The 138536-nt window shown below is 47.9% G+C and overlaps 8 protein-coding genes across 14 annotated transcripts; 5 read left to right on the top strand and 3 right to left on the bottom strand.

The window, feature by feature from the left end:
- Positions 1 to 7934: 7934 nt before the first annotated feature.
- DMBX1 (diencephalon/mesencephalon homeobox 1) lies at positions 7935 to 14938 on the top strand. Of its 2 annotated transcripts, none has more exons than XM_009977410.1 (4): positions 7935 to 8086; positions 12305 to 12500; positions 13709 to 14063; positions 14538 to 14938. In XM_009977410.1, the coding sequence occupies exons 1-4, from the start codon at positions 7935 to 7937 to the stop codon at positions 14936 to 14938; spliced, it is 1104 nt and encodes a 367-aa protein (XP_009975712.1). The 2 variants fall into 2 exon arrangements, with proteins under 2 accessions (XP_009975712.1, XP_009975713.1); XM_009977411.1 differs by having other exon boundaries at positions 7935 to 8088; positions 12322 to 12500.
- Positions 14939 to 46567: 31629 nt separating this feature from the next.
- On the top strand, positions 46568 to 55932 carry LOC104373204 (fatty-acid amide hydrolase 1). The gene is made up of 15 exons (XM_086617558.1): positions 46568 to 46738; positions 47870 to 47983; positions 48682 to 48825; positions 49154 to 49287; positions 49658 to 49864; positions 50294 to 50334; positions 50889 to 51013; positions 51247 to 51372; positions 52535 to 52632; positions 53001 to 53100; positions 53403 to 53443; positions 54260 to 54299; positions 54854 to 54962; positions 55308 to 55453; positions 55545 to 55932. The coding sequence occupies exons 1-15, from the start codon at positions 46568 to 46570 to the stop codon at positions 55671 to 55673; spliced, it is 1725 nt and encodes a 574-aa protein (XP_086473684.1). The 3' UTR covers positions 55674 to 55932.
- Positions 55933 to 57033: 1101 nt separating this feature from the next.
- Positions 57034 to 70220, top strand: LOC104373206 (vitamin D3 hydroxylase-associated protein). Its single transcript, XM_086617557.1, has 15 exons — positions 57034 to 58772; positions 59758 to 59871; positions 60214 to 60357; positions 60702 to 60835; positions 61166 to 61372; positions 61889 to 61929; positions 62542 to 62666; positions 63302 to 63427; positions 64170 to 64267; positions 64929 to 65028; positions 65594 to 65637; positions 66296 to 66335; positions 68505 to 68613; positions 69485 to 69630; positions 69933 to 70220. Exons 1-15 carry the CDS (start codon positions 58563 to 58565, stop codon positions 70059 to 70061), a joined length of 1767 nt encoding a protein of 588 aa, XP_086473683.1. The 5' UTR covers positions 57034 to 58562; the 3' UTR covers positions 70062 to 70220.
- A 2329-nt stretch (positions 70221 to 72549) lies between these two features.
- On the top strand, positions 72550 to 86756 carry LOC104373203 (vitamin D3 hydroxylase-associated protein). Of its 3 annotated transcripts, XM_086617745.1 has the most exons (18): positions 72550 to 72909; positions 73083 to 73289; positions 74160 to 74259; positions 76584 to 76809; positions 78159 to 78272; positions 78621 to 78764; positions 79677 to 79810; positions 80203 to 80409; positions 80838 to 80878; positions 81105 to 81229; positions 81861 to 81986; positions 83156 to 83253; positions 83430 to 83529; positions 84378 to 84421; positions 84892 to 84931; positions 85413 to 85521; positions 85858 to 86003; positions 86621 to 86756. In XM_086617745.1, exons 4-18 carry the CDS (start codon positions 76600 to 76602, stop codon positions 86744 to 86746), a joined length of 1764 nt encoding a protein of 587 aa, XP_086473871.1. In that variant the 5' UTR covers positions 72550 to 72909; positions 73083 to 73289; positions 74160 to 74259; positions 76584 to 76599; the 3' UTR covers positions 86747 to 86756. The 3 variants fall into 3 exon arrangements, with proteins under 3 accessions (XP_086473871.1, XP_086473870.1, XP_086473872.1); XM_086617744.1 differs by having other exon boundaries at positions 72895 to 73289; XM_086617746.1 differs by lacking the exon at positions 74160 to 74259 and having other exon boundaries at positions 72895 to 73289.
- Positions 86757 to 87935: 1179 nt separating this feature from the next.
- On the bottom strand, positions 87936 to 91644 carry NSUN4 (NOP2/Sun RNA methyltransferase 4). The gene is made up of 6 exons (XM_086617747.1): positions 91537 to 91644; positions 90386 to 90816; positions 90087 to 90241; positions 89809 to 89963; positions 88985 to 89109; positions 87936 to 88209 (listed from the first exon to the last, which is right to left on the bottom strand). Exons 1-6 carry the CDS (start codon positions 91642 to 91644, stop codon positions 87936 to 87938), a joined length of 1248 nt encoding a protein of 415 aa, XP_086473873.1.
- A 1066-nt stretch (positions 91645 to 92710) lies between these two features.
- UQCRH (ubiquinol-cytochrome c reductase hinge protein) lies at positions 92711 to 94114 on the bottom strand. Of its 4 annotated transcripts, none has more exons than XM_086617565.1 (4): positions 94024 to 94114; positions 93898 to 93927; positions 93464 to 93625; positions 92711 to 92981 (listed from the first exon to the last, which is right to left on the bottom strand). In XM_086617565.1, exons 1-4 carry the CDS (start codon positions 94063 to 94065, stop codon positions 92949 to 92951), a joined length of 267 nt encoding a protein of 88 aa, XP_086473691.1. In that variant the 5' UTR covers positions 94066 to 94114; the 3' UTR covers positions 92711 to 92948. The 4 variants fall into 4 exon arrangements, with proteins under 4 accessions (XP_086473691.1, XP_086473692.1, XP_086473693.1 ...); XM_086617566.1 differs by having other exon boundaries at positions 93898 to 93924; XM_086617567.1 differs by having other exon boundaries at positions 93898 to 93921.
- A 318-nt stretch (positions 94115 to 94432) lies between these two features.
- LRRC41 (leucine rich repeat containing 41) lies at positions 94433 to 103005 on the top strand. Its single transcript, XM_086617756.1, is given in 11 exon segments — positions 94433 to 94601; positions 94681 to 94767; positions 95365 to 95435; positions 96232 to 96607; positions 96610 to 97398; positions 97816 to 98061; positions 98662 to 98826; positions 99172 to 99270; positions 99759 to 99881; positions 100804 to 100879; positions 102086 to 103005. Coding segments are annotated over 11 exon segments (2436 nt in total). The 3' UTR covers positions 102321 to 103005.
- Positions 103006 to 103763: 758 nt separating this feature from the next.
- RAD54L (RAD54 like) lies at positions 103764 to 122907 on the bottom strand. Its single transcript, XM_086617755.1, is given in 23 exon segments — positions 103764 to 103965; positions 105137 to 105300; positions 106646 to 106825; positions 106931 to 107009; positions 107322 to 107445; positions 107590 to 107700; positions 107809 to 107939; positions 108364 to 108438; positions 110475 to 110562; positions 110565 to 110600; positions 112501 to 112651; positions 114498 to 114514; positions 114517 to 114620; positions 115084 to 115300; positions 115303 to 115381; positions 117906 to 117975; positions 118759 to 118796; positions 118798 to 118894; positions 120604 to 120674; positions 121426 to 121548; positions 122567 to 122622; positions 122625 to 122756; positions 122805 to 122907. Coding segments are annotated over 23 exon segments (2448 nt in total).
- Between the last annotated feature and the right edge of the window lie 15629 nt (positions 122908 to 138536).

Genomic DNA, 138536 nt, shown 5'->3' with positions numbered 1-138536 from the left:
ATCGCTGGCAGAGCCGGGGTGGAGGTATCCAAACTCCCTGGAGTCAGTCCGGGCTCCAGGGTTTGGTTTGCATTGCGTTATTCCTTGTAAGAAATCTAAAATGCATGATTTATTTATTTCATTTTTTTGCTGTTGACTGAGCTGGAAGCAGAATGAGATTCTGAAACTACAGCCAGAGTGATGTTTGTGTTAAGAGCTTTTATTTACCCAGGAAAATGTTTCTGCTTCAATATAAGTTACAAGAGCTTCTACTGAGGGTTGAGCGCGGCTCCGAAGGGGAGGAGGAGATGCGTTTGTACCGATTCGATCTGTAAGCACTGACTATCAGGTGTAAATGACGGCAGGCAAGAGATTTAGCACCACAGTGATATTTAGTGATCCCAGTCCTGGCTCTACGCTGCTCTGCAAACTGCCGGACTTCAAACCTTAAAACTGATGCCTGGCTGGAAAGCAGAGACTTCGAGGATGCCTTTATGATATTTTATTTTATTTTGGACCTTGCGAGCCTGCCCTTTGAAGTGTGCCTCTGCAAATAGAGGTGCTGGAAAGTCTTTTGCTCGGAACTGTCTAATCAATCACTCAGTTCTGTTACCTGAGGCTTTGGGGGCGGGGGGGTAGGGGAATGATGATTTCACAAAAGCCTCAAATAAAAATCACGGCAACTGATGAGAGTTACTTCTGTCAGCCAGGGCCTGTTATCTCAGCCACTGACAACCCAGTGTCCGAGTATGTAGATACCTACAATAAAACTTCCCCATCTTAGCAGGATGCTCTGAGGTTTGTTTTACAAAACTCCTAAACCCTCTCACAAGCTATTACTCTCCCACTACAAACAGACGAGCGTTACAAATATAGTTGTTGTGCTCTTTGGCAACACAGCCCCCACAGAAGCAATTATTTGGCAAGGTCTACCCAAAAACTGTGCTGCTGTCCCTAACTGGAAGTGTTTTCAAATTTCAGCTGCTAGCAAGCCCCCTGGTTTCAAGAAAAATATCTTTTTCATTTATATTAAGGTCAGTAGTAGTAACTGAACGCGAGGTGTGAGAATCGGTGTAATTAGTCAGGTTTTGCTTACAGCGGGTAGTGACTTGTTTAACTAGACTAGGTCTAATTAAGAGCTCGCTCTACCCTAAGAAATTAATTGCATTTAAACGCAGGATTTACACAGGTGTAAAAATATTGCAGGAAGATTAGAAACGGGGAATCTTGATTTTTTTTTTTTTTTTTTTTTTCCAGAGCTGTTCTCACTTCCTTTATTTCAGTCATAAGAAAAGTCCTTTGGAAGCCTGTTTTTTATGGTGCATGTTGCTCTCGGACTTTGATGTTTGAAAGAGAAAATATGATGTATTGCAGTATTTCAAATTATTTATATTTCATCCACTACAAAGGTGAGATTGTTTCCTTAGACATTCAGCAATCTCACGCGAGGAACAAAACTGATTTATGACACACTGGTTATTCCATGATTTTGGACCTTTATATATCTTAAAGATTTAGGGATATAAAAAAAAAAAAAAAAATTGAAGAAGACCTCTTGCAAGGATCATTTATTCAGACCCCCCCAGGTATGTAATTCATTTAGTACCAAATACATATAAAACCGATGTCTGTGTGTTGAGTGAGCCTATTTTCATAGACTATCAGATAAGCAGAGACAGAGATTCATTATTTATCTTGCTGATTTAAAGTGTTTCTGAATAAGGACTCAAAGCATAAAATCATAAAGCAGAACAGCTCAGGAGCAGGGAGGGGAATATTTTGTTGTGATTTTATTTTCAATGGTTTTTATTGCCAGCAGTAATAAGGGGGACATTGTTGGCACAAACCACTTGCTGTTATTCCCTGTTAGTAATGAACAACGGGTTCCCGTGCTTTGCATAAAGACGAGCAGCGATTTGTACCACTCAAGCAGGTGCTCGGGCTGGAGGACCTCAACTTTTCTTTTTACCTGACAGGGCTGCTTCTATTTTTCTCCTGTCACCTGCAGGACCCTCAACATCAGACAAGAGCATCAGACTTTTATTTCATTACTTTTTTCCTTTTATTTTTTTTTTTTTAACTGCTGCTTTTCTCGTGCTCAGGCTGTATCTTGCATCAGGGAACAGACCCGAGGCAGTGCTGAGCTCTTCCAAACTTCAAATGCATCTCTGGAAAAGCTCTGTTCATCAGAAATGAATGCTGTTAAAATTCTCTTCTATCATGAGCTGTCAAAATCCAGATTTAACTTTTTAGTACAGTTTATTTTTCGCATGAAGAAGGCCTCATACATATCTACCCCCCCCACAATCCTCCCCAATTTCTGGAAAGATTTAATGAAATGATAAAGTAACACCCCCACCAGTCAAAATCACTCTGATATCCTCTTCTTGACTCCTTTAAGAAAAATTTGGTCTTTTTAACTCGCCTCATAGGTTTCGTAACCCCATTCTTCATGATGGCACCTCAGCATCTTCTGTAGGTCAGTGAATTTAGTCTCTGTATTTTTCTGAGTTGAGAATGACTCAGTATGGGGCAGGACCAACTGGAGGGAAAAGAGAAAATGGTTCCAAGCCCCTGCAAAGCTTCGAGTCCTACATCCAGAGTCAAACTCATCTTACCCAACAGCGTTTGCTTGAGCAGCACAAGTGTCTCATCCTTGGTGGTTTTTTACTTCTACCTAGGAAAACTGGCCAGAATAAGCTATTGAAGAAAATTCCTCCATTTCGACACGGTTTAGATTCAGGAGCAAAGGAGGTGTATGTTTAATCTGGAATAATGCACTGGAGCAAAACCACTGTCTTGGTTTAAAATGCCTTTCCTCCAGAGCAGGATCAGCCCGGGGAGCTGCCATGGATGTCCTTACTCAGGACAGCTCAGCGTGGGGACAAGCTCTCCAGTGCTGACACGAGCTCTGTGGCCAGCACAAGTGACACCTGTGTTTGCAGGCTGCAGGGATCAATACGTTTCTCCCTTAATGAGTTTTGTCAGTTCTGTATTTTTGTTAAAGGCCTTGTGTGTGACTGGCAGGTGAAGCTGGGTACAGACTGATGATGGGGAGGGGGAGTAAAGGGGTGAAATGAGGAGAGGAGAGAGCAGAAAACGTACCTGATCTTAAATTCTTGACTGCAGTTAATACAGCTCCAGGGTGGGTTTTGTGGTTTTGTTTTGTTTTGTTTTTTTTTTCTCTCTGATAGAAGGGAAAACATGGATGTTTTGTTACAAAGTACTCTGCAGAAAATGACAGTATCTCATTTTTAAAAGATGTTTTGTTCTGAGACCTGTTTCTATTCCACACACACACAAGCCAGTAGGAATAGAAGTTTTCACCTGGCAAGGAAATTCATGGTTCTGTCCTCTGTGCGTCTTGTCTCAGGACAGAACTATGTGCCTGGATACGATATTAGTTACCAGGACACTAATTTTTAGAGAAAGTTAAAACCTTTTATAAAAGTCGAGAATCCAAATCTGATAATATTAAAGCCCAGGCTAATTTTCCGCTATACGCTACATCGCTAAGTGGTATACATTAAATTGTACTACTCTTGTGCTATGGCTTTATGGGAAGCTGAGGTTTTCAAGGCCAGCATTGGGAAGTGACAAATGGGAGCCATGTTGCACCAGGAGGATGCAGGTCTGCTCCAGGATAACGGGGTTCCTGTCCCTGCCTGGTAGATTTGCAAATTGTTTTGCATCAGATTGAACAGCAGCAGCTGAATAAAGAGTGGTCTGCTCTCCGGATCAGTCTGGGATGGGCAGAGACCTGCGTTGCCTGACCTCTAAGTAACGCAGAGGATGGAGAAACCACACGTTCCCATAGCCAGCAGCAGTTAAAGCTAAGGCGGATTGTAAGCTTAAACGAGAGGTAAAAGCCATAGGAGAGTTTTTGGGACTGAAGTAGCGATGTCGGGCTTGCAAAGGCAGAAGGAGCACAAACCTTGGCAGGGTGCGATACCCAGCACCGCTGGAGACCTCACGGTCTGGTGCCGCAGAACATGGATAGCCAGGAGAGGGTGATTCTCCCGCTGCCAGGGATGGGAGGGTCACCGCTGTGGCCCTGAGGGGCTTTGCAGACGGAAACCACCCGCCCCTGGGGGTATCAGCCCCAGGCACTGCACGGAGGCATCTGTCCCCTCCTGCGGAGCAAATGCTGCAGGCTCAGCCCGCAGGCTCTCGGCAGGGCAAACCCAGGCTAGCCTCACCCTACACAGCCATTTTCCTCTCATCTGTTATTTTCCTGCACCTTTTCTCAGCTTCCATCTCCTTTCTCCACTGCTCCCATTCTTTAATGATGTCTGATGCACAGAAGCAGGGTGAGGCATCCCCCCTTTCTTTCGAGATGGACCCTATGTTACCCTCTCAACTATATTGATGACCATTCAAGCCCCTACCCTTCCGTAAAGCCAAGAGCTCAAACTTTACTCTTATCCTCTTCCCATCTGCAGCTGTTCACGAGGCCCTCCAGCCACCCAGAGACATAAAAGATGCATTTGCAGATTTTGAAAATTAAAACCATCTATACAGCCAGTGGGAAGGGATCAGCTTATTTGGTTGCTTAATGAAATATAAAGATTATTTTAACCAGTGTAAGCACTATTCGACAGCTTGTGAAACACAGCAGTGGCTTGATGAATGGCTTTCTCCATTAAAAAAAAAATTGCTGCATGATGTCTTTTAAATATTTAATTTATTGGGGTTGGAGTGTGCTCGGAGCCGACAGTTAAACAGGAGCTGTTTGCGGTCTCAGTTAACTTTACTTATTAGGCTGAACAGTCTCGCTCAGTAAATGCAAGATATCTCCTTTCCCTCATTTTTTATACCGAATCTGGGATGATACATTTGCTGCATAAGTGGGTAGGAAGTTCTGCCTGTTGCCTGCGCTGCAGCACACCAGGCAGTTGTCACTACACCTGTGATGGGCATTGGCTCCCATCAGGAGTCCATTGTTGAGTCCCCTGTTTTTTATATTTTTACTTTTTAATGGATGCACTTTCTTCTAGGCCATGCAGAAGAGTTTGTTCAGACATACATGTACACAAAAAAGCGTCTTTTAACAATCAAATAAACTGAAATCTTCCTGGAGCAAGTGTTCCAGTGGGAACACCGGGCTGCAGACATAACATCATTGGCAGTGTCCTTGGAAGACTATGTAATACTGGAAAATCCTCCTCCTCTCCCTCTTCGTTCTTCCCTTAATGTGCCAGCTTGGTACACCACCAACGGCATGCAAGGGGGATTAGGAAAGAAACAGGCGTTTCTGTGGCTTGAGAGTCAAAGACACTTGGCCTCCCACGTATCTCCTGGCAAAGCTGAGCCCCGGTGTGGATTCTCCAGCGTCTATTAAGGACAGAGGTCTGGCAGCAGCCCAGGGCAGTTAATAGGTTCTGTGTCCTCAAATGGTTTTCGCGAAACACGCAGGAACTTAATAAGCTTTGAGACGTCCACCCCACCGGCCAAAGCTGGTGGAACCGACCAGCCAGTTCACCAAGTCAGGGGGTGTGAAGGGAGGAGGCAAAATGAAGATGCAGACCTCTGTTTCCCTGACTGCATTGGCCAGAAACATCAGTCCTGTTCTTGGACAGTGAAAGCAAAGCAGCAAACAACTCCCTGCCTTCCCTAAGCTTGATTAGAGCAGAGCTATGGCATCCTTGTGTTTAGGTCAGCATGCAACCCAAATTTATCCATTTCACAGTGGTTCAGCTCAGAGCAGCGTTGGCTTTCTCTCCTGCCAGAGTGAATAAAACCTTGACAGGGTATAGATGAATGTTGTTATTTTATTTTGAGGATGTCTTTGCTCTTCTAAAAGCTAGGGTAAATTTTGAAATGAAACATTTTGAAAATGAATTCAAAATTAATTGCCTGGGTACCATAAAACAAAGCAGATCTAATTTTCCCCCGTTTTCCAGGACTAGCTGCAAAATACATCTCAGGCATCCTAAAATGCATTTTTTTGATAAATCAGCTATTCACATAAAAATTGTCAGCCTGTACTTTGAAGTAGGAGGTAGTTGGTTTTTTTTCTTATATGCTTATATAGGATGTGGTAGGAAAGGATGTGGCTGGTCACATTCTCCATGGGCCATAAGGATTGGCTGGCGTTGTGCAGAGCAAGGTGAGATGTGTGTACTTTCCAACTTGAGGTACTCTATAACTATGTAGCTGCTGAATAGCTGCTGAGGGTTATTTTTGAGTCTAAAACTAAAGAATTGGGCAGTGAATCTAGAGTGGGCAAACAGGAAGGCACAAAACAGATGAAGGTAGAATCAGAGCGTGTATCAGATCTCTGTGGTGTAACCACATCTGGCTCTGTCACCCTCCACCAGCTCTCTTGGCACTGAGATGATGTGGTGGCAGATCAGAAGGGACTCGGTGAAACAGGAATGAGGCTGAGTGCTAGATTCCCAAATTACTGGTTTAGAATTATTGCAGCCTCTTTGCGAAGACAATTCCAAAGGCAGCACTCACACTCATGACACAAAATCGCTCTGTCAAAATAAAATGTCCCAGAGCAACGAGGACCATCCCTGAGGTGGCAGGGTGTTTGACCAAACTCTGACTGCATAGCTTCCCTCCTTTGGTCCTGGGCACTGCGAGGGAGAGATGCTTGTGAGGGTGAAGCTAGAAGATGCCCTGGGTCACTGCTAGACCCTACAACACAAAATTCAGCTCCTTTTCTGAGGAACTACGGTTTGGTCTCTGGATGTTACACAAGGTCACTCCATGTTTGTGCTTCCTACATGAAGTTGGTTTGGGAGAGAATGGGAATTCAAAGCAGGGGTGGTAGCGGGACCAACTCATTTCCATTCCTCCCTCTTCACCAAGAGTCTGTCCTCTCTGATACAGATCAGGCAAATATGAAGGTCTTTCCTCAGTACAGAAAAAACAACTGATGATTTTTCATTTTTAATCCAAAGTTTTGCTGTTCAATGAATCAGATTTCTCCTAAAATCATGGGAGTAGAACCACCTTTCTCCAGTGACCTGAACTATTTTCTAAGAGGTTTCCTAGGTAACCTGTCCGCTTTCCTTAAGTTACTCCAGCTGGACCTCTTTTTCTGAATGATCTGACTTCTTTGACTTCCCAGACAATGACTTGCTTATGTAAATGGTGTTTTAAAAATTTTCTTTTATGGCAAATGTTTCACGACTTTCTTTCCGATGTCTTACAAACTACAGAAACGGCATCCTGGAGGCCCTCAGTCATTAATAACATGGACGAATGAAGCATCATGCAGCTTTTGAGATCAATATTAGCTCAGTTTTACAGATGGTCTATAAGGAAAAACAACTTGAAGTTTCATGCAGAGCCCACAGCAGAAAAAAAGCCATTAGTTTTTTGAAATAATTTTCTTGCTATTGAGCTATGAAATGTCAGTATTTATTGCAAACCTTAATTCCCTCTTTAGCCATAACATTTTTGTTTCTATTACACTACAGATTTATTTTCTTTTATACCACATGGTTGGCTTTTTTTCCCTTTTTTTCTTTAACATTTATGTTTTGTTAAGAACCACCTTAAGAAAAATGAATGGAAATAAATTATGCACGAGTGGGTTAAGATAAGAAAAATTATTTGACATTATAGAAATAGGATTATGGAACAGCCCGCTGTAGGCAATGTCTAGGACAGAGCTAGGTTGGTTCATTAGAAGTAACAAGAATATGATATATTTTATTGTGGTACGTAAAAAAAATCCTTTCCCATCTTTTGTTCAGCTGATCATGAGTGGGATATGGTCAGATGCTGATCTTTAAGCTTAGAAGCCAGGCTGATGTCACTGCTGCTCTAGGTCTACGGGAGGCATTTTGATCCCTGTCCCAGAACCTGTTGGAGTTGTGAAGTTGGAAGCAAGCCTTGCCTGCAGCAGTTTAAGTTTGAGCTCAGCATTTCCAGAGCTGGAATAGCAAGTTCCTAAGCACCTCTCTCTTCTGGCGGCTTTTTTTCAGGTTTATGTCGCCATGCAGCACTATGGAGTGAACGGTTACTCCCTCCACGCCATGAATTCGCTGAGCGCCATGTACAACCTCCATCAGCAGGCGGCTCAGCAAGCCCAGCACGCGCCCGACTACAGGCCCTCTGTGCATGCCCTCACCCTGGCAGAGAGACTGGCTGGTAAGAACAACTCATGGCTTTTGCTCTTCTCTGGGAAAAAAACCAAAACAACAACAACAACAACAACAAAAAACGCAAAACAACAAAAAACCAACCCTTTGTGCTTGCACCCAGTGAAACTCCCCTTCGGGAGTTGGAGTGTCACATAGCCAAGTGGCACGGTGTGGTCCCGAACACTGGCCACGTGTTCGTGGCAGTACTGGCTGCCAGCAGACCACTGCACCTTGCTGCAGACTGGCCTCTAATGGCTGGGGAGCCTGGGGATGAGAGGGAGCCCAGCCCCGCTGGGTGGGATTGAAAAGAGGGAATTAAAAAGACACTGAAATATATTTTAACAAATGAACAACAAATAGCAGAAAATTTTACTTTCATGTTAGTAAATAACAGCACAATGAATATGAGTGCCCAGTGAACTCGATTTCCCCACCAAGGGACCCAGGACTTACATCTCTTAACAGCCATTCCTGCCATCCCAGTTCTCCCATCTTGCAACAATTTTGTTTCTTGTCCTACCAAACACTCTTTCTGTCTGGCAAATGATCTTCATTTGGATCTTCTTTGGGTCTTACCTTGACCTATTTCTTCCTGGGGACCCTAACTCTTGGCTTGGGCAATACTTTCTTGCAGGTCCTGCTAGCTTCCTCTCTGTTGCTTTTGTATTTTGCCTTCCACAAAAGAGGTTTTTAGGCTCAAAGAAAGTCAATGTGACTCCACCCAGAGAGTGTTATTTACTCAAAGTTGTTGACGGTAGGACAGGAACTGCTGCTCCAGAGGATATAATCTGTTTTTCTGTGTTCAAACATGAATGTAACAGCACTACGTTGATACTGTCATTAGAAGAAAGTGCAAAGTCCAGATAGTATTTCTGAAATGGTAAGGGAGACTGTTCAAAAGTAGTTGATGGAGACCTTAGAATACTTGGTATGGTAGGGCAAATATAACTGCTCTACATTTCAGACTATAACAAAACACCTAGATCTGGCTGAGATCATTGAAGGCTATTGCAATGCAAGTGGTCAACAGCCATGACATCACCATTTTGATAAGGGCTTGGATGCAGTGTGGTAGAACAGACCTGATAACCAACATAATGAAGCTAAAGCAAAAAAAATACCGCAAATGTGATTCTAGAGGCCTCCTCAGAATGAACAATCTTCCCTGACAGTCTGAATACTACACATCTGCTTTAAGATAGCTTTCTAGCTGTCTGATATTACAGGGGGGAAAAAAAAAGTGAAGTGACTCCTACCAGTCTAGAATATATGGAAAAAAAACACCTACCCAGACAACTCTAGTGGGCTAAATTTAAGAGACATGGGCTTAAGCCAAAATAAGATGCAGAAGTTTCAGGACAGTCCTCCTAGGTGGGTAGTTCATGAAGGTGTGGTGGTAAAGGTCTTGGACTCTTTGGATCAGTGAACCACAGTTGACTCTCAAATCTTCATGTCAGCAGTGTTCCCTTATCCAGTTGCTAGTAGTGACCTCCTTAACACGGTTCCTCAGACAGCTCACTGTGTCCTGTGGCATCTCTGGGGGAACTGTAGAGCAGATCTGGGAGTCACTGTCCTCATCAAAAGGGAACTGGAGTGGGATCAAGGAGACCTGGACTCTAATCCTGGCTCTACTGCTGGGCTGCAGAGTGATGACAGGTGGGCACTTTCCTTGTCCTGGTTGTCCGTCCTCTCTTTTCCTCACCCTTTCAGGGTGTCTGTGGTCAGATGGAAGCAGATGGTCCTGAAGTCTGCAATGTGCCTTGCAGACCTTGGATCTCAAGGTGCCCCTTTCCTAGATGGAATGATCTCTTGAAAGCTTTTTGTGATCACCTTTATCTTTTACAGTAGAGCATGGAGGACTTAATGTCTTTGACCCTAACTAGAGTCAGAGCAGAGGGAGATAAAAAAAAAATAAAAATACAAGAGCTATTCTCATGTTCTTGACTGGGAGATTCAATTGGTTTTCTGACCTCTTATCTTTAAAATTAATAACTCACCTGGAAGACTTTCCAAATTAAATCCCGTGCTCCCCTTGTCTGCTTATCATCAGCAGGGTAGGCATTACATACCTACGAGCTGGTTCCTTTGCAGTTGCTTCACATTCTGTTACTTCTGAATATCTTTCAGTGCAGGGTTATAGATCTCATTTGCCTTCCAGGGACAGTCAGAATAAAGCAGTACAAAAGCAAATGACCTTAAGTCAGAAAACAGAGGTTTCTGATTGTAACTGCAAAGCCTCACCTGCAATTTATATTCTCCTTCTTGCACAAAGCCTGAAAACATTGTTAAAACATTAAAATAATTGCTGGTTCGCTCTCGTTGGAGTGGCCAAACTTAATGCATGAGCTGCCGCCTCTGGGGAGCTGGTAGGTCTAACCTCTACTCTAGAAATTAGGGAATATTCCAGCCTGCAGGTAGGGTGTTTGGTTAACCAGTGTCCTTTCTCCTGATTCCTTGTACTTGAAACACAAATATTAGCTTTGTGAAACGTTTCGGGGTAGCTTGAATTCCTTGTCCTGGAACATCCCTTCTCCTCGCCTGGCTGCACCTTGAGCTGTGTCTGAATGCTCAAGGACGGCCTCTTTGCCTCCAAAGTGGCAGCTCTTACCAGTGTTTTAACTCCTCGAGGAGCTCCGATACCTCAAACACAGAAGCCTCTTGTGTGCAGCCAACAAGCCAACACTGTGTTGCATTTGGCTGAAGACCGTTAGTCTGATCACGTCTTTTCCAGGTTACCAAAACCACACGGCTTTGGCAATTGCCCAGGAAGGCACTGCAAATGCTGACCTGGAATGAAACAGCTGGAAGTTTGGAAGAGGAATGCTCAAGTAGTGCAAAGCTGATTTGCTACGCTCGTTAGCCAATATATTTGGGACCTGGCTGTGTGGTTGTGGGGCCAGCTTGACAGCAGGGTTTGTTTTATGGCTTACATTCATGCCACGATGCTCATCACAAAAGCACAAATAAACAGCAGCGAGAGCCTTCCTCTGGCTTTCCGCGCCAATAATGCCGACTTTTGTCCCTATTAGGTTGTTTTCTAGTGTGCTCATTCCTCCCTTCTACTGGAAGTCACATTCTTAATGGAATTAAAAACGATACCAGACACTGCTCTTTCTGCATTTCCTCTTTGAGAGCAAACCTCTCGCCAGAGTGTTTCATTCCAATGCTGTAGCACAGCATGTCCCAACTTTCATAATAAAGGGTTTTTTTTTCATTTTAAAGTAACTCATTTTCATTGTTTTAAGATCTTTCTACTCCCCCTAACTGTTGTGCAATGATAATGCCTCTGGTAAAATAAGTCCTTTACTCCTGGCTTCAGATTTTCCCCGTTTGAATTTCTTCTCTGCCCTCAATTTTGCAAACACAGCTTGCAAAGTCAGACCTTCTGAGTAGCTCCTCTACTGAGAAGAGCTCAGCACATGAGCTCTGGGCTTCCGGTGGGGCTGGGCTTGGTTCCTGGCTGGTGTTTCCACCCCAGATGCCGGAGAGTGTCCATGCTCAGTAAAGCACGTGCTTTCAAGCTAAACACATGTAAGCACATGAGCTTAAGTGCTTTCCTGTACTGAAGCCCAGAACAGCTCTCCAGTATCATGCCTTGAAGACTACTACAGTGAGCTTCATACAAGACACTAATGAAGAGCCAGCTCAGCCTGGTTTCTGGGAAGATGCATGACTTCTAATTCAGCTGCAGCCAACAAAATGAATGGGAGGCAGCTTTGTTTGAGCTGCAGGGACTCTTCCCACTAATCAGCACAGAGCATCGTGGCGGTGTCGAAGCCTACTGAAGCTCTACCCTTGGCTTCAAGGAGAGTATGGCACATGACGTTGTGTCCCTCTCACGATTACAATGGTGAATGTCTCCAGCTTGTTTTCAATTGTGTTTCTTAATGTAAGAGGCTTATGCCATGGTGGAGTCTGGGCATCTGCGTGTCCTGCCCTACTGATATTGGAGCAGGTTGGCTTACTTAAACAAATTTAGCACTTGAGTCTCAACAGTTTCCACATCTGTTATAAAAAGAGGTTCCCTCTCCAGAATAGACTTTCTAGTCAGAGGTTTTGTCTCCTCAGATACAATTAATCATCAAAATGAGTGCATGTGTTTCATTAGATCTAGAGCCATGAAAACTCCATTTTATAGGTTCATCTGGTGTTAGCAAGTACTTTATTCGACTGTCAGCATACAAATTCCAATAATTAAATTGGCCACTTTTCTTGTCTTCCAACGGCTGTACATTTCAAGACATTATTTTGGAGGCACGTTATGGATCCCAGCACCGCAAACAAAGGCGAAGTCGCACAGCCTTCACTGCCCAGCAGTTGGAGGCGCTGGAGAAGACCTTCCAGAAGACTCATTATCCAGATGTGGTGATGAGAGAGCGACTGGCTATGTGCACAAACCTACCTGAAGCCAGAGTCCAGGTACTGATATTTCGTGGGTTTGTGAGTGAGGATGTTTCAAAGAGTATAGTGGGGTTACCAGAGGGTTGACAGCTCCGTTGACCTTTCAAGATTCTTCCAGTGTAACCAAAGATTTTGTGTCAGTACAGTTGTCAAAGGTGGAAGGCAGAGGGGATAAAATCAACTGAAGTCACACATCTGCTAAAGAAATTCTTAATCCACAAGCACATTTTTTAAATTTAGGATTGTCTGAAGTGTACACTGGTTTTCATTTGTTCTTTCACATTTCTTTTGGGGAAATTTTAGAAACATCAACAGAAATCTACTTATTTATTTGCAAGGCTTTTCTGGTTTTCTCAGAAGAGCAGAAACCCAAGTAATTCCAGCTGCTCTTTTCCACCAGTGTCAATATTCGTAACATCTCAGGCCAAGGTTTGTTTTTGGTTTTTTGGTTGTATCTTTTTTTTTTTTTTTAATTTTCAACTAGTGCAATGTGCTTTATAACCTGCTGGTGGGGAGGTTCTTGCATTGCTTGGCTTTAAAAGACTAAACAGCAAGTTCTTTAGTGTGAAGTGAAAAAGTAGTAGGAAAAAAATAGTTCTTTTACATCAACTTCAATGTATTTTATCTTCAGAATTTTTGTTTCCTCATCTAACTAACCAAACAACACTAACAAGGTTTGCAAATACTTTTCCTCCAATCCATGTCTACTGATTTAGGTTAAAAAAATAGAGGATTCTCTCCGCCTTCCTTAAATTTGGTTCCCAGATAACAGCCTATGCCTGTAGTGACTTCTTTGAGTGTTGCCACTGTAGTTTTGGTACACTTATAACCAAATGGTTTTAGAAACTAACACTGTAAGTTTAGAAACTTACTGTACTGTAAGCCAAAGTAATGTCATGAGACTCAGCTATAAGACATTCTGGTTGGACGCAACTTCTTGACCAATTTAGAAATAACCCCCCACAAAACAACACTGGTGGAGTGGCTTAAAGAATCAACACAAATGCTGGAAATTTTTTGAACTGTATTTGTTGTGCTATTTGTAGAAGCACTGAAAACAGGTAGAGCTCTTAAGATTCAAAAAAGCAAAATGACATTTGGGCACAGCGGGCTTGCAGTATCTCATTAATTGGGGTTCCCCTGGAGCTCCCAGGCTGAATGATGCTGAATTTGGCACTAAGCAGAATTCTCACCAGTTTTCCTCCTTGCTGTTTGTGACATTGAAGGTTTGGTTCAAGAACCGGAGAGCCAAATTCCGGAAGAAGCAGCGTAGCCTGCAGAAGGAGCAGCTGCAGAAGCAGAAAGATTGTGAAGGGAGCCACAGCGAAGGAAAGACTGAGCCACCTGTGCTGGAGACCCAGACCACCACTCCGGACACCGAGAAGGTCCAGAGCCTCCCAAGTGAGGTAGGCGCAGACCTCAACCTAACCCTGTCGGAGCAGTCAGCCAGCGAGTCTGCACCTGAGGACCAGACCGACAGAGAGGAGGAGTTTAAGAGCACCTTGGATGAAGCTAAAGTGGACAAGAGCCCTGGTGCAGACAGCAAGGCTTTGAACTGCAAGAGAGCGAGCCCAAAAGCAGGTGAGGGGCAGCATCTTGACGGGGATGGGTGTCAGGACCTGGCATTTCCAAGGGGGATACTGGTGGTTGGGTATAATCCCTTATTCCCTACAGTGTGGGTTCTTCCAGGTAGGCTGCCCAGGCTTGTCTTCTCATCCTCAGCACTAAACAGGACACACAAAAGCCATGACACTTATTGTAGCAGGAACACAGAAAGAGAAAAGACCTTCTGCTTGGCTTAGCATTTGGGAAGAGCAGTGCCCAGCAGCAGTAGGAAAGCCATAGCAAAGAGGTCAGCCTGATTTCTAGGAATTAAGATGCTAAGTATGGAACAGACACATGTTTAGCCCTCCTGAGCTAACACAAGCCCTCTCTTTCACCCTCCTGATGCAAGAGAGAAGCCCATGCTGCAGTCCCAAACCCTATCAGGATGTGGATCAGCACCTGCATCCAGCCTGTAGAAATAACCCTCATCCCCTCTGTCTCCTGCTACAGAGTCCCCTATCAGCGCAACCATGACGCCTTCATCCAGCAGTGGCCTGGCTCAGACTCACTCCTACTCCTCCTCGCCCCTGAGCCTCTTCCGTCTGCAGGAGCAATTCCGCCAGCACATGGCGGCCACCAACAACTTGGTCCATTACTCCTCCTTCGAAATGGGGACACCATCTGCCATGCCCTACTTGGGCATGAACGTCAACATGGCGCCGCTGAGCTCTCTGCACTGTCAGTCGTACTACCAGTCGCTCTCCCACGCTCAGCAGGTCTGGTCCTCCCCCATCCTGCAGGCCTCCAGCTCCCTTCCAAGCCTGAACAGTAAAACGACGAGTATTGAGAACCTCAGGCTCCGGGCAAAGCAGCATGCGGCATCCCTTGGGCTTGACACCCTACCCAACTGACTACCAGATGAGCTACTGTTGCCCGCGAGAAGATGCACCAGAAGTTGGCACTAGACATGTCACTCCTTGAACTCCCACCCACCCTCATCTCTTCCTGGAGTAAGGTGCTCCCTTTCAGGGAAAACTTTGCGTTTATTAACATCTTATTAGCACCACGATTGCATCAGACGTTGCTACTGGCCTGGTCTTCGCTAAATATTTAAGGAGGAAGGGGGAGAGGATGTATGTTTAGACAGACAAACTGTCCTCTGGACTGCCATGAGTTAAGCCTGTAATGTTCAGGAAAAGTCCCCTTTCCTCATCCCCGCGATAATGTGCCAACTGTGTTACACACACCTTTTTTGTTGTTGTTGTTGCGTTCTTTGGGAAAAGAAAGGGTCCTGCTTTGTCTTGTACATAGTTTATAATGTTGACAGCACCGGTTGCCTGCGTGTTACTGTCAGTGTTACAGAACTGTGACCTCTTTTGCTTTTATGCCCTCTTCCTTCCCAACTTCAGTAGCTAGTATCAAAGTTACAAATCAGCCGTCCTCCTGACCTCAGCTCGTAGCTACTTGTTCTTCTTGGGTCAGCGTCCTAAAGGTGTTTATGACGAAGAAAAACGATTATGCACTTCACCGCTCCACTTCTCCCTCCTCTGCTAAAGCCAATTCTATAACAGTCGGGAAATGATGTGAAGGTGAATTTCCTGTCTAAGCACTTCCTATAAGGCAAGCATTTTTCCTTTACTTTTTAATAGCACTTGTTCAAAGACAAAGGACAAAATATTGGCCAAATGCTGCTGGCTGGGGAGAAAAATGAAAGCCACATTCATAGGATTATTTTTGATCTAGGTTGTTTCCTCTTTGATCTGCAGTGAAGTGTAAACTCCTCTATTTACAAATTATGAGGTTTTCTTTTTGGAGAGCATTTTGGTCTAACTATGACAATGGAGAATAATAAAAACTTTGTATGAACTCCTGGTGTGTTCATACACCGTGAATTATATGGTTCTTTGACAAAACCTTGATTAATGCAAGCTGTGTTTAGAAAAAAGCTCTGATCACCAAATTCTACCCTCAAGCCCTGCAGTTTCAGAAACCAGTTCACAAGTGAAAAATGCTGAAATGCTGGAGGCAAAGCAGGTGATGAGCAGGAGCTTTATATTCTCTTTATATCCGCCAGAGCTGAGGGGGAATAGATAAATTTGCCGAAAATACAAGGTTTGCAAGTAACCAAAATTCACCAGCTTCGAAATTATTTCAGTGAACAGTTTCAGCCTCATTTCATTGGAGTGACCCATAGTTCAGCCTAGGGTGGTTTTCCTTGTTGAGAAGTAATATTTCTGCCAACTCAAATCATGGTTGTTTTTTTTGCCAAACCAAAAAAATCCTTTGAATCCACTGCTGTTACCCTGACCTTTACGGAGGGATGATATCCAGATCTAATTTCTAATGTTACCTAGAACCAAAAAATCCAGACTGATGCTGTGGCAGGTGCTAGATTTGAATCCCAAGGGCATCAGCCGGGTCTGCCGCCACCACACTGGGCAGAGATGTGCTAATTCACTGCCGATGATCAGCTGGTCCATACCTGATTTAAGCATGAAATGCAGACCCATAGCCTACGGCCCTTCTTGCTCCCACTTTGCTTCACACCAGGGCAGAAGTCAGGGGTCCAATTACCTCTTTAAACATGGGGGCAAAGAGCATTTTCAGCTCCACTAATGCCTCTTGAAAAAGCATCTAACTCCTGCATATAGAAACGTAGGAATAGCCACATTTGATGGGAAATGTTTTATCCCTCATAAAGTTATAGCAAGAGCAGACCTCCGGAAAGGGCAGTTCGTCAACCACACCAGCTTCCAAGGAAAATGGAGCATCTTCTTTAAATGTTTCTGTTGTGCCAAACACTTCAGTCTTGGGATTTTCTCTCCTGCTTTAGTTTTCCAGACTGTCAAATCAGCTCCTGTGACCAGCAGAATTCTCCACTTTTTCAAAACCAAATGTATTATTAGGAAGTAGATTTTTGGCTGCCGCTTTCAAAGGAGTCTGATTAAATTAAAACCACCAAAGTGCATTTACTGTCTCCAAAAAGATCCTTTGAAAGTTCCAGCTTTCATTTTTTTGTAGCCTGTCACCCAAACCAGGGACTCTAAAACAAAGCTTTAATTTTTCTCCTCCCCTTCCCCAAAAAGCTATATTCACCTTTATTTTTTTCTGCCTCCTGCTAACCTCAGCACATTTGTTGGCTACAGAGTTGCTTTGCCAGTGCAGAGCAACTACAAGTTTTATTAATGCCCCTTCTGATGTTGTTCCCTGGTGCCAATCTAGACTGAGCTGATGAAGCGAACAAGGGTGAGTGAGACCAGATCTGGACTTCAGCTCTTCTTTAAATAATAAAAGATGCCCACCAAACTGCAACTCATGCCAGAGGGTGTTTCAGGCAGAGAACAGAGGGTTGTAGTCACTCTTGTGCCATCCCAGGTAAGATGGACATCTCACCTCTGCCTGAGTACCACAGGGCTGGAAAGGGTGACGTGGGCTCGGATCAAGGCAGATACAGCCTTATCGTAGGTCACAATGGATACCATAGCATCTGACACAGGAAGGTCAAAACACTTGGATTTATGTCCTGCTTCTGCAAGGCAGGGACAGGGAGCGCAGGAGGTAAGCTTGCTTGATCCAGCGCTAGATTTGCCGTGATCCGCCAGAGGGAGACGAGACCTTCCCCATCAAGCCACGGAGGGAAACTCTTCCCTGTGTCTCGGTGCCAAATTCCATTTTAATATTCACCATCTTCACATGTCTCCACCAACCCTGCTGCCTGAACCCCTTCATCCCTCGTGGTATCACCAACATGCTTGGAGCAGGAACCAGGAACTTCCCAGACAGAGCATCTGGCACACTGTTAAAACCACAGACATTGGGATGAGGCCAGCACAGCCCAGAAAGCAAACTGGGAGAGGAGACGTCTGGATCTCCATCAGTCCCTAGGGATGTCATCCTCTGCCTTCACATGGAGCAGCAGCTGATCAAGGTGTAGCTGGTTCCTAGACCAAGACATGAGAATATTTCTTACTTGGAGATTCTCTCTCTCACTCTGAATCAGGACAAAAATAACTAAAATTTAAAAATAAACAAAAGAAAATATATCTTGCCTTAAATATGTATGAGCTCCTGAAGTGTTTTATGCCAAGTTTGGGGTTTATCATCTTATGGTCAAAATTAAACATCGACAATGAGAGTAAGATGGCACATAAAGCCAAAATTGATTTGGAAATATAAAATGCAAGCTCCTGGCTTGCAAAAGTTTAATAATGAATTATCTGTCAAAATGTACTCTTTCCAGCATATTGTTTTAATGCCTCTGAGCTTTTGGGCTTTTTCTGACGAAAAAAAATTATTAAAAAATAAAAAAAAATACAGTGAGAAACTCACCATCCAATTAAAGCCTGTGTACATAGCGGGAAGACCGAAGGAGCTGATTCTGCATCATTAATCTCTGAACTTTACAAGCTGGAGATCTTTTTCAGGTGGGAAGAACTCCTGCAAATCTCACCCTGATTAGTGATGGAGAAGGTGAGGTCTCCTTCTTCCCTTTCCTTCCACCGTCCCCAGCTATTTAGGAAAATGAGGTTGTTGATGACGTCTCAGAAACAAAATGGAACGATGTTTGCCTCCCCTCTCTGTTCGGGCAGAGATCTCATCCATTTTAACAAGTATTATAGTGGGATATAAGACAGTTTCTCCCATCACAGGCATAAAATGCCTGGAGTGTAACCCAGAGATCCCACCCCACCAGCTACAAGAACTATTAGGAGGGTAGAAAAAAAGCTCGCTATCTTCTCTGGATGCTGTGCCAACCTGGTTCCAGGGCATACCTGGTGCAATTTCAGTCACAGGGAGATATAAATGGAAAAAGAGAAGCAACATCTCGTGTTTCGTAATACAAACAATCAAGTTGATTTTTTTTCTGTATGAAAGGAATGCCAGATAAATGCACAGCATGGCACGGAGGCTGGGAAAAGGATATGCCCAGTCCTTTAAAAACAGTAGTGGAAAGACTGGGAAAAAAATCTCCCTAATTCTTATTTTGAAACAGGTTCTGTATCTGGAGATTTCCTCTGCTGGGCTTTTCCCTTCCTATGGCTTTGCTTACGTTGCCTCTCTTTTGTGGACCAGCTATGGCTCCAAAGCCTACTTACCAAATTTTTAAAGGTTTTAGTTACGGTCCTTGCAGGATCAGAGGCCCAGGAGAAAACAGGTCACAATATTCAGGGTAAGAGTTTGCAGTTAAATTTCTTCTACTCTGCAAGAGAAGTCTGATAGGTATTAATAAAATAAAGGAGATATTTAAACAGTGCAGGAGAAATACTAAATACTTATTACCAGTGAGAAAAGATCCAGCAATGATGCTGGGAGGCAGAAAGGGATCCTCTTTTTTCTCTTTTTGCTTCTTTTTTCATTTGTAGTGAACAGATGGAAGTATCCTTGATGGTGAATACTGGAATAAAGAGAGAGAGAAGTTTTCCCTGTTGTCATTTGCTGTGTAGGAAACACAAAAATGCTCCCAAACATGAGAATAACCATCAACAAGCAGATCACCCCACATCTTATTTCTGATTTAGGTATTTCAGCACATGAGGAGTTTTATCCAGCTCTAGGTTTCTGTTGCCACGGCAGCCAGACAAAGAGCTGCTCATCTTTGCTGAAGAAACACCAAAGTGCACAGACACAGAGGAGGGAACTGGAGCTACTTCTGTCCCTGTGTGCCACTCGTGGTGCTTCCATTGACACGCTAATTTTGAGCAACTTCAGGACACTTCTGAAGAGTTCATACGTAAAGGATTAAATAAGCCTCTGTAGAAAGGAAATGCAAATTCAAATCCAACATATTCTATTAGTTTAATTACAGTAGCTATGAAACATAATTCAATTAGGCTTGCAAAAAAAGTCAATTACAGAACTTTCCTGCTGGTTTTCACAAGCTATGTTGATTTTTCTTTTCCTCCCTCACCCCTCCATGTGCCCCTTGCTGATTTTTTATGATCTGTTCTAGAGCAACATAATACATCTCCCATGTTTTCTATCGAGTGAAAAAAAAGTTGTTTCTTTGAGTCAGTCTGCTTCGGTTCAAATTCATAGCAGAGGGATAAAAAAAGGTTGGTGCTATGAACAACAAAAAAGCAATCCAAAACCCCAAACAAATTTCCAGCAAAACAAGATCAAACAAACAAAAAATCCCCTGCTCTGATGCGTGTGTGCGACTTTCCCACCATGTTACAAAACAGTCCAGTAATGATTAACGTCCTCTGCTTTCCACAGACCATGCAGACACGTCTTTTCGTTCCCAGCTGCACGGATAGCAGCGTCTGTGTCGTCCCCTGCTTTCTCAGGCTGCCTGGGGAAGGGATGCAAAAGCTGAGATGCTCACGTCACCTCTTCTGTATATGGGTGCCTCTCGTTAATGAAGGCTCTCATTAGTGCCAGCACTCGTAAAGTAAGACTCAGCCACTGCTCTGAGGTGCTGCGATGCCATAGTGGAGTAATTGCACTGATTCCAGTGGAGCAATTCCACAGCTAAGCACAAAATTTAGCCCCAGAATTAATTTTGTAAAGAATATAAGATTTATCACATACTAGCAAAACCATACAATTCCGTTAGGGTTTTTTTAAATAATCTGGGCTCCAAGCTAAAAGCCCTCGGCAAAAGCTGTCTGAGAAAGACACATAATAAACCCATAGCAAGTTAAATAGTGCATCTGGTGCCCGACGAATGGCCAAAGCTTTTTCTCACTGCTCTAGCAATTGAGAAGGGCCGTCTCATACCAGAGAAGTTCAGATGTGTCTGTGCAATGGAAAATGACTTTTTGGTTTATTTTCTCACGCCAGGAGGCAATCGTGGTTTGTTTGGGTTTTTTTTTCCCAGCTTCTCACCCAAGGCGTACAGTTAACTCCAAAGTGTAACCGTGTTTGTGTGTCAAACCTACCTTGCAAAGGAACAGAAGCTTTTAAAGGAGAACAAAAAGGAAATCAAAGTAATACACTGTACAGATTGCTGTAAAATTGAGCTGTAGTGTAAGACCTTGTGCTTTAGAATTCACTGTTGAGGAACTCAAATGTGTATCATATTTATTTATTCTGCTAGGTAAAAGAAGAAAAAAAATAAAAAAAAGAGTTTATATTCATTTCCAAAAAGCTGCAGCATGATGCTATGTACCGATTGTGCCAGTCCTGCTTTCTGTAAAGTTATTGCCTGTTTTCATACTCCGCTAATAAAAAAGTAAAAAAATATCAAGGAAAATCCATTTTGCAAATCTTTCATTAACGACTACCTGAGCTGATGGGCAGGGGTGTAAATGAAAGCAGGCTGACCTGTTTAGTATCTGAGCGGTGTCTCCAGTGCGCTGTGAGGCGTCTTCCAGTGCAGAAAACCTGGACACGGAGCATGGGTCAGGTAACGCTGCCCACACCATGCTCCCCTCCTGACCCATGGCACCGCCATGGCGCGGCCAATGGTGGTGAGTGCCAATGCCTGTCAGCTGGGGGAGACTGGGATGGCATGGAAATGCCTTTTTCATGGATATGGAATAACCAGCTTCTTGCTGTTGGGGTGACTGTCTCCAGCTGGGGTGGTGGATGAAAGGCCCCCTTTGACTGCAAGACACTGAAACTATCACTGCAGCACCTTGCGCAAGGCAAGCACGAGAGGTCTACTCTCTTGTCATCCTTCAGCACAAGCCAGGAGATGAATTCATGCCTGGTGGGGTGATGATGGGAAAGACCTGACCAGAGAGCTTGTCTTTAAAGACAACGGTGCAGGACAAATTTGGCCATTCACAAATGATTGGGGCTTTCCTGTGATTTTGGAGATGGTGCCATTCTTTTGACGGAAGACTTGTTCCCTTTTCTAAGGCAAGCAAAACAGAGTGGGCTGTGCTTGAGAAGATGGCAGAGATGCTTTTACGAAGCTTGTTCCTCTATGTTGCTGCTTCCTCAGGGTCAGTTTGAACACAACCTACATGTTGAAACTTCTGTTTGGGCAAGAAGTGGATAGAGGTCAAGGGCTTTCCATCTTGACTACAGAACTAATTTGATGTATGACAAAGCTGATGGAGAAAAAATAATAATTCTGAGTTTATTGAGATTTTCCTGAAGTCATCTGATAATGAAACTATTGAAAAAGAAGCATATTACTCAATCTCAGAAAATCATCCCACATTGATATGACCTCCTAGTTTCTTTTCCCAATTTTAGAAATATTGTAGAGGGAAAAACATAGTAGGGAAAAAGTCATTGGGAAGGAAAAGGAAGTGCATTTGTAATAATGATTAACAACTTTTCTGACATTGTAGAGAAAGTGACTTTCTCTTAAACCAGGCAGAGAGCCAGGAACAGTGGGAATAGTAGCAGAGCCTGGGAACACCCCTGCCTGCAATATTTTTAGTTGTAATTTTTTTGAACAAGTTCCATCAGTGCCTTCAAGGACCATTTGATCACATGCATCCGAAATATCAGCCAGCCACCATTGCTCTAGACTGCAACCATTGCTATTTATTTCCACAATAAGAGGAATATTAACCACTAGATTTCCTTTTTCGCTGCAGTTACAGGTTTGCTTTGAATATTAAAAACCCTGTGGGTAAGGAAAGTCTGTGACCTTCAAGGCCACCAAATAGCTCGGTCAATTCCTGCCTCCACCAAGAGGGAAACTAACAGATGAGCTATGATCACGTCCTCGCACGTGGTTGTCTGCGATTAAGAATAAGATCTGATTTTTCCCCACACACAAGGTCGATGAGGTAAAGTCAGCCACCTGCTAAAACTGGAACTCAAACTTGCAGAAAGTTCAAGGTGATGTTTTGGCCTTAAAAGCCATGTCCGAAAGTTATCAGGAGGTTTGTTCCAGAAAAATACAATGTGAGGGGAAAAATAAGATTTGAAAGAGCTCCAGAGCTCAGTATTAACTGCACATGTGGCATTTTGATCCATTTCCATAAAGCATAACATAATGTTTGCTAAAGAAGGAGGAGGAGGAAGGGGAAGAAAACGACCACAGTTAATATTCTCCTTCGGATCCCCCATTTGCTGATTACTCTGCAAGCTGTGTAATTGGGTGTCTCTGGCAATATGATGAAATGTGCCACAAACATCAAAAAATGGTGCTATATTAAATCTGCTTTTCATAATCTCTTCTCATTTCCCAGACCTGAGACATTTTATTCAATTTTTCCTGACTAAGTTGATATGTAAAGCCATATAAACAGATCAATGCAAATAAATACATATATATTTTTCAAATGCTCATCGAAATGCACTCATTACAGAGATTTCCATCAAGGCTCTCTCACACCGCTGTTAGTTGAAGAAACTCATTTTTTTAAATGTTGCATTATTTTTAAGAATAGTTTATGGAGCTACGGGCTACTTCTTTGTATTTCATTAACGAGCCAGACTCTATCTATCATGTTTCAGCCTTATCTCACCTGATTAGAAAATCATTCCCCTATTTGCATTAAGGGCAAAATCCTATGCAAAGTCACCATAATTTTATTCAAGCCCTGGAATCGCAGTGAAGATCCTATTACACACTGGGGCTGGCTCTGTTTTCAGGAGCTGCAAGTCCAGAAGGGTCCATGCTGATCTTTTATTTTAACCTGCTGCAAGGCACATGTCAGAGAAACCTATCTTGCCTTTGACAAAGCCAGTATTAATAATGCCTAAGTGACTTAAATGCCTGCGACTTTTGTCTGAGTATCACTTGAGGCTTTTGCATACATCTTACTAGGTGTCTTCAGGGTTTGTAGCCCCTTTTTTTGATGAAGGCTGGCTTTTTTGCTCAGCCCTGGGAAATTCTTCAGCTCTGTTCTTGTCTCTCCCATTACTGGGGAGGGTCAGCCCAGCAACCTCAGACAAGCATGACTCCCCGGTGGGGTGAAGCTCATCCCACCATCAGACTGCAGCCGACAAGTCCTGAGCAGGGAATGCAGGGAGCTAAAGCAAGGTTAATTCACGCACACGCAGAGGCAAAAAACACATCCAGTCTACCAGCAAGGTACAGATTTCCTTCAGCTTGGCTTTCTTTCAAACACATCCTCTCCGCATTAGTAAAGCGAAATACTGGAGCATTGGATTGTGCCTTGTCCACAAGAAAACACATGGGCAAACTATATACAGCGGTGCAAGGTAATTTCAATAAACATGGTGAAAGCTCCAATAAAAGACGACCTTGGTAGGATTTTTCATCTCCTTGGAGGTCAAACTTCCTCCTTACATTTTTTTATAGGAATTGTAGCGAAAAACCACATCACATAATGACTGGTCCACTCTAGGACATGACTGAGAAATCTGGGTAGGTTTATAAAAGACAACAAAACCGCTAGGGACTGACATACATCTGTCCCACACCGTTTTCCACTCCACCATACGCTGTGACTGTCCAGCAGCCGGCACATCTCACCTGCGGTTTGCAAAGCCTCCAAACCGTGAGGCTGTTCCTCTTCCACTACAGAGAACCGAGGTGCTGAACGAACAAAGCCAGGGTCACTCCATCACCTGCAAAGAGAATAAGGAGGTCCTGCTTTACAGAGCACATGGTTAGCTGGGGGAACTCTTTTCCATGAGACATTGGGAGGCCAAAAGTTACATGGTATTGGACAAGGGGAAGGAATGTGACTGGAGCTATTCTGTGTGAAAAGGTGACCAGAGGGCCACACCACCATCAGGAAGCTTCAGTGAGGCACCTGCTATTCCCAGACTGATTTTGGGGCTATCATTTTTGAACATCAGACTTTATGCCACCACTTACTGCAAAGACACCTGCAAGCACAGTTTAATCCCACGTGCAATATTTATGTTAATTTCTTCTTATGGAGTCAATTGATAGGTCATGAGCACCACAAAGGCTCTGTGAGTTCAGCCAAATGGCCCACCTCAGTGGTTTGGTGGCCATGGCCAGGGTGGTTGTAGGGGACAGGAGACAATCTCTCCAAGGACTCTGTGGGAAGGGGCAGAGAAAAACAAAGCAATTCTGAAGTCAGCTTAAAATCTTCATGTGGGTCTCCACAGCTGCCCTGGGAAATGTGGGAAAAACTGAAATTCACTACATTACCCTGGAAAAACCTTTGCTGATGGATTTTCATGTGTACAGTCTCATTGTTCTTTAGTTAAAAATGAACTTTCCTATAACAAGATAAATCACTTGCCTGGTGGAAGCAACTCAGCTTCCTTCAGCTTGTGGTGTTGAAGGCAAAAAAACTACTCAAGTTATATGTCAGCTTCGGTTCTTCTTCACGTCACAAAACCAAAATCTTGTCTGATGTCTCTTGTAGTCCAGCCTCCTCCCTTCCCCAAGTAAAATTGGGAACCATCTAGTAAAAACTTCTTCTCGCCCTGGGGAGACCACCAAAGATGAAACTAATTCCCTGAGAGATTACCTGCTGTAGACAGACCCACGTGTGGAAGTCAGGACATATTTATTGCTGTGTCAAGAGAAGAGAGAAGCATCACAGCTTCCTGAAGACCAGCCCCGCTCCACCGCAGCCCTCTACCCCCACCTAAGCCATCCAACACGTTTGCCTAACCACCCTGTAACAGGCACCTTAAAGGGAAAAAAAAGGCCCTCTGATCCACTCTGAAACATGAGATATCTCTCAAACCGTCAGTAACGTCTTAATTTCCTCTCCTCACTCTCTGTGCTGGAGACGATTACTCAGGCAAGAATGTTTCTGAAGTAAGACAAAAAAAAAAATTACTTTAGTGGGGAACAATGGAGGGGAGACCTGATGGAGCAGAAGTAGTGAATTAGTTTTGCCTTCAGAGACACCCCAGAGAAAAGAAAAGTGTCTTGAGTTGTCTTAGAGTAATTCCTCTTTGCACGGAGCTCCTCTAACCAGCTTAAACAAAGAGAGACGAGAGATGCGCTTTTGATTTCAGCCCTGCTTCCCCAATTTTGTTTGTTTGCTTTGCTTCCACCTGTGTTTTTAAGTCCCTCCACCTCCCAGGGCGCTTGCAGGGCTCTGTTACCTGCAGGAATGTGTCACGTCTCCATCAGGTCTCAGCACTAGAGTCAGGGCTGGGAAAGGGCTTCACATCTGCCCACGTTCCTGCACCTTTCAGAGAAGATGAGGGGGAAGAGGGGAAAGAAAAGAAAAGCATCGACCCAGACGGAGCTGTTGCATTTTCAGAATTGAAATTTAAGGACGTATTAACCTGGGGTACCCAAAAGCAGCACAGGGGGTTGCAGGCGTAAGCAAGGGGAAATGAGAAAGCAGGGAAATGAGAAGAGCTTTTCACGTAGGGAATCTGGAAGGGCTGAAATCACAATCAGGTAGAATTTTATCTAAATCTTGCTTAGATCCAAATAGATTATAACATATTTTTCCCCATTTCACTCCATTTTTAACTGAAAAAAAAAAAGTTTATTTTTAGCACTCAGCAGAACCTTGCTAGTGGATCGATTTTTTTTCCTTTCATTTCCCAAAAATACCTGAAAAAATCACTGTGCTCCTGCCAAAAAACAGAAAAACAAAAAAAACCCACACCAACAAAACCCCCTCGTTTTTCTTTCACCTTTGCTTGCAAAAAATGTTGAAGCTAAGCCCTTGAAGCCGGAATCGGGACCTGAGCTCCAGTTGGCCTTTAAACCACCGCTTTTTGGCACGTCTCTGGTGGGACGAGGGGCTCCTATCTCCTGAACTTTCAGACTGTCAGGCTGAACAAAAGCGAAGGCAGCTCTCTTTTTCTTGAGGATGAAGTGGAACACACACCAGCCAGGACGTCTTGTACGTTGAAAAATTCCTGTGCTGTCACGCTTAACTAATAAATCATTGAGCTATGTAAACAGGACTGGGGATGCTATTTATTTATTTATTTGTTTAAAAGAGGGGGGAAGAAAAAAAAAAGGCAGCTCGTCCACAGGTTGCTTGCCAAATGCTTGTCAAGCTGTGGGAGGGAGGAAAAATCAACAACAAAGGAGTTTAAAGACAAAATATTAAGAACCCCAAATTGGGCGAAAATTGCTTTCTGACAGATATCACCTATTGCAAACGAGACAGAAATACAAGTAATCTTGTAAAATGAAAGCCAAGGACAGACTTGTACCTGCCTTAGATGAATAAGTATCCCATTATCTTGAAGAATGAGGGCCCTGGGCTGTGATTATGCCACTATTGTATTCTAAACAGCATGGTTTGTCAAATGGAATAAATCCTAGCAAAATCAAATAAAAAAAGGGATCCAATTTGAAGCCCAGCACACAATTTATTATTTTGTTTAATGTCGCCCTCTTGATGTTACTGATTATTGGGCAAATAGAGCCGTGTTTAAGCATGTGTTTAGAGTCGCCTGTCCCCCTTGCAGGCTCCCAGCTGTCACCCTGACTGTCACCCAGTGCTGGCGAGTTGTTTGCTGCAGCCAGTAGCCACCGCAGAGTTCACAAGCCTTAGCCTAGATGGCCATGGTACAGGCTAGCATCATGGGGAAAGAAATTCAGTATTTGGGTTTCTACTTGGACGAGTCTAGTGATGACTTTGAGTGATGCAATGAAGAGCACTTTGCACCATATTGACACTGCCAAACCAACCAGGAGCTAATGGCAGACAGCTGCATCATAAATTTATGGGGTAGAAGCAAATTTCTCACCAGTCTTCTTCTCTTTTAAAGATTTGGAGTAACAGCCCATCTCCCAGTGATTCTTGAAAAGGCTTCTCCTCTCTCAAAGGTACCATCCCTTCTTTTATGATGTCTCAACCTTCATTTAAAAAAGAAAGGTGATGAAAAGGGCCAAACATTATATAGACTATTAGGTGTTATAGAATAAACATTTGTTATCACTTTATCTGCTTGAGTCACAGCATGGGACTGGACATCAAACTGCCCTTGCACAAAGTGGAGGCATTGCTGCGACATTGGGACTATGAGTATTAAGGCGCCAGATCTAGTCCTGCTTTGCATACAGTTGGCTTCCAAAAGTTGTGTTGCTCTGCTAGAAAATTTCTCGGAGAACTGCCCCTGACATGAAGGAAGAAGCAGGCATGCTGCTCTTGGGCATGTCCTTGAGGAGCAGTTTCCTAAGGAAGGAGCATTAAAGTGGTTTCTGTACCCTGGCTCACCTCAATGGAGTTACTGCAATTTCTTGACGTGGTGCTCTGAGTTCCTCAGCTGTGAGAGGAAGCAAATAACGCTGCCTTTAACTGCCATAATCTATTCAACATGTTTTTGTTTGTATAAACCCTTGAGTTACATAAAAAACACTGACATAGAAGCAGAAGAAGAAATATGTGAGCGATACACGTGGACGTTGACCACAAAAATCTTTCGCCCAAACAGCCCTAGTGATGCTCCCTTCTGCTCCCACAACCCCGTCTCCTTGCACTCACCTTGAACGAGAAGTGATTGTTCATATTCTGGTACTTTAAACGACTGAGGATTATTGGAAGCATGAGTTTTAAGTGTGAAAATACAGCAGTTTGTCTGCTCCTTGGGGCAGGAGATCTCATGGCACGCAAGTAAACTGCCTTCATGCAACAAGGGCTGATTGAAGTGGTGAGTAACTTGATGAAGTCTTGGAATAGTATGGAATGATGGATTTAAAGAGTCACCAAAAAAAGTGGGCACATTTTATTTAGGCAAAGTTCCAACTGAAATCAATAAGAACTGCAGAATGTAGCCTCACAGTTTGACTTGAAAGCATTATTTGTTAAGGACTATGAAAAACGGAGGAATTTAAAAAATCTAATTTGCTTTACATCATTTTGTGTGGGCTGTTTAACTTTCCTGAACCTCATTGCTTTTGGACGTAGCAATGTCACTCACTCCCTGTTTCACTCAAGTTTCACAGTATTGCCAACCACGAGCATTAAGAAAGTCACTCTCAAATCCCTAAAATAATTAATGAGATTTCGTCATGTAGATAAAGGACTCCTTGACTTCAGTATTCAGCTGTCAAACTTCTGTAAACCACAAGAGAGAAACTTGTTTAAAAGCTGAGATGCTTTCATATTCAGAAGGCTCCAGGAGATGGGTTTTAATCCCTTTCACTTCCACTTCTCTCACTCCCCAGATATTGCAAACTCAGGGGAAATAGTTCCTTTTGCTGGATTTCTATTGCTTTTGCTGAGCACTTGTGAGTCAACAGGTCTCTTGACAAAGTTTTCCTGATACTTTAAAACAGGCAAGGGCTGCAGAAAAATGCAATACCTCATTATAGAACAGCTACAGGTAGTCATGATTCAGAAAGCTAATTTGTTTCTTTCCCCAGCTACTTTGATCAGCCCAGAAATGATATTACCTGCAAGATATTCTTTTCCAACATAAACCAGAAATGATGGCAAGGTTTCTGTTTGCTTTGTTCAGAATGAGTGAAAAACATTCCACGCCCACATAGTCTAAATACATTAGTCAAACAAAACCCAGATTTCCCTAAATGAATCTGAATATCTTACCAGAAACACTTATTTTCTGCTGGAACATACACATCACAACGGACTCGCATAGGTCCATCTGTTGTGTTGCAGACTGGGAAAGGTGAGGACGCTGGCCCCTTCAAAATCTTCTCTATTATGAGGTCCTAACTTGTAAAACAGATACAAGCATCTTACAGATGGAAACATCAAAAGCCTGTATGCCTTTAGCTTTCTGAAAGATTGTTTCCTAGGAGAATTTAATACTACTTGATTCCATTGCCCAGGCAAGCTCAGTGTGTTTGTATTTTTGTTTTATATGAAAGTAGCTTCCAAAATTTCTTCTCTCTCAGAAGTACTTTTGCCTCTGTTGGTTTTCAAAATACACTACTTCTTTTTCTTTTTTTTTTAATTTTCCTCCTTATTTTGAAATTCTTCTGCTTTTCTGGAACTTCCGTTTCCTATCATCTGGAACATTCGGAAGCAAACCCTAAATATTTTCAATTAAGTTCGCACCAGGATGCCAATCCCACCTAAAAAATAGAAGGATGAAAAGGAAAAAAAGCACCACAACAATTAAAATGCCCAGTGAAAGCTATGAAATCCTATGGAAAAAAAAAAAGAAATCAAGAACCAGCTTGGAGCTTTCAAAAGAGAATACTATTCTCCTAATATAAAGGTTTGCACCTTAAAATCCTCCAGCCACTTCAGCATTAGCCACCACTACCTTTTTTTTTTCTGTAATTTTTCTCAATTTTTTTCTTTAACTCTTCTGCCTGCCCACGACACCTGCAGCAATCCCCTGACCCCCTCCCTCTTCCCAACCTCTGCGCCGTGGGGCGAAGCTCGCAAGAGCCCACAGCCCCATTGAGGACGATGATTGTGCTTTCCCCGCCGTGCTGAAAGCCCTGTGCGGAGGGGAGGGAAAGAGGGGAGAAGAATCCAAAGGCATTCTGGCACCCCGGCCCGATAAGAAACTTTAGCCCTATTCAGCGGCTGACAACCGCTTGTAGAATATGATCTTAATCCTGTTTCGAACATTCTTTCGCCCTTCGGCCGCCCTATTCCAGGCTGTATTCTTCTAACCGCCGCTTTAGCAAATCCCCCAAATAGAATTACTGGGGGGAGATAAACATCAAAGGGAAATTCAAGAAATCTACAGTAGGTTCACACAGTGGGGGAAAGAGGGGCAGGTGGGGGCCAGTGGAAAGGGCCGTCTCTCCCCTCGCCCTGTGTCCTTTTCTGGTTGCATTCCTCAGGGCTGCCTCGCCGGCTCTCCGCAGAGCGGCCCCTCAGACCTGCTCAGCAGCACGATATTTTTGGTATTTATATTTTATCCTGCTTGAGGCTTTTTTTTTTTTGCTGGGCAAGATGACAGCCCAGTGGTGCAAAGCTATGGTACGTAGCCATTGTGTCTTAAAACAACCCTTTCCTCAAACAGGCGCATGACCTAAATGGAGAAGATGGAAGCGGCAAAGGAGAGGACGTTTTCCTGGTAGGAAGCAGAAAACGGGGAGGCACCAAGGGACTTGTCCAGCAGCATTCAAGAGGTCTGCTGTAGAAATGAAATGAGTGAACATAATTTGGGAGCTCCCAGTAATTCCCACCAGAAGCAGGAGCCTTCAGCACTCAGAGACATGTAACTCCCATGGCTGGCCCTGAAGAGCTTCCCAACATAGGTTACCAACTCCTGCATGGAAGGAGCCTCCATCTGAGCCCATGAGAAGCACTCATATTTGTCATATAACTGTGAGCCTCCTCTGCTGTGTCTATGAGCTACATCTCCTGGGCTAAGGAAAAGTCAGGACTCTGAGGACAATGTCAGTATCTCCATCCTGTCTCACTTCAGTCCCCTAGAAACCGGGAACCTGCTTTGTACAGTTCTGAAAGATGGAAGAGCTCCTACCATCCCCAACTTCAGATGTTGTCTAGCATGACCAAAGTGAGGTATGGACCAGATATCCTCCAGAGACCCCTTCCAACCCAAATTATTGCTCTAAATACTGTGATTCAAGAGGAATTGCCTTACAACAAGGTACAGAAAATGTGCATCATTAAAGACAATGTAGATAACAGGTTGCCCAGAGAAGCTGTGGATGCCCCATCCCTGGAAGTGTTCAAGGGCGGGTTAGATGAGGCTTTGAGCAACCTGATCTGGTGGAAGGTGTCCCTGCCCATGTCAGGGGGGTTGGAACTAGAGGATCTTTAAGGTCCTTTCCAACTGAAACGATTCTATGATTCTATGACGACTGAGAGAGCTAAGTTATCCCCAGCACTGCAAAAGCGTCCCCTTACTAACTCTCCCAGGATCACCATCTTTCATGCTGGCTCTCGTTCACAGTTGTGTTAACACTAGCTCCATCAATACTATCTTCCTAGCCCTTTCTAGGAGCTGCAGCTGATAACTGCTTCGAGAAGGACACAAAGACAACAGAGCCAAAAGTTTTTTGTATAAGACAATGATATGACAAGGGACAAAAGCCACCACTTGCAGCTTGGGAGATTCGGACTGAACATTAGGGATTCCTGATGGTGATGGTGGTAGAGCTCTGGGGTGGGACACCAGAGGTGGGGAATTGCCATCCTCGGAGGATTTCAAAACTTGGGTAAACACAGCTGTGGCCAGTCTGACTCAGTATTGGTGTTGGCAACAGCATTACTCCAGGCAGGAGGTGGGTCTGAAGAGCCCAGAGATGCCCCAGCACCACCCAAGCATGCTCCTCCGTTGTCAAAATTTAAAAAGCAGTTTTATTCTGAAAAGAAGCTGTTGCAAGAAGAGCACTGTGAGACTGTGTAGCATCTTCCAGGAGGTAAAAATCCGATCAGCTATAAAAGAATAGAGAGACCTAAAAATAGAGCTCCCACCATCCACACTGAGGGATAAACTTTCAGTTAAGAAACAGCGTAGCCTTGACCTTGAGCAAGTCAAAGATGCCTGTCTCGTTGCTGTTGTCTCCGCTGCCCCATTACATGTGGTTTGGAGAAAAGGCTTCACATTCTTTGTTCTGGTTTTCCTGTTTATCAAAGAAGGCTGAATATCCTTATACATTCACTGATGTTCTAGATTCACAGCTCATTAGATTTACCCCAAACACTGAGAGCTGGCTGGATTGCAATGGATCATCACCCATTTTCAGGGTATGAGCTATGGGAGAGTCTCTACAGCTCTCTTCTCTTGTGATTATATGTCAAAATTTGTTTTATTCAATGCAGAAAACCTTTGAATATAGCACACTGATTAACAGGTCCACCTTACAACAGTTATTTTGCTTTCTTTTAACTCATTTTGTGGTTTTGGCATCTCGACTTTGCAGAGAAAGCTGCGTGGAGGGAGGAGACACATTCCATGTTTTCATCACATTCAGCAAGAGGGAAAAATCACAGAAGAGTGTGCCATTTTCAGCCTACACAACTGCTGTCACAGATTTTTGGTGTTACTGCTCGATTTAAGCCATATGATACCCATGAGGTACTTTTACAACCATGGACAGCCTTGATGGAGCCCATAGGACATGGGGATGGCAGCTTCTCTTTACTCATCTCTGGTTAGATCTGAGATTAAAAAACATGTCTGGTTTTGAGCACCACCTCAAGAAAGATGTGTATTAGCTGAAGAGAGTCCAGAGAAAAATAATGAGAATAACTGGAAAACAACATCCACAAAGAAAAATTAAGACTATTGATGTTGTGTAACCTGGAGAGAGAAAAGCAAAGGGAGTTTCAGATATACGTCTGCTTTAATGACATAGAGGGCTGTAGTAGAGCAGGAACAAGTTGCTTTGCTATGTCCTCATAAAGCAGGTCAAACTCCAGGCTTAAAAATACATGCTTCAGATTTGGGTAATCAGGGTATATGTGGGGTTTTATGCCCTGTAAGAAGGTCCTAGGTCTCGTATCTCTTTGGGATACACTCTCTCTCTCCCATGCCATTTGATATGTTGGGAACAGTTATTTACTTCTCACGCTTTGTGTGGCCTGAGGACTCAGCTATTGCTAAACTCGTCCCCAAACTTCTGTTCCAGACTCATAATCTAGTCTGTCACCCTGCACATCACAACCTAAAGGACTTTGGTGAATTAACTCCCCCTTGAAACAGGGAATCCATCCCAGAGTCTAAAGTCTGCCAACAAGGAGGTACCCCCACTTCACCTTCAGCAAACGGTGTGGTTAATTACCCTCACAGTCCATGTTAATCTTGCTATGAGATCCTGTCTCATCCTAAGGCTCATACCTCCTTCTCAGGTTGCTTGAGATTTCACCCCTGATTGCTGATGGCATCCATGGTCCTGCTGGTTATGAAAAGCTCGGCTAGATCAGTTGCACAGGGAGGCTTAAGTGTTTCCAAGACCATAATGAAAATTCCTTTCTGTAGAAACTGTGACCCAGACATGAAACACAACCCTCAGCAGGAGACTTCTAATTTCATAGGAGACAAAAGCCAAGCACACTAAAAAAAATTTTCACTCTCTTGGAGAATGGGGATTTATCATTCAGGTGCGAAGTGCTCCATCAGTCTCCACACATTGGTTTACTTAGAGATGTTTTTCTTGGGATTTATTTTAAATCAGCAGAGTGAGTTTGGGAACACTTTGTGTCTGCCTTGTCTGGACAATGGGACAACCAAAACGTTGGGCAGTTTTCAGCATCCAAGGCTCATTTCTTGTTTCATCCTGAAAGTGTTTATTTGCACTTGAGGACTAGTTTGTCGAATATTTGGGAGATGAGGTGGTGACCACACATCGCTCGCTTACATGGTACCTCTAGGCAAAGAAAACAACCGGAAAGAGCACATCCTATCCATAGAGATGGGAAACTGAGCCACCTCAACCATTAACTACATTTGTTGTTTATCTCATGACAACTGCATTCAGCAGAGACTGCTCTGTATGTCCAAGAAGCACCTCCATGTCTAGCTTGCTGCCAGGATGTAAGAGCCCAGCACCAAAACTTCCATCAGATGGAAAAGAGTAAAGATACTTGGGTATAATTGTTATTTGACTTCACTCATGACAATGTGAGCTCTGTTTTACATTTAGGTAGAAAAATATTCCCACAAAGTCTGTGCCTAAGGAAAAAAATAGCCCATAGATATTGTTATCTCCACTCCCATGGAGCTTAACAGAAAGCAGGAGAAAGCAGAAAATGGGCGTGGTGGTACCGTCCCCATATCAATACCGCAACTTTGTGTTTTACAGTCCTAATTCACCTTTTTTTCCATTAATTTGCCTGGTGACCTCTCTGCTATATCTCTTCTGAAGCGAGGCAAACAAGAATGTGTCCTTATGCAAAGTGCTCTAGAAATGGGTTACAAATCTGGGCATCCACTGTGTCCAACACAAGAGATGCTTTTGTATGGCCAGGCTCAGGACTGATCCTGCGTGTTCATGCTCAGTATGTTCAGCCTGAGCACCATTTCCATGTCCGGATGAGTCTCAGAATCCCACCGTATTCCAGCTCCCCGTTCCCCAGGGAAAACCATTGAAGTGGCGAGTCGGAGGAGCAGGATTTGTGGGCGGCAAAGCAGCCAGGTGCCGCACAATGTCATGACGGATGCAAGGATGTCCTCGTGTCGGGAAGGCTCTCGCCTTTTCACTGTGGCAGGCCATTGCAAAATCAGCTTCTAGGAGGACTCTGCTTCTCATTTATTTCTCTCGGGCTTATCCATGCTTCCCCTCATTAACCTTGCCAAAATTTAGTTTGTTCTCAAAGCAGTTCCAATTAAATGGCTTTTCAATCAGTTTGATCACAAGTGCTCTCGCCAGAAGTGCGGCACACCCATGAAATCAGGAATTTCCTTCAGGACAGCTACTTTCTGAAAAAAAAAAATAAAATTGGATTTTCTCTTGGAAACTCATCAGCTCAGAAACAGAACTATTCGGCGTCGTAGCCAACATTTTCCTTTTTATTTCTTCCAGAATTTGGAGCAGATTCTCTCCCTCCCCCTAAAATTTTGTTCTCAACAAATATTTCATGGATAAAATGCAAACCAAAAGCACTCTGCTCTGGCTCGGAGTTCAAACACACGGGAATTTTCACACAGCCCAGACCTGGGGCTTGGAAAGGCTCTGGCTTCTTGGCAAAGCCCGTTCAGTAAAGTAGCTCAGAGTGCCCACGTTTGTCCAAGGCACACCTCCAACCAGTTTAATACTGGGGAGGCTAACCCAGTTCAAATAATTTCTAATATAGATCTGCTGAAGCTTTCCTTTCCAGTAAATATTTATTTTTTGCTAGCAGTAACTATCCGAGACATACTTTCAGGGCTGGTTCTTTCCCCCTTTCTCAGCCTCTTGAGGACCAAGTCATGATTTTATGTGCATCGTGTATTTTTCCCTCATTTGACACCCACCAGTCCAGAGGATCGCTGCGATTTATTCGAGCAACAAGGGTGCACCCGGTGTTTATTCACCGGACCACATTGCTGCGAGATAGAAGAGCCGGGCTCTGCTCCCCCCTGCTCCTAATGCCGAGAAATTAGATGGAGAAGCCAGATAGCCTGGCTCTGGAAGCAAGCAAATGAGCAACCCTAAATACCTTCCTAGACCCAGTGACCACAAGTCCTTGGTGGTGACTGGTCCTTGTGGGATAATGCCAGGAATAGGCATATTAAGCACATGAATGTCAAGTCCTAATTCATCTCTTTAATGTTGTACAGTAGCAGGACTGTACCCCCCTGCTGTGGTGTAATTTCACGCTGAGGAGTCTGATGGAGCTTCCTGCAGACTGATCCTTTATGGATCAGAAAACTCACTTTCTCTTTGTGTTAGAGGGCCCAGAGATTATCTTATTAACCACCTCTGTGCCAGGGCAGATTAAACACCAGGCTCTGCCTCCTCTGAAGATGCCTTTCAGTGCCTCTTTCCCCCTCCTATCGGTTCACGTTGCAGAGGTGAAGAACATTAAACACCCAAGCCTCTACCAGGGGGTTTCACACTTACGTGAGCAGATGGTCTATTTTGCATTTTCTTGGCTCAGATGCAACACTGGACTTGCTTGAACCCTAAATCAGTTTAAGCAGCTTTGTGCATCCACACTAGGGTTATCGTATCCCCTTTCCATGTTCTTTTCTCCTCTCCTTTCTCCAAAAGAGGCAATGTTTAAACTACTTCAGAGCAATGCCCTGCAGATACCACCAGCCCCAGAGCTTCTAGCTTGGCTGCAGGAGCAGGTCCACCTCAGGCGGTACAATCCATAGGACTTGGCCAGCTGGAGGAAGGGCTGATCCTCTTCCGCCGTCTCAGTCCACCAGACTGCCACTCCTCCATTGAGTTCACAAACATCTCCAGACCATGCCCTGGGGACAGCAAGAAGTGACAGTGACCAGTTAGGATGTTCCTGTGGCCTTAAAAGTGTCAGGCACTGCACAGTCAGGAAAGAGCTACAGGAGGGAAGGCAGGAACCCAAACATATTCTCAGACACTCCTCAGGATGGAGGTTTTCTAATCTGAGGCGACAAAAGCCTTCTGCTTTCACCACTAGACCACGGCTGTCTCCCTGAATGATGCCAGAGGGCCACCCTGTAGCCACGTCCCAGCGTGTAACAGGGGATGATAGTTTATAATCTCATTTTCTGGGCTGCCTGCCCTTCTGGTGCCCCTCATGCTCCATGTAAATCATCCAGAGTCTGATTTCTTTGGCTTGCAGAGCTGTTCTTCACTCATCTGGTTCTAACAGGCTCCCGGCTAAGCAGGGAGCTTGTCGGCAGAGACAGTCTCAGGACAGTCTCACCAAAAAACCTGCAATTCAGTCTTGTTTGGACAAAATGCTGCAGCCAGGGCCAGGCTCCCGTTCACATGCAGTTTCAGCAGATTGGGAGTGGCTCCGGCGCGCTGCCGTCTCCCGTTCAATGCGTACATGCCTCCCCACCCATCAGCACCGTTTCCTGAACCAGGGTCACCCCATCCCTTTGTTGCTTCACCTGACGCACTTAAAAATAGTAGTTCAACACAGCCCTCAGTGGATTTCAACTATTTTTAGGATATTGCTCGTATCTGCTCGTGATGTGTCGAGCTACAGACCCGGTGGCAAATTTTGCCACCGCCACCAGCCTTTTTGCAGCTAATGAAAAATAACTTGCTTTTTATCTGCAGAAAATAGCATCGCCTGGGTCTTATCATGGCAAATTATCTAATGGCTCTCCGAGCATTAAATAGTCCTTCCCTGTCCATAGGACTGCGTAAATCTCTTTCCAGCTGCTATCCTGCCACATTGCTGAGCACACCAACTTGCAAATCAGAGCCTCAAACTACAGCCGTAGCTGTCCCGTCCCTCCAAGGAGGGAGCCAGAGTGGCCCCTCGAATTGCTGGAGGAAAAGAGGGTCATGAGACCTTTCCCAGGTCCCCGACTCTTCTTTCCCAATACACTTGGTCACTTGTTCCCTGGAAGGACGCAGGACAGCAGGATTCTGTCTTAAGGAGAAAAGTCCTTTAGCCCTGCTAGAGGGCACAGCAGCATCTCAGCAGGATCCCAGCAGGAGAGGCAGATACTGAGCCCGCAGCCCACCTCTGCTGTGGAACGGTGAAGAACTAAAACCACCAACGTCCTCCCATAAATTTCCAAGCATTTGGTCCCCTCTTGGTTGCAGAGGAGGGAAAGCCACCCATGCCATTTGCATTACAGCCTCCGCTGGGAAAAGGGGTTGTGCTGGGACCCAGTACCTCGCATGAGGCCGCAGCACATGCAGGAGAGCCCAGGGCAGGAGCCCAGCCTGCCACTGCCTCTCCCTCTGTCACAGTCAGAAAAAAGCGACCTGGCAGAGGGAAATTGCTAAGTCAGGGGCTGTTTTTAAGACTTTGATTGTTAATAAGGTAGTTGAGTTTTCTTTTCTCATGCAGGGAGAATAGTGAAGGATTTGTTGTTTTAATGGCAATATTATTCTCGTTGTTATTTTATTTTTCCATAGGGGAAGAAATAAACCCCTCTGTTCTACCCCTCTGTTCTACCCCAGCTTCACTCAAAGTACAGCAATACGGCAAATGGGCAGCAGGGAGAAATCTCCTCCTCCAAATTCTCCAGGAGGAACCAAACTATTTCTTCTTTTTTCCTTTGCAAACAACCTACTTAAAACCCCCCTGGGGGAACTGTGTGACTTGAGCCCTTTATTTTTGCATTTACAATCTGACAACTCTCTCCTTTGCCTATGTGAGCTGGGTCAGGTTTGGCTTGGGCTTGGGCTTTTTAGGCTCTTTCCAGCCAAGCCTATGAAGGTTATGGGGGAAGGCTTATGAGGGTGATGGAGGAAGGCTTTTGAGGCTGTGTGGTGTCCTGAGGTCCCGTTGGATGGAAAGCAGAGCTCGTAGCCACGAAGCAGGCTCTCCAGCCACAGAAACGCAGCTGAAGCCATCAATAGCAGAGATCGTCGCAGGTTACAGGTGAAGCAAACCAGAAGGCAGCTGCCCCGAGGAGGTGTTAGAGTGACCCAGCGTACACAGAGTTGCTCACTCTCTGCGGCACTGGAGCAAAAGCTGTCGGAGAGCCTTTGCCTCTCTGCATGGCAGGAGCGGAGCTGCAGGTTCCTGTGCAGCTACTGCCCAGGCAGCAGCAGAGTTAAGGGGACAAGCGGCGCAGGCAGCATTCCTGCAGCACAATCTGGGGAGCGCCTTCATCCTGCAAAGGGGAAGCTTTTCAGCCTGAATAAATAAATGCAAAGCCCTCTATTCTGCCAGGCACAGTGGGTTTCCCTGAGGCTCAGCCCATGCCTTAAAGAAGGACCCTTTCCAATTCGCAAGCCGTTGGATCCCAGAGCAGAGGGGAGGACTGTTTGTTTAGACCTATGTGGGTTAGGCAGCTCAGACTTTATTCTTGCACTTTGATAGGTTCCTAAATGAAAATCCAATAATATTTTAAGCAGAACGAGTTCCCATGAAAGTCATTTCTAAATCGCCCAGCTCATCCTACCTGTTGGCTGGATTCTCCATCCCCACTGGTCTAAGCCCGGTGTAACGTCACCACTCCCAGCGGTGTTACTCCCAGGAGCCGAGTCTGGCCCTGCCGCCGAGAGCACCCGCTGCCGCCTGCCTTTAATGAACATGTAAATAGACGGGAGGTTTCGGAGCGAAGTAACCCTGCAGTCAGTTCTCCAAAGTTCTCCAAAGCAGCTCGGGAGAAATAATACTTTAGTCCTGGTGGTGCAAATAACTGATAGGGACCGGCTAAGAAGGGTTCATGCAAATACTCCTGAATTAAGCTCCGTCTGAAGTTAGAAAGGAAAGATGATAAACACACCCGGCTTTAAAACTGCAAAATATGCTTTGCAGGCATGAAACCGGAGGAGTAACAAAAGTATCTGACATCATATTAAACAGCAAAGCATTTCTTATTCTCAGGGCTGCAGTTACCTAAAAACCAGGGTCCCATTAAAGCATCCTAACCATTATTTACATTTCTAAATCTTAAAACCATTAACAAAAGCCACTTAATTCAATTACTTTCCCTGGGTGCCGATGTTATTACATTATTGTCATGAAGCCGAGTTTGGCTCTGAGTTTCTCTTTTTTTCCTTCCTTTAAATTCATTCCTTTTTTTTCTGTGCTGAATGCCTCCCCCCACCCCGCCTCCTCGTCTTCCTCTCCTCCGATGTCATTGTGTAGAACTAATGGGGTAAACTGAAATGGTATCTGTCCTCATTGACAGGTTTATGAGAATTTAATAAAGCGTGGCACGGATAAAATGAGATATTACAAGGCCACGCAAAGCTGATTGACTTCTCCACGTCAGCATTTTTATTTGGTTGGTTATTTATTTATTTATTTATTTATTTATTTTCAACTCAGGGGTGATCTCACCAGTCCTTCATGTGCCGGCCCGGGAGAGATGAAAGGGGGAGGGAGAATGTGGGCGGTGGGAGGGATGGATCAATCCGTCGACTTGTTTGCTGTGAGCATGGACTACGATGCTTTGCAGCTTTCCTATCGTTCTGGGAAGAAGGCACATGGGAGTGAGCGAGGGTCCCCTTCGCCACTGCCTGTGCATGTTCATGCCCCTTGCATCTCCCCAGTGCTGGGGGAAGCTTGCCCACGGGTGGGAGTCCCCACCGCTTCTCCATCGGGGCGTCTGAACCATGGGCTGGCTGCAGTTGTGCTGAACACTGAACAGACACTCGGCACGGGCGGAATGGGAGGTGCATCGGCATCACATGAGTTGTGTGTCCCTATAGAGGTGATGCTAAAATGGACCCCCGTAGCCCACCTGCTGGGCTTACCTCAGAGCCAGACCACGGAGAGGTTTACACTGACTGTTGCAGGGCAATCACAACCTGCAATAGGACCCAGGAGGTCCTCAAGAAGAAAGATGCCACCAACCAGCTCCACCAAGGCATGGGCCTGCTCTGTGCCTCAGTTTCCCCTCCTGCCCCATGCCGATCCTGCTTCTGTAAATGGAAATTATGTCACCTGGAGGCCTGCACAGATCAAACCTTCCCTCTGGGAAAATCAGTGTGTGTATTTAAGTGTGTTTGCTCCCATCCCACGGCAAACAGAGTGAGCTGGAAATCTGGGCTGTGCAGTCACTGGCTGGCTGTCTCCCTCTCCTGGTCTATTTGGAAAGCAAGGCTCAGAAAAAAAACAAATTTTTGTGTGCTTTTTTCCAGGTAAGGAAAACCACAGGACCAGTGGCCAAGGAGCTCTGGATTCAGCCCAGTCACACTCAGAGACAGATGAAGGGCTCAGGACCCTGCTACAACTCAGGACCGCACTTAAATCTTGACCCCAAACTATGAAAGAACATCACTTTGAGGGAAGACTGTGAGAATTAAACTTGGGGCTGCCTCTGTTAGCCTCAAAACTTGGCCTGTGGGGCTTTAATCACAAATAATATTGTTTCCTCCTTTCTGCAATACACAATCAGAGAAGGTAGAGATGCCCCTGCTCATTCGAAAGTGCAGACAGCCTGCCAGATTTGAGACACAATCCTGGACACTGCAACAAATCCTGGCAGCAGCAGAGCTTCAGCTCCCTGAGCACTGACAGTTTGCAGGATCAAGTTGGTCGGAGATGTCCTCCTTATAGCAAATCCAGTCTGGCCCAGCAAAATTCTCATCATTTCATAAGAGCACTTGAAACCATCTGCAATTGAATCACTGCTCCCCACAAAAGCTCGGGCTGTCCCATCACCCAAGGATCCAGAAAAGGGCTTTCTGCTTCCTTCAGCACTCCTTGCAAGTTCAGAGTACACAGTGCAGGGATTTAAGGCACAGAAGCCTCCCAGCATGAGATTCCTGCCCGGACAGCAGCTCAATCCTGCTCTCTGGTGGGTCTCACCCGAAAGGCCAAACTCATCCAGCAGCGAAGTCTCCGAGCAGTGAGAGGTGTACACCGTGCCTTGCCCGCTCTTCCCTCACGGCCTGGAAAGGGTCTGTGCTCCTCTTTATTGATTTAGCTCGGGTACACAGCTGAGAAGGCAGCTGTGCACAAGAAGATGGAGATCACAGAAGGTTTTAGGATTCCTTGCTTGAGCAGAGCATGTATCCATCACTTGAGAGGGACTGTGGGCTCCATAAAGGGGCTGCAACCCACCGCCGTTTCTTTAGAATCCCCTCCAAATGCTTTATATCATGGGAAGCATCCTGCTCACAATCCCTGCAACAGTTTTTCCTGAGCTTCCCCATCTGTAAACATTCCCCCCAATATCACATCTCCTTGCTGAAGTGCCACAAGGTGTGGATCAAGCCGGGGAGCATTTCTTCTAGATTTCCTCACCCTGTCCCCACCGAGATGCACCCAGTGCCCCAGCCCTGCCAATGCAGCAGCATGATGGGCTCACTTGAAGCCATCACCGTCGTTCCCACCACAACCATCAGTCTCCCAGGGCTGAGCAATGTGACCCCAGGAACGGTTTTATCAATTCAACACACCATGAGGTAGCATCCTATAAAGCCTGGGCTCATCCCTTGCTATTCTGAGGAGCATTTAACCATCTCCTCTATGCTGGCTTCACCCTGTAAAGTTTTAAACAGAGAGATGACCCCCTATTCTTTGCTCTGTAACACGCAATAAAGAACAGGAAGGGGCCAAACTTGTTCCCCCACCACCAGCTTTGCTGCCCTGGCTCTTCTCCCCCCTCCCTGAGCACCAGAGCTGCTCAGCGTGTAAATGTATGTAATTATTTGGCAGTATCCACAACTGCCCACATATCTCCCGCTCGCTTTTGAGCGGCTGGAGTAATTACAGTGTAGCAGTGCCCGCGCGAGGCGTTTCTGCTGATGAATGCACTCAATCTAAGCACAGTTTTATGTATCATTAATTCCTTTAGCGTTCAAAAATATAACTTTTTTGATGGTAGATAATACTGTAATCACTCACAATTGCCAATACAATTATCTTCATTCAGCTGTGTAAAACAACTACAGGAGTAATTTTAGCCCCTTAAATTTTCTTTCTCTCTCTCTTTTTTTTTCCTACTTATTTTTTAGTGTTCCCATGAAATGCAAAGCTGTTTGGATTAGGTTGCTATATCAAAGACACTACTAGAAATGAGTCCCCACACCCTTATTTGTACAGAGAGGAGGTTTTCAGAGCCTGATCCCCGTGCTTACAAGGTGCACTGTTTGCTTCAGGTGTCTTCAGCAATCTGAGGGATCTCCCAAAGGGTCCTCCTCACCCTGGCTACCCCACTGCTGTGACCTTTTCAACTTTTCCTTCCTCTCCATCAAGCTATCATGCAATAACTGCCAGGTGCTCAAGGAACAAAAAGAGCTTGTGCAAGTGCGAGTTGCACGTACAAGTCATGGTCCTCTTCCAAGTCAGCTCCTCCTGCACTCTGCTGAAGGAGAAAAGACGTGAGCACTCTCTAGTCTGCTTCAGAGCAGAGTCCACAAAGCTGGCACAAACTACATGTTCAATCTGTTCAGGGTAACTCAGATACTCCAGCTTGAAGCAAATTAGGGAGCAGCCAGCCATCCCACTGACAGAGCTCTGGAGCTCAATCAGCGAGGAGAACAAGCATCTTCTACAGGCAGAGGTAACTACAAAGGTGTCACCAAGTGAACAACTAGGCTGAAACATGCAACTTTCTTACCGGGCCAAAAGGAATCACTCCCACGTGACACAACCTCTTGCCTGAGCTGCTGGAAAACCTCCTCCAGAGTCTTTACAGATTGTTTAGCTTGGACAAACTTTCTCTTCACCAGCTCCCTCATGGCCCAGCTGAGCAGCAGGAGGGCTGCCGTGGAGCTGCACACCAGGACAGAGACAGAGGGGAGGTTAAACTCCAGCTCTGAGAGGCGCTGCCTCACCTTCTCGCAGATCATGTTGATGAATCCCACTCAAGATCCAGGAACCTGCAAGGAGAGGAGAAAATAAGCAAGAGGAACCACTTACTGCTGTAAACGAAGCTTGGATCTTCTTCCAGAGGGCCAGATCCTGGGAGGGGGGTGACAGGTTGTAAACATCTGTTAAACAGTCTAAAAGCAGTAGGGTGAAATGGAAGAACAGAAGTGTATAAATTCCCAGGCGAAGAGCAAACAATTGCTTATTGCCTCTTCTGAAACAAGGGGCAGCAAACGAAGTCAGCCAAGGGCAGCAAACATGTCGCTTCCCTGTAGCGTGTGGATAAACCGTGGATCTCCCAGCTGCAGGATGCTGTGAGTGCCCGGATCAGGTTTCTTCACACCAGAAATATCTGTATGAGTACATGGCTATTAGTCACTGAAACCTAACGTCTGGCTTGAGAAGCCACAGCTCTCTGGATGCCAGGAGACAGTGTTAAGGAAAATATTGCTGTGTGTTTGCCACGCTCTCGGCATCTGCTGTGGTGTCAGATGAACGGGGGCCAGCTGAACCTTCAGCCCAAGCTAGTCCAGCTGATCACATGTGATGTGTCACAGCTGGAAGAAGATGATGCCTTTCTGCCCCTCCTTTGGTAACCACAGGGTTACAGCATCTCTGGGGTGTGGTGGCACCCACCCAATTGCAGCTCTGTGGACACAGAGGGGTGTGGAAACCAGACGGAAGACTTCACGGATTCAGCTGATCCTTTCACCCTCCCTAAGCCACAGACTCCAGCCCTGCCAGACAGTGCAGGAGCTGCAGGAGCAGGATATGATCCATCCTTGTTTCCAGCACCCCGAGATTCAAGCCCCCTTTGCTGCAGGGTGTGGGCAGCCCTATGGACATAACAACAGAAAACCTCCACTTGCTCATCTGGCAAGGACAGGCCGGTGTCACTCACGCCACAAGCCAGCAGATGGCCCCCCACCCCGGCCCATGGGGAGCAAGGCCAAACTCATTTGACTTCTCTTACGTGGTCCCAGGCACACGCTCCTGGACAAGGCGTCCCCAGCAAACGCCTGGCTATGCTGGAGCCTCCCTGTCCTCTGGCCTTTCCCATCTCTGCTGGCAGCTGGGTCATAACAGAAACCTGCTGTATTTTAGGGTTTCTCATGTGCTGGGTTAATCTCCTGGAGCTTGCTGGCCCCACCAGAGATTCAAGCCTTGCTACTGTCCTGCCTGGTGCCTCAACCCCGTTTATTCACCCACACACACTTGCCCAGGAGGGGGGAGAAGGGGCAACTCAGGCAGCAGCTCCTGGAGGTGCAGGTGCTACAGCTGTGAAGCTCCTATTTTGTTTTCTTCCCTTTGACAAGCTGAACTGCAGAAGTTGAAAATTGTTTCTGCGTGAGAGACTTTAAGTAGGGTTGAAACTAGGGGGAAGAGAGTCGGAGAAGTAATTTTCTCTGCCATCAGAACTAGTTTTTAACTTCTGTTTCTCAGAAGTTCACCACCTTTCTTGTTCTCTTCTTAAAAGACTTCAGGTGCACCTGGTTTACTGCCTGCAGGGAAACAGCCCTATTCCAGCATTGTGCTGCCATGGGGTGAGATCAGTGCAGCTGAGGAGAGGGTGAAGCCTCCAGCATGAGAAAGAAGAAAGGAGGAGATAAGGATCACAGCATCTCCTTCTGTGAACCATGAGCTGATCCTGCCCTCCTGGCTCTCTGCAAAGGCACCCAACTGCTCCCCTCGCAGTGTCTTGTGCCCTGAGCAGTCTGCATACATGGGACTGCGGTGCCCTTGGAAGCTCACGTATCATCCTCTGAGCCCCACAGTCTGAAAGAGGGAGGAAAAAGAAAAAAGAAGAAGGAAAAAAAAAAATCAATGGGGAAAAAAGACTGCTCTTGCATGTAATTTCCTTGACCCAGATAACAAGGAGCTGCTCATCCTCAATGACAGAGCAAGAAGCTGTAGGCCACAAGTTCAGTGAGAGCTGAATATTTCCAAGGCTTCAACACTGTTCAGCAAAGAGTCCCAGGATGCTGTGTACATCCAGTGCACCATTTCCCTCCAGGGGAGCCAGGATCTGGCACAAGCTGCTTGGCTGCTGCTAAAGTAGCCCCAGTAGCCTGAAGATGGAAGTAAAGCCACCAGCCTGAGCAATAACACCAGGAAAATCAGGTCTGGGGGCACATAACTCTCCATTGCATTTTCTAGCTCAGCATGTGCCAGAGGTGGCTTAGGCACAGTTCATCCTTCTGTGGAGGATAGGGAGGAAGAAGACATCCCAAATCCTTCTCAACAAGTTTTCCCCACAATCTTAAGGGCAGCATATAAACTAGATAGCTTGAAATATTTGCTCATGCACTTTTGCAAGCTGTGAAGGCTTTTTAAGGACAGACCCCATGTGGGGCTGGTGACCAAGGAATTGTTTTGGAGTTTCCCCCAAAACTGAGGGCAAGGCCCCAGCAAGCGCTCCCCTGCTCGAGCACTGTTGGAAGCCGCAGCCCTTAGCAGAGCACAGGCACACCCATGCTTGGTCCGTGATGAAGGGGACTCCACTGGGCACGGGCCGGGGCGTTTATTGTTTCTTTTTAGCCACGCAACTGCTCCGCTTCAGGAAATGCAAAGGAGCCGGGTATCTTTGGGATTTTCCCTCCCGGCTTCTTTGATGCTCCCAGCCAAGACTATCCGCAGAGACACTGAAAAATTACAGGAGACCAAAGCCTCGCTTCGGGAACGGCAAAATAAATAAACCTTATCAGAGAGAGACCACCCAGCACAGGGAGGGGTGAGTTTTCATCCAGGAGCTTTTCCTGCTCCCTAATCTCCTCCTCCCTACCCGCGCTGCCGCTCGCAAAGCGGCAAACTGGTTAAATCCCTTTCCAGCCCAACCCTCTCCCGCCCGGGAATCCTCCCCAGGTTTTGCCTCCCTCTTCCCACCTCCCCGTCGGTGATCGGGTGCCCTTGGACCCGGCCGGCAGCAGGGAGGCGCCGGGCGCGGGCGGAGCAGGGTGTCCGGTCGCCCGCTGGGCCAGCACCGCCATGCGCGTCCCGCCGCCCGCCCTGCTCTGCGCCTCGGCCGCCGGCCTCCTCCTGCTGCTGCTGCGATGGCGGCGGCGAAGGGGGCTCTGGAGGAAGGTGAAGGAGGCTCGGCAGAGGCAGGAGCGGAGCTTGGTGCAGATGGAGACGGCTGCACGGCGCTTTCGGGAGCAGGTGGGTGAAATAAGCTGCGCTTCTGCCCTTCGCTCCCGGGGCGGGGGGAAGGCTGCGGCTGGCCGAGGCGCCTCCGCCCGCCCGCCCGGCCACGGCTCCTCACCCTGGCATAGCCCCGGGGCAGCGATCGTGCAGCCCTTCCTCCGGCCGGTGGGTGGGGGGGTGGGGGGGTGTGCGATCTCCTCGGTAGCAGGGATGGGGAGGAAACGCTTCCCGGTGCGGCGGGGATAACGGGCAGCGGCGCAGGCGCCAGCAAACGATAACCGGCGGGGAGGAGAGGAAAATCCCGGCCGCTCGACCGAAAGCTTCCCGGCCCCTTCCGCCGTGGTAAGGAGCCGTAGCCCGGCTGCTGAGGATGCGGTAAGGAAAGGCGAGAGGCCGCGCGGTGTCAGCGGCGGCCAAAGTGCAGCCACGCAGCCCCGGGGCGCTGCCCGCAGGTCCGGGATGCCGCCGGTGCGGAGCCTCGGTGCCCAACAATCCGGCTCGACCGCGCCGTGTGCCCAGCGATCCCGCCAGACTGCCCGAGCTGCGGCTGGAGCGGACTCGCTCGGGTCCAGAGTCCAGCTTGGGGGACGAGGTTTGGTGCTTTTTTCGTGGTGTTTACTAGAGGCGAGGAAGCCTCTGCTGAGCCCAAACTGACGTGTCTGCTGTCAGCCGAGGGGCTCCCTGGGTTGTGCACTTCCCTGTGGGATATCTTGGTGGTGCCAGGAGAAGAGCTGGCACCAGGTCCGATTTCGTTTCTTGCTGGAGCAATGTCTGTAACCTCGCTGCCAGTTCCCGCTGTAATTCAGCAGAGAACGTTGCACCGAGCAGTTCCCCCAAGCCTGGCCAAGACCTGTCTGAAGAAGGTTGTGCTTTCGTGCAGACTTTTTCTTAAACAGCAGGTGCTCGGTGAGACCAGGCTGGCCAGGAAGATAAGGCTTTAGAAAGCCTGGGTTACTGCTGGCCCTGCAGCTTGCACACCGTGCTCACTGGTATCGGGTAGGAGCAGGACTGTGGTCTTGAGGCAGATACTGCATTTGGGCACTAAACAGCAGATATTTTTGGCATGGTTACAGTGGGTACCAAGGGGAGAGGAGGAGCCCTCCAGCTGAGGTAGAGGTGTCGTTGTCTGTTCAACGTTTCTCATAGCATCCTTCCGTGAACATGATCTCCATCCTCTCTCTGCCTTTGCCGGAGCTCTCCAAGAAACTCCAGGATGGCTCCCTCCCTCCGGAGCACGTCTTCTATGCCTACGTGGGCAAGGTGAGGAGCAAGGGTAGTGGGGCAGCATCTCACCCATGGTGGGGCTGGCACTTTTTGGGAGAGGCCCAGCACAAGGTCCAAATGCTCGTTCAAACCTGATTCAATGCTGCTGAACTGTCTCTGCTCAGTGGTTAGTGCTGGGCCCTTTTGCACTTTTCTGTGAGTGAGGGGAGAGCTGGGCTGCCATAGCTCTCAGCATGGCTTGGGGCAAAAGGGAACAGCACGCTTGGCATCTGAGAACCCATACATTCCTATAGGAGCCCATACCTTCCCAGGGGCAGATATAGGCGTAGGGAAGTTGCAGAGTGCTGCTGTTGTCTCCCCTCCATCTCATATCTCAAAAACTTGGTGTCCACTTTCGTTCTCTGCCTTTGCTATAATGCTCTGATCACCTCCTGGATCTCCACTTTGAGGTTTTCGTTTTATGCCACCCTAGATGCTCAATCAAGAAAACAGCCTTTGGTATTCTCTCTTCATCACACACCAGCTGGTGCTATGGCCCCTTTATGTCCATACAGCGTTTTGGAGTTTGGCATGAAAATGTCTTGAAAAGGAACAGAATGGGCTGCCCTGATACCAACTGCCCAGGTGGGGAGGTGGCAAGTGAGGAAGAGGGAGGTGTCCTTTGCAAAACAGAAGGCTGTTGTGCAGTGCTGCAGGCTGTGTCTCACCCGTGGCCTTTGCTTGCTTTCCCCAAGGCTCTCCAAATCGCCACAGAAACCAACTGCATCACGGAGTATCTGCAGGAAAGTGAGACTCAGCTCCGGAAAGCGAAGCTGACGGGCAAGCCGGGTTTGCTCTACGGGGTGCCTGTCAGCATCAAAGACTCCATCAACTGTCAGGTATCACCAGCATGACACCATGTGTATCCTGAGATCCCTGTGGTTTGACGTTTGATGGCAGGGGGAGGTTTGACCTCAGCGTCTGGCTTGACTTTGTCATAGCTGATGTGGGATGAGCTGCCCTGGCAGGTCATGGGGTTTGCTGCCCGTCTCTCGTATGAGCCAACAGAGAAGGCTGGTCAGATTTACTGCTAATACACTGCGCAACATGTGCGTGATGGCTGCGATGTTGGAAGTGCATGCATGTGTTTATCTAGAGAGATAAAAATATGGGGGCGGGGGGAATTGCAATCCTCCATTTGCAAACCTTGTTGTCCTGTGTTCCCAGGGTCATGATTCCACATTAGGGTTTATAAACAACCTCGATAAACCCGCGGCAGAGGACAGTGTGCTGGTGCAGGTGCTCAGGAGACAGGGGGCAATTCCGTTTGTCAAAACCAACGTCCCCCAGTCCCTCATCAGGTAGATGGGCACTCCGTTCCCTCAGCGTGGCGTCAGTCCTCCCTCCCTCCCTCCCTCCCTCCCTCCCTCCCTCCTCTCAAGTGAGGGTTTCTGTCAAGTCTAATTCTCATTTCCCACTTTTTTTTAAATAACACCTGGTCCCCATCCTTAGTGTCTTTAAGTTTTACTTAAAAAAGTAAAGCACGTTTACCCTAAGGATGAAAATTAACTCTAGTCCCAAATGAAATAAAGAAGGAGAAGAGGAGAGAAATCACTGCCCTTCTTTGCTGCGCTGGGTAGTTTTAAATATTTTTTTGTTTTTCTTTTTAATTTTGGAGTCCACATCAGCCAATATCTACATTCCTCTCATTTGCAATCTCTCTCTCTCTAGCTATGACTGCAAGAACTTAATCTTTGGTCAGACGTTCAACCCTCTGCTCTACACCAGAAGCCCTGGAGGCTCCTCTGGTGGAGAAGGGGCACTTATAGGAGGAGGTGGGTCCATCTTGGGCTTTGGGACGGACGTAGGAGGGAGCCTGCGTTTCCCCGCTGCCTTCTGTGGGATCTGTGCGCTCAAACCCACTGGGAACAGACTCAGGTACTGTGAGTGATGCAGTGATGTCTCTGGATGAGATCCACCAGCTATCCTACTGACTGCTGTGCTGGGGTGCTCCTACTCCTGTGAGCAAGGGGAAACTTGGGAGGAAATGGGAAGGGCTCGTTTCTCCCTCCTACCCTGATGTTTTCTGGGGCCTGTATGGAGGGAAGCATCGGTTTCCCCAGAACGGAGACAGGGAAACCTCTCCGTCTGCATGCTAATAAGGTGGTTGCTCCTGACTGACAGGGCATAAATCATTCTGGCCGAGGTTGAATCTCTCTTGGGCTTCCCCTTGGCCCTTCCTTCTGCCAACTGCTGCATCTGCAAAGGGAAGGCAGCATTTTCCTTACCACTTGCTACTGCTTAGAGCCTTTCCCTTCAATGAAAACTACTCAGCTGCTGTATTTTGTGTCTCTCTCTTCTTCGCAGCAAAAAAGGAGTAATTTCTGGTGTCCTTGGGCAGAAGGCAGGTAGGAATTGATGGCTGTCCCCCTGGGAGGGCAGTAGGGCAGGGGTGAGAAAGACCCCTGGTTAAAGGGGACCTTCTCCAACCTGTTCAGAGAGAGAAACAGGTTCCCTTGCAGGGAGTCGTTCAGAGAACCACCCCCATACCATGATTCCTGAGAAACTGGAATGTGTGTGAGCCAAGAGGATCAGTTTGTGTAACACATAAACCTCAACACACCCTGTAATCCCCAGGTTGCTGCATTTGTGCCACAGCTCTGTGGGAGGTGGGATTAGCAGTCAAAGGAGTTGTCCTTGTGTCGTGATGGACAAAGCCTTTTGTTTAATTTTGTAAATCATGAAATGGAGACATTGGGGCACATATTGATGGATAACAACTCTGGGTCCACCAATGGGCCTGCTGGTGGGAAGCCCCCTGCAGGCATCCCCTGCCCAATTCTCAAAGAGGAACCGTTGCCAGCACTAGACTAAGTCAAAAGGATGCCAAGAGGTCCTGCTTTCACAGGACATGTCCTTGAAAGACCCTCAGCCACCAACGCTCTCTTCTGGTCTCTTCCAGTGGTCGCAGCAGTGGGGCCAATGGCAAAAGATGTGGAGAGCCTGGCGCTGTGCATGCGGGCGCTCCTGTGCGAGGACATGTTCAGCCTGGACAGCACAGTGCCCCCCCTTCCCTTCAATGAAGAGGTAAAGGACCACAAAGGGGGTGAAGGTCTCAGAGAAGAGATGCCATTACTGAGGCTGAAAATGCCAGTGGCTCATGGGAGCCCTCCGGGACCTGTTCTGACCTGCCACATGCTGTGGGTGGGCACATGGGCGAGAGAAGTGCTGCTTTCCAGACTTGCCCTGTGGCATGGGTGTACTGTTGGCTCTTGACGCTGCTGCCGTCCTTCCAGCTGGCACTCTCCCTTGCTCTGCAGGTGTATTCCAGCACGCAGCCCCTCCGCATAGGCTACTATGAAACCGATTTCTTCACCATGCCGAGCCCTGCCATGAGACGCGCCGTTCGGGAGACAAAGCAGCTGTTGGAGGATGCTGGCCACACGGTAGGATGTTGCATGAAGCCAATAGTCATGCTGCATCTATTCTTCCTTCCTACCCTGTTTTTGGGACCCATGGGTGAACATCATGCAAATTTGGCAAGGAGAGGGGGCCTGGAATCCACTCAGCTTCCTGCAGCTTTAATGAAAGTGGATAGCTGCTTCTGAAAAAGAGAAATTCTTTATATTGCAACTTGATTTCTCCTCTCAGCAGGATCTCAGTGCTCTTTAGGTGCTGGTGGACACAAAAGGGAGCCTACCCCAATCCATAACACGTGCTAGGGAGTAGACACACTGCCGTATGACTTAGTCTGTAGTGTGGGTGCATTTACTCACACTGTGGCTGAGATCTGCATTGTGCTAGGTGCTGTATGACCCAGGTCCTGAGGCAGTGCCCGCAGGGAGCTTACAGTCCTGCTGGTGTATCATTACTGTCAGCTCAGTGTATTTCCTGAGCCTGATGGACAACAGCTTGTCACAAACATTGAAGATCGGTGGTCCAAGTACTTGTTTAGTCTATTCTCAAGCCAATTTCACCTCTTCTGCATCATATCCTTTGGCAAGCAGTTCCACAGATCTGCTGCATTTTGCATGGAAAGCCACCACGTGTTTTTGTATCTGGAAACAAGGATCTAAGTAGAAAATAAAAGAATAGTTGCAAATAGCAGATCTTTTATATCCAAGCAGTCCCATATTGCTCCAGACCCATTCCTAGGGTCTTGAGTTTCTGGGGTGCTGAGCAGAGGTTGTCTCCTTCTTCCTCTTTGTCATTTCAGCAAGTCATCTGCTGTGTGTGAGGCATGGTTGTGGCTGCACATCTCTCCCTTACCCTTGCACAAGGATCAGGAATGAAGTGAGGAGCACAGACTCATACTATCTGTCACTCACTGCCAGTTTTGGAGGGCATTTTGTGCCTTGGGGCTGCTTGGACATCAGGGGGCCAAGCCCATCCTGTATCTTTTGACTTATCAGTTGTTGCTTAAAGGGAAAACGGCGTATTCAGAGTAGGATGAATGGGATGGGGAGGACCTGGTGGCCTCAGATGCTGGAGGCTTTCCTGAGGGCTTGTCAGGAAATCCTCAGCCCAGCTCGGCCCATTGTGAGCCCTCTATGGCTTCTCCCACGGAGCTTGCTTGTGCCACTCACTCCTTTTCCATTGCCCTTCCAGCTGGTGCCCTTCAAACTCACAAACGTTGACTACATGATCTTTAACTTCTGCGTCAAGGGAATGTTTGGAGACGGGGGTGCATCCTTTCTCAAGAAGTTGTAAGTACAGCCTGGAATGGTTTGGTGCAATTGACGCTTTTCCATGAAAATCCTCCCTTGGGTCTAGCTAGAATCTGGATACAGGTAGCGATCTACTGGGTGTAGAGAGTGGCTGGTATGCACTGGGATTTATTGGGGAGCTTACCATCAAGTGATTCAGCTGAACCTTGGGTCTCTTTGGGAGTGTAACAGCTTATACATTTATACAATATCCTATACATACTGTGACAATCAGAGGAGCCCAGAGGAATGGAGCCAACCTCTTTTTGTCTCTTAGATACACTATTCAGAGGGGTTGGCCTTGTGAGAGCTGATCTACTGTGATTGCTTCCCAACACCGCTCAGCTAAACACCCCTTTCTTTTTCAGCAAAGGGGAGCTGGAGAAAAGCGGCAAGGGACTGTTCTTGTGGTTGGGGATGTCGCCAAACTGGCTAAAAACTGTCCTCTCCTGGATTGCCAAACCCTTCGTAAGGTCCATTTCTTTCTAATATAGGTGGAGTTGGGCAATAGGTGGTGAATAACTTGTCTCCCATTGCAGTAAGGCCTTATTGTAGAGAAGTCTCTAGACATTGCCTCCTGGCTGTGCTTAGACACATCTCCAAACTGGAGTGATGCTATTTCTATCCATCCTCTCCCCAGTTTGGGGAAAATCCATGAGTCCTGCCTGAGCACTGAGTCAACAGCTTGTATTTGTGATGGAGCTGTCTCAGAGGACAGGGCTTGCATTAATGTAAATTATTTTCTTTGTTTTTTACTTTCTCCCTCTCAGGTGCCTCGATTATCAGATATCATAAGAAGTATGAGAATCAAGTGAGTAAATCTAAGCCTGAGCAGATGTGTGAAGATTTGGGGTTCTCTTTTGGAGAGCAGCAGTGTTTGCTACGTTAGGGATACTGCCCCAGCCGCAGGCGTCTGAGAACATACAAGGCAGAAAACACAAGGGTGGGAGCAAAACCATAACCCTGCAGGGTCTGGCAAACTGTTCTAGTCCTGAGGATGGGAATGAGGACAGGGGATCACAGCCTCTTGCTTAGGAACTGGATGAAGCTAGTGGGAATGAAGTCAGTGTTGGCTTCAGCTCAGGTTAACGCATCCATCGTGCCGTGAGGTGGAGATCCCATAAGACAGAAGGAGGATAAATGCCCAGGGAAGGAGGCTTGCTCTTCCTTGCTGCGATGTCAGCGTTGGGCAGTTAGTGGCGAGAAAGGACTTACACCCTCTTCGCTACAGGATTTATTTTGTGCTGTGCCTCCAAGGCAGTACGTCTGTCCCCACGTCAAAGGATCAGTCCACCTGGCACAGCCTGGCCTTTGAGAAGTGGTGTGCCTGGGCTTCCACCTCCTCGGCACAGCGGCAGTGACAGGGCTGGACGCTTGTCAGGCCAAAGCAGCACTGCACCAATCTGCCTTTAGCCTTCAGCCCTCCATCATGGGCAGAAGCAGAAATGAGACTCCCAGCCCTTCAGAGAAAAGCCAGGACTCTGCCAAAGTCTTCTCTTCTCTTGGCTGCTGCTCCAGGAGCAGAGCTAACCTGTGCTTATCTGCTTTTTGATGCTCTTCCCTGCCCCTAAAGCTGCTCTTTGCAGTACCTCTTGATGCCTTTCATTGGTTTTGTTTCCTTTTTCAGCACAGCGGGTGAAGTCTGGAGTCTTCATCATGAAATTGAGGTAAAGTATTGCAGTTTAGGGTTAGATAGTTTTTATTTCTCTTTGGGAAGAGGCAGATTCAGTTCCCAGCAAGGTTAGGAGATGATTGTATCACCGGGGATGTGAGGTAGAAACATACGTAACTCCCTAACAGACCTCACTTGGATGTGCAAGTTCTCAGCACTTTTAAAGATGAGGACGACACGTAGACACATTCATGATCCTGGATCAGACCTGTATTTTTTACTCCCACGCTTGAAAACATAGGCCATCAGCTATTATTTCCATTCTGGTTTCCTCAGGACCTGTACCTGTGTCTGAGGTTGCCGTGTGCCCCCACACTCAGTCTTTCCCCACCTCCAGTTTTAGCAGGGGAGAGTGTGCTTTGTACCTGGGAGGGCTGTTGGCCAAGCAGCAAAGGGTTGCTGGAGTTTAGCGGGTTCATGCCTGATGTAGCCTGATGGCGGCTTCTGGGGAAGGGCTGCGAGCCTGGCTGGGCACCCAAGGAGAGCCTCAGCCAGCGGCCACAGGGCACTGCAGCCACCCCACTGACCACCAGCGTGTTTCCTCCTCAGGAGTTTTGCCACCAGTTCATCGCCGAGTGGAAAACGCTGAACCTGGATGTCATGCTTTGTCCCATGCTGGGCCCGGCTCTCAGCATCGGCTACCCGGAGAAGCTCTCAGGTAGGACTGCCAGCAGGGAGGACCTTTGCCTCCCGTGCGTCCCTGCTGCGGCACTCCACCAGTATCAGTGAGAAGCATCCCTCCTCCTCCTCCTCCTTCCCCCCTCACATCCCCGAGGCACTGGCCAGCAGTGGGAAGAGCTCAGCTCTTGGGGCAGCAGCAGCCCCAGCCCATGGGGTACACCCAGGACAACCTCCCCAGGTGCGTGTGGGAGCCTAAGGGGCAGGTTTCCATCCCGTAGCCCTTGAGTTCCCAGTGCAAGTGCCTCATTTGCTGGAAGCTTCGGAGCGGGATGAAGGCTTTCCCTGGGGCAAGCTGGCGCTGCGAGCTCCCCCTCTCTTCCAGTGGCAGTCAGCTACACCATGATCTACAATGCCTTGGACTTCCCCGCTGGCGTGGTCCCTGTCACAATGGTGACGGAAGAGGATGAGGAGGAGCTGAAGGGCTATCAGGGGTACTTTCGGGACTGGTGGGATCGGACTCTGGCAAAGGTGAGTGGTGCCAGGTTGCCCAGGAGTGCGAGCATCCTCTTCCCTTCCTCTGGATGTCCCCTTGCCCTCTCCTGCTCTGTTTGTGCCACAGGCTTTTCGTGGCAGTGTGGGGCTGCCGGTGGCCGTGCAGTGCGTGGCCTTGCCGTGGCAGGAGGAGCTGTGCCTCCGATTCATGAAGGAGGTGGAGATGCTCGTCTTGAAGAAGAACAGGCTCGTCTGAGTCCTGCACGCTTGCCCGGCGTGGGATCCTGGCTAACATCTGCACAGGTCATCCTTTGGTCCGACTCGGCTGCAGGACTTGTGTTCCCCTCTGCGAGGGTGCGGGAAGCGAGGCCAGCTCCGCCGTGGTGGAGCACTTCCAATCATTGTCCTAATACAATAATTTTTGGAATGGGAAAATCTATTATTTCGGGTCTGTTTTTGTGCGGGAGGTTGGGGTGGATTTTAATAACCCTCTCAACAGCCTCCAGGGAAGAACAAGAACATGGTCTTTCTCTTACAAGTGGGGAGACTGATGCACAGGGACTGGTTTTGTCCAAGATGTTCAGACTCCTACTTGGAGTGCTGTAGGAAAAGGGATTTTCCCCTCTGTTCTCAGTTCCCTGAGGACAAAATCTGGTGTTTTCCCTGCTGCAGACCAGCAATCTGAGGTCAAAGCTGAGTCTGCCTGCAGGCCCTGGCAAGCAGGAAAGGGAGCTGGACCACATCCCACAGCACAGGGCTGCTGGCACCCGGCGCGCCATGGAGGGGAAACCTGGAGTGCTCAGTAGCTCCCGTCTCCTTCAGATGCCTACTCCTGCTTTTCCCAGAGCACAGGCATGAAGTGCTCCAGCTCACAGTACCGCATGTAGAAAGCAGCATGCCAAGGTCGGACGGACAGCCAGCCAGCCTGACCCGCATGCCCTCTCCTCCCGTTTGATGGAGGCGGCCAAGCCAGGTTTTCCAGTGGGGTTTTCCAGCTGCTGGCAGCCGCTGACACCAGGATTGGCAGCACCGGCTGCTGCTCCCGGCAGGTTTCCAAGGGTGCTCCAGAAAGGGATACCACAATGCAGAAGCGTTTTCCCAATGCAGCAATGTCACAGACGGGTTGTAACAGAGCTCTGGCAGAATTTATGTTTGGATTTTTAATGGATTATTGTTTAAACCAGAGTCATGCAAAAGCATGGGGTCTTTTCAAGGGCTGGGCAGAGAGGTTTATCCCAGCTTAGGAGAAAGCAGCCCCAGGACCCTGATTCTTTATCAGCAGGGTTTGAAAAGAGGAGGGGGGAATCTCCAGGCATCCCAGGACTGAATGCTATGTAAAGCCAAGCCCCAGAAGAGCTCGGGTGGGGTTTTTCCCTGCCCACACAGAAAATGCTGGACAGGGTTTCTCTGTTCGCATTTTAACATTCAAGCCTGGAGGAGCTTGTCCCAGAAGAGGCAATGCCACCTAAGCCCATGCCCCAGGAGAGCCAAGAGCAGCATCGCTCTGTTGGTTTAATGGCTCTCTCCCTGGCACGGAGGTGGGCAGGGTGCAGGGGTCCAAACGACGGAGACACCAGTGGACCTGAACCAGTAAACGCTCCTGACTGGGAGCCCTGGGACAGCACCAGGCAGGGCCAAAGCTGCTGTGTGGCTTTCAAGACTCAAGGTTACCAAAAAGGGCCAGCTGCAGGCTGCTCCCAGCCCAGTGTGGACAGAGGGAGGTCGGTGTGAATGGCAGCACTGAAGGTTAAGGCTGAGAAGGAGCAATGAAGACCACGTATCCACAGTCAGTGGAAAGAGGTTGGTAACATCCACTTTCAGTTTGGCTCTCTTTGGTCTCTGTACTGGCCGAACAGGGAGGATCCTCCTCGCCTTTCCAGTTGGCACCCAATTTCTCTGTGAGGTCTTGCATCTTTCCCGAGCTCCCTCCCTGCTGCCACAGGAATAATCCCATGGGACATGTCTGTAAACAGGCAAGGTAACGTGGCAGCAGCATGATCACTGGCTTTCGGTCCCCAAACAAGACGTTTCCACCAGCGAATAAGGATTACCCTGGATGCAGCTTCCTTACAAGCTCTGCAACTCTACTTCTTGGAGCAGAGCCAGCATCTCTCCAGATATGGCAACATTGCGTGTCTTGGTAATGAATTTTCAGAGACATCTCCTATTCCTTCCCTGTAGGCTTGCAACCCTTGCGGGTTGAGAAAAGTGTGGGGTTTTTTTTTGTTTGTTTTGTTTTTTTCCAGTCCCTCCTTTCTGTACTTTTGAGGATAATGAGTGGGGAGCACCCATGGCAAGGGGCAGATCCTGAGGCTGGCAAGGGTGCATAGTTCAGCTCCTTTGCCTTGTGCTGGCTGGAAGGATGGCTTAGAAACTGGAGAGCAGATGGGATACTGGGTCCATCAGAGAGGATCTTCCAAAAGTGCTCACCCCCTGATCTGGGTTACCAAAATGCTTTTCGAAGGGGCTTGGCTTGAAAATGACACAGAGAAGTCATAATTGTTAAAGGCATTTTCAGATAGCTTCTTCCGTGCTGCCTTTCCAGAGTCACTGTGTCCTGCGTGCACCTTCGTACTCTTGGTTCTCCCGAACTCCCTCTTCTCCAATAAGTGCAATTTCACTCCCTGCATGAGGTTCCCCAGGACGAGCAGAGCTATGTTGTCCCAGGCTCAAAGGGCTGCCCAAGCTGCTGCCTGAGGGAGAGAGATGATGGCTTAGCACCTCTAGTTAATGGGTTTAAGTGCTAATCAATTATTAGACATGGATACAGTAGGGATAGCTCATACCTAGGTTTTGCAAACATTCGGCTTTGCTAATCAGCTCTGTCCCCTGTGTGTAGCCAGGTACAGCCGCAGCCAGTGGCTTGGAGAGACAATCTGGGGAGACACCACTTCCCCCAAACCCAGTGTGAGCTGAGCATGCTGCTTTGCAGCCCAACCCACAGTGCTTCTCCAGCAGGCAGACCCTTTCAAAGTCCATGGTCTAAAAAGTCCATTCCTGGACTCTGTTAATGCAACTCTGCTTCAGAGCTGATCTTGCACAGCAGGCAATCGCATAGTCTTCGTTCATCAGCCCTCCTTAGGAGAAGGTGGGAGACTCAGGTGGCTGTAGCTGGACCAGAACAGGAAGGACTGGGAGAGAAATCATGACCCAAGAGCGGCTGTGGCAGGTTCTAGATCCATTGTGGATAGACCCTCGCACCCTCTCGGCTCTGCTCTGCGGTTCAGCTGCAGCCATTGTGCTACTGAAATGGCTGGGACATAGGGAGATCCAGCAGAAGATGGAGGAGGCGAGGAGGACACGGGATCTGGCCCTGGAGCGAATGGAGAACGCAGTTCGCAGGTTTAAGCAAGAGGTAATTTGGGGGAAAGTGCGAGTGGGGGGAAAGGATTGTATTTTGGGTAACCAAAGAAAGGGGAGAGTGCTGATCAATCCCTCTTTGAATGGTGGTCAGGGCATATGCACTTCTTGGATCATTACTAATTTTTTTGAGGGTTACCACCCTCTGTTGTCACAAAAATACCTTCTATAAAGACAGGGTAAAGGAAGTATTTCTTAATACAGACCTGTTGAGGGAATCCTGAGGATAAAAGATGGATCAGAGTTTAGAACCCTCTGAATCAGATCACCACCCCAGACCTCCCTATGCCCTTTTCTCTTCATCCGTCCCTACTGCCAAGCCTTTCCTCTCCCATCCTCCTCACTTCTGCCCATCCATAGGGACCTGTCTGCCCCATCATCCTCATCAAAGCACAAGGAGGGGAAGCTCCAATATCTGCACGTCTGTGACCAAAAGCCATTTCCTCCTGCCCATGACCAGGTAAAGAAACACCTGGATTTTAGGAGGACAGATCCTTGGATTTGGGATTTGTCTTAAACTCAGAATAAATACGTACTGCTAGTCTTTTCTTGGGGAGGAGGTTGCAAACAGCCCATACGCGCTTTTTTTTCCCATGTTAATGATAAATTTTGTAAAACTTCAGCTAGTTGAACTGCTGTTCACCACATTGTCTATGAGTCAGAAGAGGGGTTAAGGCTTGCAGGAGAGTAAACAGAGACAGGTCAAACCTCTCTTACAGGTTCATGCAACGCTCCAGTCAAGAAGCCTGTTTTGGTTCTGTTGTTACGAACTAAGACTCAGCAAATTCCTCGTCAGCAAATTCCCCACTGCAGCACACGCAGTGCTGTGTGGGAGGTCTGTATTTCTACAGGGAACGTCTCGTAAAATTCTCTGTTCAAGGTCGTTGCTGGGCAGATGACAAAACTGGGTATTTGCAGCCTCAACACCAACCTCTTCTGTCATTTTCTTCCCTCTGCACCTAATTTCCTACCCTTTGCAGAACCCAGGCACCCAGACTGCACATGTCCTCTCACTGACAATGGTGGAGCTGGCGGAGAAGCTGAAGGAGGGGTCCCTATCCCCAGAAAGTGTCCTCTACTCCTACATGGGCAAAGTGAGTGGTACTTCTAGCATAGGAGAGATGCTGCGGGGCTCCTCTGCAGTGAGGGCTCTCAAATTAAAAACCAGCTCCTTTGCTGAGAGACCCGGCAATGCTGGGGATTAAAGTTTGTCAATACTGTGGTGTCTGAAGGGTGGCTTATGGGCAAATAAGCAGGACAGAGACCCAGGGCGAAAAATTATCCCAGCAAGAAACATCTAAAGCTTATAGGTAAGGTCTGAATAACGAGTGCTGGATGTTTAAGATGATTGAATTTTCAGCTTGAAAACTGTTTAAATACTGTTTCCTTCTTTCGGTTCATTCATCTGACTTGCTACTCTTCTCTGTTCTGGAGAGGCTTTGGAGGTGACTCAGGAAGTGAACTGTGTGATAGACTTCATTCATGGCTGTGAGGATCAGCTCCAGAAACTGAAGAAGCAGAAGGAGAAAGGGCTGCTCTATGGCATTCCCATCAGCATCAAGGACCACATTGACTGCAAGGTACATCCCTAATTCTCCTGCCTCTTGGCCTGGGGCTCAGAACAGGCCAGGGTGTCCCATCCTCATCAGGACTGGCTGAGAGTTCCCTCAGAAAATGATGTTCTGGACCAAATACTGTGGGACCAGCAAACTTGCCTTTTTTCTCACAAAAGTTTTGTTTTCTGCTGAAATTTCTAACCTGCTCTGATCTGGTTTTCCCTGGGGTAGCCAGCTCTTGTTCTGCCTGTGAGAAAAGTTAGGTGGGAACTTTGTCACAGGAGGCATCAGGACTTATGTCTGTTATTGTCACAGCTCCAAACAGCATCTTTCTTGGTGCCTAAAGAGCTTTGCTTCCCATCCCCAAGGGCCACGTCTCCTCTGGAGGGATGGTGAAGTTTCTGGGCCAAGTGAAGGAAGAAGACAGCGTCATTGTCCAGGTTCTAAAGAGCCAGGGGGCAATCCCCTTCGTGAAAACCAACATCCCACAGACGATGATAAAGTAATCGGGTGTTTGCCTTTGTGAAAACGCTATTTCGTGTGATTCTTGCTATTTGAGAGAGGGTGGGCCTGCATGCACAAGCTCCCACCCTTGTCCAAGCTGATCATGCGGGTTGAGTTAATTGCCTCCTCATTTCAATCTGAAATTATTTTTCTTATATTTGATGCCTCTTTTGTCTTAAATTCAGCTGTCCCAACAAATCTACTTCATGCTGATTCTACCTGCTGGGATTAATTCCACAATCATCCGTGCACGGATGCTCTGTGCCTTGTATTTATGGTTCCTAGAGACAGAAGTACGTCACTCACATGCTGATCTTCTTCTCCCCAGCTACGACTGCAGCAACCTCATCTTCGGCCAGACGCTGAACCCTCTCAACCACCAGAAGAGCCCTGGAGGCTCCTCAGGAGGGGAGGGAGCTCTGATCGCAGGAGGAGGCTCCATCCTGGGCATCGGCTCAGATGTAGCTGGCAGCATCCGCCTGCCATCCAGCTTCTGCGGGTTGTGCGGGCTCAAACCCACAGGCAACAGGATCAGGTACATCCCGACATCTGTCCTCTTCTTCCACCCACTGTGGAGACTGCAAAGTGTCCCCCACAGCCTATCAAACTTTGCAATAGTGTCCATGGTTTCCTCCAGGTTTGAGTTAGCACCCTAAATGACATGTGATGACCTCCATCTGTTAACACAGGAAAGACTTACTCAATTTTTAAGAGCCTTGGCCAGGAAGCTGAAAGCAAATATACAGGGCCATCTCATTTGCAGATGTTTTCCAGCCCTTGCTTTGCATGTAAGAGTTTTCTGCTTATCAGAGGTGGTTTGCTCACAGTTGAAGAATTAGATGCACCAGGGAAAGATGATAAAAACTGTCTCTAGCCCCTAGAAGCTTACAGACCATGGTAGTCTTCCTAGCCTAGAAAGCATCAAGTCTTTGCAGGACCTTTTGCCCTCCTAAATGTTGACTAGGGGCAAATGGGAAGTCTGTCGCTCGGCATGGTGACCTGCCTTACAGTGAGAGCTGCTGCTAATCTGCTTCTCCCGTTGTGTTCCTAGTAAACTGGGAGTGGTTTCTCCTATCACAGGAATGAAATCAGGTAAGTTCATCCAGGTGATGTGTTACTACTGTCAAACCTTTGCTTCTTACATCTCTTCCTACTGCTGAAATGCCAGCAAATGTGCTTGCTCAGTTATGTGTCTCATGGCCAGTCAAAACCAATGATCTGTTAGACCAGGACCTGCCTTGTGCTATCACCTTTTTGCACCATTAATTCTGTTCTGGATGGTGGTAGGCGTTAGCTGAATCTGAGCAGAATCGAAGCAACGCGCATTCAGGCAACGCAATGCGTAGCGGTGAGAAATATGAGATGTGCATCCCAAAGGCCTGGGCTATTTTGCTGGAGATGCTTCCAGGAAATGCTGTTGGCTTCACCTGCTGCCAGCTGGCATCGCTGTTGGCAGGAAGGCTGCAGTCCTCACTCCTCTTGCGCGGGCACTGTGCCTGCAGAAGCCTGGTCATCTCTGCTCAGTAGGTCGCCTCTGCTCTGAGACTTACAGGCCATCCCTGCTGACCTCCTTGCTCTTTTCTTGCCCATTTCACTCGTTCCCCATTTCCCTTCCCTGGCTTGACTGAAACTCTTCCATGCTGGACCCCTACCAGTAACTTACCATAAGACAGCACAGCAGTGACAGAACCTCTGTGTTTGCAGTGACAGCGGTGCTGGGGCCAATGGCAAGAGATGTGGACAGCCTGGCCCTCTGCATGAAGGCACTGCTCTGCCAGGAGATGTTCCGGCTGGACCCCACTGTGCCCCCCCTCCCCTTTGACGAGGAGGTAAGGCTCGGAGGCAGTCCCTGCCTCCGTTTGCCCGGCAGCAAAGTGAGATCTTGGGAGATTCCTGTCTGGTTTCATGTCTCAAGATAGTGAAGGACTCAGGGGAGTGAGTGTCCTCCTGAACGGAGCTGATTTCTCCTGATCAGAGGAATTCACCCCTCACTCCTTTAATTAGAGAGCCCGATTTAACAGTCCCTGACCTAAGAAATCATTGCCCTTTGCAGTTAGTTCCCCGCTTCTGCCATCTGATCGTGTCTTTCTGACTCAGGTCCTAGCACCCTAGGATCTTTCAGTTGTCCCTGACACCCAGACAACACAGACCAGTCGCGTACACTAGAGGAGCAGCCCCTGAACTCCATCTGTAGCCAGCCGCTCCAGGCACGTGGTCTGCACAGGTGCTATCACACCTGCTATCTCAAAGCTGGGACATGCTCATATGGCAGGAGATGGTGTCAGAAAGGCCATATTGAGGACCACGGCTGCAGACCTATGTTCTGGACAATACTGCTTTCCACTGTTGCTATTGTTCCCGTTGTTCCTCCAACCCAGGAGACCTCAGTTGCTGCCTCTCTGAGCCCTGGGAATGGTCCAATATTGTTTATCTCGTGTGCAAGTGATGGCTCCTCTTCTCACAGGTTTACACCAGTTCAAAGCCACTTCGGATTGGGTATTATGAAGGAGACGGCTACTTCCAGCCCTCACCCAGCATGAAACGGGCCATCCAGCAGACCAGAAAGCTCCTCCAGGATGCAGGGCATACGGTGAGTTTTCATGCCTGTGGTTGCTTGGAGCCATTGTCTTGCTCCTTACAGAGTTTGGACAAGTCACTTCCCATCTCTGCTTTTGCTGCCTGTAAAACAGGGACCATCCCTCCCTACTGCAAGGATTCTGAAGAGGAAGCCACATACAGCAGTTTGTTTCCCAAACCAAAGCGATCTTGCTTATATTGCTGGCCTAGCAGACCAGAGAATCAGATATCTCCAAGTCACCCTTTTCTAAAGCAGTGTTTTTCCGTCATGCTTGGTGTTCCCATAAATATCAAACTCACAGCAGTTTCCACTATCTCTCAGCTGTTAAACAGATTTCTTGGTGGGTAAGTGGGAAGAGGGTTGGAGCAGTTGACCTCCAGGGACCTCTTCTAGTCTAAATTGTTCTTGGTTCCACCAATGGGAATTTCTATATGGCAGTTGTTCTGGTGATGCAAATTAATTAAAAATACTTGGTGTTTTGAAGCCTTGAAAAATTATTCTCTAATGCGCGGAGGAGTGGAGCCTGTGCCAGGTCACAATTTGTGTTAATGCCTTGGAGACAGGAAAGGACAGTAGGCAGATGCTGCTAACCCAGGTCCCTTCGAAAATGAGGTCTGGCTGTCCTACAGCAGCAAGGAGGGCCTGAGCTTCCCACCACTTCCTAGTCACCTCACTAGTGAGTCAGGGAGGTTCACATAGGGATCTATGAATCATTCATTTTGTTGCCTCTTGAACGGGGATGGTTTTCTTGCAGCTTGTTCCCTTTGCACCACCCAAGATTGACTACATGGTGGACGAGCTGTTCACCAGAGGGATTTTCTCGGACGGTGCTGCTCACCTTGTTGACAGCTTGTGAGTAAAACCCCCATTTCAGAGTGGTCCAAGAGACTTGACACTGTATGGTCAGTGGTTGCATCCAGAGTGTTTATATTCTTGTGGGTGCAAACTGAATAATGGGCAGAAAAGAAAAAATTTCTGGCAGGATGAATTTATCATGAGCAGCAGCTAGTGCACAAGAGCAGTTCACGCACATGGATAAAGTGGTGCGGTAATAAGATACCATGTGTCAGCAGTGCTGTGGCAACTGGTTTTGTGTGTTTTATTAGTCCATGGCCCGTGGGAAAGATCACACACTACAGAACTTCCTGCGGAGGTGCGGTGGGTTAGCCCTGGCCAGCAACCAAACGCCCACCCAGCCGCTCACTTACTTCAAGGTGAAACGTGCTCAGGGTGGTTCGTGGCCCCACTGCTGCAAAGCACTCCAGAGCCTTTACAGCACTGACAACATAGGTAAAAAAGTACTTATTTCTCTAACTTTTGCAGTGAGAATTTACACCTGAGCATCTAAACTCCACGACCATCTCTTGTTCAGGGTTTTGGATTGAAACAGGCAGATTTTGTCTTCCAGCAGCTCCCTCTAAGACAAACCCTGCTTTGGAAGCAGCACTGCTGTTGCTGTAGCTGTGGCACAGATGGCTTGTCCTGACTCCTCCTTCGCTCTCTGCCCTTCCAGCAATGGAGACATCGTGGATCCCAACCTGAAGTCCCAATTCAATACTTACAGGCTTCCTGCTCTGGTGAAGAGGATCTTGGCTATCATTTTAAAACCCATAGTAAGTGTGTGGACATGTCTGTGTTATAGCAAATCTGCAAGGTAGGGAAGTTTCCATGTGCAGGGAGGGAGCTGCTCCCCTCTGGGAGTGCTTAGCTGCTTCATCTTAAGTGCCTGATGGGCTTCATAGTGAAATACGCTTAAATACACTTAGTGTCTAAACCCAGGCTGAACTTATCAAGTGGCTCTGACAACCTTTTGTGGGAGTTTTGCATGGGGAGGTCAAAATATGATCTGTTCTCAGGAACCCATGAGCCGTACAGCTCATCCAGTAATGGGCACCAAGAGAATGGATATCACTAGCAAGGATCTAAACAGCATCCCCACATCCAGGAGGTACTCTGCAGGGCTGGCAGTGTGGTCTAGAGACTTATCGGTATGAGTTGTTGTGATTAAATGCATAAATTAATGTGGGAGTAAAACCACTTCATTGGAAACCATATCTATTCTTCAGAGCCACTTCTACTAGGACAAGAAGTGTGCCCCAAAATGCAACTGCATGGTAGCCAGCTTTTTCAGCTGCATTGTTGTTGACTAATCCCAAGCTTTTCTATTCCCTCCAAAAGTACCCACGAATCGCTCGGGATCTCAACGCTCTCTGTGGAGTCGGGTAAGACGCACTGAAGTAGCTCTAGAGAAATGGGATGCATGTGGATGTGTCCACCGGTTCATGAAGGTAGATGCCAGCTCACTGCGCAAAGCCCTGTCACAGGGCTGTGCAGCACAGGCTGTGTCAGATGAAAATGTGCTGCCTCGGCACCACCTGGGCTTAGCCCAGTGTTTTCCAGGGCTATGTAGCCAGAGGTTGTTTTAAGAGCTCAAGAATCCTCATCGTGGCAGGACTAGGATGCCTCCACAGAGATCAGCACAGAGAGATATGGGCTACTTTCGCCATCAGGTAGATTCTGGTACCCAGAGCATCACATGCCAAATTAATGCAGAGGTCTCTGCCTGCGGGTGCTGTGTAGTGTGAAGTACCTGCCCCTCCAAGAGAGACAGACACACCAAACTGGGAGCAAGTGAATTTAGAAGACTGCCATGATCCTTGTCTAGGTGCCAGAGCACCTAGACATGGTGGCATGCTTTTAATGTGAGCTCTTTTGATGTACCTGTAAGCATGTAGGTTACAAAAAAAATCAGCTTGGTGATACTATAGCTCCTTCCCAGAAGGGTCATGCGGTTTCCATAACAATGGGCTGTTTGTGCATTTTGTTAATTGTTTTCTGTTGCCACAGTCCCAAAGCTGATTAATTCTGCCACATTTCCAGGTCTGCCAAAAAACTCTGGGATCAGCATGCAGCAGTGGCGGTAATGTGATTTTTTTTTTTTTTCTTTTTCCATACTGGATGTAGTGAGAGATCCTTGAAGTTTCTAAGCAATTGCTTTGAGCTCTGTGATGGATTTGGGGTTGGAAATGGATCATGTGGAAATAAAGCAGCTAGGCTTTTCTTTGAAAGCCAAGCTTTGCAAGAAGTGATAAGAGCTCAAGGCAATAGATGTTCATGTGGAGGTCTCTACTTACTGGAGAATGGGGAGAAAGATTATCCTTTGCTTTGCATTTTTGTGCATTTAGTGCTTTGCCTAAGCACTAATAGCATAAGAACAGCCACTAAAGATGAGGTTTCATTTTTTCTTCTTTCTGTCTCGGTGCAAATCCTTCATTTCAGACATTAGGTGCTATTGTCACGAGCTAAAACCATGCTTGAACTATCAAGCAGAGACCTTAGGAGTCAAAAATTGTGGTTGTGAACTCTTTGGCTTAGGTGGGTTTGAAATGAACTCATTTGGGATCAGTAACATAGGACGAAACTGTTCTTCTAGACAGCTGAGTCCAGTGCTATCCACAAACTGATCAGGTTCCTCTTTGAAACCAGTTGAGTTATATTCTTGCATTTGTTTTTATTGGCTGGCTCCTCACTTCCCTGCTCAGATGCTTGGAAATCTTCATATTTCCTGTGCTGTTTATTCAGTTCCAGTTTTTCCTCATTTTATTCCCGTCCTTGAGCTTAAATGGCACCTCGCCTCTCCGGTATTTTCCGCTGCCTCCCTTGTCCTTGATCTATTTATAGAGAGCAATTGTATCTCCTTTCAGCTGGTGTTTTGCAAGGCTGAAGAAGCTGAGCTGCTTTGGTGTCCTCCCACAAGGCAGGATCTCTGTTCCCTAGGACACCCTCGCAACCCTCCCCAAGAACAAACATGCCCCCACCCTGCAGCATGCAGCCTCCATCAGTGCCAGTCACTCGATGGACATTAGATGCTCACTTGTGGCCGGTCTGACAGATTACAGGGCAGAGGAAAAACTCCTACAAACCTGGCTGGTAGCAGGGCTGATGGGAGTGTTTGGAAGGAAATGGGTTTGATTGGGTTTTTTAGGTGAAAACAGATTCCTCTCTCCTCCCGCAAAACCAAAACCCAACCAAAAAGAAAGCTCTTTAAAAGGTTTGTTGGCCTCAGAGATATTTTGGATTGTTTTTCTTCAGTGAAACCATATTCACATGTTTTCATCTACTGCAAACAAGAGCTGATTCAAAACTTTTGGCTAGCAACCAGCTTTTCTCTCAGAAAAAAAAAAAATCAGGTTAGCTACACTGGTTATATTTCCTGCAAACCTATCTCCTTTGTTGAACTTCCAGCAGGAAGGATCTCAAACTGCAGATGGAAATTGAGGTCAGACTGAAAAATAGCCTCATGGCTGGGGCTTTCGTGAGAGATGTGAAAAACCCTTGTACAGAACACTTGGCATGAGAGAGTTGTGCAGAACAGGGGCCAGACCATGGGACAAATGTGTCCCTGTAACCAGAATACGGCTGCAGAAGCAGCCATACTGTGGTCCATCCATGTCTATTTACTAAGACAAAGTGGAACAGCTCTTCGAGGATGGGTTCATTCATTGCCTGATCTTCAGCAAAGCTGCGGTAAACCAGACCGGATCTCTCCCGGACCTTCAGGACAAGCCTGAAGCTGTGCCTCCTGCCTTGTGGGGGGAAGTCTTCAGGCTTGCCTAGCTGTCTCTTGCTGCTTCTTTTTCTTACCTCTATCCTCATGCAGAATGAAAGAAGGTTTTGTGAAAATATTTGAATTAATGTCTTCTAGATTCTTCTATCAAATTAACCAAAGCTTTTAAGAAATTTGACTTTTTAATCAGCTGGACATAAATCTCTGAAGTATTGTTGATCTCCATTCAATAAAATTTGAAGACACAACTGTTCATAGCAAGGGTTGGGTTAAGGCTCAAAGGAATAACTCTGAAATGCGCACTTACCACTAATGTCTAGGTCTGGGTAGCACATTGTATTCTGACAGGAAACCTGACTGAAGGAACAAAATCCATTGGCTCTTTCAAAGTACAACTCATTTCATTTGATTTTTTTCAGTTGTATCCAAGAAGGTTCTTACCCTCTTTTCCCAAGCTGTAGGCATTGATCTGCCACTACAGTCCGACAGATGTTATTTATTATATCTCCTCTTTCCTTCTAGGTTTACTGCTCTGAATTCATTGCTAAATGGAGGAAGCTAAAGCTGGATGTGGTTCTTTGTCCTGCGCTGGGGCCAGCCTTTAACCATGGCTACGCTGGGAAACTATTTGGTAATCTCCATTGAGGTGTCTCGGGATGCATCTACAGTGGTATTTGTGGGCAGAGCTGGAGCAAGATATTTTGGTCTCTTGGACATTCCCCAAATCATATGCAGTGCTTGATCTTTCCTCTGGGGAAGAAAGCAAAGGACAGGTCTCCTCTGAGTGGGTCTTCTCATGCCCCCACCTCATCTGAGCTGCAGGTGTTTGGATTATTATAGGGCAGCAATTAGTGGCACGTCTGTCCCAGTCATTCCTGGGTGAGTCCACCTGCATTGTCTGTCCTGTAGAAAGTCCAAGAGCTACTTATCCAGCAAAGAGTGGCTGTGAGGATAGTTGTCAGAGGGGTGGTAGACCTCAATACAAGGCCAGGCTCTTCTGAAGGGGCCTATTTTACATTTCCCAAGACTTTGCAAGTAACAGAAAGGCTCGTTGCCTGTGACTTGCAGAAAAAGACGTTTTTTTTATAGATATCCAGCTGTCAGGGTCCTCCATCTCTCTAGCAATGGCCCTTTGGGATCCAGAATCCCCAAGATGGTGTTACAGAACTGAACATCTGGATTATCTTGAAGCTGGGATCTTTCCCTGAGACAGATGCAGACTCTGAATCAGATCAAATACTCGTATCTGTCTCTCCCAGAGCAGATCTAACCTCCACCCAACTGGCAGGTGAAGGCACAGGTCTCTCTCTGGTCTCAGCAGCCGTGTGGCCCTCCAACCTCTCCATCAAAAGTCCCTTTGAAACCAGCATATTTTCATGGTCTCTTCAGATCCAGCAACTCCAGTCTACAATTCCTGCAACTCAAATTATAATCTGAAAGTCATTGCTGGCCCAGCACACTAAATTTTGCTATTTTTGCATGCTCTGTGTGATCTTCTCCAGCTGCAACCTCGTATACCAATTTATACAACGTCTTAAACTTCCCTGCTGGGGTGGTGCCAGTCAGCACAGTCACAAGAGCCGACGAGGAAGAACTGAAGCATTACCAAGGGCACTATGGAGACCCATGGGATAAGAGGCTGAAAGAGGTCAGTGAAGAAAGACCTTTAAGACTTAGCAGAAGGTTATGACATTCACAGTGACACCTCTGGCACATTGTCCCAACCCGTCTCTACATCTTCCGATGAGAGTGGAAGCTTGTTTAGTAATGCAGCTTGCATACATCATGTTACTGCCCTACATGTGGTGCAGTGAGGCTGGTGTACATCAGGCTGACAACTGTCCCCTTGCCTATCTTTCTTGGTCTTCTCTTCCTATAATATCAAAAGACAGTGTTCTCTCTTGTGCCTCCCCAGGTGCTCTGACTCAGCACCATGCTTAATTTTTGCAGGCTGTGGAAGGAGCCGTGGGTCTGCCGGTGGCTGTCCAATGTGTGGCTCTGCCATGGCAGGAGGAGCTGTGCCTTCGCTTCATGAAGGAGGTGGAGACGCTTGCCCATGGCACGAAGAGAAATGTGTGATTTCTGGGAACTCGCCTTCACTGTGATGACTTTTCATTCCCTGCCCTTCACTCCAGCCACCTTCTACCTGATGTACAAAGCAAAGTAGATAGTGGCCTGCAGACTCTGAACCACTATTTCAATAAATTGGCAGTAAATGCTGTTTAAAAGTAGCCAGCAAAAAACTCACGTCTGTCCAAATTGTCCTTCTTTGTTAGAGTTAAACTGAGTCAAAAAACAAAAGAAAGGAATGAGAGTTAATGCTGGACCAAAGGAGTCCAATAACTATGGTATAACGATATCTGCTGCATGATATGAGACCCAAGAGCTGTTTACCCCAGTATTTTACTTCCAGCAGTGGGTAGGAGCAGATGTTTGTGGGAGTGTATAACATGGTAAGTGCAGGATTCCCTCTCTGGCTGTGCCGTTGGTTGGCTGAGAGACTTTTTGGCAAAAACTTGCAGTCAGCCCATCATTTTTAATAGCTGCCAAGAAAGCTCTCCTTCATGAACTTGTTGGGCCCTTTCCTGAACTCATTTACTCTCTTGATCTCCACACCATCTGGTGCAGTGGGCTCTGCAGTTTAATTACGCAGTAAGTAGTGGAAAGATTCATTTTCTTTGTTTAACCATAAGCTGTGAGAAATGGTAACTGGTCTGTCTTCACTCCTGTTCCTCATTGTTTCTCCCAGTTAAGCAACGGGAAAAGAAGGTTGGAGGTTTTTTATTGCCTATAAGCTCTTGAGGGAAACCTGAGTTTAAGCATTTCTGTGGCTATGTTTAGACCATTGGCACTGTTTGGTACTTCCAACCTCACTGTGACAAACGTGTGCTGTTTCTCGACCCGTCCTTTGCTCTCAAGGTGGAGGAAGAGGCTGGAAGGGAAGGTGGGGGTGACGGAGGAGACTGAAATGCTTTGAATAAGCAAGTGTGCCTTGAAACAAGGCATCAACGTCAGCAATGATCCATGCCTTCTTCAAGCCTCCATATCTCTCCAGGCACTGGGGTTGGAGGCAGTGTTTCTCCAACAGGAGGAGAGATGCACAAGACCAAGGGACGACACCTCCCTTGTTATTTGTCTTCCTCCCTGGGGCTGCACAGGGATGCTGCAGTCATCCAGCAGCCTCGCATGGTGATTAGCAGGTCTGAGTCACAGAGTCCTGGATCCTCAGCCTGACTTGGCCGTCCTGTGTTAAGCACGGAGCAGGGAGAAGGTCTATGGCCAGCCCTGCTCCCAGAAGATGCTGTGCCTCTGCAGGACTGCTGCTAGGTGACTCCAGCCACAGAGCTCCTGCCTGGTGGGAGTCTGCCAAACAACTCGGACTATCTCAGGCCAGGAGCAAAGGATTTTTAGCTGTCCTCTCATAGGGAAGATGGGAGCTCACCATTAAACAGGTAACCTGCCCTGGCTAGACCTGAGCATGTACAGACCTTGTTTTGCAAGGAAAGGGTAGTGTCCTTTGCTTGTGCACTCCACCATATCTTTGCAAGGCTGAATGAAGTGAAAGGGTCCTGTTTCTAAAAGGAATTTCCCCATGCATACTTGCACTCTGCGTTCCAGCTACTTTTTGTGGGTGGCTCTGGAAGGAATTTACTGTTCCTTCCACTTTCCCCTCTCCTGCCTCCAGCCAGTCATTAGATCTCAGGATTCCATGGCATTAGCTCCCAGGTCCTGGCACCCAAACGGAAGTTCTCACTGTGCTCCAGCAGAAGCTGAAGCAGAGTGCATGGGTGCTCTCAGCCCTGATCTGCAGCTCAGCCAAAGCTCTCCTGGCACTGAAGTGGATGAGGTGGAGACATGTCCAGAAGATGGACGAGGCCTGAGGGAAACGACATACAGGTTTGGACCAGATGTAGGGATCTGTCCAGCAATTTAAAGAGCAGGTAAGTGCCTCAGCTTGACAGAGAGCAAAGCACTTTCCAGAACAAAAAGTCCTGCTCAAGACAGGTTGTCCATGATGTCAGTTGGCATTACTGCATAAATGTGGGGAAAAGGGGAAAGGGTGATGCTGAAAGCAGTCTGGTGACCTCAAGTGCTGAAACTCAAGGAGAGAAAGGCGTTTAGTAGGGGATAACTTTAGGCTTGCAGGAGACTTCTTCCTCTAGATCTCGTCCCACACCCACCAGCACAGAGTCGCTGTGTTTCAAACCCTTCTGTGGCTCTTTCACCATAAGACCTTGGCTCAGGCTGTGCAGCCCTTGCAGACCTGCACCCTGTGTTTGCAGAGTGCTTCTCCAGCTGCCTGGCGCTGAGCGAAGTCCAGGCTTTGGTCTGTCTTGGAGAATTATGTAGAAATGCTGCTTGGACCAAAAGGACTTTGTTTCTACTAGTTTCTCTCATCTCCAGCACAATATCCTGGCTGCAGTCTTTGCTTTGGTCTTTTTTCCTCCTTCCTCCTGATTTAAATAAGAATTTACATTTGCTCTGCTCAACCCATGCTTCATTCTATGGCCACATAAGTAACTGAGCAAGGTTGAGCAATTGAATCATCAGACAATCCAGCGTTTAAATTTGTTTTTACTTGATTTTGCAGGGTTTTTTCTTTAGTTTGCAGGTTAGACTTTGTATAGCCACAACATCTGGAGCAAATAAAGCTATCTAGAAGAACTGATATCAGCAGAACACAAGTTGTTAGGGCAGGTCAATTGGCCTCTTATCCAAAGCAAACAGAGCTCTCTGGTGTAACAGAAAGTGGCAGAGGGCATTAGAGACGTGAACATCCCCAGGATCCCAGACATTCATTTCAAACAAGTTTCAAGGGAGGAGGCAGTAGACGTAGCTAAAAGAATATGTTTTAAAAAAATAGGTGAAATGAAACACCTCGACACAGCAAGGCTCATGCTTGAAACACAAAAATGCAAGAATTAGGGTTGGTACATCTTTCACCCTGAAACAGCTGTTATCTGCACAAATCCTCCTCTCTCCAAGCACGATCTCAATCTGCTTTTTTCTTGTTTTTGTTTGTTTGTTTGTTTGTTTTTCCTTTTTTATTTCTTTTTCTTTTTTTTTTCCTCCTGTTACTGCCCAACTTCCTGCTGTAAGCTTTGTGCCCAGCCATGGAGCAGCTGCGAACATCCCAGTCCTTTACCATCAGGACACTGAAGTCTCTGCCGTTGCTCAGTGGGAACAAACTTGTGCAAGACACCAGCCATGAGGGAAGAAGTAGGAATGTTCCTGGACTTCTGGTGAAGAACTAACTGCTCTCTGCAGCACTTTTGCTGATGGTGTCTCTACCTTGCTGGAGAAGTTGTAAGTAGGATCTGTATAACCCACTTGGCTGTGGTAAGGCCCAAGGGAAATAGTGCAATACCCACAAAAGTGGGAAAGATGTAGGGATGGTCAGGAAAAAAAGCAGTCCCTGCTGTCAGAGATGTGAGAGTTGGTATAGGAGGTTTCTCTCCCCATCCTAGTGCAATTTATTGAGTGAGAGCCAACAGGGTCCTGGCTGAGCAATGGGAAAAGGGATTGATAGAAACAGACTCTCAGCTCTCAACTGATGTCCTTTGTTGTTGGAAAGGTGCAGACGAAGAAGTGACAAGTTTCTTACCAGCTGTTATGTTCTGCGAGTGTTGGTGGAGTTGGACTGGAGTAGAGGAAAATCTCATGCTTCCAATAGATATTCCAGGCTGAAATGAGTCAGAAACTGGAGAGTTCCCAGAAAACATTTATTTAGCCCTCTGAGCTAACTAGAACAACTTCTCCAGAGGGGACCAGCCCATTTTACTATGATTTCAGCATTTTATGAAACATCTTTAAAATTCTTTCAGAGCAGTGTAGTTAACGTACCTCATTTTGTAAATTGTTTTGAAAAAGCACATCACAGTGTTTGGTTCCAAAAACATGAAAATGAGACACAACTATCAGGGCTTATTCTTCATAATTTTAGTCAAAATGGAGTCAAAGCTGACTTAAAAATAATTATTACCAATTTAGAGGGAAGACAGTTTAATTACAGAAAATTTCTGTTAAAACCTAGCCAGCTTGAGAGCTGAAGGTGTTGGATGGAGCGTGATGACAGCAAGTCAATGCAGTTTTGCTTTTGTAAGCAAAGACAGTGGTGAGGACAAGAGTGGACTGTCTGAGTTGGTCTAACTGCCTTTTTTCTGTAACGGTCCAAAGTGAAGGAGATGTCGTGGATGCTACAACGAAATCCCAGATGAGCTGCTACAGGCTGACTCTTCTTGTGAAAAGGGTCTTGACTCTCATCTTAACTCCGTTGGTGAGTTTGATTGATTCAGGCAAGAAAAACGTTGCAAAAACTTTGCACTTGGCGTTGGTTGGTTGGTGCACACCAGTGCAATGTGGAGGAGCGAACACTGACCTGAGTGTCGGGCAAGTCTGTCTCCTCTGCTACGGACTTGAGATTTGACTTGGGACATCCCTTTGCTTCCCTGCCTTGGTTTCCCTCTGGGGACAGCGGTCTCGTTCTCAGCAGACGTTTTTCACAAGCACTCCTTGCTCCCCTTTGCCTCGGTGTGGGTCCACACAAAGCCACCCACCGTGACCCAGCCCATCTGCCTCTGTGTAGCTCATCCCCTCTGCGGCAGGGACTCTTTCATTTCATATGGCTCTTGAAGTGTCTCAGCAGGTCTACTTGGAGTGTGCGAAACAGGCTTGGATTTTGAAACCATTCCAGTCCTGAGGGTGGGTCCAGCCTTCACCCCCTCCAGTCGCTCCCCGCTGCCTGTGTCCCTGCTGTAGGCTGCAGCAGGAGCCCAGGGGCTGCCCGTGGTCTTGCGGTGGGTGGCAGGAGGAGCCATACCTCCGGTTCATGGAGGAGGTGGAGATGCTCGCCCATTGATAGGGAAAGGGGCTTCCTCAGCAGCATCCGGCCACTTGGAAACACAGCTGTGCCTGCTGATAAATGTGCCCTTTGAAACGCCAAGTCAGCCTGGACACAGCTGGCTCTGCCTCTGTTAAACATTTGCCAAGTGTCTAAAGGGCAGGATCAGAACACAGGTCCTAGTGTGCAGGCAGATGTGGGAAGCCAATGCCCTCACGCTTCCCAGCATGGGCGAAAACCACCTCCCACATCTGCTCAGCCCATCGTAGAGGTTATGTTGCTCTCACACAGGCAAAGAGCCCACCTCTGCCTCGGGAAGCCCTTGCACAGATTCCCAGAGGCTGGCAGAGGGCTGGGGATGGCCGCGTGCTGACCCTCTTTACGTGGACCTTCTGGAGGCACCTGCTGCAGCCAGCACCGTGGGCAGGGGCAGGAGCTGGGTGGGCTGCAGGCATGTCCCCATGCCTCTGTTCTCATAAAACCAGCAGTGCCTCAGCTGAGGAGGCATCGTCTGAGCAAGGGTGCCACTGGAAGGGAATGCACTGAAAGGTCTGCTTAATTCGTTACCACGTAGCTAATTGCTGTCAGCTCCAGACTGTTTCTTTGAGGACGCCCAAGCCAATTTTTCTCAGAACCCTTCATAAGTTTACCCAGTTAAGAACAAAGAGAAGAACATTCCCTACTGACACAAATTGCTACAGAAAACAACGGTGAACTCTCATAACCGCAAAGAACGGATGTGATGCTACATGAAAAATCAAGCATTAGAGGACTACCTAGCCCTGATGGGAGAAGGCTCATCACCTTCCTTCCCATATCTATTTCCACACTCTGTTGGAAGAGGATCAGGTTCTGGGCCTCCAGCCATCAAGTGTAACCTTGCAAATTTTGTAATGCACAATCTAGCTGCCCAAAAAACTTTTTCAAGGTGGGATCCATAGGAGGATCCATCATCCAAAAGCAGCAGAGGAGATCGCAGACAGATCATGGAATTTGTTTTGGGGCTGATGTTGGCTGGGTTTTTGCCTTCAGCTCAGTGCATGGTTCTTGTGTGCTGGTAGTGAGAGTCATCTGTGTTGGAAAGACGTCACACACTAGCTGTCCCGATGTCTGCTGGAAATAGTTTGCTTCTGGCTGGCAACCCCGTGGGATTTTCCAGTCATAAGGCAATACAAGCGTGCTCCGTCATGGGTTGGAGCAGTCTCTCCTTCTGGTGCGTGCAGACATCACGACAGTGCTGAGCCCCATCTCACAGGCCTTCTGACACAGCCCCTCGCCACCCTGGGAGCAGCACAGGCTAAGCGATTTGGGGAACGAGTGGGTACCCCATGGCTCTACATCCTCTCATCATACCATTCCCCATCCCCACATAGGGAAGTCTTGTAATTTCCAGCTGTTTTTTCCCCTTCTCCCATTGTCCTCTCAGGCTACACAGGAAACAGGAGAGTGGCTATTTCCTTGCTTCTTTTGTTCAGCTGATCCCACAGCCCTTCCTCCCCAGTGGAGAACTTCCCGCAGTCCAGAAAGCCCCTATAAACCTGACACCCCAAGGTTCACTGGCCAAATGTCACCTTTTCCATTTTCCGGTCAATCATTCTCCACTGCACGCTCCACTGAAGGCAGCTTTGCAGGGGTCAGCTTTGGACTTACAAACTATTTGCTGACCCGAGGCAGTGGTGCTGGGAGGAGGGACAGGTCTGGGGAGGCAGGGAAGGTCTTCTGCTCCTGCCTTGCTTTTCTTTCTCACTCCATCCCTGCAGACCAGAAGACCACGTTATGATCCAGCAACAGCTGCAACATCTTCTGCTGGAGAGGGAGGTAGATCCTTCTGCTGCCCTCGCCCTGCTTTGTGGCCAGGTGGCAGCTGTGGTGGTCTGGAAATGGCTGGGCAAAAGGCAGATCCAGAAGAAGATGGAAGAAGCTCAGAGGACCCGGGATGAGGGTGTGAAGAAAATGGCAAAGGCTGTCCAGCGGTTCAGAGAGCAGGTAACCCGTCCTTCTGGGGAGTCTGAGTCCCACCAGGGTGTCTGCTGATGTTGTTCTTCAGCTCCTTCTTCCAGCTCATGCCTCTATATCTTTTATAATGGGGCAGATGTGCCAGTAGCCCTCAACAAGAGGAAAGGCTGCCTTGAGAGGAAGGGAGATCGCTGCTCTCTTCAAGCTGGATGAGGTGCGGTGGGAGTCTACAGCCAGGGAGATCTGAATTTCTCACTAGGAAGAGGTTTTGGACAACACAGATGATATTCACTGATCCAAAACCCAGTTCTTTCAGGATCTAGAAGTGTCTCTTGCCTCTGTAGGTAGAAGCAAGAAAGCTTTTTCCTCTTCCTAACTCTAAATTTACATATCTGTCAACACCACCATATTTTTGTCTCTAAAACCTGGCTTCTGGATGGTTCTTGAAGAGCCTTCAAAAAAGCTTTCACTAGGATTCCCAGCAAGTGAGACCTCCCAGCCCAGCAGGCTGCCAACAAGATGCTTGGCCTAACTTAACAGTAATGGAGCACAGGGCATTCAGTGTCCCCTGGGAGCAACCAGGGCACAACATGAAGACGAATGAGGCAGGCACCCAACCAGCGTGGATGTGGCCCTGAATTTCTACCATAACACTGATTTGCTAACCACCCTTCCTGCTTCATTTGCTTCTGAGTAGGTACTGGTTAAACCAGCTCGTATTTACACAGGTAACATACCTGGAGATAAAGCATACCTGCTACCAGGGATATATATATTTTTACAATTTTTTTCTTAAATATATATATATATAAATACGATGTAAAGCCTTAAAAAAAGCTGGTGGCACTGAGAACTGTCAGTCGTCTTCACCTGAGTAGACTTTACCCACCTGTGAGTCCCTGCTGACTTCTTTGCAGTTTGCTGAGCTTGAGCCCTGAGATGTTAGTCCTCAGGCTGGGCTGACCCTCACTGCCTGTACCTGTTGTGAGGGGTGAAGGGCCAGCCTGAGACTTGTGTGCAAGGACTTTGGTACCTTCTGCCCAGGCTGGTGCCTGCTGAGCTGAGATTACCCTTTGGTCAGGGGGTAAGTCCCACAGTGCCAGGAGGAAGGCTCTGATGTGAGGCATTGCCTTGTCCTCTGCTGCAATGGATGCATGAAGCTCTTCTACACCTTCAGAGACAGCCGGGCTCCTGTGTTCATAACATCCAAACTCAGGATGAAACACTCAGCAGCTCAAGGTCTGAACTCCCACGAGCAGTATCTGCCTTTCCAGCAAGCTCTTTTGATAATGTTGGCAAAACTTAAGAGACTTATCTCCTCTGAGCCAAAGGGTAACTGGAGCTGCTGTCCCAGCATCCCCCTCATCTTCCCCTTTCAGGTGTCCAGTGCCCAGACAGATGCCATCCTGTCCCTGCCCCTGCTGGAACTCACTGGGAGACTGCGGGAAGGGTCTCTGTCCCCCAGGACTGTCCTCTACACCTACGTAGAGAAGGTGAGTGCCTGTCCACAGAGTGATGGGCAGATCACACATATTCTCCATGCCATGGTGTGTGGACTGGTGGCTGAGAAGACTTGTTGGAGCTGGTGATTATGACAAGTCTTTAATATAGCAAATATCAGAAGAAAGGCATGAAAAGGTAGGGATCGCTCTGTCTCCTGGGTCACACCCATCACTGGATGGTCCTTTGAGCTGGCTTGTGCTGGGATGCTCTGGGGAGAGGGTTACCATCTGTGCCAAGCCACTAGCCCTTGTCTTGAAGACCCAGGTAGGTACTGAATGCAGCTGCATAACGATGCTGTTCTTAACTTTGACATCTGTTCCTCCACATGTCTGGCAAAGGCCCTGGAAGTGACCAAGCAGACAAACTGCTTGCGACATTTTATCCCGGAGTGTGAGGAGCAGCTCCAGGAAATACAACAGCAGAGGGAGAAAGGGCTGCTCTATGGCATCCCCATCAGCATCAAGGATCACATCGGTCACAAGGTACTTCCCTTTGTGCCCATGAAGTGTCCTATTGTGAGCTGGGCTGGGTGGTGAAGTGGTGGGACACAGAGAAGGGCCCAATCCCTCCCTGCTTATGCCACAGGAAGCCTGGCTGGATCTGAGGCTCTGGCCCCACATCTTGTTGCATCTGCAACCCTGGCAGTTAGAAGTCTCCATCAGCAAAAAAACAAAAGGTGAATCCCAAATGATTTCTTCTCTGCAGCACAGGCTGGGGTATGTGGTCGTTTGGGTCATAACTCAAGATTTCTACTCAGAGGTTTGAAGTATTGGGTATAAGAACATGGCTCAGCTTCTAGAAAGTCATTAGTTGCAGGAACCTTGACCTCAAACCCCTGTTGTGCTGTAGCCTGGCCACTGAGCCCCTCAGCAAAGAGCCTGTGCATGAGACGCACCAGGGACTCCCCGACAGACAAGCCCTGATGTCGATTGACCACACACCCCTGAGCTGAATTTGTTAGGCAGTGTCCTCTGTGTTCACTTACCAATACATTTAAGAGGGCTCTAAGCCCAAAGCGACCCCCCCATCACCAAATCTAACTCAAAGAGGATCACACTGTGTTTGCCTGGGATGTACATTCCCTCCCCAAACATCCACTGGTGGCTTTACTTGGACAGCAGGACGCTAGGTTTGATCCTGAGCTAGTGCACCTACAGAGTTGCATCTGGGTCAGGGGAAAGAAATAGGATGGAAAAGAGGAAGGACAGCTTCAGGAGAAGCCTTCACTCTGTAAGTGCTTGGCAGCCCTCTGGCAAGGATAGAAGGAGAGGGAGTCCTTGGCTCTTCACGCAAGAGCTTGCCCACTCTCCTGCCAAAGGGGACACCAGATCATCCTTCCAAAACCCCAGGGAACCTGCACTGACCGTGTTCGTTGTCACTTCTCCTCTCTGCAGGGGCATCTGTCAACCTGCGGGCTTGTGCAATGCCTGGGCACTCCAGTGCAGGAGGACAGCATCCTAGTCAAGGTTTTGAAGAGTCAGGGGGCTGTCCCGTTTGCAATGACCAACGTGCCGCAATCCCTCTTCAAGTAACGTACATCATTAGAAATCTTTCCTGTGGTTGTGCTTCTGAAGTTAAAACCCAGCCTGTAGGTCCTGGGACAGGCTCCTTCCTGTCTGCTAAAAGTTGCCTGGATGAGTCCCTCTTCCATCAGCTGCCAACAATCTCATTTCAACTGAAAAGAGTTTCCATATAAGATAAAGAGGAGAAAAAAAAGCTACCATGACATAAGAGAAATCAAGTGCCCTTGTGCATGGGAGGGAGAGATTAGGCTCATGGGAACAAGCCGTGTCTCGAGGGATTTATGGGATGGAAGGATGGGGTTGGCCATGCCACATAAGGTCACTGCAAGGGGGAGCCAACAAACTCAAGGCGTTGGGCTGTTCCTAACAGCCTGCTTGATGGTTTTCTTCTCCCCAGCTACGACTGCAGCAATCCCATCTTTGGCCAGACCTTGAACCCCTTCAACCACCAGAAGAGCCCCGGAGGCTCCTCAGGAGGGGAGGGAGCTCTGATCGCAGGGGGAGGCTCCATCCTGGGCATCGGCTCGGATGTCGGTGGCAGCATCCGACTGCCGTCCAGCTTCTGCGGGCTGTGTGGGCTCAAACCCACGGCCGAGAGGCTCAGGTAGGGGCTGGGGTCTGCCCTTCCCAGGGAGTATATGGGGCAGAAAAGAGAGGAGAGTTCCTTAAAGGCTGGCTTGCTTTGCTCAAGACCTCTCCCAAGAGGTAGCGTCATTAAGTTTTGTGGGGAAACAGCCGTGTTTTCATTGTAAATATGGCCTGGACTTAAAAGAGGGCTAAAATGGTTAAATAATGCCAAAATGGAACATTTTTTGTTAAATCAAAACTAAGATTTTATTGGGGTTTAGTTTGTTGGTTTTTTTTTTTATTTTGACCAAAATTTTCTGTTTCACATGACTCAAATCAGATATTTTTAATAATTTCCTTCTGGTTTGGGTCCTGAACCGAAGACCCCACTATGCTATTCAAATGTATTGGGAATATCTCACCATTACTGAAATGACAACATACTTTTTTTTTTCCCCCCCACAGCCTGTCTGGAGTGGGTGGCCCCATTAGTGGGATCCTGGCAGGTACATGAATTTTTCATCGCTTTTCTCTATATGCTATGAAGAGTCCTATGGCCTCCTCTAGCCCTGAGGAAACATGAGACAACCAAGATCTGTCCAGAGTCCATCTGAAACATCCCACATCATCGCCTGATTATCCCTTGCAGTCAACATGTCCATGCGGAGAGGTGGACCAGTGTCTGGTGCACCTGTTTGCTTAACGTGGACGTTTGCTCTCGTCCCACTCCAGTTCCTTGTGCGCTGGGGCCGATGGCGAGGGACGTGGACAGCCTGGCCCTGTGCATGAAGGCGCTGCTCTGCCAGGAGATGTTCCAGCTGGACCCCACTGTGCCCCCCATCCCCTTTGATGAGGAGGTGAGTCCGTACTCAGCAAGCTCTGGTCTTTTTGAGGGTGCTGCACGCTCAACATATCCATTCTGTAAGGGTCCAGTTATCTTTACAGTACTGGTTTCCAGTAACTTGTTAGAGGGCACAATTCATAATTATTAGAAAAAAAATAGGTTAATCAGTAGTTACGCTTTCTGCCTTCTCAGTTGGCATGTAGCTTATCGAATTAAGAGATCTCAGAAAAGAGTGGGGAGGAAGACGACACCAGGAGCAAAATAGCTGGAGATTTTTAGGGGAAGATGAGATAGAATCGGAAACTCCAGCACCAGCTCTCTTGACTGAAGGCATTTCCTTTCCCTCTGCAGCAGAGGAACTTCCAGAGGTTTTTCCATGTCCATCCCTTGTAGTGATGGTTGAATCTACTGGCCTTGAGTGGCTGTGCTCTGTCTGAAGGGAGGGAGGAAGGGGGAGGCTGGAGAAAAAGGCAGGGGTGGACATTTGGAACGGCTAACTTATGGAAACTATAAGCAGCAAACGAGAAAATTAGTTACTCCCCAATATCTGGAGTTTTCATCCCCTTCTGCAGTGGGCTTCAGCACGGGGCCAGTCCTACCCCCAGCAGGGTTGGAAACATTTAACCAGTGGCTCTTTACTCCAGGTGTACTCCAGCTCTGCTCCCCTGCGGGTCGGGTACTATGACACGGACGGCTACTTCCCGCTGCCCCCCTGCATGCGGCGGGCGGTGTGGGAAACCCGGGGGGCTCTGCGGGCAGCCGGCCACCAGGTGAGCACCACCACCGAGGTGTCCTCAGCTCTGCTCCTCGCTGCTGAAGTCACTCTTCCGACACCAGATGTAGCTCCCAAGCCTTGTCGTGGGATAAATGACCTACAGGGGGTGTGAGATTAAGTTACTCACAGCCACGTAACACAATGCAGACACACGCCTACGCGGGATACAGGGCATCCCATGGGGAAACAGCACTAGCAGTTAGCAAGCTTGTTATCTGCAAGGCGCCAGGGGTGTAACAAATTCCTCTCTGCTCTCCTGGGGGCTGTGGTCCACACTGCACAGCAGCATTTATAAAGTGCTGCGTTTGACCCTGGAAGGTTGCTTCAGCATTTTCTGGGTCTGTCCTGCCTCAGCAGGGCTCTGGGAGGTGTATTTCTCCTTCCTCCCCAATGCCCATGGAGATCTCTGCCCTTTCTGGACCACTGAGGGAAAAAGGCCACAGGATGGGAAATACCTTTCCCTCTGTCTAGACCTACCTGTGCAAACATGCTAGTAGTGGTGATCTTCATAGCAAAGTGAGTCCATGTCTGAGAGATGCTGGAATAGGTGGGAAGCTGGTGCAGTTTCTTATAGCAGCCTTCCAGTACCTAAAGAGAGTCTACAAGAAAGCTGGAGAGGGGCTTTTCACAAGGGCGTATAGTGATAGGACAAGGGGCAATGGCTTTAAACTGAAAGAGGGGAGATTTTGATTAGACATAAGAAATTCTTTGCTTTGAGAGTGGTGAAGCACTGGAACACGTTGCCCAGAAGAGTTGTGGATGCCCCATCCCTGGAAGTGTTCAAGGCCAGGTTGGATGAGGCTTAGAGCAACCTGATCTAGTGGAAGGTGTCCCTGCCCATGGCAGGGGCGTTGGAACTAGATGATCTTTAAGGTCCCTTCCAACCCAAACCATTCTGTGCTTCTATGATTCTGGCTCAGTGACTGCCTGGAGCAGGATGGAGGAAGAAACAGCTCTGGTGAGATCTGAGAGATGAGCCAAATGGCCGTCAGGGAGGAATAATCCCATGGGGAGGTGCCTGGGCTGGTAAAGGGTTGAACTGGGGCCTCCGTTGGCATGCGGAGCCCAGGGAGGTGCTGCTCTGCCTTTGCAGTATATCCACAGCCAGGCATTGGAAATTATTCACATCGCCAGGCTGCCTCTTAATCTTGTGTTTTGGTGCAGCTGGTGCCCTTTTCTCCACCTCGGATCCACTATGTCATGACTGAACTGTTCTTGAAGACGTTTTTTGCTGATGGAGGCTGTGCTTGGTTGGACCTGTTGTAAGTAGGAGCCCTCAGGCAGCAGTGCTGTGAAACACCTCCATCCCCACGCCCACGAGCACAACGCACAGGCAAAACGAGACCATCTCTCCCACCCCAAACACGAAATAGTCAGGTTTCTGAGAAAGTGCAAAATACCTTCTCTGGCGTGATCCCCTCTTCTTCTTGTCTCTCAGCACAGGCAATATTATAGATCCAAGCTTGAAACCACAGGTGAATTGCTGCAAGATCCCCAGGCTGGGGAAGATGCTGCTGGCTCTGATTCTTAAACATCTGGTGAGTCCCTGGCTCAAAGCAGAATGGTGTCAGCAAGGCCTGGGGATGCTTGAGCGCATGATGGCATTGAGAGACACCTTTAACCAGAAACACTGGGATTCCGGGCCAAGGCACACGCTATCACTTTGGAAGGTCTTTTCTAGACCCCAGCTGGGATTTATCCAGTGCAAAGGGGAAGGAGAGAAGGACCAGCCAAGAGCTGTAAAACATTAATGCAGAGCCCACAGCAAGTGGTTCATCAAATGCTAGACCTAGCAGTGCCCAGTGTCTTATATGCATTGAAATTACTGAGGAAACTCAAGGTTGAAGCTCTGTCCTTGTGTTGGAGGCCTCCCAAGGATCACCCCTTCATGGGGACTTCTGGTGACTGATAAGGGCCAGTCCTCACTGTAGCCCTTTCACCAGCTTAGCATCCTTTTATAGGGCATCTCTCCTCCATCCTCCATTTTCTCTGCCTCTCTGTCCAGCTGGGTTCTTCTCAGCTGACAGGAACAAAGAGGTAGCGGTGAGTGGGAGGCAATCAAAGTGCTTGCAGAAGTCTTGTTTCTGAGAGGTATCAAACTAAAAAATATCTGATTTATCAAAAATAATGAAAGGTGACTTGGTTCAAGTCTGTGCATCCCTCTGTGAGCCGGAAATACTGAGCTGTAAGAAACAAAATGGGAACCAAGAACCAAAAGTTGGAAGCAAAGTAAATTCAGAACCATGAGGAGCATTTTCAATCATCATTCACCCTCAGTGCAACATCCCCAGGCACAGAGGCAGGATGGGACTGGGGATTTCCCGAGATGGCACAAGTTACTGCACCCCCATGTCATGTCCCTAACAGCAACCTCTTGCCTTTCCAGTTTCCCCGCCTGGCTGACTATCTGAGTGCCTTGGGTGGAATCAGGTAAGATGGCATTGTCCCCAGGGATGTCCACGAAAACGAACCATACCTTCTCCTCTAAGTATCCATGGTGGGAGGGACTGTATTCATGACAGGCTCTGACCTGCTCCCAGAGGGGCTGTCCCTCCATCCTGGACATGGCTTTAGCCTTTAGGAACACATCTCCCCTGTGTTGCACTGCCCCTGGTGTTATCCTGAAAGGATTGAGGGACTTGGATGGATAAGGTTCTGTAGGAAACCTGGGGTGGAGATGAGTGCTACATCCAGGCTTACATGAGACATTTCTCTCTACCATCTCCAGACATTTCTTAATTGCTTGGCCAAAAGCCAAAGGAAACTTTAGACAAATTGTGAAAGACATATTGTTTTAAGTAATCGCTAAAATCACCAGGTCTTATCACCCTGGAGGATTATTTAAGTGATTCCCCTCTCCTCCTAAAGCTTAAAAACATTGCTACAATTCCTACTTGCAGGTCAGTGAAGGAGATGTGGAATCATCACCATCAAATAGAGGTATGTTTTGAGGACTTTTCTCCCTGGCATCATGCTATAAGTTGAGGCTTTATGGCAAGCGCTGGGTCGGAGGGTCATCAGTTAGGAAAGGGGTTGTGCAGGGGGGTGCTGGGGAGGAGACAAGACAGAGGGACAGGCACGAAAGAGAGACAGAAGTGGGGTAGATGAGCTTTTGGGTCAACCCAGCTTCACTGGTTGCCAACAGTGCTCATGCCCAAGTGCCCACATTCGATAGTCCCAGCACAACGAAGGTTATCCTGGGAGTGGGGACAGCTAAAGAGGGACCCGTCCCGCTCCTGGCCACAGCCTGGCCACGTGCTGTGGAGGCAGATACTGAAGAGGCTCCCCTGCCCCTTCCCTCGAGCACAGCTGCCTGCTGCTGCCTCCTTGGCCATGCCAGAGCCTGGTGTGTACCCTGGAGAAGCTGAGATGCTCCAGGCATGGATGTCACCTCCATCTCATCTCCTCTCTCCTCCCCAAGGCATACCGCACTGAGTTCATCGCCCGATGGAGGGAACTCCAGCTGGATGTTGTGCTGTGCCCTGTCCTGGGGCCTGCCTTCACCTCGGGATACCCTGGGAAACTCCTCAGTAAGTGAGTCTAGGACCTTCCCGGGTGGGCAGAGGACCACAGTAGTTGAGACTGGACAGAAAGATCCACTGTGAAGCTTCACCACCCACCTAAGCATTTCATGGGCATTAGGAAGGAAAAAACTACCCTGAAGCTATCGAAGACAGACACATGGATGAAGTGATACGGTGGCAGTTGTTTCTTGCCACCAGTAGAACTTGGACCTGTAGATCACCAGCCCTGTGCAATCCCTCCTCCCAGCAGCAGCTGTTGCTCAGTGGCTTCAATGAACGTGTAATGTCTAAGTTTGCAGGAAGACAGGAGGCTGTGACTACCTGCATTCTCTCTTCTTTCAGCTGCCATCTCCTCCACGATGCTGTACAACGTCTTGAACTTCCCCGCTGGGGTCGTACCCGTCAGCATGGTGACAGAAGCTGATGAGGAAGAGCTAAAGCATTACCGAGGATGCTGCAATGACCCCTGGGACCGGACACTGAAACAGGTATGCAACACGGAAACCGGTGGAGCACAGACTGCTGATGGATGCTCAAGTAATAGTTTCACTGAAATCAGGGCCTCCTAAATGTCTCCGTCAACATGGGCATAGCACAAAAAAATTCACCACTTCTTTACATACCCCTTGCAAATCCCTTTTCTCCCAAGCCCCCAAAAATGTAAGTCACTATAGGCTTTGGGGAGATTATAGGCTAAAGCCAGAAAGGAGCCATGCAGCAAGGCTTCTTTGAGTAGGTCCTTGTGACAGCCACAGTCCACAGCACTGCATGGCACTTTCCTCCTGCTCCGGGATGCCTTCACTGGGACCAGGCTGTCAGTGGAGCACGGATCAGGAACGAGGATGCTGAAGGAAAAGGGATCTAGCCGCAAGACAGCTCAAAGCAGAGCCGGCTGGGGGGTGTCTCAAACTCACTGCCCAAGCTTTGGCAACCCTTTCTATGATGAGATCTGCAAGAGCTGTCCCTCAGCCCCAGAGCACTAATGCTGCTTGAAGGGCAGGGCTTGGCCTCCAGCGTTCCCACTCTCCAGGACGAACCACGTGCCTAAACCAAGTTTCCAAAAGCTGCTGGAGGTCTGATCCTACCACTCGTGTCCCTGCTGCAGGCTGTGGCAGGAGCCGTGGGGCTGCCAGTGGCCGTTCAGTGCGTGGCATTGCCGTGGCGGGAGGAGCTGTGCCTCCGGTTCATGAAGGAGGTGGAGACGCTCAGCCAGAAGAAGAGAGCGGCATAGCCTCCACGGTCCCATGCCGGCAGGGCTGGAGGCAAAAGGGACAGTGCTGCACGGCTTTTCTTTTGCAATCAGCAGTGCAAAGGTTGCAGCGAGGAGGGAAGGAGGAAGGAAAAGCCGTTCCCTGACCCCCCTCCTTGCCACTAAGCACGGATCCCACAAGGAAGCAAGATGCCACGCAGAGGGCAGGACCAGCTGGTTCAAATGATGACAAATCTATGAACGGCACCTTCCTGGGAAGATGGACATGGAGGGGGGTTCACCCTCATTTTCATCTACGCTGCCTCTTGCAGAAGCCGGGTGATGCTGAGAAAAGGGTTACAAAAGCTCAGTAGTATTTTCTTGCTGGCACTGGAGTAACTTCATAGGGATGTAACCATGGGCTGCCCTGTAAGGAATATGGTGGCTATGTCTACTCTCTCCATCACTGTATTTTGCTCACAAAAATAAAAATGTAGCTATTGAGCAACTCTTGTCATAAACTCCAGTAATCCTTCACCGATGACTATGACTTATGAATGCACAGTTATTACTCAAAATCATACCAACACCTTCCCACTGGACATTAAATGGCATCTGGCATGAGAGCGTTCACACCTTCCCCTTCAAGCACAGCTTTCATGTCCATGAGGGATGGCAACAGCCACTGGCCCTTCCACAGCCCCAATCTCTCTCCACCACCAGATCTTGAGCATCCCGAGCACATTTCCAACCTCACAGCAGGGATGTTTTTAGGAACCTCTTATTTCAGGACCTCAGGCTGCTCTTTCTGAAGGTAGGAGATAAGCAGAGACAGATGCAACACAATTATGCAGATAGTGAGACCTGAGACAGAAAGGCTGTGATGCCCAGATGGTGTTTGTTAACCCAAACCTGCTCCTGTAGGATCAAAGCGCTCAGGCAGGAGGGAGGCAGCAGCATCTGCACAGGGCTGTTTACCCCGTCCTGAGACGGATGGATAAATCGCTCCCTCTGATAAGACCCCTCTCTCTTTCCTAGATTAAATACCTCAAACAGATGAATATTCAGGAGATTCCACAGCAGGTCTTTCTCATTTATTCTCTATGTCTGCAGTAAAAAAGCAGACTTCTTTTGAGACTTTTTAAAAGAAAAATAAATATAAAGCAGTTTTGCTTTCCCTGGAAATATGAGGTATTTCCTGACAGCTGGCAGACAGAGTCTGTCGTCCTTTCTACATCCGATGTAATTTGCAGAAATACATAGGTCCGAAGTTGGCTGTGAGGTGCGGCAGAACGAGCTCCCCCAGCCGGCAATCCGAGAAGAAGGAAAAAGTGTCCTGGAAGAGCGTCCGAAAGTGGCTCAAGTCCTCAATGTGGATACTGATGTTAAACTGAGTTTCTGCAATTTCTACCGCTCTCTCAATCACGTACTCGTTCTGCAACGGGGAGAGGGAGCACGTAGAATACACCACCTCTCCTCCCGGCTTGGTAGCGAGGATCCCAGCCCTGCGGGTGAGATGAACACACACCTCGTCACAGGACGAAGAGGACTGGGTGGGACACCAGCATTCCCACCCACCACAACTGGCAAACCAGCATGTGACTCACTCACAGCAGGTGAGAGACAAACCTCCTCAGACTCCACAGGCTCTGCGGTCTGACTGCCACTGCAACTTGAGGACTGGTTTAGACCAGGGCAATATGGGTCAAACAGATACTTAAATTGATCAAGCACTTAACATGGGAGAGACACTGCTGCAGAGCAGCTGGCAGGAGGAATCCTGCACTCACCTCCAAGGGGATGGGGTAAGAGTACGTGGAGGGGACGAGCTCTCGCAGTTCAAGCGCTGTTTCCTTACTGCCCCAGTTCGCAGTCAACCCATCCAGCCTTCTCAGCAAAATGGGGTGACGAAGCACCCCCACATCCTCCCACATGCTGGGAGATGCAGACACTCGGGAATCCCCCCGAGCTGACTGCAGGGACCTGGGAGATCACCACGCAAAGGGACAAAGCTATACCCATCCTGTTGTTTAGACCCTCCTCCCTACCTCCTATGGCTACTGCTGGGGACAGGAAGGACATCTGATCTGACAGAACATTTGCACCTTCTTACACTTACTATGATGTGATGTGTTCAACTATTGCCATTCCAGAAAACTACACATGGTTTCCACATTTCCCAGTTGGGGACACATAAAGTAAGGACAGTTGTCAGCACTGGCCATGGAGAGCTGCTATGGTAACACAAATAGCACCAAAACACAGCATCAGCTCACTCACATCAGCAGCTGCAGCTGCAGCATGGGCAACATCTGACGCTCCTTGGTTCGTCTCCTGTGGAAGATGTTGTTGTCCTCCTCCATGACAGAGTGCCTGTCCGTCGTGCAGGGCACATCCACCAGGACCTGTGGCAGCAGAGGTCCTGCATCGGTCCTGGGCCCAGGTCAAGCTCAGCAAGTCTCCTAGAGCATCCTGCCCCTTGCCCAGCTCCTCCACCCTCGCCACGCAGCGAGCAGCTCCAGGTGCCTTGCCTAGCCAATGCTGCCCGAGCGCAGGCGTGCACCCACACTGAACTGTAACTTGTCTGGCTGCTTTTCCATCTCAGGAACGTGCAAACAGACACCACAGCAGCGGATAACATCACACCCTCATGTGTGTCCTCATTTAACGTTTCTGCTCTGCATGCCCCTCCAGCAGGCGTTACTGCAGCACCTACAGCTCCTGCCACACATGGCCAGAGATCCTGCAGTGATGCCTCCCAGAGTTACAAACCCAGCTCCTGCGGCTGGACATAGCTGAGAAACAAGAATTATCTAATCTTCATGTTTAACCCCTTCCAGGTGATGGATTAGAATAGGATTTTTAAGGGGAATTACACAGGTAAATAAAGGCACAAATCTGGATGCCCATATGCATCAGATCCTGCAGGAAGAGTATAGCAGGAGGAAATATTACTCCATATGCAGTTTAGTCTTCTCTTTTTCTCTGCACTTAAGATTATGGAAATCTATATGATTATGCTGTAGGATAAGCCACTGTGTTCCTCTGAAACAGGAGGAAAGTGAACTCGATGGGTTTATCTTCACAGGTGCCTAATCACTTACCTTGTGGAAAGTGCCACCTTCCAGCTCCTCCCAGTCCCTTCCATCGCAGGACGTGACACTCACAGTTTCCCTGATTTCTTTGGGAATATAGCTATGGAGAATGTGGTACAGCCTCTTTGTCCGGGAAATAGAGATGTCGTTGGCTGCTAGATGCCCTGAGAGGACAAAACAGGCACACTGGAAACATCACTCTTACAAAAACACACCTGATTCTCAGCTCTTGGAACGAGAAACAGCACTTCCAGCCTGGTTTTACATACGGGGACACCTCCACTTACCACAAACCCCAGTCTGCAGCAGAGCCAGAGTCTTGCCACCCGGAGCCGCACACAGGTCGAGGACCAAGTCATCTGGCTGCACATTAAGTGCCAGGACGGGCAGGAGAGAAGCTGCATCCATGAGATAATAGTCAAGGAGTCCCAGAGCATCTGGCCTGGAAATCACCAGTATGTGTAAAAAAAGCAGATACGTGAGGGGAAAAGAAAACAGTAGTTGGAAATGAGGCTGGGGGTGCACAGAAGCAGCGGGTGCTCACACACGTGCAGCCTCCGAGGCTGGCAATGACACGATGTCTCACCGTGCAGGGCGAAAGCGCGTGATGTCACCCCTGGGGAAGGTGTAACACTTGATGTTGGAGCTGATGGAGGCTCGGAGCGGCGATGACATCTCCGCCTGTGTCGTCGTCTCTGCCTGCATCCCTGCCCTGCCCTCGCCAGATCCCTCCTGGGCCCTGCTTTCCCCTCTCCCCGCTTCCTCCGCAGCTGCACCCCACTGCGATCGCTGCGCCTTTTTGGGGGCTTCGGAAACAAAATCGGTGGCGTTCAGCAGCTCCAGCTCTTGGGCAACATGGTCGACGGGAGAGAAGTTGTTGAGGAGGGCACCGTACTTCTGCTCGCAGAGCAGGCCGGCGCGCACGGAGGGCCACAGGTCCTTCAGCTGCAGGCTGTAGTTCACGTCAAAGTGGTGCAGGGCCAGCCGTGTGGACGGGATGCGGGGGGCCGTAGTAGCCTCGTGGGAAAAAAATACCAGAAATGTTAGAAGTCAAAATACCTCGACATCCCAGTGCCTGCTGCAACCTCCTAGTTTTTCTGGGAAAATCCAGCGCCGGGTTCTGTGCTGTTAAGTGTCTCTGAGGCCTGTCTGCAGCCCCAGAAAGTGACAGTGCTCCTGGCACCCCAGGGGCTGGTGGTGCCCTGGGGAGGGTTCAGGACCGGGAACGGCTGAATGGGGCTGGGGGCACGGGGTGGGCGCGCGAGGAGGGGAACGGCTGTGTACAGAGAGGTGTAATGGTGTAACGGGGGTACAATGGGTGAGAGGGTGCTACAGGGTGCAATGAGAAGTGCAAGGGGGTGAAACGAGATGAGAGGGGTGTAATAGCATTGGGGTAAAATGGGGAGGTAGAGTGGGTGCAAAGGGTGCAACGAAGTGTGGAACGGAGAGAAGAGGCAATAAGGAAGGTGGGATGGAGGAGAGGGGAGATAGGGAGGGGTGCAGCAGAGGCATAACCCGAGTGTAGCGGGGAAAAAGGGGACAGAAGGGAGGAGGTAGCAGGGAAACGATCAAAAGAAGGTAAAAGGGGCTGCGGGAGGAGAAACGCGGTGCAAGGTGGTGCAGAAGGGTTAGCGGCGGGAAACGAGGAGGCGCAACGCAGCAGCGGGAGGGAACGGGGGTGCGGGAGGAACGGGCAGCGCAGCCCCCGCGGCGGGGACCCGGCCCGGCGCCGCTCACCCATTTCTCCTTGTGCCGGTGCCGGCGCAGCCCCGGGCCCAGCCCCGGCGGCGGCCCCCGCCGCAGCAGCGCGGCCGCCGCCCGCCCGCCGCCGCCCAGCGCCGCCATCGCCCGCGCTCCGCCGCGGCGCCTTCCGGGGCGGGACCGGCACCGGCGCCGCGCTGCCGCCCGCCCGTCCCCCTACGGGCCGCGTCCCGCCCCTCCCCGGGAGGATTACGCCGCGTGGGGTGCCCGGGAGCGGGGCCGAGGGCGCGGTGCAAGGCGGGGAGGAGCCGGGTTTGGGCATCAGCTGCTGGGAGGATCCAGCACCACGACGGGCTTTGCGGCGGGAGAAACGCGGAGCTGGACCGCGCCCCCAGCCCCGCACCTTCTTTCCAGACCCTGTGCTACAAAATCCCCAGAACGCCTCGTGTTAACATGCTACACTTACCCCGATAGAGCTCCATTCCGATCGACGAGGGATTCAACTTGAGATTCACCAGTAAAACGATTACGGGCTGCTACACTGATAAAGAACGGCCAAACGCAAAAGGCGTGGCCTTTTCAGTGGCTTTTCACCATGAAGAATAGCTGAGAAAGGATTTGCTGCCCTGTGAAACATCAGTTTTCCTGCTACAAAACATCCTACTCAGAAGGAAAACAGGCAGAGCATGAACTTGACCCTCCCGCAGGGCAGTCCAGGTCAGAAGGGGCTGGTGACTCACCCAAGGGCTGTGGTTCGTGGTCTGCTCAAGGTTTGAGCAGGTGGAACCACCACCATGCCCATCTGCAGCCCGACAGTCAGTTGCTCTGGGCAAGAACACAAAGCCAACCACAGCCAGGAGGCTCTTCCAAGCCACTGGCAGCAGTAGGTGACAGCGAGGGACAGTTAACAGTTTTCTCCCAAAGCAGAGAAACTTCCCTCCTAGAAAATGGGTACCTCCCTTTAGTTTAACTTAGGTAGAACTCACTGTGTGAATGATACTGTCTTGTGGGGCTTGGAAATAATCTTTGTGGCTCCAACAAATTCCTCCGAGGGTTCGAGCTCCAGCCGTTGTGCATCACAGCTGTGCAAAAAGGACATTCCCACAAGTGAGGAAAAAGTCTACCCCACCACAAACTGGGCTCTGACCCCAACTCATTTCACCTTAACCCAGTACAACTCAGAAGCACAAAAACTAGGAAATAAACAAAGGGTATTTCCATGGGAACTATGAATGTTTAATATGGAAAATTACAGAACATCAACACGGTTTTTGCATGGCTGCACATCTTCCACAAGGACAGAGGCAGTGACACACTGACGCTCAGCTGCTGCCTGGAAGCCGTTTCATTTTTACTTGGCATGGAGAATGAACGGGCAGGAAGCAGTACTGCGGATCCAGGAACCGCCAACACGCACTGTGGAAGCAGATGGACGATTACTCCTGCCTTCACTTCAGGTTCTTAAAGAGTTTGTGAGCAACCTGAAAAGATGAGACAAAGCACTCAGTAATTCAGAGTTTACGGCTGGAAATCAGCAGAATGTTACCACCCACCTCTTGGTTTTCTGGGCCATTAATGCACATGGCCCCACAGACCTTGGCTCTTCCCATTGTTTTGCAGCAAGTCATTCAGGAAAACTAACAAGCTGAGATTTCTTACAAAATTTCACCTCAGGTTAAAAAGATTTAGCCTTAAAATGGCAAACGCAACACTGAAATAGCAGAGTGCCATTTGCAGGGCAGAAACAATGCGTTTGACTTATTCCAGTGTTTAATAACCTACCAAATCCCAGCCGGAACTGTTGCAATAAGGAGGAACCAAACACTTAAAAAGCATTAAGGCTCACAGTTCTTCAGAGCTTACTGTGACTGAGCAGCTACCATGTCTCTCACTTGAACTGCCTGCACTCTCAGCTAACGGCAGCTCTGCTCCCAGCACCAGCAGGGACATTGCATCCACTTACACAGTGGTCCCTGGCATGCAGGAAGTCAAAAAGCTCCTCTGTGCACTGCTCTTCTGTCTGGGACCTGGAGGACACCCGCGCATCGCACAGCTCCAGCCGCTCCCGCGCCTTCACGCATTTCTCCGTCTGCTCGCAGTGCTCCCGGACCGTGGTTAGAGGATCCTGCAGACACGGGGCTGCTGTGAGAACAGGGAGGCCCCGAACGCCGCTTTCCCCCGAGACCCGTTGCTTTAAGGGGGAGCCGCACATCCCCACCGAACCCGGAGCCAGGCGCCTCCCCGCCGAGCGCCGGATCGCCAGCACAGCGCGGCCATGACCGCCTGTCAGCGCTTAACGGTACCGGGTCTCTTTCGCTGGGAGCAAGGAGCCACCGCAGAGCTGCGGGTCTGCCCCGCCGCCGCCTGCCGGCTCCCCGGCCCCGCTCCCGCTCTTACCACCAGCTCTTCCTCCTCCTCCTCCTCCTCCTCCTGGGGGGAAAAAAAGAAGAAAGCACAGCCGTTACCGCCCGCCCGCGTCCCGTGGGGTCCGGCGCGGGCCCCGCCCGGTCCGGCCTCGCTCACCTCGGGCTCCCCGGCGTGAACGACGGTATCGCGCAGCCCCATCGCTCCGCTCTCGCCGCCCAGAAGGACTCGCCAGGGTCAGCCGCCGGAAGTGCCGCCACCCGCCCAGGAAGCGGAAGCGGGGCCGCAGCGCGCCGGGACCGTCCGCAGAGGTGGTGCTTCGGCCCAGGGCGCTTCCCTTCCAAACATGGCAGCCGGCGGCGGCTGCGCATGTCGCCGTCTCGAGATGCCTACCGCCTCGAGATGCCTACTGCGTAGTTCCTGGTCTTCTTTTGGCCCTTTTTCCTGGGGATCGCAAGCTTGGAGCTGACTCGGCCTCGCTGCTGCCGCCGGCCTGCCCGGCCCGGTTTGGGCAGGGGGCGCCGCTTGACCTCCCCAACATGGCCGCCCGCTCCCTCCTCCTCCCAAGATGGCGGAAGCGGCGGCGCGCGGGAGGGAGGGGTACGTCCCTTCCCGAGATGGCAGCGGCGTCGTGGCGCTGAGCGGGGCGATGGCGGCGGAGGAGCCGCGCAGCCTGTTCGCGCTGAGCGCGGCGGCAGTGAGCCGCAGCATGGGGGCCCTGGAGCGGGACGTCTGGGGTAAGGCGCAGGTGGGGCGCGGCGGCGGGGTGTGGGGCCCTCCCGCATCCTGCCGCCATCTCCCTCTGGCTCTCCGCAGCGCTTCCCGGGCACCTCCTGCGGGGGCTCCTGCCGCTTCTCACCGTCTTCCGCCTCGAGCGGGCCGAGGGCGCCGCGCGGAGAGCAGGTGACACCGGCGGGGACGGCGGCAAACCCTCGGGGTACCCTCGGGCGGGAGGGACGAGCCCCCCAAACTGATGGGGTGGATGGGGTGGGCAGACCCCCTCGCACACTGCGGGGATGCCCCCGACCCGGAGAGGTGAGTCTGGCACGGGAGGGACCCCCAGCTGGAAAGGGGAACCCGCGCTGGAGGGACGAACCCCTCCAGGCTGGAAACGGGAGCCTCTTTTTAGGGGGGACACCTCCCCCCCCCCCAACCCCCGGAGAACAGTCCCTGCCGTCGGCCGTGGCCTGGCCACCTCCCTGCATCCAAAAAACCTTGAGCCCCATCTCATACTCAGGCCGGGTTCACCCAGCGGCGTGGGCCCGTCTGTATCTCTGCTCCTTTCAAGGACCAACAATATCAGCCATTTTTTAACTCGTGCCCCTTAAAAGGCAAGGGTCTTACTCGCGCCACAAAGCACCGTCCTTTTGCTGCAGACGGCTGGGTCTGCGCCCCCGAGAGCTGCCCCTCGCCTGCCCGGCACCGCTGGGAGCTCTGGGGCGGGATGCTCAGACGGGGAGCGCAGGCGAAAGCACCCAGCTGATAATTTGTCTTTCCCAGGCCTCTCGACGCAGCCCATCTGGCGCCAGCTGTGGGACGACGTGATGAAAACCAGGCCGCCCAACTCGGAGGTGAGGAACCGCTGCCGGTGGGAGAAGGGGCGTGGTGCAGGGGCCTCATTTCTGCCATCATCCGTGAGGTTTCTGTTTCTAAGCCTGCCGGTGCTGCTCCAAGTGATTGCTGGCACTTGTCTGTAAGCGTTCGTAGAGCTCCGGACCAAGGCATGACCCTGGTAATACAAACATTTTGGGAAATGGGGTTCACAAAAGGAACTGTAGTGCGTAGCCACACCCTTCATCTCACAGCAGTGAGTTTGTTGAAAGAATAAGTGCTGTCTTTAGAGATGTAATTCTCAGGGAGATAGGATAAAAACAGTATCTTACATCATGCTTACACCTACACTGGCAAAAAAAATTGTGCTGATGTCTTAGCACTAGAAAAATACTTGCAGAAGACAGTGAGTTTGGAAGAATGGTTTTCCGTAGGAAAACTGAAGCAGCTCCGTTGATTCAGCATCGCAAAAGAATTTTTAACAGACAACTTAATCACAGCCTATAAATAGACGCTCAGGAAGAAAATTCCTGATGATGTGGTTTTTTGTAAGGAAAACTATGGCTTAGCTTCAAACTACTGAATATGTTTAAATTAGGCTAGAAGCAGGATGAAGAGAGAGTGATGGGAATAACTCAGTTTTTTAACAGATACGCTGAGGAAGGATGTTGAGAACTAGAAAAGGTAATCTCAGGTGTGCCAGCAATAGGGTTTTTTGGACACCATATTTAGGTTAGCAGCAATAATTTAACTTCTAAAGAACGAGAAAGATTGTGGCTGACTTTTTGTTAATAGAGCTCTGTTGTTTAATTGCAGAATATAACCTGTTGGAGGAAGAAGTTCTTTGAAACGTTCTTCTCAAACGTTCTTCATGGTGTCTTGGATGTTTCCTCTGACTGGCGTCTCAACGACCATCACTTTTCGCCACTGCTGCACAGCTCCCCGCACGTTTCCCAGCTTACCCTCTGCAACATGCTGCAGGGCGCGGTGGAGCTCGCTGCTGAGCACAATCAGAAAGTACTTGAAAACCTGGCTGGCTCCCTGCGGATCCTGAAGTTCCAGCACCTCCTCTCCTCCGACCAGTCCATCAGGCGTTCCTTGGTTTTACTGCTTCACCGACTGATTCACCACGGCTCTGTCAGTCAAGTGTCCATGTATTCCTGGCCTGTTCCTGACACGGTTCTTCTTGTACTCATTTGAGCATGAGTGCTGGGTTTTGGCGCTCAGGAAATGCCCTCGCATATCACAGCAGCCCATGTGGCCTTTGCAGAGAGGAGGACAAAGCCCAAAGCCAGGAGTCAGCACAAGTGCCAGCAGAGAGGGGCCGTTATGATGAGAGGGACTGGAGTGATGGTGAGAACCAGAAGGGATCCTCCAGGGCCCTGGAGGAGGCTGATGTGGAGATGAATGGAAATGGGGCTGACGCTCACCTGAACTCTGTCCTCTCCGGACCAAGAAGTCCTCCTCTGCGAAACCAAGCGTGCAGTGAGGCAAGCAGCAAGGTGCCCTGTGATCACACCAGTGTTCAGGGAGGATCTTCTCCTCGTTGTGCCTCAGACCAGCTGTCCTGTCACCCCATCATTCAAAAGACACGCAGACGGCCGAAATCTGCAGTGGGGAAGAAGCGTCGCTGCCTCAGACGAAGCAGGGGACCATATGCTGACCCAGAAGACCTCTATGATTTTGTTTTTACTGTTGCTAGGGAGGATAATTCAGGGTTGCTCGACAAAAACAGCACCACAGAGGGAGAAAACACTGAGAACTGGACTAGTTCCTCCCCAGGATCTCCGTGCACTGGCCATGCTGGCTGTAAGAAAAGAGGAGGATTTCCTGGGACCTTTTCTCTGAAAGCTGCTCACCGCTTCCGAAGTGTGTCCACGCTGGAATTGTTCTCCATTCCTTTGACTGGGGAGACATGTCGTACTCTGAGTAACCTGCTGAGCTCCTGGGTGTCTTTAGAAAACTTGGTTCTGTCTTACAACGGTTAGTGGTGTGAACAGGTCGCTTCCTTCCAGCCTTGGTCTAATGGTCCAACTTACTGCTCAGGTTTACCCTGATTTTATTTTTGCTGGAATGGGCACCATAACAGTATTGGTACCTGATCTTGAGAATGGCATTGGTAGAGATGTTTAATGAGTGTGAGGACTTGAAGGAGAGAATGGGGCCCTTCTGCCCCAGAACAGCCCCAGCCTTGTGCTTAAACGCCATCCAGAGAGGGTGAAGGGAACAGCCAGATCTCCATCTCCCACCTACACAGTCTAGCTTAAGAACGTGTGGATAAAGCAGTCCGTGAGTTTAGCCTTGGACTTAGGTTGCTTGCCCAGTGGTGTAGCTGCAGCTGCCTTTCGTTGGTGTCTGTACAAGCACAGCTAACACCTTTCTGTACAAATGCTGTTCCAGGCCTGGGTGCTAACATCTTCTGCATCCTCTCTGGGCTCCGGGCCCTCTCCCGCCACTCGGACTGCAACCTCCGCGTGGTGCGCGTGAGCGACATCTTCTCCCACATGCCCTGCATGGAGCTTGTTCGCTGCATCCTGAGCGCCTTTCCCCAGCTCCGCACGCTCTCAGTCAGCTTTGACCTCAAAAACCAGCTGGAGGGGAACAGGCCAGAAGGGAGTCCAAGCTGCAGTGAGGCAGAAATCCCAGGTAGGAGACAGATTCTGAGCAATGACCAGGATGTGGCAAGCACATAGAGTATTAAAAGCTTGACCGGAGATTTGAACTCTGCACTGTTACAGTGGTGTGTAATTAAGCAATTGCAGCTTCACCTTTCTGATTGAGATGCTGCTGTGGTCCGGCATTTCCAGTCTGTGACATGCTCTGTGGAGCCTGAGTCTTGGACAAAGCATTTTGTGGCTGTAGGCCGGCCTGCTGCAACACCAGCTTTGTACAGAGTGAGTTGTAAGTTGTAACCTGCTAGCAGTGGCTGTCCACGCAGCCCACAGGGAGCGTATTCCACCAGATCTGTACGTTGGTTGGGAGCTTCTGCTCTGTCCGTCCTCCACACAGGAGAAATCGGTGGCCCTGTGGTTTGGCAGGAGCCCTGAAACAAGCCTGAAGTGATTGACATTGCTGTAGGTCTGAGTTGCCACAGAGCTCTGTGCGGCAGGGCGCATCGCAAAGGCGCTTTCTGCCAACCCAAACGGTAGTTGTGTCGGGCACACGGACTTGCTCGCTCTAGGACCAGCTACGCTGAAGACGGGCACTCCAGACCAAGCTCTTTCATTGTTGTTTTTCTTCCCTTAGAGAGCTGCCTGGAGCAGCTGGAGATCCGATTCCCCAGGGAACCTCTGCACGTCGCATTCCTGCTGCCAGTGCTTAAAGCGTCGAAGTCCCTCCAGCAGTTGTCCCTTGACAGTGCCACGCTGCCCTGTTCTGAGGAGCTTGGGCTCCTTTTGGAGGTGCTCAGAGGTACTCTGCTAACTTGCAGGTAGCATGACTGTGACACACACAGTAGCTTTCTTGCTGTGATCTTCCATTCTTTAGCATGAAGCCAGCTTGGGTGGGTCCATTTCTTCAGTGTGGACATCCTTGAAGTCTCCTGAGAAAAAGAAATGGGTGTCAGCCATCCCGCTTTCTGCGCTGAGCATGTGAACGGTCCTGCACAGCAGGATGGTTACTTTTTAATTACCCACAATCCAGCACAAATGATCAACAGTCCAACTCAGTTTCTGGGCATTAGCTGGTAGTTGGGTCACGGTCTTTTTATCCCAGGGACGGTACAGTACTTTACCTGAGAACTTGTTTTGCTTTTAGAGTGTAATCCGAATTTGAAGAAACTGAGCTTTCATGATGTGAACCTGGCTGAGCACCAGAAAGAAGTTCTGCTCTTGCTTCAGGATCCTGTCCTGCAAGGTACAGCAAACTCCTGGGTGATGTTGCTTGAAAAGGTGCTGCAAATGGCTGCTTTTGGCTGGCTGACATTTAAGAGGTGATCTTCCGATGTGTAAGGTTTAGCCAAACGTCACTGTCCCTGGAGCAGATCCGAAGCTGTTGGCAGAGTGGGAACATGTCTGGTTCTTTGTGCCAGCAGGGCAGAGAGAGGAGCAGCTGCAAAGCTGGTGTGTGCTGCCAAGAAGAGTCCATAGCCTTGGTTATAAACCAAAGATTTTTAACCTGCAGAGCGCATTAGCCTTTAACTGGGTCAGCTGGCAAAGCCACTTCCCTGGGTGTGATCTCTGCTCTCTTCCTGTGGCAGAGCAGCGGTGCTGTTGTATGCCATGCGCTGCTGGGGAAGCTTTGTTCTTGCATATGGATTATGGAGCTGTCTGCAGGATGTAATTACGGAATAATGAAATGCACAGGGAGTACTAACGTGTACTCTCAATCCATTTCTTCTGTAGAAATCACGTTTTCCTTCTGCCGGCTGTTTGAAAGCTCTACTACTGAGTTTTTGTCGGAGATAATCAATACAGTGAAAAGAAATTCATCTTTAAAGAGCCTCAAACTGCCTGGGAATCGCCTTGGTGCGTACTGTGAATGTTCCTATGGGGCCTTGACCTTAGACCAGCTCTCTCGGAGATAAATTCTGGGTTGGAGTTAGGACCATTGCTAGCTGGTGATCTCCATGCTGAACTTAGCAGATGCGTGAACAGAGTGGATTTAGCTCACAAAATTTATTTTTTTTTAAAGGCGGAATTTCAGTTGTGTTCAGCAATGTACCAAGAGCCCAGGTGCTGCACAAACATTACGGTTGCTTTTCTCTGCAGAAAAAATAAGTAGCAGCAGGACTCCAGATTTGACTGAACACTGATCTGCTTCAGACTCTTTAACAAGAACAGATCCTGCAGCAGATGCACTGCCTCTCATCCAGAGGCAAAGATTTTATCCAAGTTTGGGGATTTTGTGCCTTAAAAGCTGTTGGCAGCCACTGGAGGGATGGGTATAAGTAAAGGAAGGGTTTGTGTCAAAGAAATGGAACTGAATTTAGAGAAATGATAGGCTTTTTGGATCACAGGCCAAGTAGAAATGTTTGAGAAATTAATTTCAGGTAAATCCAGAACATTGTTTTCTGGTCTTTTAATGAAATGAAATGGGAAAGCTTGGGACCATCTGAAATACACCTAATTTCTGAGGTTTGAGTTTAACCCTGTGCTATTGGCTATTTTTAAAACAGCTGCCTCCTGACTTCTCAAATGAAACCAGGATTTTTCTAGTGAAACAAACCGTCCTCTCAGCAAATGTTTTCATTGTGTTGAACAGTTTGCTCAGCGGGGTGAATTCGCTTTAGGCCACTGAGGGGGGACAAACTGAGGGTGCAGAGATGAGCCCTTTGTGCTGCATGCATGTGCTTACAGCCTCCTTTATGCACTATTATCCCAGCCCTGTAGCCATTTAAATAAGACAGTTCCCAGTTTGCATCTAACACCTGCATTTCTCCCCTCTTAGGGAATCACAGGCTGGTTGCCCTGGCAGACATTTTCTCTGAAGATTCCTCCTCTTCTCTTTGCCAGCTGGATGTCAGGTATTCTGCTGCTCTGAACACACTAAATTTCTTGTTTGGGGAGGGCCAGAGCTGAACTGAGCTCAGACAGCAGAAGCCTGAGCATAGTTTTGTTCCTTCCTCGAGGGAATGTGCACCCAAGATAAGCTTAGAGAAATGCTGCAATGGGCACATACAACCTCGGGGATCTCCAGCATCTCTGAGGCACCACACTGTCCCTTTTATGAATGAGTCAAGCTCTGTCTTAAAAGCAGCTTTGGTTTGCTGCTCCCTTGGGAGGCTGCTGCAAGCCCATCCTGCACTGTAGGTTAGAACTAACATCCCTATGCACGTTTATTATTAGGCATCAGCGTGAATAGCTCTGTTCCCACTACCCTGGAGTAGGGAGAGAGTGCTGTCATTGCCCCTGTCAGATCCAGTGAGTGCCTCTGCATTCCTTTCATCAACTTTAGTCTTCAACCTGAACTGCTGCTCTCTTTCTGAGCCTGAGTGGTTATAAAGATAGGCAGGAACCTTCATGAAGCATGTGCAGCGTTTCTGCAGTACTAATGATGTTTTTTGCTTGATGCTTTTTTTCTTCCCCCTTCTTTACATCCTAATGGCTCAGGTTGCTGAGAGTACACAGGCTTGACAATTAAATATTTAACCATAGCCACTCCTTCAGCAGCCTTGAATCCCAATTGTTACTGTGCCTCTCACATTAAGTCCAGCATGCAACTTTGTATTTATTTACAGATCTATGCAAGGGAAATTACCTTTTAATCTCCTAGAAACACCAGGACCTGACACATGATCTCCATATGTTTTCAGAAGAGAGAGATACATTTATCACTTGCTTCTGAGGCTTGGATTGGGACCTGTAGGTTGGGCCAGGCCCCTTGGTCCAGGCAGTTGTCAGCTGCTATGAGACTGAGGTGCTCCTGGCACTGCTTAGCCAGCAGCTTGAGTCTAGCAATGTTTTAAGGCCACAGCTAGGCCTACTTAAGTCAGTGGTTACCACCTTAGTTTTAAAAAGCTTCCAGCCCTTCATAGTACTGTGCTTCCGTTTTGTTTTTCATCAAAACCAACAGACCGTTCACACTTTCTATTGCTGAAGAAAGTTGTACTTTGCACTGGAACATCCTCAAGTACCTGCATGGGCAGTTAGTAGAAGGAAGAGGGATTTAAACTGCTCAAATTATAGCCTAGATTCTTCATGACTTTTTTTTCCTTTCTTTCCCTGGAAAGCTCAAATTGCATCAAACCTGATGGGCTCCTGGAGTTCACAAAGAAGCTGGAAGGCCACATCCAGCAGGGAGGGGGACGGATTCAATTCACGCACCTCCGCCTCTTCCAGAATTGGTTGGACCAGGATGCTGAAACAGCTCAAGAAGCACTTCGTCGTCTCAGAGCTGTGTGCAGTGTGGTCAACGACTCATGGGACTCCTCCCAGGCCTTTGCTGACTACATCAGTGTCATGTGATGGACACAGGAGCAGGAGAGAAAACCGATCAGCTTGAACCTAAGCAGTTAGGTCCTTGGCCAGTAAGAGTTATTTCATAGCACAGGTGGGTTTTCTTCCCATGGTTCAAAGCAGGGTACAATTGTTCTTGTCACTTTTCTATTCATTTGAAGAATGGGTACCCATCATGAAGTGACACACAAGACATTGTGGGTCAACAGCTGTATTTCCAGGTGATCTAACTCTACCACTTCTCAGTTTTAATATTCTAAGTGGCACAGATATCACATGAGCTTCTGTGATTTCCTGCAGACCTCTGGACAAGCAGCTACTTATTTCACTGGGTGTTGTTAAAATTTCATGTTATTTCAGTCATATCTCATCAGTAACTATCTCCATCATTGAAGAGACTCAAAAGCCATCTGTTTGTGGTCCTTGGCAACCAGCTGTAGGTTAGCTGGCTTTTTGAGCAGGGGTATTGGACAATATGACCTTGAGGTCCCTTCCAACTTCAGCCATTCTGTGATCTGTGAAATAACTCCTCCCTCCACTTAAAAGGGGTAGAAAACAAGCTAAAAAAGCTCCCAGCCTTGAGCTTTTACATTTGGAAAATTTTACTTCATACAAAAAAAATTCTTTATGTACCAAGTAGTCTGCTGTTTATTTGCAATCATGTTGCCCCTCTCCAATGTCTGCAGTCATTTTACAGAGGTTTTGAATAGTTTGTTCTTTTGTAACATTTTTATAATAAAAATGTAATTAAGACCCATAATGTTATCACAGCGTGAATTTTATTACTGGCTTGTAATGTGATCTAATTAAAACACTCTGCTAGATCAGGGGATCCTGCCCGTAACAAAGCGAGTGGTTTTCGAAATGGAGTTAACAGAGCCTGATTTCCTACTGCATGCATGATCTTTCAGGCCAGATGTTCAACATACAAGCTGAATTTTTTTCCCCTTGTACAAATCCTCTTGTTCCTGCATAATCAGCAAGGTTCACATTTCACAACAGAAATGGGTCTTGCAAGTTTCTGATCAGCAGCTGTAAGCCATAGCTGTCAAGGCAAAAAGCATGACTGCACATCGAGAGCTATAAAACTGCCAGCTTAACTTAAAGCTGAAGCCAAAAACTTGGCTGAGTAGAAGGCACGGATGCCAACAGCATGAGAACCAGTGCTGAACTTGATCAAGTGCACAAACTCCAGTTATTCTCGGTTCCCAAAGGGCTGTTTTTCAGGCACACAGTGCAACAGCAGAGAAAAAGCCATGGACTCCTTGCTGTTGCAGTAGGCTGAACAATGCCAAGGGCCTTCCAGCCTCTCAGAAACCATGCTGTTCTATTCCACAGCCACACAACAATCCGGCATGTACTGCTATCTGCTGCCCCTTTCCTTGAAAGGGATTAAAGTGGGGTGGACTGCCACAGCAGTCTGCCCTTGCCCCCACAGGGGACAGTGACCTGTTAGGGAATCCCTCGCTGCTCCTCATGGGAGTGATGATGAAAAGTGAAGGTGACAGCAGCATCCCATGCAGCCTTCAGCACAGAGTCCTGCAGTCCCCGCTTATCAGCACAGTGGTTCCACTGGGAGAGGTCAGAGGTACAGTCGGACCCTTCAGGAGGGGGCCGTACCTGGTGGCCGTTCACACAGCGACGACACTTGATCCTGGAACAGAGTCAGTGCAAGATCAGTGCAAGGCTCCTCCACTTCTTCAGCGTATGGGTTGTTTAAAAACACAGCCCAGTAACATTTGGATTAACTCCCCTTCACCTGCAACATTGGCAGGTGTTTTTAGTCAGGATTAATTACTCCCATGTTTCATTTAAACACACAACCACCTTCTGGCATGTGAGACTGATAAGGAATGACACACACATTTTGGAAACCCTGGGGTTCTGTTCCTAATGGCACTCCCCCCTCCATGTGCAGCCATGTGAGAATGGTCCAGAAGGACCCAGAGGAAGTTCAGGAGGAGTTTCCCCCGACCGATGAGGGATGTTGCTTAGAGCAGATCTCCAGTGAACAGCCCCACTGCTACCACATTCTCAGCACTGCATCAGGCTTCCCAAGTTCCAGAGAGCATATCATGCTCCAAGCCACTCCATCCTGGCTCCCACCACAGCAACCAGGTTGCGCTCAGGCTGTTTGGAGATGCCCTACTGAGCTGCCACATAAGGAGACAACGAGCAGCAGCAGCCCTGCCTGCAAGGCTTGTTGCCATGCAGACAAGATGCCTACAGAGCTAAGCTGTGAGTCAGCTTTTAAAACTAATCATCTTCACTTCTTGTCTGAACTAAGAGTCTTAACTTTCACAGTGAAGCATTCCCCTGTGCTCCCTGTCCTCTTTCTGGTGGCTACAATACCACAGGTCTCGGGTGGGGGAGAAGAGCAGACAATGGAGAAGAGGATTCTTTTAGTCCCCAGACCAGCACTTGGGTTGGCCTCCTGAATTCTTAGCAGATGGAGTAGCCCTGGCAGTGGAAACAGCTCAGCATTTGGAGATCACAAACCACCAGGAAGAGAGTGGCAAGGAAGGACCAAGTTGGGCTCCACCAATCTGAACAGCTCTTTTCATTAGCTGCAGTATTTCACTGCCTCCAAACACAGGCAGCAACAAGATAGTTTGTTCACTTGTCCAGCCAGCACAGCACAACAAAAGGGAGGACAGCAAGGAAGTGCACATCTCCAGGTGGTTAACAGCTCCCGAGGCACACACACTTGAGGCCATCCCTCTCTGAGGCTCCTCCTGCTGCCTGAGGAACCCCTGAATCAGTAGTCCAAACCACAGAGGTTTTTTTTTTGTGGATCCCATCAATTAGTCATTGAGCATACTCACTTGTCATGGGTGTCACTGGGGGTGGTCTCATTCAAGGTGAAGAGCTCCTTCAGCTCCCCCAGTGAGAAGTGCCTTTCTACATCCTGCTCTTCATCCACTACACAGCTGCTGAGGGCCTTCTTGTGGGTCTGGCGTTGGAATATCTTCTCCTCAATGGTCCCCGTCTACAGGAGAGATGAAGCACAGTTGGGACACTTGTGTTAAAGGAGCACTACATTGGCAAAGCGTCACAGATCAAACAGCAATAAGGTGTCAGGACCAGTTAGTGCCTTGCCAGACCAGTACAGATGACAGAAAAGTTTTAGTAGGTGCGCTCCAACCATGTCCTATTTGGTTGCCAATCTAACCCAACTCTGCTTGTCTTTCACAGTGGCTAAAGAAGTGGATCCAACAGAGATATGGATGAAGAAGAGGTGGAGCTGCCACTCGTGGCTGGAGCTCACGCACCACACCAGGCTGTACTGACAGGAAGGAAAGGAAAAGAGCTGAGCAGCTACAGCTACTCCTTGACAAAAACAAAAACACCAACCAAAACAAATGGCAAAAGAACCAAAAAAGAACCATCAGCAGTATTTGCTGTTTCACCCACATACAGATCAATCACACTTGTCTGGTGGGAGATGATAACTACTACAGCAGATGTGCAGAAAGCCCAGTATGCTACATTTTTAAGGCAAAAATCTAAGAGCAAAACGTCTGTTTTGCAAACAATGCAATACAAAGGAGAAGGGTGATTCGTCATGATTTGCAGATGAGTTTGCTAGTTCTAAAAGCGAAGGACCTCCCTGCTTCCAGATGCAACCAGGTCAGAGAAAAGGTGGAACACCATAAGGAAGAGACGAGGAAAGAACATCTGTTTTGACAAAGTAAAATAATAATTGATCAAGGAACACAAGCTTACCAAAAAAACCCCAACAAACAAACCACCAAACAACAAAAAAAAACCCGAACAAACAAAAAAAACCCCAGAGCCTTAACTAATAAGAGGTGAAGGTGACAAGCACAGAGAGGGGACATTTCTGAGCAGTAATCACTGCTGGACAAAGTGCTACAGTAGCCTGAAAAGACTAGACTGCTAACTGGTAGCCCCATTCCAAACGCTGCTGTAATTCTGGGAATGTACTTGCTGTTTATTACATATATATACACCCAACCAAAACAGATGCATCCAGATTGAAAAACAGCAACTTTGGCATCAGACATGTCACGAAATTAAAGAAGTCAGATGCCAAAAGGACTTCAAAGCAGCATCTTATCTGGAAAGCTGCAGTTGTTGATTTCTCAGAAGCCAGTCACCATTAGAAACCAAGGCCTGCAGTAATGACCCTCCAGCTTAAGCCTTCATGGTTTTCCACAGAGACACATCTAAAGGTAGGAAGCAATTAAGTTCCAAATAATTCTGTTCACTGACACAAAAGGGTTCTTCCCCTTATAGTCCCAATCACAGCAGCTGCAGTCTGGGCTGGCACCAAGGACTCCATTTGAGGAGGTGATAGGAGTACGACTCACTGAAAGCAGTCGATAGATGTAGCATGTCTTCTTCTGGCCATCCCGCCACACACGAGCCATGGCCTGCTCATCATTAGCTGGATTCCAGTCTGGGTCGAACATAACCAGTCTGTTAGCTCCGATCAAATTCAAACCGCAGCCGCCCGCTTTGCTGCTTAACATGAAGATAAACTCCGGGCTCTGTGGAAAAAGGCAGGCTTGGATTAAACTAGAGGCAGCCATACTTGTACTCGCAGTATTTAGAACTGGCAGGAGAGCTGCTCACATCTGGCAGGTTCTGCTTACCGAGGGGCTGTTGAATCGCTCCACAATCTTTGCTCTCTTTTTAATGGACATGGTGCCGTCCAGCCGGACATACAAATACCTGGAATACACAGCAGTTGCTACGATCAGACTACTGTAACATTTAGAGCATCCAAGAGAGAAAATTCTTTCACAAAAGCCTTGTAACAAGGGTCTGGGCTTTAGGAGCTTTTGCAGAGGGCCAGAGCTTTTCTGCTCAGTGACCCCAGTAGCCAAAGTGCAAGCCACATTAGTTCCAATTCAGGAACATCTCAGGTAAAAGACAGATCACAAGTTCCTGCCGATAGAAACTTTAAAAACAGCCAGTTTATTTTACAGTGTAGGCTGCAAGTATAGTCTTGCAAGACTAAACAAATAAAGCCCAAAGACAAACCTTCTGTTCCTGCAGAGCTTTTCAAATAGGTCCAGTGTCTGAGTGTAGTTGGACACTAAAACCACCTTGTCGTTACTGGTGCTTTTTGTAACAGCAAGGATGTAGTCCAAAACCAGCATTTTTCCTGGATAAAAAGGAAAGAAAGAAGAAAGCTAGAGCAGAAGTTCCCAAATACCAGACCTTGGAGATGCACTTGATAAGATGCTAAATACAGTCTCATGGCTGCCTGTATTAGGCAGCATATTTGTACTATTGAGTTCCACAGTACCTGAAAGCTGGGGCTCCACAGACTTGGTGCTGTAGCCAGCAGGGAACAAATCCAGGGCTCCCATAAAACCTTCTTCCTCTTCCACACACTTATCATGGATAAGAGCAGGGTCTGGAGAACAAAGAGAGCTCAGAGACTGTGGAGTGCACATGGGAAACCCAAAAAAAACCCCACCAACAGTGGAAAAACCAAACCCACTGCATGAGTGGAACAACTCACGATTACAGAGCTTCTTCAAGGAAGTAATGGAAGAGAGAGATGACACACTGATTTTGCCCTCCTTCAGCTCCTCCACTGGCTTGGCTTGCTTCAAGAAGTTCTTGTACAGCTCAGCCTGCAAAGGTGTCAGTCTGAAACAGAATGAGAGCTCTGCAGTCTCAGCCTGTCCCCAAACCAATCCCATCCTTCCTCCTTCATCTACACAGTGGGTTCCTTTTAGCTCAATTTTTTTTAGCTACAGCACAGACAGCCTAGAACTGCCTCCAAGGCTGATGGCAGAGCATTGACATCTCAGCCCAGAGCTGGAAGTTCACAGACACTCTGCAAAGCCCAGGGCTCTGCTGTACACAGCTGCCCAGGGCACACCAGCTGGCTGGCAGAACCACCAGTTGCGGGATGTTCATCCTTGCTTCAGGAGGAAAAGCAACATATTGCTAACAGCTACAATCTCATTCCTAGAGGGAAGCAGTCACCGCAAGCATTGGAGGGCTTTTTGCTACTTTTTAGTCCTTCCCGTTGCTCCTCTCATTTCCCAGAGTATATGCTTTCTGGTACCTGCAGCAGACCACTTGCTCAATCTTCACTGGCAGGTATTTGGACAGAATGTCCGAAGTTCTTCGGATTAAACACCTGCAGGGAGGGAAACAAAGATCAGATGCCTGGATGATGTCAAAACCCTGGTTTATCGCTATTATTCCTCATGAGCTCAACACAAAAGTTTTTTTGATATCTTATCTCCAAAAGCCTGTGACAGGTCCAAGACACGGCAAAGGCCAGACACCCACCATCCACACTAAGAGGCTCCATCAGCCCATACTATAGAGTCCAATACAACCCTCTGTCTTTGTGAGGCTTCCAAATTTGGTTCATGAGATTTGGAAGGATCAGGCATGGTTCTACCCAAGGGAGCCCAGTCCCTTACAAAAGAAACTCAGCTCTTCCTCAGGCTACCAACGGCATTCTCAACTTGAGCTACAACAGACCGGTGGCATGGACAACAAACAAGGATAGGATTTAACCACCACACACTACAGACATAACCCAAAGTACAAGCAGGCAGCTCCCCACATCCTCAGCCAAGAGGGGTTCATTGTCTGGCCCAAGATTTCAGCAAAGGGCATATCTTTTGGGGGTTCTAGAAATGCCCCATGGAGCGGTTCTACCATACTTTAGAAAAGATGGGATGGACTAGAAAAAACACTAAACTGAGCAACCAGAATAAAAAAGAAGTGCAGAAACCCAGTTCTGCCAAGAAATGTCAAAAAAATGATGTTATGAAACCTACAGAAGAAAGACAGCAGGAATATATGACAGCCTTGAAATCTGTCAAAGGCTGTTAAAGGAATAATCTGGTCTCCAAACCCATAAGCAGTAGGATGAAAAGTAACAGGCTTAAACTGCAGTAAGGAAGATTTATGTTACACATTAAGAGTATTTTCTAACTGCAAAGACAGCGATGCCCTGGAAAAGGTGTCCTGAGGAATCTTTAAGGTTTCAGTGCTGGGCGGGGGTTAAGTAGGGGAGGGTTTAGGTCCAACACCTTCTACCTTGGGACAGTAAGATTGATTAGTTGCCTTCTCCAGGGCCCTTCTTTGCATCACTGTCTCATTTGTAATTCCTACCAAATTCAATTGATTCATCTGCTACTACTTATGTGCTTCACCTTCCCTATTTGTGTATCATGACTGCTGCACAATAAAGGAAAGGACACACTTTTACACCCCTTTTCCATCAACTATAAAAAGAAATAAGTGCACCTGAAGAAGGAATAAGCTCTTCTTCTCCCAATCTTTCCTTTCTCTCACGCTTCTGCAAGCTGACCTGAGTCAAGGTCTCTATAGAGAGACTGTACTCAGTGTGAAATTCAATTTACCATGACTATGAACTGCAGGATTGTATTTGTGATGGTTGCAAACGTTCAGATAAAAAAAAAAAAAGAAAATAAACAAAGACACCAGCAATACTGAGAATTCAAAAGAGTCTCTAGTAAAAGTTCTTACAGAGAGACGGGCAATTGCCAGCAGATGTGGATAAATTGGTTGTATTCCCAAATAGAAAAGAAATCAGGTTTAAACAAATACCAAAAATCAACTGAAGAGAAAGAAGACAGCATTTTACGTCACAGAAGTACTACCTAGGGCTTGAAAGTCACATCTCTGACACTAGTAAGTCTAATCACATTAGCTCTACAGAGCCAATACAGCTGTGAAAGCATGAGCTGGACTCTTGTGACTTGGGCAATCAAAAGCAGAACTGAATGACATTCCTTATACTCTTTCTGTCTGCCGCTCAGCATCCAGGCTGGATAGATCTCAAGCGTGACCCAGTCTGCACTGTAGTTACATTAACACAAACAAAAGGATGCTGCCTGACTATGCAGATCGCAGGAGAAAACAGAAAAGTAAGAGTCAAATAATGATTCAGTATCTGAGTATATTCGCTTAGGGGTGACTGCAGCTAACTCTGCCATTTCGATGTGCCATTTTTCAGACTAAAGCTATGTGCTATGTAGATTTCTTAGGCAATAAATACTTGCACAATCACTTGCTGAATAGACGTAACTGGCAAGAGAATTCATTACAGCTACAAGTGTAATTTGGAAAGACACCAGTGTACACCAAAGGTTTATGCAAAAGCTCTGCAGAGAGAAGAGGGATGAAGTTCACCTGTTCACAATGCTGATCAGCTCTTTAAGCCTCTCTTCTCCTTTGTGTCGCTCAGCTTCGCTTGCATCTGCATCTCTGCCTTTCAAGATGGAATTTCAAAATGTCTTTTAAATTCCTGTGCAGTCCCTGTACAAAACAGAAGTGAAAAGTGACAATTACTAACAAATAACCTGTGATCAGTACCTCACAGCCCCAGTTATCATACCACAGGCATGGGGCTCAGCAGATAAAACAAACTTTCACCCATCGGTATGATCTGTTTTCCTTTCTAGCCAGGAAAGATTGAAACAAGGTAGGCAAACCTGAACAACAGAAAATCATTTTGTACTCCAACAACAACGCACTGCCAAAGGTCGTACAATTTTAGTTAAACCTGAGTCCAGTCAGGCATGTACTGGTTTTCCTCACATTCCAGCTACACTCTTACTCGCAGGTTTTGTCCTTGCAAACAACAGCACAGGCACTGGATGTGCCTGTCCCAAAATTATCTGTAATCAGTTGCTTATTATTGGTCACAAGCTGAAAGAGGGAAAAACGACTACTGCATGCAGGCAGCTTTGCTGGCAGTAGCTGCAATATTAACCTCATCTCAGAGAGAATGAACTAGAAGTACAGGGAGATTAGTCTTGCTCAAAGTACAGGTCAAGGGGGCAGGGGAAATCACATCAGCTGCCTTTAATAACTACCCAAAATTGAAGCACATGGAAAAAACAGATGTAGAACATCTACCACCCTATCCCATCCTTTCCTTGAGAAATCCTGAGGGCAGAACAGCTGAATAGAAAAAGATATAGCCTAAATGCTGCTTGTAAGACTAAGAATCTGATGAACGGTGTTTAACTAGAGTTGTGCACGCTCTAGAATTAATGAGAAGCCTCTCGGACTGGATGCCCAACAATCTGAGACAAACATGGGTGACAAGTTATAGCAACAAGGAAATGATTTACAGATTGGTTTATTTTCTTTCCTTGGCAGAAAAAAATGACCTTTCTTGGCAAAGATGAGCTGTTCCACACTGGAAAGCAGTAGACCTGCTCTCAATCCAGTGATGCAGGAGAAGATGCAAAGACCACTTTGCTTTTAAAATTAAAACAGCTTGCAGACATAAGCAGAGCATAGGAGCCAGAGACAGAATATTTCAGTCTGCTATCAGCAATTGTAGCAGGTGTTTGATCCTGAAAACTCACACTAATCAGTATCTCTCCTCCAGATTCTTTTCTATCTCAGATGAAGTTAACCCCATATTCACAGGTCTTCCTTGCCTTCAAAAACAAGAGCAGTCCTAACCTCAATACTAGACATCACCCTCAGTTTTCTCTCACATTATCTGAAAGTGGGATGGCAGACTGCCAGAAATTTGGGCTCTGTTGCCTAACTGCCACCAGGTACACCATTCCGCCTTGCATCAGTCACTTCAACCTCCTGTGCCAGATGGATACGAGAGAGAGCAGGGAAAAGCTGTCTCCCAGGCTGCCTCTGTACACAACACAGAGAGCATGTCATGTCAAATCCCCCTCACCACAGAACCTCTCCCTACAAATACTAACTCCTGGCTTAGTTTTCTGAATTTGCTAAAGCCTGGGAGTGTTGTCAGAAATACCGTTACAAGCTGGCTCTTTCTGCCCAGCAACGCCCGCAGTTTCTCCACGGGCTTATTGTCAGGGAAACTCCTGGCTTAGGTGGACATTTTGGCTGACCAGTATAGCTGCACAAGATCAGCCATGTAGTACTCAGGGTCATATATTGATTTTACCTTAATTAATTCCCCTTTCAAAACATCTGTTAGACTGGTGTACTTTAAATCACAATCTTTTTGAAACAGAGCTCTGATGACATACAGCCTCTCGAACAGGGGACTCTGATCTAGACTTTCTGGACACAAACTGAAGGACAGTAAGTCCTCCAACCCGTACATGACTGTTCCTCTCACTAACGTCTCGGTTGCTGCTTTCCCTGGCACTGGTAGCTCAGGGAGGCCTTGCCAGACCTCCCCCTCCCTCATGTTTCTCACACATTCGTGTCTTACCTAGGATGCCCGAATTGACAAAGTGCACCAAGCTGAAATATTCAAGCAGGTCATTCTGAATGGGAGTGCCTGAGATAAGGACTCGTCGAGGTGTATTTAAGCTGTTGAGAGCCTGATACGTTTGGTTTTCAGAGTTCTTCAGTCTATGGCCCTTTGAAAAAAAAAAAAAGGAAAAAATGGAATGAAGCTGATAAATGTAGTGGCCCTGAAGGGAAGCAGCTCGGAGATTCATATCAACACTGACACACTGTATCTCTCACATGGCATCTCAGGACTTTTCCCATTCCTGTTACTGGACTAAATGCTGTGTGTGTATTCAAGTGTTGTGACGGACTTCTTTCAAAGGCAAGAATCTGGTGGGAAACCTGAAGCCATTACATGAGGAAATACGACATTACAAGCTTCCCAAAACTAGGAACATCCAAGTAAGAGGGCCTACCATGAAAATAACAACCACAACATGGTCTGACTATAAGAACTGTTTCCTGTTCAAAGATGGGACGTTTTCAGCTACCAACACTAGGCACTGGACTCTGGACCAGTAACAGTGCCTCACCAAAGGTCAAGATCACAAGCCATTCAGACCACCTATACCCAGGACTGCCAGGCCTTCATGCACTCGTAAAAAGAGGTTCTGCATCTCTTACAGGGGTAACCTGAACACAGGTGCCGTTTCCCATGTCTGGGAAAAGCAACTTTATTAGCATCTGAGTGCTACACTGTAGGACAAAGCATAAGTGATGCAATGGTTTTTCAGAAGTGCCGGACCACTGCAGAGCTGAGTATTTATTTGGAATACATGGAAGACACAAGGCCAAAGATTCGCATTCCCCAGAATCCCTAGCTGCTGACCCCATAACAGAGGCACGGGAAGGTCCTGGACTCGGTAGATAAAAGGTGGATGGGAGTTATACTTGTGAGGATGCTCGCTCTTTTTAAGTGCCTTTCAGCACAGTTGTAGCAAATACACAACCACACCACTGGATGGCACCACTAATTAATAAATCCCCTCTAACTGGCAGCAGAGGACACCTCAACAGTGGCTGAGGACCCCAGATTAATCGTTTCAAGGAGGCTGAGGGCATTTGTTTTATTTTGTCCTTCAGAGTGTCTCTGGCTCTCACTACCTATAACCACAAACAGGGAACAATAAATGAAAAAACAACTCCATTTCAGCCATGTGAAAGAAGAGCTTGACAACACAGGCTTGGCAAATCAAGATCCAGCAGTCAGCAAGCAGAGTCAAGCCAGCTCTGTCTCTTCTTGAAGAAGAAACATATGAGGTAACTCCTCACCCAGCTCTCCTACCTCTGCCCCAAGCAGGAGGCTACAGAAAGAGGAAGAAGGCCCTGCCATAAGAGCGCCCTTCAAACTCCCCAACAAGCACAGAGTTAAGATGGCCAGATAAAGTGGCTGACAGCAGCCAACACTACACTCAAGAGCATGCTGAATCACAGAATCACTTAGGTTGGGAAAGACCTCGGGAGTCTCCAGTCCAAACTCTTGCTCAAAACAGAGCCAAGTTAAAAATTACTGGGCAGAACATAAGGCAGGCCAACAGAAAGTACTTCTCACTTTAGCAAAGGCAGACACAAACAAATGAAAATCAGGTCAGTGAGCCAAGGCCCTACCATCCCAAAAGAACAAGGCCTTTTTCGGAGTCCAGGCAGGCAGTGGACCTCCTTTCTGCTGCATATTTCACACTGAGAGGGCCCAAGTAGGTACCCCTCGCTCTGTGAGGGACCTACAAAGTGGCCACAGTTAGCATCACCTGGATTTTCTTCCCATCTCAGCTCCCGAAAACACCCTCCCTTGTTCAGACTCACCCAGTATGGACGAGCCAGTTACACAGAGCCTCTCAAACACCAGAATGGGTGCTGTCCACAGCTAAACCATGTTTTTCACTGCCCTCCCCGACTTGAGGAAAGTAGAACCAGTTTTGCCAAGATCTCAAGAAAATATCAGGAACAGATTCTCCCTTAAAGATTCCCCTGTACCTCATCACATATGACCAGCCAACACTGCCCTTCTGTAACGCCTCAGCATGGAGTCGGAAGGTCTCATAGGAGATGATCAGGATGGGTGAAGGCACTCGAAGGCCACGCTGGTTCATAAGCCAACTGCAGACAGAAAGGGGGAAAAGGAAAAAAGAGGCATGAGGAAAACTAATAGAAAAGGGTTCAAGGTCTGTAGTCCAAACTTTTGCCTTAAAAATCTAGGAAAATCTGTCTGTTTCAATTACTCTGTAGCATCCCTTCCACCCACATATACTCAGGCTCCTTTCCCCACAACTGTCCCCATTTCCGTCCCCCTTCCACCTCCGCCCACTCCTTTCCTGGCTTCTGGCTGGAGCAAAGAAGAGGCACTGGGACTGCCCTAACTTAAGCACGACTGGACTTGGATTATTCCAAAAGATCAACTATTACCAAACATGCAAGGGCCTCATCTAAACCTGTTAGTGGAGAGACCTTCAGCAGTCTCCAGAGCTCTAATGACAGCTCAGACACGTTCACATGAGCTGCTGTAGGCTTCTTCCAATGCAAGATTTTGACCTAAGCCAGCCAATCACACCATTTGCCAAACATTTCTGTACCTAGTTTACGGTCAATCTCTTCTTTGGAGCCTCCATCAATGGCCAGCGGCTGGATCCTTCCCCCCAGCCATTTCTCTACTTCATTGTACCAGTTTCTCACCAGGCTGGAGGGAGACACCACCATGGCTTTCTCAATTTCAGGCTTGCAGTCTGGACTTTGTCGGAGAAGCGTCCACATGAGTGTGATGCACTGCAGGGTTTTGCCCAGCCCATTTCATCCGCCATGATACAGCCGTGACTCCCGGGGATCCGCCGGCTCGTCACACAGTCCCACAGGAATTTCACTCCCTGTCAAAAAATTGTTCTTTCAGAGCAGGATGGGGATATCAGCAGAATGACAACTTCATTACAGCTTCTTTACCGCAACACACAGGACTGATACTACAACAAACAGCCAATCCTGTAGTACATCCCTGGGGACATGCAGCGTTCTAAAGAGGACAGAGGGAAACCACCTGAGACACAGCTAAATGCAGCCACATCTGGTCTGGAACAACATTACTGGTGCCAACACACACCTCATTAACAGGCACAAAATCTTACTGGATTTTAACTGTGTAATTATAACTAGCTTCCTGACACAAATTCCCAGAAATTTCTACCCTTGGCTGCATTAGATAGGCCCAGGCCATCAGCCAACCTGCATCAATCACAGCAAACAGGTTAATTGTAATAACAATAATCAATTAGGTAGTTTTAAAAACCCCAGAATCATAAGAGCAAGCAGAGTTGTTTCTGCTGCCTGGTTAGCGCTCAGAATGCCCTCAGCAGCCCTCATTGCTTCTGCCTAGAAGTGCAATGACTCACCTGGGGACTCAAGGTCCAAAGCAGATTTAGCCTTCAGAGAAGACAGAGGGCTGAGGTTACAGCCCACGTAACATGGTGGAGAAGAGCTCAGCCCTGCATTAGGCTCTGACACATCATGAAGACAGATAAAAGGGGTGGGGGCCAGGGATGAGACAAGCTCTGAAAATATTCTTCTATCATGTGATGATACAGAGTCAGAGAAAAACGGGGTATTGTCCCTGGGAACATACAAGCTCCATGCATTGTGTCAGCAGAGCAGAGAGTAAGGGACACAATCTAAACACACCTGGACAGATTAACCCCTCTGTGTTTCCACTATTTACGAGTGGGAGATGGAGCTCCTTTGCTTGCACTTTCAAGGCTTTTTCTTTCTTTCTTTGGCCCATAACAATAGGTTAATGAAGTTTATTTAAGCTGGTTGAACTGGTTTGTATGTATTATGAATAATGTATTAACATAATATATTATGAAATACAATACTGACTAAAAGAGTGCATTTGGCTGGGGATCCATTTGGGTAACCTCCCACCAACTGGTCAAAAGACATGACAAAGACGGAACAAAGCTGTGCAACAGTCTGAGAGCATCACCTGAACAAAGTAGGAAAATAAAGCAGCACTGGAATCTTAGCAGACAAAGACTTATTAGTCAGACTAGAACGCAGACTTCTTTATCAGAGATATCTGTCAAAAAACAGCGTGCCTAAGACACCAACATAACTATCATTATTTGACAAAAGCACCAGCAGGCAGTATCTTACCCAAAACCAGAGTGCCTTCAGCTATGTAGCCAGAGATGAGCATTACACTGGGTCACAGGTTCTGTACCAACTCTAAGATAAAAGTACAAGCTAGGAGCACTCCCAGAGCCATCTGAAGATCTCCCATCCAGGGACACCTCTAGGTTGACATGCTTAGCCTGCAAGATCAGCAATCACGGCTTCTATCTGTGCTGCCTCTAGGCTTAAATGATAATATACTGCATCTGTGATGACCTTCAAACTGTCCAGATACCTACATTAGATATTTAGACATTAGTATCCACTGCTTCGATATTGGTGATGCTGCACATATTTATAATATAAAATGTTTTCAGCACTCTCCACTGGCGAATTCCAAGTCTACCTAGGTCACAGACAGCTCACATCTACATAGGGTAGCTTCCAAATAAAACACAATGAAGCAGGAATCTACTCCACACTGTGTTGGGAGCCATGGTACCAGAAAGAAGAGCTTCATGTTTCCGGACTCAAAGACTGCAGATCAAATGAATTCTGCTGACCAGCAAAACACAGCAGTGGGCAGTCCTGCTCTGCCCAAAGCAAGACTGAGCTGCAACATAATTTATTGTAAATATATCCATTACCTTCCACAGTGAGTTCCACTCAGCAGAGCTACATCTCCAGACTTCACAATAAGTAAAGCTGGAGTTTCAGCCCTGACTCTGTAGGATCCCATCTCCTTGCAGAATCTTGTCTTTTTCCCAAGGTATCACTGGTGACACAAAACTCAGCCAACGTGCTTTCCTAGACCAGTGCAACCAGTGCACCACAGTCCCAGAAACTCCTCAGTTTCCACTATCAGCTGACCTGACCTACAGCCCCACAGAGAACACACAGGAGCATAAGGCAGCATCAGGTTTAGGCTGCGAATGCTTTGGCCCTACTAGATGAGAGGCAGAGAAGAGAAGGTTCTTACCCGCAAGCAAACAGTAAAATTTCCACATTTTTAAGACAAACAGCACTGTTGTAATACTCCTAGCATGCCTTTCACTTAACATGGGACAGAGAATATTTGCAGCATTCAGGCTTCTAAGAGATGGTTAAAACAAACATTTCACTTTGCATTTGCAACGGACTAGAGTCTGTTAGGCTGTCATGCACTGTTAGTCTGTGAGGTCTACGTAGACCTGACAGTTGGTGGGGAACATTCCAGCAGAGGAACTGCAGCTTTTTGAAAAGCCCAAGTCCTCCAGCCATACCCTCAGGTCCCGATGGAAAACTTACTTCTCTCTGATGGGGCCGTAAAACCCGGCTGAGGATAGGATCCACCACAACATGGACAGGTGCTTTGTCCCTGCAGGAGGCAGTCAAGGAAGAAGACAGTGTGATTAATGAACTCAGCACAGCATATGTTTAGTTTTTCTAAAATCTCACTGGCTATACTGAGGACTCCCAAGTGGCATGAGGGAAGCAACTGCTGACAAGAAAGTGAAAAATGGATTAATTCAGTTTAGAGAATGAAGTCACAGGGGCCTGATCTGGAATCTAAAATATCAGTGAAAACATGTATTTGGGCTGTGGTTAAAACAAGGGCAGAATGTGTTCAGAGACACAGTTAAAAAGTCATTATTCTTTTCTTGTTTCAACAATACTGTAACTGCACTGCTGGAGAGAGGAACCCCCTCCTCTGTCCACGAAGATCCAGCCAACAGCCCTCTTAAGTTATAACAGCACAAAAGGAACTACTTCAGAATAAAAACTATTAGTTAGCCTAACATTTGACTGTCAGTCATCCCCCTTTGCTTGTCCCTAGATGCTGATGTTTCCTGACTAATGTCTAAGCCGTAAGATTATCTAAGCAGCTTCTCCATGTGTGCATCCTCATTCCTTGCAACAGGTTTAAATTTTTGATGAGCAGGAGATGAAACAGCCTGTGGAAGAACGCAAACAATCTGGCATTGGTACATTCCTTCTTTGATTGTTACCATACTTGAAACAATGCAGAGGCAGACTACTTGGAATCAAACTTCCCTCGATGTTCAGACCCCAGCTCAGACATGTTTGGGAAGAAAACTCCCAAACCCACACGTTACAAGGAGGTCAGAGCTGAAGCATTTGTGCCAGGTGATGACCTCACTTGTCTATTTTCAGCTGGTCGTGGGCACTCAGCAGCGGGCGGCTCATACAGAACCAGAGCTCCTTCCTCAAAAGGGTCATGGAGCGGACTCCTCAGCCCTGCCCGTTTGATGCCCAGCGCGCGCAGCCCAGTGGCCCTGAAAGCAAACAAAGGCAACAACTCAAAGAACAATTCTTCCTGGGAGAAAGCAGAGCCTTGCAGAAGAGCCTGATTATGTTAGGAACAGCGAATAAACTGAGCGCTGGAGCGGAGATGCAGGTACAGCTGGTGCAGACGGCAAACCCACGCAGGGTGGTTGTCTGACAGCACTCTGCCAGCACATAGCGGGTAGCTCTGTGGCAGGAAAGAATAACAACGAAGGAGCAGAGGCAAAGATGGAGCAATGGCACTGCCCACCAAACAGGCACGACTGCATGCAGCAGATGCCAACATGCTGGCACACACAGTGTAAGATGTCTTGCAAGGTGAGTGCAGCCTCATCCCAGGCAGCCAACAATAAACAGGCACAATGTCTCCCTCAACTATCTCTGGGCATAGGAGCTACTCCCAGTACCCAAAGGTTATTCTAGCTTTTTGACAGACAAGCAGGATTCCAGAACGCACGCCTCAGCAGCTCGATAAATATATACCCACGTACCTATTATATACTGAGTCAAATCCTCTTTTTTGCATCGCCTAACCCAGACCTAGCCAGAGTTGTACATTTCGTACAAGGTCAGGAATTGATTTTTAACAGGAATGAAGTTTTACGGTATCACAGTTTGCACCATACTGCCATTACCTACTCTAGGGTATTATCTGCTCTCTGCTGAGCAACAGTAGTTGGTTTGGCCTTGGAGCAAATTTCTGTGAAGAGCAGAAACCAAGGACACAGTTCCTTTTCCTAGTATTGCCTTTTGATGTCATAGCTTTGGAATGAACATAAAGAGAACATGCACAGAAATCCCTTTTCCCATTACAACTCAGACAATTGTACTCCCAGAATTGATTTTGCTGGGGAAGATTCAAGCAGGGTCAATTTCCCACTGCTTGCTAAAGCTCCTCGCAAAACAAGAGTGTATCACAAACTGAGGCAACAGTGCATGCACACCAGAAAAGAGCACACAAAACAGCCTCGTCTCCCAATTAAAAGAGGAAGATAATAGCCACAGAAGTAGCTTTCCAGTGACAGTTCTGGGGCTTTTCCACAAGCTAACTTTGACAACGCTTTTGGGCTGTCATTTCATAGTCAGTATCTACCTACAGACATATTTTTACAACTAAAGCTTCACCCAAGCTGGCTGGTCTGCATTTGAATTTTTCAGCTGGAGGGTGAAAGGGAAGAAGGGGACAAGAACAGTTCCATTTGTTTCTGAGATCTTGTGTTTCACTGGTTCAAACCAGCTGAGGCCTTTGAACTTCAAAACTTCCTTGCTTTGAAGATCACCTTGAGACTCAACACACCAAGCCAAATAGAAAGAAAACTGGCACATACTATTTTTTTAACCTACAGCCTTCTGTCTGTTAGTATCATTAGGGTGTTATTTAGATGGTAAATCTTCATTGCTTGGAATTCATCCCTGCTTTTGTATTTGTGACATGGTGTACAATCTTCTGGCACTACATCAAATACATAGCAGTAAGAATACAAAATCCAATTCTGAAACGTAGGATTATCCAAACTAAACACTAGTAAGAAATATGAAGACTTTGCTAATGTGCCAGTATTTTTCTTCTGGAATTAAGTCAGGATTTCTGGAACATATGCATCAGTGCAAAAAATAACAATAATCCCCACAGATATATTTGACAGGCCTGAGCATTGCCTGTTTTACCCAAGGCAGTCAACACAGAAAATCTTTAAACCTCCTCATCTTACCTTTATAATTTGGAATGGGGACTTTGAAGGGTTTGGACAAAATGCTGCGGATAAAAGCCTCCTAGGAATTCAGAAAGAAAACACGCTTAAGTAGTTTGAAATCAGAGATTGCTCAAGAAGGCCAGCCCAGGACATTTTTTGAGAACTCAAATTTGCAAAGTGCTGAGAGTCCCTTTATTCAATCTATTCAAGCTTCAACCCCAACTATTTTCAAAAATATCCAAAAGGAAGAAAGTAACGAACCAGCACAATTCCCCCCACCAACTCTGCTTTTCAAAACTATTTTTCTTTGGGTTTTCTAATGCGCGAAATTGATTCTTCGTAACTCCCATCTTCTTAAATCCACTGGCATTATAAACTTCTTTAAATGCTATTGCTTCCCCTGCCTTTGTAATTCAGTCAGGCAATTCACTTCCTGTAAACGAGTTGGGTACCCATTGTAGAAACTGGATCAGCAAGCACCCAGCCAGCCCAGCACCTAGCTCCAGCAGTGGAAGCCCAGGGAGAACTGGGCAGACAGCACTTGAGCCATCTGTGTGGAAAGCTACCCACGTCCCTTGGCACTGTCCGTCACAAAGGTCCCACAGAACTCTTACTCAGGATTTCCATTATACAAAGTACCCTCACCAAACCTTCAACATTAAACGGCTGGAGCTAGCAAAAGATCTCCCCTAAGACTCTGTGTGTGTGGCACTTCCATAACACCTCTGATTAAATGGGTCCATGGAAATTTAGCCCTCCTGGGACTCCTTGATGAACAAGCTCCACATGCAACTCATTTGCTATGGTGTGCTAGCAGTAACACGCACTTACATGTGACTGCTATCCAAGCAGTGAGGCCTATTGGTCAACTGAGCCAAGGGTTTCCGGAAAGGCGACCTGTAACATTCTCCACTCTCTGTCTCGCTGACAGGCTTCTGTCTCTTCCGAGTCTGAAAAACAGAATAAGGCAAAAACAACTCAGAGGCATCTGGTGAGACCAGAAGATAATGCAGCGCTGTCACACTCCGTAAGCACCTAACCCACACAGACAATCCACGCACCCAGCTGAATATCTCTGAACAGACCCAACCATTACTCACCTTCACTGACAAAGGACAGCAGCAACACCACCAAGGTCCCCACGACCTAATGTTTAACCACATGAGGACTAAAATACTCTCTCTAATTAAAACACGCTATCACTTTCCAACCTGTAAAGGAGCAGGCTTGTCTGTAATAAGATTCGTGCTGCCTCTCCCCCCCTCAAAAAAGCAGAAGAAAAAAAAAAAGGAAGGGTCAGTAGCATGGAACAAACTACATGAAAGTCCCCAGAGGGTGTCATGGCATCTGTTGTTAAGCAGGTGAAAGGCCTCACGCTGAAACCTAAATTGCAGAAGCTTAGCAAGGCATGAAGATAAATAAGTCATTGATCTGTTTCCTCATTTAAAACAGCCCTCTTCAAAATGAGACATGGCTTTAACACCTGCTGGCATAGAAGGAGGGATTTGACACAGAAAGCACTAGGTGAGACTCTTTGACCTGTATGACACAGGCCATAGCATCATGTTTTGTCTTAAACATCTACCTATTCCTAGTTACCAGCCCTCTCACAAAACACTTGGGGAAGCTCTCCAGGGATCGTTTCTTCCATAACCATGAAGCATCATCTATTAACAACGATGTTCTTCTATCAACTACATGCCCAGACACAAGTTTCCCACAAACAGATGCAAACTCTCTTGCAGAGAGAACTTGGGGCCCGACCCCCGATCCCCAGCAGACGGGGTGGTTACAACCTCACATCAGGCACCAGAGACCGACTTGGGCAGCGACGGGTCCGCGACCGCCCCCGCGGTGCAACTCCCTGCCCGTGGCTGGAGAGGCTCTGGGCATCCCGCCGGGTCGAGCCGGCCTCGACGCCGAGGGGCACGAGAGCTCCCCCATCCCCGCCGAGGACCCCTCGCTCACCGTCGGGGGACGCCAGGCCTCCTCCTCCTCCTCGTCGCCCGCCTTCCTCTTGGCAGCTGGCTAGGGGCCAGGCTCCTCCTCTGGAAGTAGGGCACACAAACACATCCTGAGCGGGCGGCGGAGCCGGGGGAGCCGCGCAGCCCCCCGACCCGGCCCGGCCCGGCGCCCCCAGCCCCGCACTCACCATCGCCTCACGGGGAAGGAGAGAAGCGGGAGCGGTAACGTCCCGCACGCGTACCGGCCCGCGCGCGCCGTGCTGGAGGCGGGAAAGGCGCCGAGCGGGCTCCGCCCCGCCCCTTCTCCAAGGCAACAGGCGTGGCCGAGCGAGTGCCGAGCCGCATCGATGCGCTCGGGGCACCGCTATGGCAGGGAGGAGAGGGGATGCGACCGACCGACCGACCGAAGTGCCGGGGGCCGTGGGCGGGTGGACAGGCCAGCGGTGCGCTGGCGGGCCGGTGGAGGTCCCGTCCGCCCCGGCTGCTGGAGCCCCCCCGTGCCCGGCCGTGGGCAGGGGCAGCTCCCGGTAACGGGGCAGGCGGCCGGCGGCCCTCAGGCCCTGCTCATGCCCCGTCGGTACCGGGGTCGGGCGCTGGCCGGAAGGTTGGCGCCGTTTCCGGACAAAGGTGCGAGGGCGAGAGCTTGGGCTTTAATAATGGAGCGAGTTGTGAAGGCCGAGCGCCGTGGCTTGGTGAGCGGTGCTGGCAGGAACGGAGCACCTGTGCCGTAACAAAAGCAGCGGAGACCATTCGCACCGAGCGGAGAGGGTTGTGGGCAGGGAGGTGCCTTCCCTCTACAGTCGTGTTTCAAAACAGACTGACACTTTTGCATGATGTTATGTCGTTTTACATACCTGCCCCGTGAACAGCTTGGCTGACCCCAAAGCCATAATTGTGGACCAGCATCTGTTTGTGCACTCACGGAACAAATGACAGTCCCTTTTGTACATCCTAAAGGGTATTTGGGGGGGTTCAGGGTGAAAAGCAAAACAAAAGCCGCAGCAATTCGAGCGTAGGTTTGTTTTCCTTGAAAGGGAAGGGCAGGCTAGTCCTTGGGAAAGGGTGAGGCTGTTCCTGTTCCATGGATCATAGCTGACATGATAAATGAGGACTGGGGCTTCACCAAGCAATTTAAAGGACAGACTTTTTACAAATTGCAAAACCACAGAGTTTTGGAGACATCCAGCTAAATTCTTCTGGCTGCACAGGGGAATCCCCAACAACCCTGTGAAATAAGCCAAGACCTCTGATCCATGCAGTTAACTCTCCCATCAGCAGGCAGAGGAGGCACCCTTGAGATGAGATTCCCCACAGCCTGTGTACAAGATGTGCCTCTCAGACCATGTCCTCCAAAGCCTGTAGGTTCCCGGAGGCCTCAGCGACTGACAGCTTTAATAGATCTTGGGAAACTCATCAAATCTCCAGACGCCTTCCGTGGAGCACCTGGGGACAGGCAGGGAGTGAAACGTGGCCTTCAGTGCAGTCCAGCAAAGCAAACAATCCAATATGCAATGCACTGCAGCTCTTAAAAGGAGTTTGTCTTTTCTTCCTCCTCCAAGGAGGGAAGGAGAAGGGGAAGGATAGATTTACCCTTTCCTGGTTGTTCCACTGGTAAAATTGGGGCATAAATTAAATGCAAAAACACTTCAGTTACTTCCAGTTGTACAACTGACCTTCTTAAACATCAAGAAACACAATAAGCCCCTTTGGCAGTATCCCCACCTCAAGTAATACACCATTTTTCTATTCAGTTTATTCAACATCTATGTTAATACAGTTTGCACCTTTAAAACATGGACCATAAAATAGAGTGGATATAAGACAAAGCTGAATTCTTGCATCTTTAGGATGTGAGGTGTAAGTGGACATAGATTCCTTGCAGCCTTTTATACCTCCTGAATATCTAGTACCTTAACGTTACTTTTTCCCCTGTCTTTTAAGTCCAAAATCCATTTGTCAGTATTTTATTTCTGAAGTGCTTTTAGAGCTCAGTGACGAATGTTAGATGTTGCAATTACTGGCTCACTGGGCAGAGAGTGGTTCTATAGGAAGGTAATTGGCTATTTTTTCTGGCATGAATAATACTCACATTAATAGCCTCCCTCACCATGGCTTTGAGAGCAATTCTGCTGCGTGCTTTTTTGCCTGCGATGGGAACAGCCATGTTTTCTGGCCCGAGCCTGACTGGGTCAATAATAAGAGGAAGGGGAGGCAAAATGCTACAGCAACAAGAAAAATTTTAGTTGTCTTACACTCAACATAGAACTGCTGAGGACTCCATCCTGCGACAGCTTTTCTCTTCTAACCGTTCGTGGCAAGTCCCAGGGGGAAATTAGGGGTGATGCTAATGCCGAGTGTGGCCAGCCCTCTTGTAAGCCAACCATGCTGCAGCCTGGGGCAAGGTGGGCTTGCACAAAGGATATCCCCTTTCTTCCCCAAAAAACTGGCTAAGAGATACAGCAGAAAGAAACGTTTCATTCTTTCCCCAGATGAGAAGGCCAAAGGGCTTGCCCAAGGCAGCAGGAGCAGCCAGGGACGAGGTCAGCCATGGCCCTTACCAGTGCCACTCAGTACTCTCTTTTCCACTGTTCTCTCCAACTGGCAACTTCAGACAGAGGTTAAGTCCTCCCCTCTTCCCCCTTTCTAATTACACAATTTACTCCTTTTCTAGCTGTAATCAGCTCCCATTTATACAGCCCTGAGAGATCACAGGATAATCACCATGGGGAATAATCCTATGATTTCCCTTGCTGTCTCTGCAGGATGCTGAGGTCCCTCCAGTACAAGCAGGCGAGGGGAGGATGTCAAACATCTTCCTCAGGGACTCTACAGGATTAGGCCAAAAAAAAACCCCATCAAACAGAGCCTGTCTTCCAGTCACCACCATGGTATGAACTCACAGCACTCCCTTGGTGTCAAGCACAGCCACACCACAGTGAGACCACTGTTCCACCCAGTCCCTGGTGAAAGCAGTGGCTTTTCAGCAACCTCCCTGATTTTGTGGGATCTTCCTTCTTTTACACCCCCTTTCTTCTTTTTTATTTTTTTTTTGTTGTTGAGACTCTTTCCTTTTGCTGTGGAGTGCAGGCCCTCCCCAGTTCCCCACAGAAATTTTTAAGAAATGCATTGCAGGAATTGGGGCCTCTTATCCAGCTCTTCACAGGCAGGAATAAGGACAGGTCCTGCTCAGGAAAGTTTGTGACCTTTGTGTCAGGCAGAAAACAGCATGAGGGAGAGATAAGTTGAGAAAATGTGTCCTGATGGAAGGGCACCTCAGACCTCCTCTAACAGCTTCGGCCATGCTGCAGTGAAAAGCAAAGGTGAAAATCTGTAATCACGGTAAGAAGGGCAGAGCTACAGCTTTAACAAAATTCAGCAGTGCCACCTGGATCTTCTCAGGTGAAGTTCTGAAAGGACCAGGACTGCAGGATGAAGACCCCCACACACCAGTATAGCTTGGCCATGTTCAGCTGGGAAAGTAATTAAGCATCCTTCCAGTTAATTCCTTTGCAAACCACGAGAGGGAAACTGAGTACAATCATATCAAGTTTCTGTCAGCTGGAGTTGTGATCCCGTTTCATCATGTCCGGAGGACAGCTCAACTGCCCTTCCACCAAAGTCACTTATTGAGAGAGGAAACATTATGTGCTTTAAAAAACATTAACTTCAGGGAGAAAAACCTTTTTTTCTTTTCTAGAGGTCAGGTGCTGTTCAACACGCAGCCAAGCTGCACGCTGGACCGAGGCAGAGCTTGGCAGAAAGGATCCCAGCAATGCCACTGCTCTTGGCACGTTTGCATGAGTATCACCCAAAAGAAAACTGAGCCATGAGCCCAGACTGATGCAAAGTGGGCAGCTGAGATACTTATCACCTCGGCCGTCTGATTGCTGAGCTGTCACAGTGCTCAAGCACTTAGCCCATGCCCGGCGGCGAAGCACTGTGGCTATGGGGCTGACCCACATCCCACCCGTCCCTGCAGGACCCTCCATTGCAGCCGTACAGCAACCGCTTCAGCCTGAACCCTGCTGTGTGCTGAGCACACCCAAGGCACAGCTGTCATGTCCCATGGCAGGGCGGCACAGCTGGGCAGCCGCTGCCCACTTTGCTCTCGGAGCCCTTCGCCATCACGTATTACATACTAGCTTCACAGTTTCTTTTGATTCATTTATGACTGCTGTCCCTTCGGCCCCAGTGGTACCTAATCCTTATTACCGTTAGAAGAGAAAAAATAAGTCTTGCTAATCTTGTTTATTTACCAAAAAAAAGACCCACAAAATCCTGTTTCCTTAAAGCAGCAAAGGCAAAAGGAGCAGGGAAAATCTCCACAGCTGCTACTCAGTGAGCTTTGAGCCCAGAAATATTGCACATCTGCTTCCTTCCTCAATGGGTTTGGTGTGTCCCTCTCCACATATCTCCTTGCCCCCAGTTGGAAATCAAGATGCCTCTCCTCGAGGGCAGAGACCTCCGCACTGTGCCAAGCCACATGCCGTGGCTTGCAGCCATGAGGTGGAGAAGAGACTGGTGGCCCAGAGATAGGAGGAGGACATGGCAGCAAGGAAGCAGGAAGAGGGGTAGCCTCCAGGTAGTGCAACAACCTCCACCAGAGACAAAGCCCTGGGCTTTCTCCTTCACGTTGTTGCTGCATCCAGCACTAATCACGGTCTCTGTCACTAATTTGACATTAAGCAGCTGATTCTTCTTCAGGCTCATGGCACTGGCTGAAGAGTACCTGGAAGCAGAGGCTCACCCACCAACCTGGTTTAGCATCGCTCACCTACAAATCGATGTCAGCTCCCAATCTGAGAAAATCATCAGCAACGCGAGTGCTTCAGCTGTTTCTTATTCCATGGGACTGCTTTCAAGAGCCAGCCCTTCATTCAGAGGAAGGCTGTCCCCATAGGTACTTCCCCCCTGCACCACCTTTGCTTCTAATTTTTTTTTTTTTCCAAAATGTTTTTAACATGCATGAGTCTGACGCAGCAACCCAAAATATTTCATTCGATGCAAGCAAAATGTTCTATTTTGTTTGCAAGCTAATTAGCCAGTCTTATCTCCCTTACCTTATAAACACAGCAAACCAACAACACACACCCTGCAAACATTAAAAAGCCTGTTTTAGGAAACGTCAGAGTCAAAGCTGTGTTGGCGCGTCCAAAAACACATCCCTTGTTTCTTAAGGGGAGGAGGGGAGACCAAAATTGCTTCCCAAATTCAGCTTGATTTTGCAAATAGGTTGCCCTGTGGAGGTCCATTTTTTCAAGAAAATTTACAATCAGTTGCGCTTTTCCTTGCCAAGCTCAGACTTTTACAGAGCCCTCGGAAAACTGCATAAACAAATCCAAGGGCAGATCTCAGCCTTGTGGACCAGGGACAGCCCCTGATTCTGTTGAGGTCCTCATCAACCACCCAGCACCCCACCAGAATTATCTGGGGCTGCGTTCAGGGGTGCTGCTCATGGGTAGAAATACACCTTTATGCAAGTCCAGCTGCAGGACCAGGACTGGAATAAACAGGATTGCAACCATCTTCCCATAACAGCTACCTCCATGATCTGTATGATCTATAGAGAAACACCCACCATAGTAATTCTGGGTGTGAAAAACAGAATATATATGAACATATATATACACACACTTACTTTCTAAGCAGTTAATCTCGTAAGCACCCTCTACCACATTTAAAAATATTTGCTTATCAGCTTGCATGACTGAGAAAGACTTCTCTGCAAATGGGTTTTTCTCCAGGGCAGGAGAAATTGCTTCCCTCCCTGCTGCCTGAGCTCCACAGAAACCGAGTGCTGGCTCTCTTGTGAGAACAGTTTGGCCCCTGCATATGATTTTTGTGATTTTATACAACCTCTAATGGCCAGGAACGAGGCTGGTTGGCACCAGAGGTGGTGTCTACACTGAGACTTGGGTATGAGGAAACTGGCTTGATGGGTGGTGGAGGTACATCTCTTATAAGACACCTTCTGAAGCATGCACAGTCGTAAAACACTAAAACAATATGATGGTGGGCAGACCATCATATTGCTCAGCTAATAAGGGATGTGCCACCCCTAACCATGTGTGACCACTCTCCCCAGCTGCTTTGGCTTTACTTAAAGAAGTCCTTCCTCTGGCAGGAGGCAAAATGTTATTCTCTCTGCCCCTGATTAAATCTCAATAGAAAAAAAAAATCTGGCACCTATAAGTAATGGCTCAAGACAAAGGAAACATCATTTCATTGGGGCAATTAGTGCAGTCTAATTAAACCCGAGACTTCTGATCACGCTCTGCTGATTAAGTGGGTTACAGACGCTCTGGATTATATTAATGAAATGAATCAGTTAATTACATGACAATCAATAAGAAGCAAAAAGTAGGAAAAGCAATTTGCCTTTAAATGACCATCTAAATTTGTCAACAAGATACATGTTTGTAAGTGTTAAGGGAAGGGGCAGACATGACAGATCTCTTAGGCACTAAGATAAGGATTTCTGATAGCTGCAATTTATGAAAAGCAGAGAACGTACAGCATCTCCCTAAAAAAAAAAATGTATTTTTTAATAATAGTTTACAAAACAAGCAGGACACCAGTGAACTCAGCTACTGGGGAAAAAACAAAACCGAAAACAACACCTTTAAAAACTTAGCGCTTTAATAAACTGAAAGTCTTAGTTTGGAGTTGTGACCTAAAATGGTCAGCATTGCTTTGAAGCAGAGACATTGTGGTCTTGAATGATTATCTGACTTAGAGCTCCCATCCAAATTGAAAACCTTGGTGAAGTGGGAGCTGGAAAATGACATTGTTAAAGAGGCAATTTTTGCCCTGAAAAGCTTCCAGCCTGAATGGAAGGACTTTATAAATAAAGGGGAAAAACTATTTTGTGAAAAATACAGAAATATCTGTTGTTCTCATTTTGCAGGGTTCAAAACAGGCAAACCGTGAGGGATTTTCAGCATTTGTAATGAGTGCTTTTAATAGTTGTGGGTTTTTTTAAAAAAAAAAACCAACAACAACAACAACCAAAAAACATTATTACCAAGATGGCTATTGAGAATTTCTCCTCTCTGAAAGCAGGCTTTTCAGGCAAGCTAAAAAGCAATAACATTTTCAAGAAAAAAAAGTCACTGAAAATGTCATAAAAAATGAAATGCTGACAAGCCAACAATCTTCCCAGCCTTCAAAAAGGGATTGGGTATTTTATTTTTACTTTCTGCTTTATGATTTTGGCTGGCTGGATAATGCAGAATTAGGAAGGTGACTTTTCCTTCTTCCAGAGATGCAGACCTGAGGACCAGAAAGATGATTCTTATCCCAAACTATGCCAGCAATTACAGACTCATTTAGGTGAGGAGGGACCTCTGGAGGTCGCTGGTCCAACCCCCGTGCCTCCAAGCAGGGCCAGCTTCAAAGATTAAATCAGTTTTCTCTAGGCTTTGTCTGGTTGAGCTCTTGAAGACCTCTGAGGATGGATGCTGCTGCACCTTCATCCCAGTCACAGAGATTTCCACCCAAGTTTTAAGCCTCCAGGTTCAGTGCCCTGGTGAAAAATGTCTTAATGCCCTCATTGCCCTGGGATTGTCATGGAAGAAATCCAGGAGGGTTGGCATACACAGTGGCACTTACAGTCAAAGGGGAAAGAACCTCAAAAAGAAAGAGGTGTGTGCCAGAGCTTTTCGAAACCTTCAGGCTCTGTCCACAGCCTTCAGTAGGGACATGAGTAATCGAGTGTGACTGCTGCTCTCCAAACCAGCCTCATCCAAACCAGCCATGCTGTGGACGCTCAGCCCCACCACAAGCCAGCCTCCATGCTGTGCTCCAAAAACTGTGATACCTGGTTTGTCATTCTTGTCTGTTCCCCTCTGTCCCCTTTCAGTCTGCCAGCAATTGCATTTCTGGGGCACAGGGCTATTTATGAGTCTCTGCAGCAATAAAACACAAAAGAAGAACGTCAGTGCCACTACCTGGCCTGCCAGGTGAGGAATTTGCTTGCCGTTTGTAGGCAATCATTTGCCATCTTGCACAGGAAGCAGATCAAGGTACTGGGGACTTTCAGCTCTAAAAACCACTAGAAAAAAAATGACACTGCCAGGAAGCAGAGGAGAGCGGATTTTGCAGTGAGACGGCTCGGCTGTCCCAGCAGCAGGTTTACTGAAACTAAGAGCTGTGGGCTCCTGGAATTGCTTTCTCAAAGTCTCTCCAGCCGGCTGCTGAGGCAGAGCCTGCAGAGAGTGGAGGCAAATACCTTTCATCTTTTTTAAGCTTTATTTCCAAAGGAAGCAGGATTATGCTGCCGTTCTCTTTTTTCCCCTCTAATAAACTTTTAAATACTTTGGCTGCTTGCATCAGATTTTCACAGGGGGACCAGACGTGCAGTTCTGAGAGATCTGGAGTAAACAGGCAGCTGGAGAGAGAGATAGGAACTCCGCTGGTGCAAAATGCTTCTCGCGACAGTCCCACCAGAGCATGAAACATCTCATCTACTGGGCACTGCAGAGTCCAAGCAGAGCTCGGCCTCCAGGAATAATTCCATGGGAAGTGGGCTGCACCGGTGCAGCCTGTCTGTCTCCCAAGTAAGTTGTCCTGCTTTGCAGCAGGTTTTGCAGTTTGATCTGAGCAACGCTTGTGTGCTAGCAGCAATAAAGAGTTCATTTCTAGCATGGAAGGAGGGTGTGCTCAGGGCTTCTGTAGTCCTGAGCTGCTGGAGCCACTCCATGTGCAGCTGCTGAAGAGCTCTGCTGCATCCTGGGGTGTATCATCAGGCATAAGCCTTGAGCTGCATCAAGGCATCCCTCCTCTCTACACAGTTGCAATACCCTGCCCAGTTTTGGATACCTGGTCTCAATGTTCCAGGAGATGAGAAGACCGACCAGCGTTATCAGAGCCCTTGAAAATAGGAAGCACAAAAGGAGACTGAAAAGGCTGCGATTGTTTTACTCTCGGAAAAGGGAAATACGAGAGCAATCTGCAAATTTGCAACAAATCCTTGTGAAGAAGAGAGTCTTCTCTGTCATCACAACAGGTAGGAAAGCAAGTGATAGGTTTCAGTTGCACTCCAAGAGGGTATGGGTTAGAAATTAAGGAAGAGCCTTGCCAAGAAGAAAAATAATCCTGTCTGGACAGGGATGGCATTCCACCTCTGCGGTTTTTAAGAGCAAGCAATACACCCTTCAGCTGGGTTTATACTTTGGGTGGCAGTGACCCCTAACCTCCCTCCCGAACTAATTCTATTTGGTCCATCGAGGAAGAGCCACTGTCACTGAGGAGACACCAGCAGATTAATGCACTGTCTGAAATAGATGGGCAGGTACAAACCTTAAAGAGAGGATGATGTTATTGTCAACTTTCCTGGTGTGCTTGGTGCTGCACAAAGCCCCAGAGGACATCTACCTGCCCCGTGGCTCTGGACAGGAAGGATGCTACAAATTCCAGATTTTCATTCATGCCTGAATTTCCTATCTATATTCCAGGAAAACCTTGGGGCTTTCCTCTATGCCACAACTAAACTACACTGAATTAGCGTTTTAAAAGCTCTGCTGAATCTGTATTCGGTAAGAACAATGTGACTGTTGCTAATTTAAACTTGGCCAAACCACTATATCACTGTATAGCGGAGAATTTCAGTCTGGATCTGGACTTTGCCATTTCTGTCCAGGACAGTTGACTGTGGAGTAAATCAGCACTTTCAGTCTGAATTGTAAAAATGCACTCACATAGGAAGCACATATAACACAGACCAAAAATCTCCCTGCTCGCCAGAGCAAATAGGCTACTGCGCGTGTCCATACTGTATGTGCAGTGCATATGGATGCATGTGCTGGACACTACCAGTGCCGCTCTGAACACTGGGAAGAAGGCTTTTCCCTTTTAAAGGCAGCCCAGTAACTTGTTCTTTTTGGAGAGTCTGTTGAAGGCAGGAGAACCCTAAGACAGCTGATCGTGCCACACACAGTCTAACCAGCAAACCTGGCACGTTTGTGTGCAGAAAAGGGAAAAAAAACTTGATCACAACTTGCCTTTAACTTAACCAAGACTGCCTTGATCTCATGAAACCCAGAGTGCTTGGAGTACAGAGGCACAAGTTCAAAGAGACAGCAAGAAGTTAATCTGAAAGCAAAAAGTGCTCTTCAGGATGGCGAGAAGAAGTAATTAGAAAACACAGCTATTCCAGAGCTTCAATAAATGACATCAAGGCAGCCATTACACACTCATTAAAGCATGAGGGTCCTCCACTCTTGTCAATCAAGAACAAAAACAATACTGTAGACACATGGGCCAGACTGCAAAGGCGGGAGCTGGTAGGGCTCCTTGCCACCCGGGTCGAGCAGGCAAAGGCAGCTACATCGACATCCACTGTGCTCCATGAGCTCCATGGAGCTCCGTAAGCTTCAGCTTTCTGTAGGCTATGTCCTATTTTGGTGTTACCCATCCAAAATGCACTGACTCTTTAGTTCAGCATTTTAATTATTATTTGTTTTCACCTTCAAAAACTCTAGCCTGGCCCACTCTGGTCCTGGGAAGCCTGGTGACAATTCAAAGGGCACTTACACTTTCATATCTCCCAGCCCTAGGCAAATGTAATGTTGGATTCAGGATCCTGTTGTTTCAAAACTGCAGATGCAGAAGGAGGTTCCCTTCTGCGTAATTCTTCCATCTCTAGCTTCTCGTCTGTAAAACACAGCTAATCATTGCATGGCTTTTGTTCCTTAGGCTGTAAGCTCTTTGGAGCTGTTCAAGGATACCGCACGTGAGGAGCCCCTCCATCAGACAAGCAGAAAATGACTTGCATGAGCTGAATGCAGGCAAGGTTGGCAGTGAGTGGTGACGTCTTTACCAGGAAAACTGGTTCACCCAAAACCAAGAGGAAGCCGTTTCCCTCCAGCAAGCAGCATCGGTATGCACCATATAGATCCAGAGCTAGTGTTTGTCCCATGGGCATTTCACCACCTCCCTTTCAACATTCTCTCTCTACTCCTGTCCGTAGCAGCATGACATTCAGACACTGCTCCCTGACTCGGGCTTCTTGCGTCCTACAGCCAGGCCTGAATCCCACATGGTGGTGAAAGCAAACCCGAAACTCTGCCAGATGTGTGCCCAGCTGCGCTGAGCGCACAAGCTGCGGTCCTCCGCTCGCTGCCTCTGGCCGAAGGAGCAGGCAGAGGTTGTGGTCTCTGGCTGGCTGCTGTGGGGCCGGAAGGGAATGGATGCGCTGAGCAGCGCAGCAGGTCCCTTCTGCGACCAACCAGCTCCTCCTCTTGCCTTCTCCCCCCAAGCCCAGGAGGCACCAGTGAATTATGCAGTGTGATGCGCTCCTGATCCTCGAGGGCTCTGAGAATTGCCTGGACACTGAGCTGGCTCCGCCAGAGTTCGGAAGATGCCGGCGCGACTGTGCTATACCCTGCTGCACGCTGCTGTCAGCTCTGCTTGCAGACAGATCTCTGTAAGCCTCCCGAGCTGCTGTGGGCCGGGGACTGCCGGCAACAGCAGGAGCCCTTTCCCCTTCTGAAGCAATGATCCCTCCTAAACCTGAAGCGATTGCATTAATCAGTTTGCCTCGTAAGTAGGCCATGCTGAATGTGTTTGAGCTGGGCTGATAAAATGGGGAGAGGAAGAAGTGCAAGGAGATTAGAAAGGAATCGTGCTTAATTTGGGAACGTCTCTGAAGATTTATTCCAAAAGCATGAAAGCCATAGAGAACGCTCCTGCCCAGAGATTAAAGATGCTCTGACTCACATCTCTGAGGCCTGACAATAGCTTATTCAGGAGAGCTGCCTGCAGCCACCAGACAGAGGAGACAGCTTCCCAAAGCATTTCAATTTTCAAGAGAGAAAAAAATAAAAAGACTAGACTTCATTAGTTTCACCAATAACATGAGATGTGTGTCGGTCCCCATCTCTCTTAAAAGCTGGTCTTTGCACCTTTCATATGCCTAAGAGAAAACACCAGCAGCTGTTGGTTGACAGCTTCTGAATTGCCACTTTCTGGTGTTTCCTATTGGCTTCAACCTCCAAACAAAGCAGAAGCCAGTGGAAGGCCCTTGCATCAGGGGGAATGCAGCAACCATCACCCCTTGGCCTGCTGTGGTCCTTCATGTCTTTTTCTTCCACAGAAGTGTAATCTAGGGGCTAAAGGGTGTTCAGCTGTTTTATCATGTTGCCTCTTCCAGGCCACCTGGTTCTCCCTGCTGGCACGTCCATCTTCTGTGAGCACCAATGACCGCTGAGCGCGTGTCCCCATTCTGCAGTCCCATGGATGGCCCATGAGGCACTGGGTGCGTGGACGGCGCCAGGATCTCAGCATCTTTCTCCAAAAGCTCATGATGGCCCGACTGTCCATGTCAACTCCAGGTGAGGCGTCTGAAGGAAAGAAGGTGGCACTTGGCAAGAGGATGTAGGAATTGGTCTTGCATTTTCCTGCTTTGCTCCTCTCATCAGTGGCAGAGGGGAAGGGGATGGTGAGGTTTGAGAGAGATGGGATAGCAAGTATAGGGAATAGTGGGAGTGCTGCCAGCAGACTGCCCTTTGGGAGTACTGGTGTAACTGAGCCTTGGGGATGAGCAACAGGACAGCACCAGGGCATTGGAAAGAAGGAATGAGAGTCAACGCTTGACTGATATGCGCACAACTTGACACCACATCTTACAACTATGTAAACACAGCCCTGTGTTTTTACTCCCAAGGACATTCTGGTAGATAACTTGGCGAAGAGTTTGTGGCTGATGCTATTGCCATCACACCACCAAGGTGAAGGCTGACGTGGGGTACACAAACTGGGAGGTGAAAGCTCTTGTCTAGGTGAGGCCAAGCTGCTGCTGCAGAGGGTGCTGGCAGCAGGATCCCTTTGCACAGGGACCCTGTATGGGACTGCACACCAGCAGTTCTAGGGGACAGGGGGACCAGAGGGCAGGAAAGCAGCCATGGCACTGCGTTGCCGACATGTCAGAGGTTCCCCTGCATCGCTGTGCAGCAGATTGTCTTCAATACATTACAGATGGTCCTTTCTGAGCAGCTACCACTGCTGCTTCTTGTTCTCTTCTCCCAGAGAGCTGGAGGCAGAGACAAGCTCAGCCTTGTAAGGGACTCTGCAGAGTTTGTTTTGATCTTCGTGCTGATGGGAAGGACAGCAGAGCCTGCTGAACAGAAAAGGCTGGTACCAGCTCTAGGCATCCAGGTAATTGTACTCCTCTCCCATCCATCATCCCAGGTACGGCAGGCTCAGTTGCCAGACCTAATGCCCTTTATGCCATTTGTTTCATGGAACCGGCTTGAAATTGATTTTGAAACACAAGCAAGAGGCTGTATCAATTTTCCCCATGGAGGTGTGACAGCATGTCTGCTTTCTGCCAGGTTAGATTATTTTTGTTCTCTGCTGTATGTGTGTGTGTTCCCCTGGCTCTTCACTGAGACAGGTAGAAAAGATCCCATATTTCCCAAGCTGGGCTGGTGGGAGAGAGGAGATGACTGATAACGTGACGTAGTGAAATGACAACCACCCCTGCACTTCACTCTGTGTCCATCTCCTGCACCCTCACTGGCTTTGTTTGCCAGGGGAAGGGTTCAAGGAAGAGATCTGAGGCAGATCCATTCTATGCAGCTCAGTCAGCCCTTTCCAGATCACGGAATCCATCTGCCAAGCCATGGCAGGAAACTGAGTTTAAGGCTAAGGCATGAGGTTTCCTCACCTGTGACAAGGGGACCTCATCCAAAGGCACCCTCAGATTTGTAAGCAGTGCAAGGTCATAAGACTGCTTTTCGAGGTCTTTTTTTGAGAGTGAAGCTTTAGAATTTGTCTCTCTAACTAGAACCTGTAGCACTAAGAACATACAAGAGGTGCCAGCCATGCCCCATGTCCCCCTGCTCTTCTGCAGCCGTGCAGCAAGATTACGATCGTCTGACTGGAGGTCGAGTTCCAGAGAGGATCCAAAATCAGAAAGAGAGTGATTTTATTTTATTTTATTTTTTCAGATTGCTTTCGTTTAAGTATTAACAGAGCAATCAAGATTTCCCCCATTCTTAAGCAGAAATCTTATAACACCGTCTGATCTTGAAGATTCCTGTTAACAGCACAGTGTCATTCAGCAAATGCAGCTGCCAGATCTGGTCCAGTGGCAGTTTGAGACACTGCCAGCTGGTGCAGACCTGGGGTGAAGGTAGTCCTCTCAGCCCCAGCCAGGATTCAGGCAGGGCTGGAGGAGCCTTTGCAAAGTTAGCCCAGCTTCCTAAAAGAGTCTGAAAACATACTTGTTCAAACCTGCCCTTTAAAACCTCCACAGAATCACAGGGTCACAGAGTGGCTGAGGTTGGTAGGGACCTCTGGATGTCATCTTGTTTAGGTGGCTCAAGCAGGGCACCTAGAGCTGTGTTGCCCAGGACCACATCCAGTCAGCTTTTGAATATCTTCAAGGACGGAGAGTCTACAACCTCTCTGGGCAAGCTGTTCCAGTGCTTGGTCACCACAATGTACTGGTGGTGCCTGGGGTAGTTCCTCCTCAGGTGCAGGACTTCGCACTTCTTGTTGAACTTCACAAGGTTCCTGTTGCCTGTTTCTCCAGCATGTCAAGGTCCTTCTGTATGGCAGCATGACCCTCTGGTGTATCAACCACTTCTCCTAGTTTATATCTCAGCAAACTGCTGAGGGTACACTCTGCCCCATCATCCAAAGCATTAATAAAGACTTGAACAAGATTAGGCCCAATATTGACCCCCGAGGTACACTGCTAGCTACTGACCTCCAACTAGACTTTGTGCTGCTGATCATCACCCTCTGGGCAAGGCATTCAGTCAGTTTTCAATGTACCTCACTGTCTGCTCATCTCCAGCAAGGGAGAGGTCTTGCTTTTGTCTGCAAATCTGTTGTCATGCTTCACTATCCTCCCTCTTGGGATTTTTCTTTTCTTCTTCACTGCATTTTGAAGCTGACTTTCGAATAGTCCCTCCTTGCACCTGGCTAAACCTTGGTGCCACGTACAGAGTAAAGTGGGGAGAGATGCTGCTTTTCATGATTTGCTCTGTCACTGAAGGGAATAGCCCTGGCTTGGAGCACGGGCTCGTTCAGCAGCATTTCATGTCTGTGCGTCTGAGCCTCTTGTTTTCTGATTACTCTGGGGCTGGTTTTATTAGTGGTTGATTGAGTGGTCTCAGCATGGCTGTCGTGGAATATCCACATCTTCTGTTCACCGCAGAGCAGATGGAAATGTTCTCAGTGAGACACTCATGCATATGCAGCATCTACAGAGGAAAACATCTCATCTCTTCCTGCCGCTGGCAGCAATGCTGCCTGTCAGCTTCTGGGTGAACTTGGCTGATACTTATTTGGGCAGCATCAGAAAGGAGCGTTGGTGGAAACCTCTTCAAGTCGTGTAAAAATGCCATTGATGCTTCTGGTAGAAAATCTTCAAATGCTGTAAATACCCTATTGAAATTGCTTTTTTTTTTGTCACCGAGTCTTGAAATCTTGACAAAATGCTTGAAAAAAAAGTCCTTTGGAATGTTTTTGCCACTTTTTCAAAAAGAGTGTGATTTAATAAATACAATGGGCTTCTTTCCACTTGAGCAGCCCTTTGTACCTGCTGGAGTCTTCTGGGTAAACGAGATTAAGGTATGAAAGACTTCTGGAAGCAAAACCACCAATAGATTTGGAAAGGACAGAGCATGAAAAGAATGCCAGACACTCACATTTAGGGACATTCTGGAATTTACATTAAGGCATTTTGTGCTGACCAGGGGATATGTGGCTAAAGAAGGACACATGAAGCAGTCTTGTGATTAGAGAGTCTGTATTTTGGTGGCCTTGTGTAGGAAAAATAAGGAAGTGAGGAAACCAAGTGGATCTGCTCTCTCACCAGCTGGAAATGGATGCTGTGGCTGATGCACCTGCCCAGTGTAAACACATATGGATTTATAGGCATGGCTGAGTGAATTATGACCCTGCATATTCCTGTTTGTCTGTAACAGAGAGCACAGATCAGCTCTCCTCTCCCACCTGCCATT

Source organism: Tauraco erythrolophus, chromosome 10 (assembly GCF_009769465.1).
Source record: "Tauraco erythrolophus isolate bTauEry1 chromosome 10, bTauEry1.pri, whole genome shotgun sequence".
NCBI lineage: Eukaryota > Metazoa > Chordata > Aves > Musophagiformes > Musophagidae > Tauraco > Tauraco erythrolophus.
The sequence above is the reverse complement of the archived record's forward strand: the minus strand, read 5'-3'. Positions and strand labels throughout refer to the sequence as shown.

Bases quoted from the DNA above. Each gene is read 5' to 3' on its own strand.
- LOC104373204 (XM_086617558.1), top strand. From the start codon at position 46,568: ATGCGCGTCCCGCCGCCCGCCCTGCTCTGCGCCTCGGCCGCCGGCCTC. The intron at 50,335-50,888 runs GTAGGAATTGAT...GGTCTCTTCCAG, and splicing joins TGTCCTTGGGCAGAAGGCAG to TGGTCGCAGCAGTGGGGCCA. The intron at 53,101-53,402 runs GTAAGGTCCATT...TCTCCCTCTCAG, and splicing joins CCTGGATTGCCAAACCCTTC to GTGCCTCGATTATCAGATAT.
- LOC104373203 (XM_086617745.1), top strand. From the start codon at position 76,600: ATGATCCAGCAACAGCTGCAACATCTTCTGCTGGAGAGGGAGGTAGAT. The intron at 78,765-79,676 runs GTACTTCCCTTT...TCCTCTCTGCAG, and splicing joins AGGATCACATCGGTCACAAG to GGGCATCTGTCAACCTGCGG. The intron at 81,230-81,860 runs GTGAGTCCGTAC...TCTTTACTCCAG, and splicing joins CCATCCCCTTTGATGAGGAG to GTGTACTCCAGCTCTGCTCC.
- NSUN4 (XM_086617747.1), bottom strand. From the start codon at position 91,644: ATGGCGGCGCTGGGCGGCGGCGGGCGGGCGGCGGCCGCGCTGCTGCGG. The intron at 90,817-91,536 runs GTGAGCGGCGCC...TTTTCCCACGAG, and splicing joins ACCGGCACAAGGAGAAATGG to GCTACTACGGCCCCCCGCAT. The intron at 88,210-88,984 runs GTGAGTGAGCTG...TCTCACCCGCAG, and splicing joins CTGCAGCTGCAGCTGCTGAT to GGCTGGGATCCTCGCTACCA.
- LOC104373206 (XM_086617557.1), top strand. From the start codon at position 58,563: ATGACCCAAGAGCGGCTGTGGCAGGTTCTAGATCCATTGTGGATAGAC. The intron at 59,872-60,213 runs GTGAGTGGTACT...TGTTCTGGAGAG, and splicing joins TCTACTCCTACATGGGCAAA to GCTTTGGAGGTGACTCAGGA. The intron at 66,336-68,504 runs GTAATGTGATTT...CTTTCCTTCTAG, and splicing joins ATCAGCATGCAGCAGTGGCG to GTTTACTGCTCTGAATTCAT.
- DMBX1 (XM_009977410.1), top strand. From the start codon at position 7,935: ATGCAGCACTATGGAGTGAACGGTTACTCCCTCCACGCCATGAATTCG. The intron at 12,501-13,708 runs GTACTGATATTT...GTGACATTGAAG, and splicing joins TACCTGAAGCCAGAGTCCAG to GTTTGGTTCAAGAACCGGAG. The intron at 14,064-14,537 runs GTGAGGGGCAGC...CTCCTGCTACAG, and splicing joins GAGAGCGAGCCCAAAAGCAG to AGTCCCCTATCAGCGCAACC.
- UQCRH (XM_086617565.1), bottom strand. From the start codon at position 94,065: ATGGGGCTGCGCGATACCGTCGTTCACGCCGGGGAGCCCGAG. The intron at 93,626-93,897 runs GTAAGAGCGGGA...CCGTGTCTGCAG, and splicing joins AGGAGGAGGAAGAGCTGGTG to GATCCTCTAACCACGGTCCG. The intron at 92,982-93,463 runs GTAAGTGGATGC...TCATCTTTTCAG, and splicing joins TGCATGCCAGGGACCACTGT to GTTGCTCACAAACTCTTTAA.